The 141699-nt window shown below is 52.4% G+C and overlaps 4 long non-coding RNA genes across 25 annotated transcripts; 2 read left to right on the top strand and 2 right to left on the bottom strand.

Annotated features, from left to right (window-relative positions):
- Positions 1-24346: 24346 nt before the first annotated feature.
- Positions 24347-66166, top strand: LOC122442256. Its single transcript, XR_006269615.1, has 3 exons — positions 24347-24413; positions 39390-39592; positions 66039-66166. It is a non-coding gene; the product is annotated as an uncharacterized LOC122442256 (long non-coding RNA).
- Positions 66167-66310: 144 nt separating this feature from the next.
- LOC122442255 lies at positions 66311-87034 on the bottom strand. 8 transcript variants are annotated; one of them, XR_006269612.1, is made up of 4 exons: positions 86896-87034; positions 76104-76167; positions 73179-73398; positions 66311-72951 (listed from the first exon to the last, which is right to left on the bottom strand). It is a non-coding gene; the product is annotated as an uncharacterized LOC122442255 (long non-coding RNA). The 8 variants fall into 8 exon arrangements; XR_006269614.1 differs by lacking the exon at positions 86896-87034 and adding an exon at positions 76579-76690; XR_006269613.1 differs by lacking the exon at positions 86896-87034 and adding an exon at positions 76291-76566.
- Positions 87035-101201: 14167 nt separating this feature from the next.
- LOC122442253 lies at positions 101202-114580 on the bottom strand. 2 transcript variants are annotated; one of them, XR_006269605.1, is made up of 3 exons: positions 113885-114580; positions 105006-105249; positions 101202-103469 (listed from the first exon to the last, which is right to left on the bottom strand). It is a non-coding gene; the product is annotated as an uncharacterized LOC122442253 (long non-coding RNA). The 2 variants fall into 2 exon arrangements; XR_006269606.1 differs by lacking the exon at positions 113885-114580 and adding an exon at positions 105900-106341.
- Positions 105675-123180, top strand: LOC122442252. 14 transcript variants are annotated; one of them, XR_006269591.1, is made up of 5 exons: positions 105675-105913; positions 108327-108443; positions 109034-109124; positions 116540-116600; positions 121361-123180. It is a non-coding gene; the product is annotated as an uncharacterized LOC122442252 (long non-coding RNA). The 14 variants fall into 14 exon arrangements; XR_006269596.1 differs by lacking the exon at positions 109034-109124; XR_006269592.1 differs by lacking the exon at positions 116540-116600 and having other exon boundaries at positions 109034-109115.
- The last annotated feature ends 18519 nt before the right edge of the window (positions 123181-141699 follow it).

The raw sequence follows: 141699 nt of genomic DNA, 5'->3' as shown, positions 1-141699 counted from the left end.
TCTTGGTCCAAGGTCTTGGAGTCCCCCTCCCTCTTCACCTCCCAGAGCCTGGTGAGGCCCAGCTAATTGGCTGCTGGCACTGTTCCCCAAAGCAGGAGATACCAGTCAGGCCCAGGGGAATTCGTACAGGACTTGTGGGTCCTCACCAACTCAAAGTGCAACTCCTACTTAGCCAGCTGTCTCTGGCAAGGGAGAGGTGGGGCTCCAGTTTGAAGCCAGAGAGCCTGAGTCCTCAGGAGCATCTTGACTCTTTCCCAGGAAGCCTGGATGGGGCTCCCTGTCTTATAGGCAGTGGTGAGAAGCCCCATGCCTATCCTGGGCCTTGTGTGGGGGTTGGGGGAGGAAGGATGTGGGAGAAGCCCTGCTGAGCCCCCCGGAGGTTTACAGTCAGGCTGGGAGAGGTGGGCCCTTCGTCATCACAAGCAAGGCGAGAAAGGCAGAATCAGGAAGATATTGGAAGGTGCTGTGCTGCTGGCTTTTTAAAAATTTATTTTATTTATTTGGCTGCACTGGGTCTTGGTTGCAGCACGTGGGATCTTCAGTCTTTATGCAGCATGTGAGGTGTTTAGTTGAGGCACTCAGGATCTAGCTCCCTGACCAGAGATCAAACCCAAGCCCCCTGCATTGGGAGCGTGGAGTCTTAGTCACTGGACCATCAAGGAGTCCCTGTGCTGCTGGCTTTGAAGGAGGATGAGGCCATAAGCCAACAAATGTGGGCTGTCTCTAGAAGCTGAAAAAAAGCAAGGAAACATTCCCCCTACACCCACAAAAGGAACACAGCACTCCTGACACCTGGACTTCAGGTTTCTGACCCCAGACTGAAAGAGATGAATTTGTGTTAAGCCACTTGCCCCTTCCCAGGTGGCGCTAGTATAAAAGAACCTGCCTGCCAATGCAGGAGATGTAAGAAACGCAGGTTCAATCCCTGGCTTGGGAAGATTCCCTGGAGGAGGGCGAGGCAACTCACTCCAATATTCTTGCCTGGGGAATCCCATGGACAGAAGAGCCTGGTGGGCTACAGTCCATGGGGGTCACAAAGAGTCGGACATGACTGAGGTGACTTAGCACACACACTAAATCTGTGGTTATTTGCAGTGGTAGCTACAGGAAGCCCATACTGTGGTGTTGCACCAGCTCTTCTCCCAAGTCTTAGCAAGCCCTGCTGTTCCAGAAAGACAAGAAGTAATACGCGTGACCCTGCTTTACAAAGAGGCAGGGTGGGAGCTTCATGAGGTCACGGGGTCATCTATAGTTTCTCCAGGAAAGGAAACCAGCCGCTTTGACTGGGGGTGGGGTGGGGCGGGGCCGGGCGGGGGTCTGCAAGGTGAGCAGGAGGAACAGGAGAGCGCCTTTTCAGAGCAGCAAGTGGGGCCCGATGGGCTGCTCCCTGCAGCTGCCCGTCTTCACCGAGAGTCCTCCAAGCCCATGAGTCACGAGCTGGAAAAGGGTGCCCAGGCGCTGCTTCTCCGTCTCTGGGCAGGTCTCCCCACTGCTCCGAGCCTCAGTTTCCTCTTCTGTAAAATGCAGAGAGTCAGTGGGACTTACCTGTAGTGTCCACCTGGATGTCGTGTGTGTGTGTGTGTGTGTGTGTGTGTGTGTGTGTGACGAGCTCCGCACAGGGCCAGGCACACAGGGGTAACCCTGCATGTCCCCAGGTGGGCAGGTGTGCGTGTCCAGGTGCCCATGATAGGTATGCCTGTGCTGGGACCCGTGTGCAGTTATCTATGCAACCTGGATGAGCATTCTGAAATTCAACTTGGACGTGTCTCTCCCCTGCTCGTAGCCCCCCTACTGCCCCAGGGAGAAGGTCACGTCTTCACCGTGGCCTCTGGGACCCAGCACTGTCTGGCACCTGCAGCCTCTCTGCCTCCCCAACTCCCCAGCTTGCACCCGGGGATCCAGCCCTGCCTGCCTCCTCTCTGTTCCTTAAGTGGGTCATGTTCCCGTGGGCGTCCAGGCCTTCACACATGCTGTTCTGTGCAAAGTATTCCTCCATCTGGAATACTTCTCTCTTTTTGCTCCTCGCTGACTAGCACCGAATCAGTCTGGGTTTTGAGAAGATGACCTCCTCCAGGTAGCCTTCCCTGACTGCTACCCTCACTGGGATGATTATCCCACCTTTGACCTCACGGGCACCTCCTTCCTATGTGCTCCCCTGGCCTCAGCACTAACCACCAGGTTGGATAATCGCTCGTGAGCATCCTTCCTCCTTCTGAGGGCCTATTCTGAGGGCAGACACCTAGAATGCCTTGCTCTCCCTGTCACCGGCGCTCAGCATGGAGTCTAGCCCAGAGCAGGTGCTCAGAACTTTGTTGAATGAATGAATGAGTGGGTGAACGCACAGGTCTGGGTGCATGAGCGAGGAGGCTGCTATCACTTACCCGTGCACATGCGTGCTTGCTCGCTGCTGGAGGGGTGTGCAGCATGTGTGTTCCTGCCGGGAGTGATGGTGGTGGGACCACGACCGTGCCCTGGAGGGGGCTGGAGCAGGGGAAGGCCAGAGCGTGCTCCGCTTCCCTCGTGGTCCCCTCTCCCCTGCGCAGACCTGGACTCAGGGAGGTGACTTAGCTGCGGGAGTGGGAGGAGAGAGCGGAGAGGTAAAAGGAAGGCAGACCCCTGCAGCCTTCAGCACGGAACGCATTCTGCTCCTTCCTTCCTCCCTGACCTCCCCGTGACCTCCATCCGCCAGCCTAGGCCCTCCACTGAATGGGGGGAAGGGCAGAGACCTCCCAGTGTCCCCAGGGGACACCAAGCCAGGCAGTACTTCTCCAGGCGGGCCCCCACCCCACCCCCACACCATCCCCCTAGCTCTGGTCCGAGTGCTGGGGAGGACTTGGTCAAGCCAGGAGAAGGGCAACCTGGGGTGGGGCCGGGGGGCGAGGGCTGGCCGGGCCTCTTAGCCTAGACCACTGCCTGCCTGCCGAGTCCCTCCCTCATGCCTGGGTGAGGCAGATCATGCCACCTCTTTGACCCTTGACCCTGTCATCTGCACAATGGCACCGCAGCCCTCCCTTACAGCGTTGTAGCAATTAATGAGATCTTGTTTATAGAAGGCTTGACACAGTGTCTGGTGCTGGAGGATGCTGAGTGCCTTTAATTTTGTCATCATTGACATCACCCCCTTACCCCCCATTCCTCGCCCCCGGCCGTGGCCATCCTGCGCTGAGGACCATGCAGGTCTGGCCCCAGCACACCCCTGGCACAGTGGGACAGGTCTGTCTGGCTCATATTTATGTCCCCTCCCTCTGGCACCAAGTAGGTGCTCCAAAAATATGTTAAAAGAATAAACCCCACCAGACTCAGGTGGGGTAAAGCACTTACTGTCTCCGGGTCTCAGTTTCCTTATGTGTCAAACTGCAAGTCCACAAACTAAGACTTTCCAAGGTTCCTCCTGGAACGTTGTCGCTGCTGTGCTGAGTTTTGGGTCTTTTTTTTTTTAAATATTCATGCTAGCTCACACATTCCCAGGTCCTCTCCTCTGGACACACTGCTGGCCTCTCGCTTTTCTGCCTGTTTCTGTGCCTTGACCCCATTCTCCATCCCGTGCAGCTGGTGCAGGGGTCTCGAAACACAAGCGTCTGCCTGTGATAGACTGGAATGTGACATGGCTCACAGGGGCCCACACGGCCAGCCCCTGGGAACCCTTCCAGCCTCGTCGAAAGCCTCCACCAGCTCCGCTATACAGGCCTTCTCTCTGCCCCTCCTCTCCTGGCCCTCACTGTACAGGCCCTCTGAACACAACATGCTGTTCCCTCCCTCTTTAACTGGTGACTGGCACTCAGTCTTCAGGTCTCCTTTCTAGGGCCCCACCCTCTGGGAAGCCCTCCTTAACCTCTCCTGAGACTGGGTCAAATTACCCCATTATTTCTTTAAAAATATTTATTTATTGACCAACCTAGACAGCATATTAAAAAGCAGAGACATTACTTTGCCAGCAAAGATCCATCCAGTCAAAGCTATGGTTTTTCCAATTGTCATGTATGGATATGAGAGTTGGACTATAAAGAAAGCTGAACATTGAAGAATTGGTGCTTTTGAACTATGGTGTTGGAGAAGACTCTTGAGAGTCCCTTGGACTGCAAGGAGATCAAACCAGTCCACCCTAAAGGAAATCAGTCCTGAATATTCATTGGAAGGACTGATGCTGAAGCTGAAGCTCCAATACTTTGGCCACCTGATGGGAAGAACTGACTCATTGGAAAAGACCCTGATGCTGGGAGGGATTGGGGGCAGGAGGAGAAGGGGACGACAGAGGATGAGATGGCTGGATGGCATCACCGACTTGATGGACATGAGTTTGAGTAAACTCCAGGAGTTGGTGATGGACAGGGAAGCCTGATATGCTGCAGTCCATGGGGTAGCAAAGAGTCGGACACGACTGAGCGACTGAACTGAACTGATTCATTTCATTTTTGGCTTTGCTGGGTCTTCTGTAGTTGCGATGAGCAGGGGCTACTCTGTGGCAGTGCACGGCCCTCTTATTGCAGTGGTTTCTCCTGCTGTGGAGCACGGGCTAGTTGCAGCTCGTGGCTCTAGAGCTCGGGCTTGGTAGTTGTGCACGGGCTTCGTTGCTCTGAGGCATGTGGGATCTTCCCAGACCAGGGATCGAACCTATGTCCCCTGCATCGGCAGGCAGATTCTTTACCACTGAGCCCCCACTCCATTATTGACTGTGTCTCTCTCCCAGCGTCTGTTGTGATCCGAAAGTTCCCCCTACTTGCGGGATCACTGTGTGTGTGTCCCCCACTGGGACCATGTGTTCCTGGAGGTCAGGTCTGGCCTGGCTCCTTCTTACGTTGCTACAAAACAGTGAAGAGCCTGGCACATAGGAATTGCCTCATAAAGGGTGGCCACTGCTGGCATCCTCCCTTCTACAGCGGGACTCTTTGAGGGGCGCTGCAGAGTGCCCATACCCAAAGATCAGGCGGCCATGTGGGCATAGTGTGGGCTGGGTGGAGGTTCATGCGTGACCTTGGGGGAGGGGTGCACCCTTGGGGGGGGATCAGGACAGTGGCAGGGAGGGGGATGGCCTCTGGGTGCCCACACCCAGTCCCTGCCTTCTGCCTGGCATCATAGCCTGCTTTCAGGGAAGGGCCTGTGCTTGCCACATTTTGGACTTCATCCTACCCTCTGAGTTTGGCCTCGGCTGGAGAGACCGGGTCCCGAGGCTCGGGCTGAATCCTGGCAGCACTCAGTGCTGTGCATCCTTAGGCAGCGCCCGCCCCCTCTCTGGGCCCCAGGTCCTCATACGGGAGGTGGAGGCAACGCTGTTCCCTGCTGCAGAGGGTAGGAGGTAGCGAGGCGCTCTGTGCCCAGCGCCCCTGCTGGGACAGGAGGGCGCTCCCTGGGGAACTGGGACACAGGGAGCAACAGGGGCGTGGTCTTCAGGGGGTGCCCCCGAAACTGCTGTGTGGCTGGTCTGCAGCGGGCATTGGGGAGGGTGGTAGAAAGAGCCTCAGAGTGGCTGCCGAAAGAGGGTGAGCGCTGAGTGCACATGTGTGTGTGTGTGTGTGTGTGTGTGTGTGTGTGTACAGCTGCTGGAGGAGAGACTTCAGAGGAGAGGAGGGAGGGAGTGAGCTGGCAGAGCTGAGCGCTGCAGCAGCAGTGGAAACAGAGGCCCAGAGGCGGGAGCTGAAAGAAGCCTCCCAAGGCCACTGCAGTCAAAGCTGGAGAAGGAGGGGTGGGCCTGGCTGGAAGGAGGGGCTTCCCAGACCTGGGAGGGGAGGCTGAGGACCCTGGGCTGGGGGTCTGAGGACTCACAGGCTTCCTAGCATCCCTGGTGTGCAGGGCTTGCACTCTGCTGCTCGGAGGCCCCTGTCTGATTCAGGCTCTGCTTCTCAATAGCTGTGTGACTCTGGGCAAGCCCTTTGCCTCTCGAAGCCTCCTTTACTTTGGGTGTAAAATGAGAATGATGATAGAACATCCCTATGTATTTCCTGGGGCTACCATAACAAAAGTGCCACAGGCCGGGTGGCTTAAACCACAGAAATTAGTTTTCTCCTATTTCTGGAGACGGGGAACCAAGAGCAAGTTATCAACAGGGCTGGTTTCCTCTGAGGCCTCGCTCCTCGGCTTGTAGACGGCCGCCTTCTCGCTGTGTCTTCATGTGGTCCTTGCTCAGTGCATGCCTGTGTCTTTATCTCCTCTTCTTAGAAGGACACCAGACATTGCATCAGGGCCCACCCCGATGACCTCATTTTAACTTAATTACCTCTTTAAAGACCCCGTGTTCAAACACAGTCACATCTAAGGTGCTGGGGCTTAGGACTTCAACCTACAAATTTGGGGGGACTCTTTGGGACCCCACAGACAATACAATCCATGGAATTCCTCAGGCCAGAATACTGGAGTGGGTACCCTTTCCCTTCTCCAGGGGATCTTCCCAACCCAGGGATCGAACCCAGGTCTCCCGCACTGCAAGGGGATTCTTTACCAGCTGAGCCACAAAGGAAACCCAAGAATACTGGAGTGGGTAGCCTATGCCTTCTCCAGGGGATCTTCCCAATCCAGGAATCAAACTATAGTCTCCTGCATTGCAGGAGGATTCTTCACCAACTGAGCTATCAGGGAAGCCCTGCGAGAGGGGAAGGGACTTAATTCAGCCCATAATACCAGTTTGGTCTGGGCTCCCTGTACACAGGCTAAAATAAAGGCTGAGGTATGAGTAGCTTGTCAGGGGCAAGAGTGAGGGTGGGAGAGGGAAGGGTGAAATAAAAGAGAAAAGAGAACTAACACAAACCCGCATTCTCGAGTTCCCCGAGTTCCCCATTTAGGCTGCCTGGGTGCCCAGGCCCCGGGGTTGTCTGAAATTCCTTATGAGATGTACCTCGGAGGAGGCATCCCAGAGCTCCTGCTCCCTGGGATCAAGGGTTGCCCTGAAGGTGTTACAGCTGATCTCCTACAACTGCTGGGGGGTTCGGGTGGGCGGAGGGACATCCCAGACAGGCAGTCCTATTTCCACAGCTTGTCTCTGGCCCAGGTGTCCTAGTCCTTGGGAACACAGCACCACCGACTGGCTGTGGGCTCTGGGCTCGGGTCTGCTTGCCCCCGCGTTCCATCAGGCCCTTGCTCCAGGGTCAGATGATGGCTTCTGTGTTCCCGCTCTTCTCTTGCCATAAAGTCAGGCCCTTGGTCCAAGGCCCAGGGAGGATGGGGTCCCATGTCTCCAGATGAAGAGCTGTGTAAGGCCTAGGATGTGACCGGCTGTGGTGTTCTGAGAGGTGTGACAGATGACGGAGCACACATCTCCTTAAAAAGGGAGGCTTGGTCTCGGCCTGGGCCGGCTCAGGGAATAGTGTGGAGGCCGAAGTGACCCTGCATGGCCTCCCAGGGCAACAGCCACCAGTGGGTGTGGGCAAACAGGCAGCTGCTAGGCTGACCCACAGAGACCTTTCTGGAAAAACTGGCAGCCAGAGTCACCCACTGAAGGGCAGGACAAGGTGACTGTGAACTCCCAAAGCCTGATTTCTGCCCAGGATCCCTAAATCCTTCTTGATAGACCATCATTCCTCCCGGGCTCAGCTTCCCAGGTGGTTCAGTGGTAAAGAACATGTCTCTAAATGCAGGAGACGGGGGTTCAATCCCTGGTCAGGAAGATCCCCTGGAGAAGGAAATGAATGGCAACCCACTCCAGTATTCTGGCTCGGGAAATCCCCTGGACAGAGGAGCTTGGTGGGCCACAGTCCATGGGGTCGTAAAAGAATCGGACACGACTGAGCGACTAAACAACAACGACAACCTCCCAGGTTCAGGACAGGTGGACTGGGCTCTGGGTCAGACACAGCCTTCTGGATGCATAACCCTGGGTGAGTCCTGTCTTCGTCCTCTCATCGGGCCTCAGGAGGACTGTGGGGCTGAACGAGATGCTGGGGGCCTGGCCCTCAATGGGGTTGTTAGTCCAGCCAGGCCACAGAGCGGCCACCAGTGGGCCTGAGCCCTACCTTGATTGCCAATCCAGTGTTCCTTCCACCACTCCTCAAAAGAAAGCATGGGGGTCGTGGGAAGAGCGAGAGGATGGGAAAGGCAGGGACCCTATGCCCACTCCCCTCCATGATGCCCCGCACATAGTAGGAGCTTACTAAGTACGTGCTGAATGACTGAATGACTTGAGTGCAAGGATGGATGGACAAACGGACAGACAGGTAGGTAGCTGCGGCCTAGCTCCGTTTTTTTCCAAATCCCAACCACCCAGTCCAGCCCTTCCCTCCCCTTGCTAACCTCATTTGGTTGCTAGCTGTCTCCCGCTTTCATTTCTGCCGAGTCATTGCTCTCCAACCCCGTGATGGGGCTGGGCGTGCCAGGAATCCAGAGAGGAGGAAACAGAACCTCAGAACTTCACCACTAGCTCCATTTTCGAGAAGAGGAAACCGAGGCAGGGGGAGGGTCCTGAGGTTTGTTCAGCCCTGGAACGGCCCACCTCCCCAGCAGCCAAAGGGCCCCACGCTTGCCTGGCTCACCCACCACCATGGGAAGGCTTTAGGCCTCCTCTGGCAGATTTGGTAGCTGGTTGGAAGGGGGAGTAGGGGAGTGGGGGGCTTTTGGCCAGCAGATTGGGTTCCCTGAGTCATTTCCAGTCCTCCCAAAAGTGTCCTAACTCAACCCACGTTGCTCCAAAGATGCGCCCAGGACCCCCTGGCTGGGCCTATGGGCTGCCCCCAGCCTCCTCCCCTGGGTGAGTCTCTCCTCTCTTCCTCTCGGGCCCTTCTCACCCTCCTGCAGGGTCTGGAGCCAAGACCCAGGAACTCTCCTCCGACTCGGCACAAGTACTGTGGCCTTGAGCAGGCCTCTGGCCCTCTCTAAGCCTCCGTGGCCCCCAGCTGAGGTGGCTGGCTCTCTCAATTCCTTCTGACCTTGATCCTCCAGGCCTCCTGGCCACTGGAGCTCTATTCTCCCTTCTCCCTCCGTCTGCACACCCCCTTTCTCTCTGGACGCCACCCCCCCCCCATCTCGCCTTCTCCCCACTCTGCTCCCCGTCTCCTGCCCACCCTCCTCAGAATGCCAGGTCTGCAGCTTTCCCTGACCTTGAGCAGATAGCAGGCTGGGAGCCTGCAGCTCAGAGCTTTGCAAAAGGGCCTGCGGTGACTGTAGCGGGAAGCCTTCCTGTTCTCTTGGTCCTGGGAGGCTGCACTGTCCTTGCTGGCCCCCTCCCCACACCCTACGCCAAGCCCCGAGTTTCCTTTACTCCCTGGCTTTTCTCATCTTCTCACCAGTTACTTCACTTGCGTGTGTGTGCTAGTCGTGTCCAACTGTGCGACCCTATGGACTGTAACCCCCCAGCCGCCTCTGTCCACGGGATGCTCCAGGCAAGGAGACAGGTGTTGTTGGTTGTTCATCCCCTCGTTAGAACGTCAGCTCCCCCATCCCCTCGTTAGAACGTTAGAACGCTCCCCGAGGGCAGCGATTTTTGCCTCTTGTCACTGCTGGGTCCCCCAGCCCAGAACTGGCGCCCGGCACGCAATGGGTGCTCAGTAGATACCTGATGAATGAAGATTCTGCTCTCTAATGACAGCGGCTATTTATGGAGGGTGTAATACTTGCACACGGCCTCTGATTAGCACGCCCTGCATGCCCAGGACTGTGCCAGCCCCTTTAGGAAGATGGGGAAACTGAGGCTCAGAGAGGAAAAGCCCAGAGGGAAGAGTTAAGGTCACACAGCGGTAACCGGTGGAGGCTGGATTCGAACCCACAGGTCCAGCCCAGGGACCTGCGCTCTTGGTCCGCCCTCCCAGCAGGGATGGGGGTGGCGGGAGCAGTTGCCAAAGGGGACCAAAGGGGAAGGCCGAGGGTCAGTCCAGAGGGGCGGGGGTCAGTCCGGCCCCCAGGCCTCCGGCCACGCCCCTTACTTGTGGACCGGGAAGACCCAGGTACTCTCCCTGCCTCGGGTTCCCTGGAAGCCTCCCTCCCAAACCCGAGTCAGTCCGGGAACCGGCCCGCGCCGCCCCCGAGCCCCGGCCCGAGGCGGAGCCTCGCCCGCGCCCACCGGGAGCCGGGGAGGGAGAAAGAAATGAGTTTTCCTGCCGCCCGGTGGCGGTGTCAATTGATCGGGCGCGGGCGGGGGCCGCGCGCCGTGCTGGGGGCCTCGCTCGCAGCTGCCGGCGCACAATTATCGGGAAAAAACTGGGGCGGCCGCTGCGGTGAAATTAGTTATCGATCCCTCGGCGGGGCCGCGGGGCCGCGCTCGGCGCTGACTGCTGCAGACCTGGGCCCGGCCCGCCGGGCGGGTGCGGCGAGGAGGGGGCAGGGATGGGGGAAGGGGGGACCTCCCCCGCCCTCTCCCCTCCCTCTCCGTCTCCCCGCGGCGCTCCTCCACCTCCTCCGCCTCCTCCCCGCACCCTCCTCCCGGCCTCTCTGCCTCTCTCCTCTCCCATTCATCCCGCCGCCGTGGTATCGACCCAAAGCCGACCCCGAGCTGACGGGCGTCCCCCGCCCCCAGCACCGGCCGCCCCGCCTCGTGGGCTTGGCGCCCGGCGCCCGGTCTGAGTGCTGAGAGCACCCCCAGGGTGGGCCCTGCCCCCCGCCCCTGAGAGCCCCAGCGAGCTGGCGTGGAGGAAAGCCTGTTCCCGGTAAGCCAGGGTTTGGAGCCCTGTTGCCTGGGAAAGTGTTTGATCCAAGCCTCAGTTTCCTCCCCTATAAACTGGGCAGTTCTAAATCTTGCTTGTTGAGGGGGTAAAATCAGAGGCTTCAAGAAGGAGTACCTGGGCTGGTCGCCTGGAAGGAAGCATTTTGGAGGGTTGCTTTCACGTTTATACCGCCAGTTCTTCCCAGCGACTCTAGGAGATGTGTCCTGTTCTCGTGTCCCCATTTTATAGATGAGTAAACTGAACTCTGAGGGGGGAAGTGCCTTGTCCACCCCATACAGCCAATGGGGCGGCCCCATGACACTAGAGCCCAGCTAACAGAGGGGAAATTGGGGGGGGGGGTCTTCTCAGTGGGTGCTGACATACAAAAGGCGGAGGGGGGTGGTAAGAGAGGAAGCGGGGCTCAGGGAAGCTGGGGCTCTGCAGCCTCCGGGGAGCGGGGAGGGCCTCTCTCTTTCCCAGGACTAGGCTGAGGGGTGGGGATAAGGAGACTCCAGGCTGGGAAGCAGGGTATCTGAGCCCTAACCCTGTCCCTCCACTCACCTGAATGTGACTTTGGGGATGCCCTTGACTCTGTCCCAGGCCTTCCACAAAAAGGGGTTTGGACCTTATGTCCCTCCAGGGAGAGGTTGGCAGAGTCTGATCATGGAGAACTTGGCAGTGTCCCAGCGAAGGGCATTGAGGAGGAGGATGACAGGGTCAAGTTCACCCCCATGGCTGGAAGCCTGATGTGCAGAAATCCTGCATTGGAGTCCTGACTCTGTTCTTGGTCTCTCTGCGCCTCAGTTTTCTCCCCTGTAAAATGGAAATAATGATCTCCACCAAGGTAAGGGCAGTGGCTTTGGATTGGTTTAGCCCTGGGTTCAAGTCTTCCTTTAAAGCTACAGTACCTTAGGTGCTGGGACTTTTCAGGTGGCATTAGTGGTAAAGAACCTGCCTGCCAGTGCAGGAGATGTAAGAGACGTGGGTTCAATTCCTGGGTTGGGTAGATCCCCTGGAGGGGGGCATGGCAACCCACTCCAGTATTCTTGCCTGGAGAACCCCGTGGACAGAGGAGCCGTGTGGGTCACAATCCGTGGGGTCACAAAGAGTTAGACACGGCTGAAGTGACTTAGCACACGTGCATCCATGCCTGTTGGGTACTATCAACACGTGGTTCAATCAAAGGGGCAGAACGGCCTAGCATCTTGTCCTTCCTCTCCCAAGATTTCCTGGCTTGCCAAACGGGGCTCCAGAGATGGTGCTTGTTTTCTTTTTTGTTTGTTTTGGCCCTGCCACAGGGCATATGGGATCTTTTTAATAGTTCCCTGACCAAGGACTGAACCCGTGTGCCCTGCAGTGAAAGTGAGGAGTCTTAACCACTGGACCATTGGGAGGTCCCCAGAGGTGGTGCTGTGAAGGGGATGTGGCCCCTCCGCAGGCCACAGTAGCCCTGGCCTGATGCTGGAGGAGAGGCAAGGCCAGACCACTGGAGGCTAACAGGCTGATTCTGCCTCTTCTGCCTGTGGGTTGCAGGGACCTTGGCAAAGGGGTCCTGAGATGAGGAGACCAGTGCCCCCTTGCTGTCTTTGAGGGCAAATAGAAACTTATGGGGAACAGGGACTGCAGGCTGGCCTATGGGGCCTGGGGCTGCCTTATGTTCTGTAAAAACTGACCCTCATTTACAAAAAGGGTCGGGGGGCTTCCCAGCTACCTCAGCTGGTAAAGAAGTTGCCTGCAGTGCAGGAGACCTTGGTTCAATCCCTGGGTGGGGAAGATCCCCTGGAGAAGGAAATGGCAACCCACTCCAGTATTCTTGCCTGGAGAATCCCATGGACAGAGGAACCTGGTAGGCTATAGTCTATGCGGTTGCAGAGAAACAACAACAATGAAAACTGACCCTCATCCACTCGGGAGCAGGATATATTCTATTTCTTGGTTTGCATGATGGTTAGTTATACAGGTGGGTTTACTTAGTGAAAATTCGTACAGCTGAATACCTAGCATGTGACTGTTCAGTTCAGTCGGACCCAGTGTCCGACTCTTTGCCACCCCATGGACTGCAGCACACCAGGCTTCCCCGTTCATCACCAACTCCCAGAGTTTACTCAAACTCATGTCTACCAAGTCAGTGATGCCATCCAACTACCTCATCCTCTGTCATCCCCTTCTCCTCCTGCCTTAAATCTTTCCCAGCATCAGGGTCTTTTCCAATGAGTCAGTTCTTCACATCAGGTGGCCCAAGTATTGGAGTTTCAGCTTCACCATCAGTCCTTCCAATGAATATTCAGGACTGATTTCCTTTAGGATGGACTGGTTAGATCTCCTTGCAGAGGGGAGACTCTCAAGAGTCTCCTCCAACACCACAGTTCAAAAGCATCAATTCTTCAGCGCTAAGCTTTCATGTACATCTGTACATGACTACTGGAGAAACCATAGCTTTGACTAGATGAACCTTTGTCAGCAAAGTAATGTCTCTGCTTTTTAATATGCTGTCTAGGTTGGTCATAGCTTTTCTTCCAAGGAGCAAGCGTCTTTTAATTTCATGGCTACAGTCACCATCTGTGGTGATTTTGGAGCCCAAGAAAAGAAAATCTCTCACTGTTTCCATTGTTTCTCCATCTATTTGCTAGGAAGTGATGGGATCGGATGTCATGAATTTGGTTTTTTGAGCGCTGAGGTTTAAGGCAGCTTTTTCACTCTCCCATTTCACTTTCATCAAGAAGCTCTTCAGTTCCTCTTCGCTTTCTGCCATAAGGGTGGTGTCATCTGTGTATCTGAGGTTATTGATATTTCTCCCGGCAATCTTGACTCCAGTTTGTGCTTCATCCAGCCCGGCGTTTCCCATGATATACTCTGTGTGTGTGCATGTTTTGTCCCTCGGTCGTGTCCGACTCTTTGCGACCCCGTGGACTGTGACCCGCCAGGATCCTCTGTCCACGGGATTCTCCAGGCAAGGATACTGGAGTGGGTTGCCATTTCCTTCTCCAGGGGATCTTCCCCAGCCAGAGATCGAACCCAGGTCTCCTGCGTTGCAGGCAGATGCTTTGCCATCCGAGCTGCTAGGGAAGACCCTAGTATATACTCTGCCTATAAGTTAAACACAGTGACGATATACAACTCCTTTCCCAATTTGGAACCAATCCATTGTTCCATGTCCGGTTCTAACTGTTGCTTCTTGACCTGCATACAGGTTTCTTTTTTTTTGCATACAGGTTTCTTAGGAGGCAGGTAAGGTGGTTTGGTATTCCCATCTCTTGAAGAATTTTCCGCAGTTTCTTGTGATCCACACAGTCAAAAGCTTTAGGGTAGTCAACAAAGTAGAAGTAGATGTTTTTCTGGAATTCTCGTGCTTTTTTTTTATGATCCAGTGGTGTTGGCAATTTGATTTCTGGTTCCTCTGCCTTTTCCAAATCTAGCCTGAACATCTGGAAGTTCTTGGTTCACGTACTGTTGAAGCCTAGCTTGGAGAAATCTGAGCACTAGCATGTTATTAGTGAGTGAAGTTGCTCAGTCGTGTCCGACTCTTTGCGACCCCATGGGCTGTAGCCTACCAGGCTCTTCCCTCCCTGGGATTCTCCACACAAGAATACTGGAGTGGGTTGCCATTTCCTTCTCCAGGGGATCTTCCCAACTCAGGAATCAAACCCCGAGTCTCCTGCATTGCAGGCAGACGCTTTAACCTCTGAGCCACCAGGGATGAGTGCAATTGTAGTTTGAACGTCCTTGGGCTTCCCTGGTGGCTCAGCTGGTGAAGAATCCGCCTGCAATGTAGGAGACCTGGGTTCGATCCCTGGGTCGGGAAGATCCCCTGGAGAAGGGAATGGCTACCCACTCCAGTATTCTGGCCTGGAGAATTCCACAGACTGTGCAGTCCATGGGGTCACAAAGAGTCAGACACAACTGATTGACTTTCAAATAAATAAAATATATTGAACATTCTTTTTTTTTTTTTTGCATTGCCCTTCTTTGAGACTTGATTCCAGTCCTGTGGCCACTGCTGAGTTTTCCAAATTTGCTGGCATATTGAGTGCAGCAATTTAACAGCATCATCTTTTAGGATTTGAAACAGCTTGACTGGAATTCCATCACCTCCACTAGCTTTGTTCATAGTGATGCTTCCTAAGGCCCACTTGACTTCCCACTCCAGGATGTCTGGCTCTAGGTGAGTGATCACACCATCGTGATTATCTGGGTCGTTAAGGTCTTTTTTCTACAGTTCTTCTGTGTATTCTGACCACCTCGTCTTAATCTCTTTTGCTTCTGTTAGGTCCATACTGTTTCTGTCCTTTATTGTGCCCATTTTGCATGAAATGTTCCCTTGGTATCTCCAATTTTCTTGAAGAGATCTCTAGTCATTCCCATTCTATCGTTTTCCTCTATTTCTTTGCATTGATCACTTGGGAAGGCCTTCTTACCTCTCCTAGCTATCTTTGGATCTCTGCATTCAGATGGGCATATCTTTCCTTTTCTCCTTTGTCTTTTGCTTCTCTTCTTTTCACAGCTACTTGTAAGGCCTCCTCAGACAACCATTTTGCCTTTTTGCATTTCTTCTTCTTGGGGATTTTTTTTTTTAAAGTCTTTATTGAATCTGTTACAATGTTGCTCCTGTTTTATATTTTTGTTTTTTGGCCTGGAGGCCTGTGGGATCTGAGCTAACATTCCAGGTTCCTATGCAGTATTCTTCTTTACAGCATTGGACTTTACTTCCCTCACCAGTCACACCCACAACTGGGCTTTGTTTTCGCTTTGGCTCGGCCTCTTCTTTCCATCCTGAGCTATTTCTCCACTCTTCTCCAGTAGCATATCGGACACCTACTGACCTGGGGGGTTCATCTTTCAGTGTCATATCTTTTTGCCTTTTCATCCTGTTCTGAACACCTAGAGTGTAACTGAGGCCCAGAGAAAGTCAGTGCCCTGGCTAGGTCCCCCAGCACTAAGACGGAACCAGATTTGAAACAAGACCTGCCTCCCTGGCTGCAAGGCCCTATGTTTTCTCTGACACTCCTCTCCCTCCTACCCCATCTGACATTCCACCTGCCATCAGTAAGCAGGAGGGTGAACAGAGGAGTGCGAATGGGGAAGGAGGGGAGGAAGAAGTCAAGGAGTGACTGTCCTGAACACCCCCCTCCCCAGCCACCAGGCCCATCCCAGCCTCATTCACTCACAGTGGACCCCTGGCCACTCCCCAGACTGTCGCCCTCCTGCCTCTGAGCTTTTCCCGATGTTGCAGGCCTGCAAACCCTCTGGGCACCAAGCCCTGAGCTGGGCTTCAGGGATGCAACTGTGAACCAGGGCCCACAGACCCTCCCCGTGGGGCGCTTTCAGTGTAGCCTGAATGTGTGGAGCACCTTTACTTAGGCTTTTATAAACATGCAGGTACAGATGAGGACAAGCTTCCCTGGTCGCTTAGTGGTAAAGAATCTGCCTGCCAATGCAGGAAAACGTGGGTTCAATCCCTGGGTTGGGAAGAAGCCTTGGAGAAGGAAATGGCAACCCACTCTGGTATTCTTGCCGGGAGAATCCCATGGACAGAGGAGCCTGGTGGGCTACAGTCCATGGGGTCTCAAAGAGTTGGACACAACTTAGCGACTAAACAACAACAACGACATACAAGGACATGTGTTCATCTTTGTATTGGATTTCTCCATAAGATGGCACAGAAAGACCTGTCCGAACGCTTTGGCCAACCCACCATGTGTGTATTTGTGCATTGTTTATGTGCGCGTGGCTGTACACGTGTACACGTACTGCTCAGTCTGCGTGTACACATATGTATAAGCGTGGGTAGCACCGTACAGGCATGAATAACTGTATGTGTGTGCATGTGTTCAGTTATGTAAATGTGCATCTTTGTGTGTGTTGCACGTGCCTGTGTACATCTGTTTATACTTGGTTTTCAGCACACATTTGTGTGGGGTTTGAACATCTCTGTGAATGCTTAGAAGCACATAGGATGGGCATCTCTGTGGATGGACGGAGGTGCAGAGATGTGCAGGAAGGGGCTGTGTGTCGGGACACTGGCTATGTACTTGCATTCTGAGTGTATGATGTGTGCATGCTGGCACTCATGGGTATGCAGGTGTATGCAGGGCAGGTACACATCTTTGTGGTTTCAGGCCTTCCTTGTGTTTGCGTGTGCCCGTGCGAGTCCTCTATGTGTGTGCACGTCGGTGTAGGGAGCGCCTCCCGAGTGCATGTGCATTTCTGAGGTTGTGTATGTTCGTGCCTGTGTCTGTGTTTGCCTCCCTGCCCATTCTGAGCATGCACACAGCGCCCTGGGTGTGTGTCACCCCACATCCATTAGGGAGCACAGCACACTCCTGTGGGGAGGAGGGTGCTTCCCCATCTTTCAGCAAAAGACAGAGAGACCCAGGCAGGGCTTGGCTGCCGCTTACCTGGTACAAGATGCTGAAGAGGGAGGTAGAAGCTGGCCAGGACTGCCAGCTGCCTGCTGCACCCAGCCGGGGTCCAGGGAAACAGCCTCCTCCCTGCACCTCCTCCGGGCCTCTAGGGATGGCAGGGGCAGGAGGCAGCAGGTGGCCTTGCCAAGCAGGCTGAGGCCTCCCCGGAGCCCCTTGCCAAGGGAGGCTTTCCTGAGCCTTTGAGTTTAGAGAGGTCGGCCGCCGCCTGCCACCTCCCTGCTCGGGCCTCTCACACATGTGCCCCGGCCTGTCTGCTGCGAGCATCATAGGCTCCAGTGGCAGGCGGTGGAGTCTGGCTCCTCTCGACTTTTTCTCCATCCCATCTCCCTGGCTTCAAGGCTCAGGTTGGGACTGCGTCAAGGCTCTCCTCTCAAGGAGCTGGAGCCTCTGGTGAAGGCAAGATGCACAAGAACATCCTTCCTTTTTTTTTTTTAAGTAAAAAAATTTTTTTTAATTTGAAGGACAATTGCTTTACAGAATTTGCTGTTTTCTGTCAAACCTCAACATGAATCAGCCATAGGTATACATATATCCCCTCCCTTCTGAACCTCCCTCCCACCTCCCTCCCCATCCCACCCTTCTAGGTTGATACAGAGCCCCTGTTTGAGTTTCCTGAGCCAGACAGCAAATTCCTGTTGGCTATCTATTTTACATACGGTAATGTAAGTTTCCATGTTACTCTTTCTATACATCTCACCCTCTCCTCCCCTCTCCCCATGTCCATAAGTCTATTCTCTATGTCTGTTTCTCCATTGCTGCCTCTGTAAATAAATTTCTCAGTACCATTTTTCTAGATTCCATATATATGCGTTAGAGTATGATATTTGTCTTTCTCTTTCTGACTTACTTCACTCTGTATAATAGGTTCTAGGTTCATTCACCTCATTAGAACTGAATCAAAGGCGTTCCTTTTTATGGCTGAGTAATATTAAAAAGTATTTATTTATTTGACTGTGCCGGGTCTTAGTTGTAGCACACAGGATCTTCCGTCTTCACTGAGGCACGTGGGATCTTTAGTTGTGGCATGTGGGATCTAGTTCCCTGACCAGGGATCGAACATGGACCTCCTGCATCAGGAGTGTGGAGTCTGCCACTGGACCACCAGGGAAGTCCCAGCGCATCCTTCCTTAAGCTGCCAGCCTGGGTGGTAGTGATGAAGCCCGGTGTGCAGAAAACAAGCTTGTTCACGCTTTTTCTGTCCATGGGAACCTCTGTGGTTCCTAACGTAGGTCTGAGATGGTCTTCCGCCCACCACAGCTTGCTTCTCCCCCATCCCCATCTGACTCCCTCATCCCTTTGGGGTTTCTGTACCCTGGTCCCTGGGGCCCCTCCTCACCCCGCACAGTGCTTCATTCTCAGAAGACGTTGGGGCCTCCCACAACCCTCCTTTCCTCGTTCAGTCCCCCTCCAGCACCACCAGGAACCCCTGGCCAATACGCTGGGCTCCCTCTTTCTCCATCCTGTTGCTTCTGGGGCACTTGGCTTGGCTCCTGCACCGTGGTCCACCCTGACCCGGTCATCACTCGCTCGCCTGTACTTCTGAGGTCTGAAATTCAGACATCCCTGCCTCCATCCCACCTCCCGCCTATCTAGCCCTCACCCTTTTGTGAGTCTTTCATGCTTGCCACCTTCTTCCAGACCCCTGTGGTCCCAACCATCCTCAGGACAGCTACCTTTTTCTGTGCAGTGTCCTGAGATGTTCCCACTGTAGGACCAAGCCAGCCTCACCAGACTTCACCTCTAAGTGACCACATTGCCACTTTAGATCTCCAAGACCACGGCCTTCTGGACGTCTATCTCCAGTCCAGATCCATTGTCTTCTGAACACTAGACCCACCGTGTTTGCTGCCCTTGACATCTCCTCTGTGTCCTTAAAGCCCACACAGGCCCTTCCCACCTCAATCCCGCCCTCCTGTCCTCCAGGCCTCCCCCTCAGAGAATGGTACCCCAGCCATGTATGTCTTCTGGGCCAGAAGTCAGGACATTGCCCTTGTCTGCTTCTCCTCCTCCACCTTCCCCCTTTCCTCTGGGACTCCAATTATCCATGTATTAGGCTGTTTGGAATTATTCTACAGCTGACTGGTGTTCTTCCCATTTTTAAAAACATTTTTTCTCCATGTTTCATTTTGGATAGTTTTTATCGCTATGCCTTCATGTTCACGAACATTTCTTCTGCCTTATCTAATCTGCCACAAATCCCACTCAGTGTATTTTTTACCTCAGACATTGCAATTTTCAACTCTTAAAAGTTAATTTGGGTCTTTTGTCTATCTTCATGTCTCTAGCATTTTGAAAATATGGAATAGAGTTATAAAAGCTGTTTTAGAATCCTTCTCTGCTAATTCTAACATCTGTGTCAGTTCTGGGTCAGTTGCCATTGATTGATTATTCTTTTCTTTATGGCTTATGTTTTCCGGCTTCCTTGTATGCCTGATAATTTTTAGTGGATGCCAGACATTGTGATTTTGGGATATTTTTGTATTCTTATAAATCTTCTTGAGCTTTCTTCTGGGAAGCAGTTAAATTACTTGGGATTCAATTGATGTTTTGGGGTCTTGCTTGAAGATTTATTAGGTGGGTTTTTAGCAATACTGTCTAGGACTAACTCTTCCCCACCTCTGAGACAAGACCTTCCTAAGTGCTCTCTCCACTTCCCTGTGAATTATGACTTTTCCAGTCTGGCTGGTGGGAACAGGCAGTATTCCCAGCCCTGTGTGAGCATCAGACACAGTTCCCTGTAATCCTTTCATATGGTTCTTTCTTGAAAACCACTGTGTTTTTTTTTTTTCTTCTGTCTGAATTTTTTGGTTGTTTCAGGTGGGATAGGAAATCTGGCCTCCAATATTTCATCTTGGCCAGAAGCAAAAGTCCTTGTTTTTCAGCTGCTCATGTCGTGTCCGACTCTTTGTGACCCCATGGACTGCAGCACGCCAGGCTTCCTGGTCCTTCACCATCTCCCAGAGTTTGCTCTGACTCTTTGAGACCCCATGGACTGCAGCATGCTAGGCTTCCCTGTCCTTCACTATCTCCCAGAGTTTGGTCAAACTCATGTCCATTGAGTCAGTGAAGCCATCCAACCTTCTCATCAGAAGTCAGTTACCAAATCTTAATGATTCTACTTCCTAGTAACTCTTGAATCTCCTTCCTTCTCTCCCAACCCCTGCCATGGATCCAGACCCCAGTGGCTCTTGCCTGGCATAACACCCACAGCCTCCTGGGCTTTTTCTTTTCTGTCTTATCATTTCATGTGGCAGCAGCCAGAGCCATCTTTCCAGACCGCACTCTGACCATCCCGCTCCCTAGTTCAAATCCTTTGACTCCTCATCATCTTGGAGTTAATTTCAAACTCCTGCTTGTGGCTCCCTGGGTCTTGATACAGCCAAACTGAACTGCATGCAACTCTCCCAAGGGATCACTCGTGCTCTGTGGAGCCTTTGTTGTTACTCCTGTCTCCCCTCTTCCCTTCTTCTCCTCCACCTTCTCTGGGAGGCCCTCTCACCCCTCCCTTTTGCAAACCTTCACAAATAGCTCTGGATCTTAAGTGCCTGGGATGACTGTGTCCCCAGGGTTGGGCCTCCCTGAGGGCAAGACCTTGGCCCCTCATGCTGAGCCCTTCCTAACTTATCCATTGAATGAATGCATAACAAGAAGGGAAGAGTATAATGGACCATAGGGAGGGCTGCCACGAAGGGGAGGGAGACCAGGGCTGTGGCTGAGAGTCTGTGTCCTCGTCCTGGCCCTCCCCCACTGGCCCACTTGCTGTGTGACTGCAGGCCCTCACTACGCGTGATGACGTGGTCTCTGGGCTCCTCTGGCTCAGTTGCAACACCTGCCTGTTTCCATAGCATCACAGCATGATTTGCTGTCCTTCTGAACCCATCCCCCTTGTTTGACTGATGGGGAAACCGAGGCCCAGTGGTGGGGGAGAGCTGGACCCTCAGGTCACTGAAAAGTTGTTGCTGAGCCATGAAAGACACCGGGATTCTTGGCCTCCAGAGGCGAGAAATTCAATCCGGGGCCAGTGACAAGGCTTGGTCGCTCAGAGCTTTTGTGTAATAAAGTTTCATTAAAGTATAAAAGTAATAGACAGACCTCCTGACCTAGACATCAGAAGCAAGCAGAAAGAGTGCCCCCTTGCTAGCTTTTAGCAAGCTGTTTTATCTCTGTTAGAAAGCTGTTAATCAGATAAGAGGGACACCTCCAGGCTGAGGGGGTTTCACCAGGCCCCTCACCCACAATATTTATTTTTGAAATAGGATGGAATGAGGCGTGTCATTCCCCAGCCATAAAACAGTTGATATGAATACTGGTTTGCTGAGCTATTACCAGTCCAAGGTTTGAGAACCTAGTCTTAGGTGGAGCCATTTGGAAGAAAGGCAAATTCCAAAGCAAATACATAGTTTCATTAACATAGCTTAAGAAAAACATTTCCATAAGAAAAATACATCGGTTAGCTCAAGGTTTGAGAAAAGTTAAGTTCAGGTGGAACCAGGTGTCGTCATGGCAACATGGAATTTTAAGGGAAACCTCCTTTTAATTTTGTATAGAGAAGGAAAAAAAAAATCTGACACTTGTAGTTTGTTTCCACCTGCCACTTAAGGAAGAAAGAAAACATGTCTGACCCTTGCAGCTTATTTCCTCCGTTTGGAGACCCCTGGCCTTCCTGCCTGTCACCCTCTCATCACTGGCGCATCAGTGGCAGTGTCCAGCTTGAGGCCCACATGCCAACTCAGTTCTGTGATTCTGGGCTTTGGTAAGGAGTGTGGAGAAAAAGGAGTCCCCACTCCCCATGTCCTGACCGGCAGCCTCGTGGGCAGGCTGGGGCACTCCGGGACCGGAACCAGGGCTTGCTTCTCTGTGCCTGGTGTTTCCCCAGGATTCAGAACCCACCAGTAGAGCACCGGAGGAAGAGGGTCACTCTGAAGCGGTCACACATCTGACTGCGGTGGGAACTTAGTGGGAGGAGGCTCAAGGTCAGCCTGAGGTCAGCCCTTGTCCACTTTAATTATTCATTAACCAGGCAGTCTAGGCACTGAGTTAATGACCAACATTAACTGGGGAGGGGGTAAATTCTTCCCCTGAGTGTGGGCATGACCTGCAAGGGCAGGGAAGACTGTAAATGAACAATTGGTGGAAAAGCTCTTCCCTTTTCATTCATTTTCACCCCTTCATTGATTCAGTCACTCACTCACTCACGAATCCTCTTCTCTCTCTGTGCCTGACAGTGAGCAGAATCTTGGAAACCCAGCCGGTGCGGGAGAGGCAGAGCTGCCGAGACAAGGGCAGTCCAGAGTGGTCGGTGCTGCGGCAGGGGAGTGCAGAGGAGACCCCCACCCCCAGGCCAGCTTGGTGGAGTTGGTGAGGCTGCCTGGAGAGGGTCAGGCCCCAGAGGAGATGGGCAGGTCCCATGCGGCCAGACCACATCTGCTGGTTTGTGGGATGTGGGGGTCCTGTAGGGTTCTCAGCCCCACCCCACCCGGCTCAGCTTTTGGAACATCTCTGAGGACAGGGATGAAGCCATCAAGCCCACTTCTGTCTTGGCTTTCCCTTCACCAAGAGATACAACAGGGGACTTCCTCCGGTGGTCTGGCCAGCTCCTGCCCCATCTCTGGTGCCTGGCCCCCAGGCAATGCCCCCGGACAAGATGAATCAGGAAGGGGTCCAGGGAGGCCAAGGTGCAGGCTGAGGAGGGGGCAGGGTGTCCTCCCTTGGGGTTCCATGGGTGCCCAGCTGAGGTGAAGATCCTGTCCGAGGGGAGGTTCCAAGGATGGAGAAGCTCCAGAGACCATCTGCGCCCGGGCTTGGAGGAGCCTTGTGTGACCAGTGCAGATGGAAACTGGACTTGGAGGTGAAGCTGGGGCTCAGCAGTGGGAGGGCAGAGAGAAGGGGAGCAGGGAAGACCGCAGTGGGGGCAGCTGGTGGGGCGGGGGTCTTCTGGGAGAGTGGTGGGAGCCATGGGGGCTTTTCGGAGGACCCTGTGGGGGATTGAGTTGCTGGGACTGGCCTGAGAGCCAGGGACCGGGGGCCTAGGTGTGTCCTCGTGCGTGTGTCATTGCACGTGTATGCCGGTGGTTCCCCCTGCTCGTGCCTGCTGGGTAAATGGCTCCCTTCTGAAGGCCCCATCCTTTCCCAGTAAGGTCTCCTTACTAGGGCCCTGCCTAGCCGTTCCCCATCACCTCTGGAGAAGTTGGCAGGACGAGAGGGGCTGGAGCCTCACTGTTGCCCCTTCCCCTCCCTATTCATTTGGTGAGATTGAGAACTGGGCCCCAGTGGGCTGTGTTCCCATCCCATCCTCACTTGATTCAGGGAAGTGCCCAGATGAGGATGGCTCCAGATAAAGGTGTGATGCTCTTTGCAACCACATGGACTGTAGCCCGCCAGGCCCCTCTGTCCATGGAGTTCTCCAGGCAAGAACACTGGAGTGGGTTGCCATTCCCTTCTCCAAAGGATCTTCCCAACCCAGGGATCAAACCCAGGTCTCCTGCATTGCAGGCAGAGTCTTTACTGTCTGAGTCACCAGAGAAGCCCCTTCAAATAAAGGTGTCTCCCCTTAAATTGGTTTTTTAAATTTTTTGATGGGATCCTAGTTCCCTGACCAGGGATCAAACCTGCACCCCCCTGCAGTGGAAGCACCGAGTCCTCACCCCTGGATCTCCAGGGGAGTCCTAAGGTGGCTCCTCTTATTGAAACTAAACAAAACCATTCTGAGGACACTTCACAGCCCCTGTCTCAGCCTGTCCGGGTTTGAGACCCAGAATCCTGGAGCGGAACCCAGGCATGGAGGCCTCATGAGGCGGACAAGGGGTGAAGCCCACACTGGTGGGGGGTTGGGGGGTGGTTTTGCTCCCCCCAGGCTGGCCTTTAACCCCACGACCTCAGTCTGGGCCTCACCGCGAAGCCTCAACCACTGCGGGAGGCCCTGAGGCCTCCCTCCACCGGACTCCAAGCGGTGGGGCTGAATCTCATCTCAACGGGTGGGCCCAACGCTGGAGGCCAACGAGTCGGTGAGGAAGCGCTGGATCTGTGCTCTGGCCCCCGGGGAACCAGAGGGCGCGGGCTCCAGGCAGCCAGCGGGGGCAGCTGGGCCTGGAGGGTGGGGGTGGGGGTGGAACTGCAATTCCAGCCCGGGGAGGGGCGGGCACCAGACGGACCCCCGCCCTCCCTCCCAACAAAGGCCTAGCCGGGAGGAGAGGGCCTGTTTGTTCAGCTCTGCCACTGGTCGAGGTGGGGGCAGGAAGCAGAGTTTCAAAGCAGTTTCACCCTTTGTTATCCCAGCTCGGTCCCACCCTCCACACCCCAGGCTGCATTCCAGAACCTGGGGAGGGGGTTCCTGCCCTGGGAGAAATCCGCTTAAGCGAGGAGGCTCGGGTTACAGTCGAGGTGCCGGGGAGGAGTCGTGCCCTTCCCAGCCTGACACCGAACATTCCGGAAGGTTGGTCTCTGGGTCCACCTGGTCCCTACCCTGGGATCCCCTGGGGCCCTCGGGCCTCGAGAGGAAGGAGCGGGGAAGAGGATGGAAAATCTGGGAGTGGCGGGGTCCAGGTCCTCGTGTACGCATGGGACAAGACGCGGTTCGGGTGGTGTTTTTTTTTTTTTTTTTTTCCTGGGAGGGGACCCAGGATTTTTCTGCCCCGGGGTGTGATCTCAGACAGAATCTGCAGGATGACTCCTGATTTGCACGAGGTGGGCTGGGGTGAGGCGGGAGGCTTTCTTTCCAAACAAGGCAAACTGGGTGTCTCTGCCTTTCGGTACTTCCCGGGCGTGTACGTCACAGAAGCTAGAACGCTCTCGGGTTCCACACACAGCTCGGCGGTTTCATACATGTCTGTTCCTGTGTGATCACTACCCTGGGCAAGAAGCCAGGCTCCATCACCTGGGGATGTTCCCGTCATGCTCCACCCCACAGGGATCTGCTAATCTCTCCGTCTTCACCACAGACAACTTTCCATTTACACACAAGTATAATCAGAGGACGGAGAAGGCAATGGCACCCCACTCCAGTACTCTTGCCTGGAAAATCCCATGGATGGAGGAGCCTGGTAGGCTGCAGTCTATGGGGTCACTCAGAGTCGGACACGACTGAGCGACTTCACTTTCATGCACTGGAGAAGGAAATGGCAGCCCACTCCAGTATTCTTGCCTGGAGAATCCCAGGGACGGGGGAGCCTGGTGGGCTGCCGTCTATGGGGTCGCACAGAGTCGGACACAAATGAAGTGACTTAGCAGCAGCAGCAGCATAAGAGGAGGGTCTCTTTTATGCCTGGCTTTAAAAAACGGTATTCATTTCTTTGGTTGCGGTGGGTCTTAGTTGCTGCACACAGGATCTTGGATTAATTGAGGCTGGTGGGACTTGGTTCCCTGACCAGGAATCAAACCGGGGCTCCCTGCATTGGGAGCCTGGAGTCTCCGCCGCTGGACCACCAGGGAAGTCCCTATGCCTGGCTTTTTCGCTCCACATATTTTGGGCATTCATCTATGTCACTGAGCACATGAGTACTGTCTTTTCTCATTGTTCAGTTGAATTTCACCATTTATTTATCCCATCTCCTGTCAATGCCTATTCCAATTTCTGGTCTCTGACTGATGAGTGAGGTTACTGTGTTACCTGTTCTTTGTGGAGTGGGAGAGACTTGATATGACGCTTTTATTCATCCCCTGATTCCTGACTAGAAGCACATCCAGAGCCTCGGGGCCTTTGCATAGGCTGTTATGTCTGTCTGGGTGCTCTGTTCCTGTACCTCTCAGAGATCTCGGCCTTCCCTGATCCCCTGGTCTGACGATGTCCCCCAGCCCTCATGCCAGATTCCTCTTCTTGCCTCTGTTGTCTTTATGGCACTTGTTGCCATTTGCATCCATCTGTCCCTGGACTTGTCTCTTGGATGCCAGGCCTTTACCCAAAGGTTCCTGCTGTCTGAAGGCAATCACTTCTGCCTCGTGTACCCTAGCGCTTAGCACAGGGCCTGGTGTGGGGTGGTGGTCCCTCAGATATTTGTGGGTGCTTCTGTAGGCACTGCTTCCCCGGTGGCTCAGTGGTAAAGAATCCGCCTGCCAATGCAGGAGACGCAGGTTCGATCCCTGGATGGGGACGATCCCTTGGAGAAGGAAATGGCAACCCACTCCAGTATTCTTGCCATGGAAATCCCATGGACAGAGGAGCCTGGCGGGCCACAGTCCCTGGGGTTGCAAAGAGTGGGACACAACTTAGCGACTAAAGAACAACAACAACTGTAGGCATCGGGAGGTGGGGACTCTGCTGGCCTCAGAAGTGTAGCCTCTTCTGGGGAGGCTTCCAGCAACCATGACCCCTGTCCCAAGAGGCCAGCTAAGGAGGGGTGGGGGATCTGTGGGCTACAGTCGTATCTGCCTTATCTCTTGGCTAATGGTTTGCCAACATAAGCAAACCATTCCAGGAGACAGGAGGGTGGGGGCAGAGTTCAGCCTTGTCTCCACTCCTGCCTCAACCTGAGCAGCTGTCTTCGTCTGTTTTATAAACACAGGTGTAGAAAAGGGAGGTTTGGAAATGACTGCTGTAAGCAATAGGGAGCTACGGAGGATTTAAGAGAGTGATACAGAGGAAGTCAGCAGTGACCGTCTATCCCGGGCTGGTAGAAAGAAGGGCTAGACTTGATTATTTTGCTATCAGCCCTCCATGGGCTGGGAAATAGCCCCATTTATTTGCAAGGTTGCTTTAGGCCCGAGTATAGAGTGAGGGAAGACCCACGAGTCTTCAGAACTGGGTGAGTTCAGCAAGTGAAAGCCGCAGGTTGAGAGAACACGGCCGGGGAGCAGCAGACCTGCTTTGAACTGGGGAGTAGTCGTGTCCCCACACAAGACATTTGGGGAATTCCCTGATGGTACAGTGGTTAGGACTCTCTATTTCCACTGAAGGGGGCACGGGTTTGATCCCTGGTTGGGGAACTTACATGCTGCATGGCACGGCCAAAAAAATGAAACAAAACACTTTGGACATCACGCCTTCTGATAGAATGCAGGAATCCTGCTTCTGAACTCTGGGGGACCCTGGTGTTGAGACCCACTGGCTGAAGGATGGAGGACCTGGGATGGAAGGGGGTAGGCTCACGGCCAGTCCCCCAGCTACTTAGAGGCGGGCACGGGTGAGAAACAGTGTCCCAAAGGAAAGGCAATGCTGGGTCCCCTCCACTCTCTTCCCTTCCAGCCCTGAAGAGCCAGGCTGCTGTGGGTTCTTCCTTCCCAGACTCCTCTTCTGTTTACCTGCTGGCAGGCCACACAGGGTCGTGCAGGTGGTGGGGCAGGGTACAGGCAGGGAGGGGATGGAGGACCTCTGCCTGCATTCCTTTGTAGCATCTGGGGGTCTGGCCTGCTTCTACAGGAGGGGCTGGGACCAGGGAATCAGCGCCCCAGCTCTTGCCCAGCTTCTGTCTCACTAACTACCAGAAGGTCTGGGGGGTACAGAAGGGCCAGTGACATCATGGGCACAGTCAAGTGTTTGCTGAGCCCTCCGTGTGTGCCAGGAATAACTTGGGGACCCCTGATGGTTAGGATAGGACCAATCCTGCCTTGGTTGTGGGGTCCTTGCAGCCCTTAGTGGGGAACCACAATCTGGTGCTATGATCTGTGATGAGGGATGCTGAAGACTGGTAGATGAGGGGAACAATAAATGAGAGGAGAAGAGGGGGCCCAGGTAGGCCCAGGTCAGGACCAGCATATCTGTGGCCTTGGGGCAGGGCTCCTGGGAGAGCTGGTGAGTTTCACAGGACTGGGTTCTCTGGACCCCAAAGGAGACCGTGTTCTGTGTGAATCAAGTCCCAGTCACATTCCTCTTCTGAGGCAGAGCTTTCTCATGCTTCAGTGTGCAGGGCAGGGGAGGAGGAGGAAGAACTTGCTTAAAATGTAGAGTCTCTGGCCCAGCACCCCATGTTTTTAGTTTGGAACCCAGTAATGTGGATTTTTGGTGTTAGTTCTAGAAGGTCTTGTAAGTCTTCATAGAACCATTCAACTTCAGCTTCTTCAGCATTACTGATTGGGGCATAGACTTGGATTACTGTGATAATGAATGCTTTGCCTTGGAAACGAACAGAAATCATTCTGTTGTTTTTTGAGGTTGCATCCAAGTACTGCATTTTGGAGTCTTTTGTTGACCGTAAGGGCTACTCCATTTCTTCTAAGGGATTCCTGCCCACAGTAGTAGATATAATGATCATCTGAGTTAAATTCACCCATTCCAGTCCATTTTAGTTCTCTGATTCCTAAAATGTCGATGTTTACTCTTGCCATCTCCTGTTTGACCATGTCCAGTTTACCTTGATTCATGGTCCTAACATTCCAGGTTCCTAAGCAATATTGTTCTTTACAGCATCGGACTTTACTTCCATCACCAGTCACATCCATAACTCGGCATTGTTTTTGCTTTGGCTCCGTCCCTTCATTCTTTCTGGAGTTATTTCTCCACTGATCTCCAGTAGCATATTGGGCACCTACCGACTGGGGGATTCATCTTTCAGTGTCCTATCTTTTTGCCTTTTCCTACTGTTCATGGGGTTCTCAAGGCAAGAATACTGAAGTGTTTGCCATTGCCTTCTCCAGTGGACCACGTTTTGTTAGAACTCTCCATGACCCGTCCATCTTGGGTGGCCCTCCACGGCATGGCTCACAGTTTCATTGAGTTAGACAAGGCTGTGATCCAAGTGATCAGTTTGGTTAGTTTTATGTACTTGTGATTTCCATTCTCCTTGCTCCTTGGAAGAAAAGCTATGACAAACCTAGATGTATATTAAAAAGCAGAGACAATACTTTACTGACAAAGTTCTGTATAGTCAAAGCTGTGGTTTTTCCAGTAGTTATGTATAGATGTGAGAGTTGGATCATAAAGAAAACTGAGTGCCAAAGAATTGATGCTTTTAAACTGTGGTGTTGGAGAAGACTCTTGAGAGTCCTTTGGACTGCAAGGAGATCCAATCAGTCAGTCCCAAAGGAAATCAGTCCTGAATACTCATTGGAAGCACTGATGCTAAAGCTAAAGCTCCAATACTTTGGCCACCTGATGTGAAGAACTGACTCATTGGAAAAGACCCTGATGATGGGAAAGATTGAAGGCAGGAGGAGAAGGGGACGACAGAGGATGAGATGGTTGGATGGCATCACCGACTCGATGGACATGAGTTTGAGCAAGCTCTGGGAGTTGGTGATGGACAGGGAAGCCTGGCGTGCTGCAGTCCATGGGGTCACAAAGAGTCTGACATGACTGAGCAACTGGACTGAACTTAACATGGATTGTAGGGTTTCCCTCGTGGCTCAGTGGTAAAGAATCCACCTGCCAGTGGAGGACACTTGGGTTCCATCCCTGGCTCGAGTCCCCTGGAGAAGAAAATGGCAACCCATTCCAGTATTCTTTGCCTGGAGAATCCTATGGACAGAGGAACCTGGCAGGCAACAGTCCATGGGGGTTGCAAAGAGTCTGATGCAACTTATCGACTAAACAACAACAATCTGCATTTTAATAGCCGTCCCATCTTTGTTTCCCAGGGCTGCAGTAATATCTGACCTCAGATTGGGTGGCTTAATATTAATACAACAGAAATTTATCCTCTCGTGGTTCTGGAAGCCAAAGTCCAAACTGAGTCTTACTGGGCTCAGACACATGTCAGCAGGGATAGTTCCTTCTGGAGGCCCCAGAGGAGAATCTGTTCCTTGCCTCTTCCAGCTTTGGGAGGCTGCTGGCATTCCTTGGCTTGTGGCCCCATCACTCCAGTCTCTGCTTCTGTCTTCAGATCACCTTTCCTCCCATCAAATCTCCTGTGTCTTCCTCTTATAAGGACAATTGTGATTCCATTTAGGGCCTGTCCAGACACTCTGGGATAACTTCCCCCATCTCAGGATCCTTCATTTAATCACACCTGCAGCACCCCCTTTGCTTTATCAGGAAGCATTCACAGGTTTCAGGGACTATGACCTGGTGTCTTTAGGAGTTATTCAGCCTATCACTCATCCTCCTAGTGATTCCAGACACTGTCCTGAGAAATCCTGGTCTGAAGGCTTGTTTATTTAACTGATGCCTGCTCTCTCCTGATTCTCTGAACTTATAGAAATACGGCACCATTCAACATTCATTTAACAAGTCCTCATGGAGCACTCACTCCATGCCAGGCCCTGGGCTGGACATTGTGGACATCGAGGTGAGGTGGACCCAGCCCATCATGCTACGAGCCCGGGAAGGGGTAGAGATCAGGCTCCCAGCCCTTGACCCCAAGGTTAATGGTCTTCGTAAAACAAAAGACCCTTCTTCCTGCTGTGTGTGGTGCCCCCAACCCTCCCCAGTGTGTAGCAGCATTGGTTTGGGTCTACCCCAGCTCCAGGCCATCTCCTGGAGACCTAGGCTGTGTTGTTCAGTCGCTCAGTCGTGTCTGACTCTTGGTGACCCCATGGGCTGCAGCATGCAGACGCCAGGCATCCCTTCCTTCACTGTCTCCTGGAGTTTGTTCAAACCCATTTCCATTGAGTCGATGATGCCGTCCAACCATCTCATCCTCTGTCACCCCCTTTTCCTGCCCTCAGTCTTTCCCAGCATCAGGGTCTTTTCCAATGAGTCAGCTCTTCACATCAGGTGGCCAAAGTATTGGAGCTTCAGCTTTAGCATCAGTCCTTCCAAAGAATATTCAGGACTGATTTCCTTTAGGATTGACTGGTTTGATCTCCTTGTTTCCAAGGGAGTCTCAGCAGCCTTCTCCAGCACCACAGTTCAAAAGCATCAATTCTTCAGCGTCAGCCTTCTTTATGGTCCAACTCTCACATCTATACATGACTACTGGAAAAACCATAGCTTTGACTAGATGAACCTTTGTCGGCAAAGTGATGTCTCTGCTTTTTAATGTGCTGTCTAGGTTTGTCATAGCTTTCCTTCCAAAGAGAAAGTGTCTTTTAATTTCATGGGTGCAGTCACCATCCACAGTGATTTTGGAGCCCAGGAAATAAGGTCTGTCACTGTTTCCATTTTTTTCCCCATCTCTTTGCCACGAAGTGATGGGACCGAATGCCACGATCTTCGTTTTTTGTACATTGAGTTTTAAGCCAGCATTTTCACTCTCCTCTGGCTGTGGGAGGCCCTCTTTCCCTCCTGCTGGACTCCAGGAAGAAACCAGGTGGCCTCCACTGTTCCCTGAGGATTCAGCTCTGGGTGAAGAAGGGAGAGCCCGGACCCGGCAGCTGGCCCCGCGCTGGGCTGCATGTTTTGTCCAGGTGTCGCAAAGAGTTGGACGCGACTGAAGCGACTTAGCAAACTAGCTTATACTTATGCCAGCCTGAGTCAGGATGCCTGTTACCTGCAGCCAGAAGCATCCTCACTGAAGCAGCGTGTGGAAGAGACAGCCAGTTGTCCAGGGGGCTTGCCCAGTGTGCCCTGAGACTGCTCAGATCCAGGCCCACCCCTCTCCCCCCTCCTCAGCTCCCCCTTGCCTGTCTGCCATTCCCGAGGGGCTTCTCTGCTGCCAATCCCTTTCTTCTTCTTTTTAAAAAATTATTTATTATTTATTTATTTTTGGCTATGCTGGGTCTTCATTGCTAGGCAGGCTCTCTAGTTGCAGCAAGACGGGGCTTCTCTTTGTTGGGGTACACGGGCTTCTCATTGCAGTGGCTTCTCTTGTTGCAGAGCATGGGCTTTAGAGTGTGGACTCAGTCATTGCAGCTCATGGGCTTAATTGCTCCTCGGCATGTGGGGGTCTTCCCAGATCAGGGGTCAAACCTATGTCCCCTGCACTGACAGGTAGATTCTTAACCATTGGACCACCAGGGAAGTCCCTCTTTTTTTGTTGTTGCTTTAAAATATTTTAATTTTATTGGAGTTGATTTACAAATTGTGTTCTTTTCAGATGTACAGCAAAGTGGTGCAGTTATACATACATTCTTATTTTTTTTAAGTTTTTAAAAAATTTTTATTAATTTATTATTCTTAACCACTGGACCAGCAGAGAAGTCCCCTATATTTGTTTTTGTTTCTTTTTTAAGAGTCTTTTCTCATATAGGTTATCACACAGTCTTGGGTAGAGTTCCCTGGGCTATACAGTGGGTTTCGTTGGTTATCTTATATACAGTAGTGTACATGTCTTCATCCCAAGCTCCTGAGGTCATTCCCTTCCTTTGAGCCCTCCAGTTCTTTGTCCTACAGTGTTGAGCTCACATGGTCCTCCTCCATCCTGTCTTCCCAACCTCCCAGGGCAGAAACACCACCATAAAAAAGGTTTACTGACAAGAGCAGAGCCTTCTCTGGGGCCAGGAACTCACTAAGGCCTTTCCAACATGATCAGCTACAAAGGAAGTGCTCTTCTCATCACCCTCATTTTATAGACAAGAGGGTGGAGGTCATTCACAGACCTGAGGTCTGCCTGGCTCCAAGTGCACACTGGAAATTAACCACCAGCTGTGATTCCTCTTTCTGCAGCCTCAGAATTTAGTTCCCCATCCTCCTCAGGGATTCCTTGCCCTTCATCTCTCCTGTATCCAGCCCAGGAGCACAGGAGTGGGAGGGGGATTGTAAAAAATAAATTCTTTTTTTAAAAAAAAAAGAGGCCAGGGGTGCCGTGAGCAAAATCTCCCTGCCACCTCTGATGGGCAAACCTGCAAACAGCATCACTGGGGCAGCTTGTGGACAGTTAGACAAAGGCTGGGTGCTTGGGAAGGTGAGTGAGGAGGGGGCATCGGGCAGCTTCACCATGGGCCCTTTAGCATTGGCGTTCACAGCAACAAAAAATCCTGTCTAATTTTCACCAGGTTTTTTTTTTCTTTTTAGTATTTATTTATTTTGCTGAGCCAGATCTTAATTGCGGCTCGTGGGATCTTTAGTTGCAGGTGGGATCTAGTTGCCTGACCAGGGATCGAACCTGGGCCCCCTGCTTTGGGAGCACAGAATCTTAGCCACCTGGCCACTAGGGAAGTCCCTGAAACCGCTTACTTCAGTATGACCCTTCATTTAACCTGGCATCATCTAGGATCACACTGGTCACTTACTGGGTGCAGGTGGTGGTGGTTTAGTCACTAAGTCATATCCAACTCTTGCGATCCCATGGACTGTAGCCTGCCAGGCTCCTCGGTCCATGGGATTTCCCAGGCAAGAATACTGGAGTGGGTTGCCATTTTCTTCTCCATTCTGGGTGCAGTGTTTCTGCTAAACACTCCATGCCCTTGACCTCACTGGACTACAACTTTGTGACAGGCGTGCCTTTATTATCCTTGTACACAGAGGGGGAACCGAACTCCAGAGAGAGTAGGTGAACTGCCCAAGGTCACCCTGCTGGGAGAGGCAGAGAAGGGACTAGAACTCCGGTCTCCTGGTCCCGACTAGAGCACTTTGCACTGAACACTGCTACCCACTGCTCCCTCCACAGAGGGCCTGCTGATCAGGAAGGAGGTGGGGAGTGGGGGAGCAGGAGGGGAAAGTGGAGAGTGTTGGGGGAAGGCCTGGATGCCAGGACCTGCTTTGCTTCTTCCTAGCGGGATAACCCCAGGCCAGAAGGAACTTTATTTTTTGAGCCTCAGTTTCCTCATCTGTAAAATGGGTGCAGTAGTGGCATCCCTCTCCCAAGGTAGTTGTAAGAATGGTAGAACATTTTGTGGACTGGTCCTTCTGCTTGGAAAATTTCTCTCTGGCTCTTCAGGGAACCAGCCCTTCAGGGGACTAGCTTCTGCTCGCCCCCTTATCTCTGTTTGAATGCGCCTTCCTCAGGGATGGCCTCCTTGACTATCCCTAGACAGCGTAGCTACCACCTGCCTCCTGTCATACACACTGGTTGCTGTCTCTCTCATTACCTTGCGTATTTCATTCCCAGCCCTTGTCACTGGCTGTGACATTTATTAATTGTCTACTGTCTCTGCTCTAGCAGACTGTGAGCTCCATGAGGGCAAGGAGTGCCCCCTGCCAACGTCTGGCAGGGTGCCTGGCAAGCAAAGGAATAATCGAATGAAAGATGATACAGGCAGAATACTTAGCATGGTGCCTGTTGCAGAGCAATCGTTCCATGGATGCTAGCAAGTGTTCTTACTACTAAACAAACCCAAGGACTTCCCTGGTGGTCCAGGGGCTAAGACTCCACGTTCCCAATGCAGGGGGCCTGAGTTCCGATCCCTGGTCTGGGAACTAGGGCCCACATGCTGCAACTAAGAGTTTGCATGTAGCAACAAAGACCTAGTGCAGCCAAATAAATACTAAAAACAAAACAAACCCACACTCACATTTTGAGACTGTCCACATAGAACATGGTGACCTTTGGGTCAGTCACTCTGCCAGCTCTACTGCCTTGAAGAGAGCACAGGGTGGGGGTCCTAGGGTCCCCACCCCTCACCCCAGCCACTCCCACCCCCGCCCCCCCCCCCATGCATGCTTTGAATACTTTTTATGGTGGCTGTGGGAACAGAGGTGGAGAGGGACTGCCTTGGCCTGGCCCCTGCCCTGCGAGTGGGGAGGCTGGGGTGCAGGCTGAGTAGGACCTAGGGGACCTGTGAAGTCCTCAGACACCACCCCTGCCCCAGCCCAGGTTGGACTCACCTGTCACTGCGCTCAGCCTCTCCCCAGTGACTGCGTAGCTCCAGGGCACCTGTAATGTCATTTACTTGTAGTATATCTAATATGAGAGTCCTCCTCTGGAGTTCACGGCTGTAGCTGCAGGACTTAGCACCACCTGGCCTGTAGCAGGTCTCCATAAATATGTGCTGAATAATGAAGATGCACGGGAAGCATCTCTAGGGCTGTGATTTCTAACTTTTCTGAGTCACTGACTACTTTGAAAAACCCAGGAAACCTTTGGACATCCCACCCCCTACCCACCACCTCGCCAAGCACCCAGAGTGGGACATACAATTTCAAGGGTTTCATGCATTCCTCTACCTTCAGGTCATTCATAAAGCTCTGGCGAAGATCTTTCTATCTGGGGCAGGGGCCAGCTCTGAGATCCTGGGGGAGATGGTGGGGAAGATGTTATCAAGAGGCGCACTCTGGGGAGCCCAACCTCCCCCCAAGAGGCTGGCGAAGAACGGGGTGAGTGAGCGCCTTTTCTTTGACGTGCTGCTGTCCAGGAGAAGGAAAGGAAGCAAGGACGAGGCAATCTGGCAGGATGGGGAGAGAGCGGGAAGCAAGGGAGGAGAGGACGGAGCATCGGGGAGAAAAGGGGGGCGTGATGGAGAGACGCAGCCCTTCGCCGGGAAGAGCAGGGCGAGCCGGGGGAACAAAGAGCCGGCGCGCAGCGAGCGAGGCGCGGAGGCGCCGGGAGGGAGAGGCCCGAGGCCGGCCGGCCGCCCGGGCTGTCTGATTTTCTGTCAGCCGCCGCTGATTAACGGGCCGCCTTCCAGCTCCGAGAGCGCGAGCCGCGTTCCTGGCAACCCGGCGCGCAGCTTCCTGGCGGAGGCGGGGCCTGCGGAAAGGTTACATTTGCACAAAGTGCCTCGGCTCCGCGGCCCGGAGGGGCTGCGCGGGGTGGGGGATGGCGGGGGGCGGCGGGCAAGCCAGGCGGGCCGAGAGGAAAGGCTGCGGCGTGCGGCGCTGCCTGGGTAATGGAAAAATTCCTCTGGGGGGCCGTGCTGAAAAATATCAGGTTACACACCCGCGGCGCGAGCTGTACCTCCTGCAGCAGCCCGCCGCTCGGCGTCCCGGCCGCGAGGGCGCGGGGATCGGCGCCCCGGTGCGCCCTGGGTGCTACGCCCCAGCGGGTGCCCAGGCCCTTGAACTCCAGCCCGAGCGCCCCAGTCTAGTTCTCCCCAGCCTGTGCGCCCGGGTCCCTGCACCCCAGCCCCGTGCATCCCGACTGGAGCCCCCTAGCCTGTGCGCCTGAGCTTGCGCCCTACCTACCGGTGCGCCGAGCCCGAGCATGTGTGTTCCGCATGCTCAGCCCCTGCGCTCTGGGGCGTCAACTCGCCTTCACAGCCTCCATCACAGCCTTAGAAGGCAGATGAAAGAACCCCACTCTCCCAAATCTTAATCTCCAGGCCTCCCCGCTGACCGTCCCCGTCTCCCTAAGAAGGCCAGTGGATGGCTGGGGCCAGGCCCTGCGGAGAGGGCTGACCGGATGGATCCAGCGTGTTCACAGTGACGCGAAGTGGGGTAGCCTCTTGAGTTCTGTCCTCGTCTTCCCTCGTGGCTTGCCGAGTCTGCCCAGTTCTCTAAGAACTGGGCTGTTGCCTCCGGTACCCACTTGGATAAGCAGTGTCGGTCTGCGCTATGTGCGCCACTCCCCTGCTCCCACACCATCTGTGGCTCCCTATTACCACCTCTACGTTTTAGTTTACACCCCTGGGTCCTATCCAGCCTCGCAGGTAGGGAGTGATGTCAAAACTCCCCAGCACCTGGGGTCCCACCGGTCTGGGGGTTGAAGGGCTTCTGACCAGACACCCATCTATCCTGTGAGATATGCTCTTTCTTTCATTGAACTGTTTCTCTCAGTAGACACTGTATTAATTCGATGCCAACTAGATGTCAGCCAGTTTCTGGGCCTTGCCCTGGGCCCTGGAGGCAGCACCAGAAGCAGCCTCAGCCCTCAGGGAACTCGGGCCCCAGCAGGCAGGGTGGAGGCTGCCCAGTAAGGACGTCAAAACCTGGAGTCCCGTGGATTAGGGTTTAAATTCTGCTTTCCCACTTCCTGGCCGTCTGTGTCCTTGGGCAAGCTACTCTCACAACCTCGGTCTGCCCAGCTGTCAAACGGGGATAGAGTAGCAGTAAGAGCCACTTTCCCAGGCTTTCCTGGGTGGATTGAAGCAGAGGCACCAGTAGCTCTTGGCACCGTCCACAGTGGCACTCACTCAGTGGGACATTTCATTACTGTTAGGGCTCTGGAGGAGGCCACCAATAATAACTCAAGTGCATGGCAAGATTCTCCACTGCAGCTTAAGCAAGGTTTCAGAAGGCAGGGTGATATGGGGTGGGGCTGGCTCGTATGTCATGGTGTACACACATCTACAGCTCATAGCGTGACTTCTCCAAGGTGCACACGCAACAGGGACCAGCCAAGTTCAAGGCTGCAGTTCTCCTTTAACCAGGGGATCTGGGGAAGCTGGGCCACTTAACTCAGGAAGCTGTTACCCTGGAGGGTCTCTCCTGCCACCGAGCTGGAATGGGGTTTTCTCTGAAGCAGCAAAGTAGTGGGCAGGATCTGCTGCTGCCTCCCAGGGCGCGGAGGCCGACCTCTGTGAACCCAGCAGCACAGACCAGGGAGGGAAGACAGATCAGGTGGGATGGAGGCTTGTCAGGCTGGTTCCCTCCAGAGATCAATCAGACCCTTGCAGAAGCTTGGGGCCCGTGGGGTCCTGGACTTCTCAGAAAATGGTCCAAGGGCAAGTGGGGGCAGGGACAGGGTGGGGGTCAAGAACATCCTGGGCTCGCTGTTGCCTTGGTGGCCCTCCCCAGGGCCTCACGAATTGGCCTGGGAACCATATTCAATATCTTGTAATAAGCCATAATGGAAAAGAATAGGAAAAAGAATAAATATATGCATGCTAAGTCACTTCAGTGGTGTCCGACTCTGCGACCCTATGAACTGTAGCCCACCAAGCTCCTCTGCCCATGGGATTCTCCAGGCAAGAATGTTGGAGTGAGTTGCTATGCCCACCTCCAGGAGATCTTCCTGATCCAGGGATCAAACCCATGTCTCTTTTCCTGCATTGGCAGGTGGGTTCTTTACATTAGTGCTACCTGGGAAGTTATGTATATATATAAAACTGAAACAGAAACTAACCCGACATGGTAAATTAACTAGTTGTTGTTCAGTCACTAAGTTGTGACCTACTTTTTTTGACACCATGGACTGCAGCACTCCAGGCTCCTCTGTCCTACACTATGTCCCAGAATTTGCTCAAATTCATGTCCATTGAGTCAGTGATGCTATCTAACCATTCTCTGCCACCTCCTTCTTCTTTTGCCTTCAATCTTTCCCAGCATCAGGGTCTTTTCCAGTGATTCGGCTCTTAGCATCAGGTGGCCAAAGTATTGGATTCCGTTCCAGCAAGTCCTTCTAATGAATATTCAGGGTTGATTTCCTTTAGAACTGATTGGTTTGATTAACTATACTTCACTTTATAAAAAGAAAAGAAGAAAGAATGATCCAAAAGGGTAGTTTGGGGTCAAAAATTCCAAAAAAAAGAAAAGGAAGAACTGGTCTGCAATCAAAGGGAATCCCAGCTCTGTCTGTGAGCTGGTGACTTGCTCCAGGCTAGTGTGGTTGCCTTGACCCCTGCAGCTCTCAGCCACCAGCAAAGTGACAGTTAGCGTTGACTAGACACTTAGCGTGTGCTATAAGCTTGTGGATCTGGTGTCCTAACAGGGCTAGGAAGTAAGGATCCGCTAAGGTTGTTTTTTCACAGGTGAGGAGACTAAGAGTCAGAGAGTTTAAGTTGTCGTACAGTCAGTCCTTGGTGAGGCTGGAACCCAAAGCCAGCCTTGCCAGACACCAAGGTCTGAGCTCATAACTAAGTGCCAGGGGCCACCTCCCAGGTGGACCCAGTGAACCCCCAGCAAGGGGTGAGAATCCACTCTAGCTGACAGGCTGCCTCCGGTAAGGTACCCATTTTATAGATGAACTAGCAGGGGCTTTGGCGACTTGCTCAAAACCCTGTTGCTAAGGAGTGGGTGCCTAATAAAAGGCAATCCTAGCATACCGGAACCGGAACTGGAAGGCATCTCAGATTTTTCCAATCCACAGCTCATATTCCTGACAGGGAAACAGTGGTCCAAAGAGGGCTGGGGCCCAGCCACCTGCTGAAGCTCTTTCTCAATCATCATGGGCTGCATACCCGCCCCAGTGAAATGATGACCCCCACAACACATGAGTTCCGTGGAACTTTTGAGAGGGAATGGCAGGTGACTTGGAGAACAGCAATTACATAAAGTGTTAGTCGCTCAGTCGTGCCCGACTCTGCGACCCCATGGACTGTAGCCTCTGTCAAAACTTCCAGCTGGCATTTCCCAAGGTGGGGGTGGGGCAGAATGAAGCCTAAGTCAGCCCAGGCCACAGTCTTCTGGGTCCTCACAGGATGAGCCCCGGAAGCCCCAGCATCTCAGTTTTGCACCTGAACGATGTGGCTGCCACTCCCCTCTCCAGGTCTCCCAGTCCAAGAAGCTGGGAGACTAATCGGCTGTGACCCTGACGTTGAAGTGAGTCTAACGTTCTGCGCTCACGCATTAGACCAGACTTATTAGGCTTCTAGTTGCAGGCAGCCCTGCGCCAGGGAGTGGGGTACAGCCTCGAGTAAGAGAGAAACGTCCCTCATGGCTCTCCCAGTCCCAAGGCCTAGTTTTCAGTCTGAGTCAAGTGTGAGGAGTCCATGAGAGCCGTATTCACACAAGAGCGGTTCTCTCAGACCCTTGATGTTCCTGGAAGAAGGGAGGAAGAAAGAGGGGTGTGCAGAGAGGTGGGGGGGTCACACAAGATCACACACTAATTTTCATGTACACTTTCAGCAAATTTAACCTCCTGGGATCTATCACACGGGTCAATCACTGAAGAACTATGACCATCACACTGAAGAACTATGGATGGAGGTTCGTGGCATTGTACAGGAGGCGGTGACCAAGACCATCCCAAAGAAAAAGAAATGCAAGAAGGCATTTGTGGTTGTCTGAAAAGGCCTTACAAACAGCTGAGGAAAGAAGAGAAGTGAAAGGTAAGGGAGAAAGGGAAAGATATACCCAGCTGAATGCAGAGTTTCAGAGAATAGCAAGGAGCTATAAGAAAGCCTTTTTAAGTGAACAATGCAAAGAAATAGAGGAAAACAATAGAATGGGAAACGTTAGACATCTCTTCAAGAAAATTGGAGATACCAAGGGAACACTTCATGTAAAGATGGGCACAATAAAGGACAGAAATAGCAAGGACCTAACAGAAGTGGAAGAAATTAAAAAGAGGTAGAAAGAATACACAGAAGAACCATACACTGATCAATATGAATGCCTTAAAATATCAGTGCTAACAGGGAAGAAACACGAGTCTCTTTGAGTGGGCCATTCACCCAAGGATCCCGAATGCCCTGTGAGCATTCATTCCCTAAGTGAAAGTCGCTCAGCCGTGTCCGCTCTTTGCCACTCCATGGACTGTAGTCCATGGAATTCTCCAGGCCCAGGCCAAAATACTGGAGTGGGTAGCCTTTCCCTTCTCCAGGAGATCTTCCCAGCCCAGGGATTGAACCCAGGTCTCCCGCATTGCAGGTGGATTCTATGCCAGCTGAGCCACCAGGGAACCCCAAGAATACTGGAGTGGTAGCCTATCCCTTCTCCAGCAGATCTGCCAGACCCAGGAATTGAACTGGGGTCTCCTGCATTGCAGGCGGATTCTTTATCAACTATCAGGCAGGCCCATCTTGACCTTTATACTTCTCATCTGAGAAGTGAGTGGATCCCTGAGTGGGTCCCTTCAAACTCCGAGTTCAGTAATCCTCTAAAGGATGAGTCTGACATTTAGAGCTTCTCCACTTCCTTCTGCCTTCTAATAGGGGAAATTTCCTCCTGGAGGAGGCACTGCTGGGCTAAGTGCTGTGTTGGCATGGGGGTGGGGGGAAGGTGATCTACCATATATTGAGCAAGGGCCAATTATGGGTCAGGCAGAGACTGGACCATTGGTCAGCATTTCCCAGGACATGGTGGGGGGTTGGGGCAATGGGACTGGGTGGTTGGCATGGAGACCTAAGATCCTTTGCACATCTTAGAACCACAGGCAGGAGCAGTGATAAAGGATTAGTCTGAAGGTTAGAGCTTCACTTCATTCATTAAGCCCAATTATATCGTTATTGACTGAAAATATACTTATTGCACACATTCAACTGGTTACTGGTTTCCTGATTGTGACTTAACCCCTGCTATCATCATGGTCAAACTACATGACAGGAGGGCGTTAGAAAATTGGGTTCATCCAGGGACGGAACTGCTGGGACCACAGTCTGACCTTCAGTTCAGGATTGGGATGGTGTGGCAACAAAAAAGAAAGAACAGGACCAGCTCGTAGTGAGGGACCCTATGGAGCTGTTTGAAAAGCAGAGAAAGAGAGAGAGGGCTTCCCTGGTGGTACAGTGGTTGAGACCCCACCTGCCAGTGCAGGGGACCCGGGCTCCATCCCTGGTCTGGGAGGATTCCACGTGCCTTGGGGCAGCTGAGCCCGTGGGCCGCAACTACTGAAGCCCCTGTGCCTAGAGTCTGTGCTCTGCCACAAGAGGAGCCTCTGAAATGAGAAGTCCTAACACGGCAGCCGCAACTAGAGAAAGCCCTGGCACAGCCAAAACTAAATAGATAAATCAGTTCCTTAAAAAGAAAAACAGAGAAGGAGAGTCAGGCCACACATGTGGGATTTTGAAGAGCATGTATATACTGGGGAGTCCTAAGACTGGGTAAGACATCACACCACTTCTTTCTTTTTTTTGACCATGCCACGTGGCTTGCAGGATCTCAGTTCCCTGACCAGGCACTGAAGCCAGGCCACAGCAGTGAAAGCACCAAATCCTAACCACTAGACCACCAGGGAACTCCCCACTCCTATGGTATTTCTTGCATCTTTTATTTCTCAAAATATAATGGGACATGTGGTATCTCTGCTTGTATTCAGGCTACACCTATGACAGAAATCCAGCTGAATTTGCTCGGGAAAAATGGGAAACTTATGAACTCAGTGCATGCATGCATGCTAAGTCACTTCAGTAGTCCAACTCTTTGCAACCCCATGGACTATAGCCTGCCAGGCTCCTCTGTCCATGGGATTCTTCAGGCAAGAATACTGTAGGAGTGGGTAGCCATGCCCTCCTCCAGGGGATCTTCCCCGCCGGGGGATGGAACCCTCGTCTCTTACATCGCCTGTGTTGGCAGGCGGGTTCTTTACTGCTAGAGCCACCTGGGAAGCCCTGTGGGCTCAAGTGTGAAACCAGATCGTGACAAGGGCAGGGACGGAGCACACCTCAGTGAGGTCGTCCAGGTCTCGCGCTGTTCCTGCCTGCTGCTTTCTGCTTCTAAAGAAGAGCCCTGTCTCCTTCCTCTACACCGTCTATGTGGTTTCCTCGGGGAGGTGGGAAGGGGTGACTTTGTAAAATATTTTTATCGGTGTGTAGTTCATTTAAAATGTTATCTTAGTTTCAGGACAACAGCAACATGAATCAGTTATACACACACATATATCCACTCGTTTTTAGATTCTTTTTCCACATAGGCCATTTCAGAGTACTGAGTACAGTTCCTATGTCAACTGCAGCCCCCAATTTATAGGGGTGATTTTTAAAATACTAATTTTTTTTCCTTTAATGGTCACTAATGTATTTATTTTTTCATCTTCTTGAGTAAACTTTAATCATCTCTATTTTTCTATAAATTCTCTATTTCATGTTTTCATAAATAGTGGCATAAAGTTGCTCATAGTATGATTCTTAAATCTTCTATATATGTAGTTTCATCCTCCTTTCATTCTTGGTATTAGATATTTGTGCCTTTTTTCTTCTTTCCTTGATTAATTTTGCTTGATGTTTGTATTATTGCCTTTTCAAAGAAACAACTTTTAGCTTTGTTGATCATTTTTGTGATTGCTTCCTTTTCACTTGTGCTCTTTACTGTTTACTGCCTTCAACTGTTTTTTTTTTTTTCTAAGCTTCTTTAGTTGAAAGCTTTACTCCTTTATGTTTAAATCATTCTTGTTTTAGAGTAAATGTACTTAAGAGTATATATTTCTCTACAAGTGTCATTGTGGCTCCATTCTACACGTCTTGTTTTGTATTTTTTTCTTTATCCTCAGTACCAAATATTTCATAATTCCCATTGCAATTTCTGTTGATGTTTTTGGGCAGGGGTACTCAGTAAACAACTTCCCTTTCCTCTCTCAAATGCCTAGATACTGAACTCAGAGCCAAGGTGAAGAGTGAGGGGAGGGTTTTGTGTTTGTTTTTTAACTGATTAATAGAAGGTTGGAAGTTGAGGAGGAGGGTAGATGTGACAGTCAAATGGGTTTCCTAATACCGGTGATGCGGCCATGAAATTAGAAGATGCTTGCTCTTTGGAAGGAAGGCTATGACAAACTTCAACACCATATTAAAAGCAGAGACATTACTTTGCTGACAAAGGTCCATGCAGTCAAAGCCATGATTTTTCCAGTAGTCATGTATGGATGTGAGTTTGGACCATAAAGAAGTCTGAGCACCGAAGAATTGACACTTTCAAACTGTGGTGCTGGAGAAGACTCCTGAGAGTCCCTTGAACAGGAAGTAGATCAAACCAGTCAATCCTAAAGGAAATCAGTCCTGAATGTTCATTGGAAGGACTGATGCTGCAGCTGAAGCTCCAACACTTTGGCCACCTGATTCGAAAAGCCAACTCGTTGGAAAAGACCCTGATGCTGGGAAAGATTGAAGGCAAAAGGAGAAGAGGGCGGCAGAGGATGAGATGGTTACACAGCATCACTAACTCAATGAACGAGTTTGAGAAAACTCCAGGAGACAGTGAAGGACAGGGAAGCCCGGTATGCTGCAGTCCATGGGGTTGCAAACAGTCAGACATAACTTAGTGACTGTACAACAACAAATACTAAAAATGGGGGGTTGGCAACCTAAACCCCTAGGCTCTGTGATGCTGCGGGTGGTGGATGGGGGACAGAGAATGAACACTGCCTATAAGCAGCTCACTCCCGAGAAGAGAAAGGCAGTTGGTAAATCAAGAAAGTTCATTTTATTTTCTCCACATTGACCAGCTGAGTTACTCTTCCTCCATGGGGCAGAGAGAGACTGGGAGTGCTACACTAATTTGGCACCCTCCACAAGAAGGAAACATAAGGCTTGGAGAGAAATGTTCCTACAAGTGTGCTATTTAGTTTTCAAAGTTACAGCTATAGTTGGTCTGCCTTTGCTATTGTTGCTGACTTCTAATTTTGCTGCACTGTGGGTAGCAGTGTGGGTACCTGCATTGTGGTCTGCTTTACATCCACTTCAAAATTCGCTCAGGCTTTCATTTATGATCCAACGCAAGGACAATTTTTTAAAATAAATGTTCGTGTATTCATGACAACTATGAACCTAATCCTTTTGCGATTCCTTAAATCAAACGAAGTCTTCCAGTCTTTGCTTTACTTATTTCAAGGTTAGTAGTTACATATAAAAAGCTATTACTGGCGAGTCTTTTTGGTGATTTGTGACTTTAATCATCCTCTAGTCTAGTTCTAGTTAAGTCACTCAGTCATGTCTGACTCTGCGACCCCATGGACTGCAGCACGCCAGGCTTCCCTGTCCATCACCAGCTCCTGGAACTTGCTCAAACTCAAGTCCATCGAGTCAGCGATGCCATCCAACAATCTCATCCTCTGTCGCCCACTACTCCTGCCTTCAGTCTCTCCCAACATCAGGGTCTTTTCCAAAAAGTCAGTTCTTGGCCCCAGGTGGCCAAAGTATTGGAGTTTCAGCTTCAGCATCAGTCCTTCCAATGAATATTCAGGACTGATTTCCTTTAGGATTGACTGGTTTGACCTCCTTGCTGTCCAAGGGACTCTCAAGAGTCTTCTCCAACACCACAGCTCAAAACCATAAATTCTTCAGTGCTCAGATTTCTTTTTAGTCCAACTCTCACATCTATACCTGACTACTGGAAAAACTGTAGCTTTGACTAGACAGGCTTTTGTGGGCAAAGTAATGTCTCTGCTTTTTAATATGCTGCCTAGGTTGGTTATAGCTTTTCTTCCACGGAGCAAGCACCTTTTGACTTCATGACTGCAGTCAATATCTGCAGCAATTTTGGAGCCCAAGAAAAGAAAGTCTCTCACTGTTTTCACTGTTTCCCCATCTATTTGCCATGAAGTGATGGGACCAGATGCCACGATCTCAGTTTTTTGAATGTTGAGTTTTAAGCCAGCTTTTCCACTCTCTTCTTTCACTTTCATCAAGAGGCTCTTTAGTTCCTCGTCACTTTCTGCCATAAGGGTGGTGTCATCTACGTATCTGAGATTATTGGTATTTCTCCTGGCAATCTTGATTCCAGCTTGTGCTTCATCCAGCCCTGCATTTTGCATGATGTACTCTGCATAGAAGTTAAATAAGCAGAGTGACATTATACAGCCTTGTCATACTCCTTTCCCAATTTGGAAATAGTCTGTTGTTCTATGTCTGATTCTAACTGTTACTTCTTGACCTGCATACAGATTTCTCAGGAGGCAGGTAAGGTGGTCTGGTATTCCCATCTCTTGAAGAATTTTCCACAGTTTGTTGCTATCCACATAGTCAAAGGCTTTGGCATAGTCAACAAAGCAGAAGTAGATGTTTTTCTGGAATTCTCTTGCTTTTTCTATGATCCAAGGGATGTTTGTAATTTGATCTCTGGTTCCTCTGCCTTTTCTAAATCCAGCTTGAACATCTGGAACTTCACAGTTAGTGTACTGTTGAAGCCTGGCTTGGAGAATTTTGAGCATTACTTTGCTAGCATGTGAAATGAGTGCAATTGTGTGGTAATTTGAGCATTCTTTGGCTTTGCCTTTCTTTGGGATTGGACTGAAAACTGACATTTTCCAGTCCTATGGCCACTGTTGAGTTTTCCAAATTTGTTGACATATTGAGTGCAGCACTTTAACAGCATCATCTTTTAGGATCTGAAATAGCTTGACTGATTTCCCAACCTGGGAATCTGGCAAAGGGACTGAGAACCCCCAGGGAATTTGACTTCAGAGGCCAATGGGATTTGATTACAGAATTTAGATAGGATTGGGCAAACAGACTCTTGGAGGCACAAACAGAACCTTGTGTGCACCAGGACCCAGGAGAAAGGAGTAGTGACCCCACAAGAGACTGACCCAGACTTGCCTGTGAGTGTCCAGGAGTCTCTGGCAGAGGTGTGGGTCAGCGGTGGCCTGCTGCAGGGTCAGGAGGACTGACTGTGGCAGTGCATGCACGGGGCTTTTTGAAGGAGGTCACCATTATCTTCATTACCTCTACCATAGTTTGGTCTCAGGTCAAACAACAGGGAGGGAACACAGCCTTGCCCATCAACAGAAAATTGGATTAAAGATTTACTGAGCATGGCCCCGCCCATCAGAACAAGACCCAGTTTCCCCCACAGTCAGTCTCTCCCATCAGGAAACTTCCATAAGCCTCTCATCCTTATCCCTCAGAGGGCAGACAGAATGAAAATCACAATCATAGAAAGCTAATCAAACTGATCACATGGACCACAGCCTTGTCTAACTCAATGAAACTATAAGCCATGCTGTGTAGGACCACCCAAGACAGATAGGTCATGGTGGAGAGTTCTGACAAAATGTGATCCACTCAAGAAGGGAATGGCAAACCACTTCAGTATTCTTGCCTTGACAACCCCATGAACAGTATGAAAAGGCAAAAAGATAGGACACTGAAAGATAAACTCCCTAGGTCGGTAGGTGCCCAATATGCTACTGGAGATCAGTGGAGAAATAACTCCAGAAAGAATGAAGAGATGGAGCCAAAGCGAAAACAACTCCCAGTTGTAGGTGTGACTGGGGATGGAATTAAAGTCTGATGCTGTAAAGAACAATATTACATAGGGACCTTGAATGTTAGGACCATGAATTGAGGTAAATTAGAAGTGGTCAAACAAGAGATGGTAAGAGTGAACATCGACATTCTAGGAATCAGTGAACTAAAATGGACAGGAATGGGTGAATTTAATTCAGATGACCATTATATCTATTACTGTGGGCAAGAATCCCTTAGAAGAAATGGACTAGCCCTCATAGTCAACAAAAGAGTCCAAAATGCAGTATTGGATGTAATCTCAAAAATGACAGAATGATCTCTCTTCATTTCCGAGGCAAACCATTCATTATCACAGTAATCCAAGTCTATGCCCCAACCACTAATGCTGAAGAAGCTGAAATTGAACCATTCCATGAAGACCTACAAGACCTTCTAGAACTAACACCCAAAAAAGATGTCCTTTTCATCATAGGGGACTGGAATACAAAAGTAGGAAGTCAAGAGATACCTGGAGCAATAGGCAAATTTGGCCTTGGAGTACAAAATGAAGTAGGGCAACGGCTAACAGAGTTTTGCCAAGAGAACGCACCGGTAAAGCAAGTCAGGCCGTTCTATTTTCTCCACATTGACCAGCTCTGTTACTCTTCCTCCATGGGGCAGAGAGAGAATGGGAGTGCTACACTAATTTAGCTCCCTCCACAAAGAAGGAAATATAAGGACTGGGAAAGAAATGTTCCTACAACAAGTGTGCTTTTTAGCTTTCAAAGTTACAGCTGTAGTTAGTCTGCCTTTGCTATTTTTGTTGACTTCTAATTTTGCTGCATTGTGGGTAGAGAATGTGGTATGCTTTACATCCATTTCAAAATTTGCTCAGGCTTTCATTTATGACCCAACACAGGGACAACTTTTTAAATAAATGTTCATATATTCATGACAACTATGAAGCCATTCCTTTTGTGATTCCTCAATTCAAACTAATTCTTTCAGTTTTTGCTTTACTTATTTCAAGGTTAGTAGTTACATATGAAAAACTTATTACTGGCGAGTCTTTTTGGTGATTTGTGACTTTAATCATCTTCTCATGTCCCTCTTTATCTCTTTTTAGTATTTCTTGGCCTTAGGTGTATTTTGCCTGATATTAGCATTCTACGTCAGCTTTCTTTTGGTTATTATTTGCCTGGTATATCTTTTCCCATTATTTTATTTTCAGTCTTTCCTTTTTCTTTTGCTTTAGAGTGTTCCTTCTAACCAACAGGCTATTGTATTTTGTTTTGATCCAATATGACATTCTCTGTTTTTAAGGAGGCAAATGAAATCAATTTACATTCATAATGACTGTTGATATGTTTAGACTTACTTCTACCATTTTATTTTGTGTTCTCATTACACTACCTCTTTAAATGCTCATGTGTAAGCATCCGTGGACAGAAGAAGAGCCCGACAGGCTGCAGTCCATGGGGCTGCAAAGAGTCAGATGTGACTGCAGGACTAAGCCAGCACACGGCATCTATTAAAGTTACAGTTCTCTTTATTATCCTTTTTTTCTTTGATAGTTTTGAAATTATACATGCATTTCTGTTGTTTAACTGGTTTCCCTTAAACTTTTGACATTGATACTCAGGTATATGTTTTCCCAACAATGTCCAAAACTGTGCTGTCTAATAGAATATAATGAGTCCTATTATTATTTAAAATTTTCTAGTAGCCATGTTAAAAAGAAACAGGTGAAACTAATTTTAATAGCATGCTTTATTTAACATAATATATCAAAAGGAGTATTTCAGAGTATAATCAATGTAAGATTATTAATAAAATAGTTTATATTTTCTGGCTAAATCTTGAAATCTGTGTAGTTTATACTTACCAGCACATCTCATTTTAGTTTTTTGTTTTGTTTGTTTTTAACTCTGTCTGTTCTATTTTATTCTGTTATTTTAATTTTTTTAACTTTTTTTTTGGCTGCATCAGATCTTAGTTGCAGCACACGGGATCCTTTGTCATGGTGCACAGATTCTCTAGTTGTGGCCTGTGGGCTTCTTTTGTTGTGGGATGCAGGCTTAGTTGCTCTGTAACATGTGGGATCTTAGTTCCTGACAAGGGAGCAAACCTAAGTCCTTTGCATTGCAAGGGGGATTCTTAACCACTGGACCACCAGGGAAGTTCCTAAATTTTTTATTTTATCTTGGAGTATAGCCAGTTCATTGTTGTGATAGTTTCAGGTGGACAGCAAAGGGACTGAGCCAAACATATACATGTATCTCCGTTCAGTTCAGTCGCTCAGTCGTGCCCGACTTTGTGACCCCATGGACGGCAGCATGCCAGACTTCCCTGTCCATCACCAACTCCCAGAGCCTGCTCAAACTCATGTCCATCGAGTTGGTGATGCCATCCAGCCATCTCATCCTCTGTCTTCTCCTTCTCCTCCTGCCCTCAGTCTTCCCCAGCATCAGGGTCTTTTCCAGTGAGTCAGTTCTTCCCTGTCACATGTATCATTGAGCAGAGTTCCCTGTGATGTACAATGTGTCATTGGTTGTTATCCATTTAAAATATAGCAGTGTGTACATGTTGATCCAGAATTCCCTAACTGTCCCTTCGCCCCACACTTCCTCCCCTGGTAACCATAAGCTTATTGTCTAAGTCTGTGAGTCTGTTTCTGTTTTGTAAATAAGTTCATGTGAATAATTTCTTGTTAGAATGTGCATATAAGGGATGTCATACAATGTTTCTCTTTCTCTGTCTGACTTACTTCACTCAGTATGACAGTCTCTAGGTCCATTGATGTTGCTGCAAATGTCGGTATTTCATTCCTTTTAATGGCCGAGTAATATTCCATTATATGTGTACTACATCTTCTTTATCCATTCCTCTGGATATGTGATTTGCAAATACTTTCTCTCAGCCTGTAGTTTATCTTTTCTCCTAACAGTGTCTTTTAAAAGCTTCATTTATTTGCTGCATCAGCTCTTAATTGCAGCATGTGGGATCTTCACTGTGTCATGTGTCATCCTTCGCTGTGGAGCATGGACTATCTAGTTTTGGTGCATAGACCCAGTAGTTGTGGCCCACAGGCTTAGTTGCTCAGCAACATGTGTGATCTTAGCTCCCTGACTAAGGATCAAATCCATGTCCCCTGGATTGCAAGATGAATTCTTAACCACTAGACCACCAGGGAAGTTCCCAACAGTGTCTTTTACAGAAGCGAAGTTTAACATTTTTGATATAACATAATTTATCTTTTTTTTCTTTTCTTTGTTGTTGTTCAGTGGCTAAGTTGTGTCTGCCTCTTTGCAACCCCACGGATGGCAGTATGCCAGGCTTCCCTGTCCCTCACTATCTCCCAGAGTCTGCCCAAATTCACATCCTTTGAGTCAGTGATGCCATCTAACCATCTCACCCTCTGATGCCTGCTTCTCCTTTAGCTTTCAATCTTTTCCAGTATCAGGGTCTTTTCCAATCATCGGGTGGCCAAAGTATTGAAGCTTTCAGCTTCAGCGTCAGTTCTTCCAACGAATATTCAGGATTGATTTCCTTTAGTACTGACTGGTTTGATCTACTTGCAGTCCAAGAGACTCTCAAGAGTCTTCTCCAGCACCACAGCTCAAGAGCATCAATTCTTTGACACTCAGCCTTCTTTATGGTCCAACTCTCACACCCATACATGACTACTGGAAAAACCATAGCTTTGACTACATGGACCACTGTTGGCAAAGTAATGTCTCTGCTTTTTAATATGCTGTCTAGGTTTGTCATAGTTTTCCTTCCAAAGAGCAAGCATCTTTTAATTTCATGGCTGTGGTCACTCTCCGGAGTGATTTTGGAGCCCAAGAAAATAAAATCTGTCACTGCTTCCACTTTTTCCAGTCATGATCTTAGTTTGTTCAATGTTTAGTTTCAAGCCAGCTTTTTCACTCTCTTCTTTCACCCTCAACAGGAGGCTTTATAGTTCCTTTTCACTTTCTGCCATTAGAGTGGTATCATCTGTGTGTCTGAGGTTGTTGATATTTTTCCCAGCAGTCTGGAGTCCAGCTTGTGATTCATCTAACCTGGCATTTTGCATGATGTACTCTGCATAGAAATTAAATAAACAGGGTGACAATATATACCCTTGTCATACTCCTTTCCCAATTTTGAACCAGTCCGTTATTCCATGTCCAGTTCTAACTATTGCTTCTTGACCCACATACAGGATTCTCAGGAGACAGGTAAGGTGATCTGGTATTCCCATCTCTTTAAGAATTTTCCATAGTGATCCACACAGTCAAAGGCTTTAGTGTAGTCAATGAAGCAGAAGTAGATGTTTTTCTGGAATTCCCTTCCTTTATCTATGATCCAATGGATGTTGGCAATTTGATCTCTGGTTCCTCTGCTTTTTCTATACCCAGCTTGTACATCTGAAAGTTCTCGATTCACATACTGCTGAAACCTAGCTTGAAGGATTTTGAGTATGACCTTGCTAGCATGTGAAGTGAGCTCAACTGTCCAGTAGTTTGAACATTATTTGGCATTGCCCTTCTTTGTGATTGGAATGAAAACTGACTTTTTCAGCCTGGTGGCCACTGCTGAATTTTCCAAATTTGCTGACATAATGAGTGCAGCACTTTAACAGCATCATCTTTTAGGATTTGAAATAGCTCAGCTGGAATTCCATCACATCCACTAGCTTTGTTCATAGTAATGCTTCCTAAGGTCCACTTGACTTCACACTTTTCTATACCGTATCTAAGAATGCTTTGTTTATTCCAAGCCAAAAAGATTTTTCCCCTGTATTTTCTTCTAAAAGTTTTATTATTTTACTTTTATCATTTAGGTCTATGATCAATTTTGACTTAATTTTTGTATTACATATGACATAAAGATTGATAATCTTTTTTTTTTCAATATGGTGGTGATTTAGTCACTAAGTCGTGTCTAACTTTTGAGACCCCATGGACTGTAGCCCGCCAGGCTCCTCTGTCCACGGGATTCTCCAGGCAAGAATACTGGCGTGGGTTGCCATTTCCTTCTCCAGGGGATCTTCCCAACCCAGGAATAGAACCCAGGTCTCCTGCACTGCAGGCAGATTCTTTACCAACTGAGCTATGAGGGAAGCCCTTTTTTTTCAATGTAGCTATCCAAATTATTCTATTTGTTGGAAAAAGCAACAACACAAGAACCTGTTATCCTTTCTCAATAAAATTGCCTTTGCATCTTTGTAAAAAATAAACTGGCCAAACTTGTGTGATTCTATTTTTGGATTATATACCTTACTCCATTGATCTATGTATCTATCCCATGACCAGTTCCACACTAATAACTGTAGCTTTATAGAAAGTCTTAAAATAGGTAGTGTGAATCCTGAAACTTTGTTCTTAATTTTCAAAAGCATTTCAGTTATTTTGGTTTCTTTGCCTTCCCATGTAAATCACAGAATCAGCTTGTTGATTTTTACAGAAAAGCCTGCTAGGATTTTGCCTGGGATTGGACTGAATCTAGTTGGATCATAGAAAAATCAAGAAAATTTCAGAAAAGCATCTAGTTCTGCTGTGTTGACTACGCCAAAGTTGTTGATTGTGTGGATCACCACAAACTGTGGAAAATTCTTCAAGAGATGGGAATACCAGACCACCTTACCTGCCTCCTGGGAAATCTGTATGCAGGTCAAGAAGCAACAGTTAGAACCGGATGTGGAACAACAGACTGGTTCCAAATTGGGAAAGGAGTAGGTCAAAGCTGTATATTGTCATGCTGCTTATTTAACTTATATGCAGAGTACATCATGTGAAATTCTGGGCTGGAGGAAGCACAAGCTGGAATCAAGATTTCTGGGAGAAATATCAATAATCTCAGATATGCAGATGACACCACCCTTATGGCAGAAAGCAAAGAGGAACTAAAGAGCCTCTTGATGAAAGTGAAAGAAGAGAGTGAAAAAGCTGGCTTAAAACTCAACATTCAAAAAACTGAGATCGTGGCATCCGGTCCCATCACTTCATGGCAAATAGATGGGAAAACAATGGAAACAGTGGCAGACTTTCTTTTCTTGGGCTCCAAAAATCACTGCAGATGGTGACTATAGCCATGAAATCAAAAGGCACTTGCTCCTTGGAAGAAAAGCTATGACCAACCTAGACAGCATATTAAAAAGCAGAGACATTACTTTGCCAACAAAGGTCCGTCTAGTCAAAGCTATGATTTTTCCAGTAGTCATGTATGTATGTGAGAGTTGGACCATAAAGAAAGCTTAGCGCTGAAGAATTGATCCCTTTCAACTGTGGTGTTGGAGAAGACTCTTGAGAGTCCCTTGGACAGCAAGGAGATCAAACCAGTCAGTCCTAAAGGAAATCAGTCCTGAATATTCATTGGAAGGACTGATGGTGAAGCTGAAACTCCAATACTTTGGTCACCTGATGCAAAGAACTGACTGACTGGAGAAGACCCTCATGCTGGGAAAGATTGAAGGCAGGAGGAGAAGGGGACAACAGAGGATGAGATAGTTGGATGGCATCACCGACTCGATGGACATGAATTTGAGCAAGCTCCAGGAGTTGGTGATGAACAGGGAAGCCTGGCGTGCTGCAGTCCATGGGGACGCAAAGAATCGTACACTACTAAGCAACTGAACTGAACTGAGCTGAAGTGCCACTAATGTTTCAGGGAGTTCAGTCTCAAAAAAGCAAAGGAGTGAGAACCAATGTGAAGGTACATTATTGAGCTGGCCACTGCTTGATGTTAAGCACAACTGATTGCTTGATCTTCTGGAATTATCTTGCGCTTGTCTGGGCACTGAGTGAATCCATAGCATTTCAAGCACCAGCAGCCATAGAGAAGCCCATGGGGGCAGGAAGCAGAAATGCTATCAGGTTGTGTCCATGTAGAGTTGATCAGAATCCTTGCAGAGTTGGCTGGGACAAAACAACTGGCAAAGACTCTTGTAGACTGGTGGAGCTAAGAGGATTCAAGCTGGCACATAAGAGGATATGAGAAGTGTATTGTCCACCTGTCTCATCTGTTTCTTAAGTTTTCATCTGTATATAGGCATATAGTTTAAAGCATCAAGTAGGTCCACAGACTTATCATGAAAACTTCAGCCTCCTGTCCCCCATCCTCAAATTCGTCCATCTTTCTGCTCCCCAGGGGCAGGCAACTTCTGCTGTTTTATTATTGCTTTTGGAATTTACCTCTGTATCACTAAATAACATGCTTTATTATTCCCCACCCCTAGTTTTCAGGCATTATCTGTCAACTTTTCACACCAGAGAGTGAGGAACTACCTGGATTTTACCAGCAACACCCCTCCCTCTACCTTGCACACACATACTTCCTGTCCCACTGTTCTTCCAGTTTTGTTTAAATCATAAAGTTAACATTATTATGATTACATAAATTCTATTCACCTTTGTCCCACATAGAACACATTAGCAATTTTTCTTTTCTTTCACAATCTTTTGTTTTACTTGTCGCTGATACTGTCTAATTTTTATTTGTTTGCTTCGTTTTCTGTCTAATTATCATGAAACCATCTCAAATCATTCCTCAGCAGCACCAACCACCTCTTGATACATCCAAACACATTTCCCATTGCATCATCTTGGAGACTTCTTTCACAGACCTTTCTGATCTGTTCCAATTCCCTCCAGGCTGTTGTGTTCTCCCTTCATCAACAGCTTGAGGACTCACAATATTTCTCTTAGGCATGGGTTTCCCATCTTAACTTCTTTCTTGATTTATTCCCTGTTTTAGAGGTGCACTGCTGCTGCTGCTGCTGCTAAGTCACTTCAGTCATTTCCAACTCTTTGCGACCCCACAGAGACAGCCCACCAGGCTCCCCTGTCCCTGGGATTCTCCAGGCAAGAAAACTGGAGTGGGTTGCCATTCTCTAGTAAATTCCCAAGAAAGGATATTTCCAAACCAAACTTGGGTTCACTTGCCTATGTGCAGTGAAGCCAATCTATTGACAGTAGGATGTGGGGAAGCAAAGTGCAGGGCACCAACAAAGGAGTCCAGGTAACTAGTGCTTAAAAGTCCTAAACTTTCCAAGGACATTCTGGTAAAGAGCTTTAAAGATAGGGTGAGGTGGTGTGTGTGGGGCGGGGGGGGAGCGGTATGTGATCATCTCCTAGACATTCATCTGGTTGGTTGGTGGTGAGGTAATCAAGAGTCAACATCATCAACCTTCTGGTTCCAACCGAGCTGGGGTCTAAGTGCTTGTGGATAGCATACAGTTAACTCCTTGCACCTGGAAGTTTCTGCAGAACAGCTCAAAGGATATATAGCTCAGAGTATTATCTATAGCCCTTGAGGAGGAACTAAAGGTCATTGACTTTGTTTCATGGCTAAACTATTATTATTTTGTCTTGCTTGACTTTCCCCTTCTTTCTGCCTTTCCTCACTTCTCTGATTAAATTTGTTCTTTTTTATTCTTCTATTTTAATTAATTTTTATTGGAGTATAGCTGCTTTGCAATGTTGTATAAGTTTATTCTTTGACTAAAGTTTTTCTATAGACAAAAGGGAGGAGGAGGACGCAGCAGGGGAGAGTGGGAACTCTGTTCTAGGAAGGCCCCATAGGGTCCTGCTCTGTTACAGGACCTCTATTGTTGCTGTGTTAGTTATTCAGTCATGTCCAACTCTTTGCAACCCCACTGACTTTAGTCATCCAGGCTCCTCTGTCTATGGAATTCTCTAGGCAAGAATACTGGAGAGGGTTGCCATTTCTGTTTCCAGTGGATCTTCCTGACCCAGGGATTGAAGCTGGGTCTCCTGCATTGCAGGCAGATTCTTTATTGTCTGAACTAGGGAAGCCCTTCTGTTACAGATGCATGGGAGTTACGCTTTTTGAGACTGTTTATTTCTGAAAATCTTTATTCAACACTCACAACTGATAGTTTGGTTGGGTATAGAATTCTAACTTTTATGCATACTTTTCTCTGGATTTTGAAGGCATTGTGGTCTAAATTGGTGTTGTTGTTAACAAATCTGATGCCCTTCTGACTTCTGATGCTTTGTGCAAAACCTAGTTTTTCTCTCTGGGAGTTTGTATGATTTTTCTTTTGTTCTCAGTGATCTAAAATTTCACAATAATGTGTCTTCGTGTTCAAATAGCATCCATTTTGTTCAGTACTTAGTGGGCGTCTTCAAACTGGAAACTCATGTAATTTAATTCAGAGACATTTACTTGAATAACTTATTGAATGAGTACCCCCTCCTCTTTTATTTTCTCTGTTCTTAATGGGAGTTCTTTTATTTGGATGTGAGATCTCCCAGGTTGGTTCTCTAATTTTCACATCTTTACTCTCTTGTATTTTGTTTTTTTGCTCTACTTGCTGGGAAATTGCCTAATCTGCAACTTTATCTTCTAAATTTTCCATTAAACTTTTAGTTTGTGCTATGCAAGAGAGATTTTTTTTTTGTTCTCAGAACATTCCTTTTTAATAACATCCTGTACTTGTTTAATGTGTGCTCTTATGTCTTTGACGATACCAATGATGATTTTGATGACTTTTTGGCATTTTCTTTTTGTCATCATCTGCATTCCCTCCACGTTGCTTTTCATCTGTCTGTTACCGTTTGACTATGAGTTAGGAGCTTCTCTTGTGCGCTTGGTCACCCTTGGCTTCTGCACACATAGTCTGCTCAGAAGCTCAGAGCTCAGAGTTGGCTGCCCACCAGAGACTCCACTGAAGGGTGATCTGGCTAGGCTCTTTCATTGAGCAACTTCTAATGTCACCGCCTTTAGGTGTTTCCTCCTAGGTTTCTTAGGTCTGCAAGAGTTATCTTTCAGTCTCCTGCCTGGAGGTTCATACTAAACCTGATTGCCCTCTGGGAGTATTAATATTCACTGTGAGGACCTTCACTTAATCTCCCCACTTTCAGTGCAATGCCCCTGCCCCTAGCTGGGTCTGCTCTTCCCCAGGACAGAGTCCCATGGTTTTACCCACTCCAGGGAATAATATTCTGTTGGGATATAGTAGAGGCAGTCATCTTGGGGAATGGAATCTTGGTTACTAGCTGCTCTTTAAAGCTCTCTTTCAAGTCTGCTGTGGTTCCCTCTGCTTTCTTACCTGTGCTGCCGGAAGTACCTGGTACTCAGTTCCTGAACCTTTGGGGGTTTAGTGTGTTCTAGACTTTCCTCACTGCCAGTTTAGGACTCAGTTTTTCTGCATCCATGAAGTCCATTCTCACTCATCAGTCTGCTTTCCAATTTCAAGATTATCCTTTTTTTTTTTTTTTTATCATTGCGATACTTTAAAAATTCCTTTTCTTCTCCTTTTTGAAAAATTTCAGGAGGGATCAGGGATAAATTGCCTGTGTTTAATCTGCTGTCTATAGTGCTTGCTTTGGTAGCACTTATATTAATCTGCTGTCTATAGCAGGAACCCTGGCTATTCTTTTTCATATTTCCCAAAACATTTTAGTCATTGCAGTCACAGCTATTCTCTGGTCTCTATCACCTGGATCTATCATCTGAGGTTCAGTGAGATGGGTGGGGGTCGGTGAGGGGAGTGGGGCAAGCATATCATTGGTTTTCCCACTGACTCTGTCTCAGGACTGCTTTTGTTTTGTAATTTTGTCCTTGTGAGCTCATCTGTAGGAACCTTTGTCTGTGGGAACCCTGAGCAGCCTGAGTTGAGGTCATGGCCCTCTAGGGAGTGTTTGCATTTGTTTCTGCCCAGTGCCCACAGGCATCTCTAGCCAGGGACCCCTTTTTGTATTAGCCTCTTGCTTTCAGAGTCTCCTGAAGACAAGGGAAGCAGGGTAGTGTAAATTTAAATCCCAACCCCCTTTGGGCTCCGTCTATGATTACAAATTCCCAGAGCCCTGGCTGTAGCAGATGAGCTGGCTGACTGGTGATCTGTTTGAGCAGAGAGTGGACTTTTTTTTTTTTTTTAAATCCTTGCCCACCTTTTCACCAAGAATGTAACTCTGAAGAGTCTGGCTTGGAGGTAGGTCTCACAACTCCTGGCTTTGTGGAGCCCAAAGCCTTATTTCTTGTCCCCATAGGGGCTGTAAAACCCAATCCCAGGTTGCCGAGTCCCACAGCCCCTCCCTGCCTGTGCCTGCCCAACGCAGCACCAACACTAGCCCTCATGATTCCTGCTCTGGTTTTCAGCTCTGTCTTTGTTTTTATCCCTGGGGAGTTCCCTTCCTTTCTTGCAAGCTCAGCCATGCATTTAAAAGGATGTTTGTTATATTTTAGCCACCACCGTTTCAGAGTCCTGCTTAGTAGCAGGGTGGTTTTCTGCTGTGTAACTCACAATTCTGCTTGGAAATAAAAGTCCTGTGTTTTTGGTGTCCCCCCCACCCCCCCACTGGTTTCTACTGTCTTTTGCATCTCTGTATTCCCCACAGCAGAGCATCAATAGAGCCTCAGTGAACAGTGAATAAAGGGAGCTGAATTGCCACGATTGGTGTCCTAGTCACCTAATTGGCGATTTTGCAAAAGGCACAGCAGAGCCGAGTCAGTTTCTCTGGCAGTCCTGCTGTTTGGAGCAGGAGTCTCAGAGAACATTCAAGACCTATCCTGGGCTGGACTCAACCTACCCGTGGGTACCGTCTGATGTCCAGACAGCCCTCCTAGACATCCTGACTGCCAGCCGCACACCTGATCACAAGCTGGGTCTCATCCTTCTTTGAACTTTGTGCTCCCAGCCCCTTGCCCAGGCCGGGTGCCCACAAGGAGCCTCTGCAGCACTGCCCCCAGAGCTTCATAGGGGCTGTTTGCTCGCTTGACCGGCCTCATCCACCAGGCTCGCACTCCCTGGAGGAGGCCGGCTGCTTTCCTCTCTGTGTCTTCAGCATCTTCACGGTTAACAGCGTAAACAACCGAAGCCGCTCCATAAATGTGTGTCTAATGCGTGAAGCAGCGAGCCGGCATTCCCAGAGAACCAGAGTTTGTATTTTACAAAATTAAAGCAGCTGTTACAGCCTGGTGGCTGTAACATCCTGGGGGAAGGGGGAAGAGGGACTCCTCCCCCACCACCCCCTCCCCTTCTCGTGGGTGGGTGGGGCTCCAAGTTTGGGAAGACAAGGGGAACTGGGAGCCTGTCTCCCCAGATTTGTGGCCCCCCAGCAGCTTTGTCTCTGGGGTTGCCTTTGCTGCCGAGATATATGGACAAAAGGAAGGTCGCGGTGACCACCCCCTCACAATTAGTTTACAAAGCACTTTCTCTCCGATGAAGACACACTGGGAAGGGATTCTGCAAGTGTGTGTGTGGAGTGGGGGTGGGCGGAGGCGGGGGGAGACTTGGAATCGGAGTCGGGATGGGGGTATCAGGGCCGCACTATCCAGTGGCCACCACCGAGTGAGCACTTGAGGTGTGGCTGTTCTGAACCTAGAGGTGCCTAAAGTGTAAGATACACACCAGGGTTCACAGACTTTGTATGAAAAAAATAAAAGTAAACATCTCATTAAGAATTTAAAATATTCATGACATGTCAAAATGATAATATTTTGGATGTATTAGGTTAAACACAAATATTATTAGAATGAATTCCACTAGCTTCTTTTGACTTTGTTTTAATGAAGCTATCAGAACAGTTCAAATTACCTACATGAGTTGTGTTTGTGGCTGGCATCTCATTTCTGTTGGAGGCACTGGTCTAGAGCCTGGGCCACGTGATTCCCAAGCAGACCTTCCTCCTCTCAAAGCCCTGGGCACCAAACATGGGCTCCAGGACAGACAGGTGTATCTGCAGGCTCCTGCTTTGGTCTTGGCTGCAACATCTATGAGTGGTCTGACCTTCCCTGGGACAGGTCCTCATTTCCTCATCTGAAAATGGCACAGTTTTGCCCACAGGGGAACAAAATCGTTTTGAGGATTTAGGAATCAGACACAGCCCTTCCCAGTGGCGCATTCATGCCCTCATCACAATGGCCACTGGGCTATAGCAGCATCAGGGCGGGGCCTTGCCTGCTGTAGGCCGAATGAATGAATGAGTGCCTGTTCAACCCCACTGAACCTTTGGCTTATCCATGAAATAGTTTCCTGTGGCTGTGAAGACCTTCTCGATCCGGCTTCCACCTTCACGTGTATATCATATTCATGAGATGCCCAGTTGTGGGTGCAACCGGATTTTGAGAACTGCTGCTGCCTTGTTTTGGGATCCTTTGAGAGCAGAGCCTGAGTTAAGTCTTGGGGGTGACCCGAGGAGGCAGGAGAGCAAAGGAGTGGAAGGAGGAGGAGCGATGCGGGGAGGGGGGGGGGGTCCTTCTCTGCTTTGGGTGAGAGAAGGCTGGTTTCCACGAGGAACTCTAGAAGCGTACAGATTGCCTCCCAGAATTGTTTTCTGGAAGATGGGAGAAGGGGGGCATTCATCCGCTGGCTTCTGTTTTCCATTGCAGAAAATTGCTCAGGGGATCTTTACCTCCCACTCCTGAGCTGTCTAGTGGCTTTGGGAGGCCTTGGGAGAAGCCTGGAGGCAGAAAATCTCCTGCTTAAGGTGGCACAAGTTACGCTGAGTCAGAACGGTCCACCTCATTGCAGCTGAAATCAGACGGGAGACCATGGGGTGTAAGGTGGCAGAGAAGTGTCTGCTATAGTCCCTGAAGTCTAGAAAGGCACCAAAAAGAATCCGTATTTGTAGAAACAAATAGACAAAGTCAGTAGCTCAACTTAAGGTCTGTGTTTTCACAGAATGGGCTATGGCTTATGGGTGATTTTTGGAAAGTGAACTGAAACCTCATTCTTTTGTTCATGCATGCATGCATTCATTCAAACATCAGTCAATATTTATTGGACACTGATTCTGGGTCAGGCCCTTGCCCACCCCAGAAAGGACAGCAGAATGAAAGAGAGGGGTAAGGAGGTCATTGTACCAACAAAGGGGAATCTTTCTTAATTTATAAATTGTTATTTGCAAACTTCAGTTTTTTAGTCTTTACTGGTAACAGGGGATTAATGCTGAAGGTCACCTATTGTTGGGTGACAGATCAACCCAAAGCCCCTGAAGTGGATGTGGCCTCTTCCCTGGGCCAAGGAGGACTTATAAATGAATTTACCCACCCATGCTGCCTTCCTGGGATCACTCAGCCTGCAGCCCCTGAGCACCCGCTTGCTGCCAGGTTCTCTGCAGTTTCCAGGAGTGCAGTGGTGAATGAAACAAAGCCCTGCCCTTAGGAGCTCGCAGTCTGGAGGGGGAGATGGTAGCACCCTGGCAGAGTCTGGAGGCAGGCACCAAGCCCTGGGAAGGGAGGGAGAGGGCCGTGTCCTGCTGGGTCTTGGAAAGCTTTCTGGAGGAGGTGCAATCTGATATTCACCCCAAGGCCTCTGGGCCCCAGATGTGAGCTTCTGGCACATACCAGACCTGGCTGAACCCCATAACTGGCTGCTTGGCAGAGGACATTGGCAAACCCAGGCTTACTCTAGGCCATTTGCATATCATTTGCATCGATCTGCATATGCGGTGGCACAGCCTGGTCTCTTATGCATTTAAATTGCAAGTTATTTGTCTCTCTTTGAAAGCTCTCGTTTTTTTTTTTTTTTCCCCCCCAAGGGTGGGCTGGCTCCATTTCCCCTCCTTGCCCTTATAATGCAAGACTCTGTTGAGTTTGCCAAGCTCAGTGCGAGGCTGTAGATCTTGGGTTTCCATATATGTTATTCTGGCTTTCAGATTACTTTGTTATTTTCAAGGGATCCATGACAGCTTGGTGCAAAAGAGAGTGTTGAGCATGTGTACCCCACGTCCAGATGGGGAAGCTGAAGCAGAGAGTGATTAAAGTGAGATGCCCAGCCTCGTCGCTTCTTATGTTGGAGGCAAGACCATGGGTAGGGGTCAAGTCACTTGATTTCTGATTCCCCATTGAGAGGGCTTTTAGAGGTTAATTTTTTGTACAGATGGTGGAAGGAGATCCAGAGAGGGGTGGGGACTTGCTGAAGGCCATTGGTTGGTCCAGGATGCAGCCTTGGCTTCCACAGCTCTGCCTGAAGACAATGAGTCCCTCTGTCGAGGTGACTGTTTTGGCTGCGGTGTCAGTGACATTTGCCCCTTTAGAGGGGGACCTGCCCCATAAATACCAAGTGTACTGGTATCTCCTTATCTGAGTTGCTGTTTAAGCCTAGTGAGTATCACCCAACCCAGCCCTTCTCATTTGACCAGGACTTGACTTAGCCCAGATATGAATTAACAGGAGTCTCTGCTGGTCTTCTAACTGGGGATTTTCTGCCACCGAGGAGGCACAGTTAGGGCTATCTCAGAGGGTGAAGATCTCTCCCTGCACTTAGAAGATGCGCCTCTGACATTACTATGAAATCAAACTTGAAGACATCAGCTTGTATCTTAAAGTATGTTGACAGAGTAGGGACTTACTCAAGGTCAACACTGGATCTGACTAATTATCATATCATTGAGGATATTTATTTGTAAGAATAGAACTATGTAATTCGCTGCTAATAACAGTGCTAATAACAGCACTTCGCCATGTATAGATATGGGGCTGGGTTTTTAGCTCAGGTTACTCCATTGCTCATCCTGAAGACAGGGATTGTTTTTCCTGTTATCCAAGTGAGGCCACTGAGGCTCACTGAGGTGAAGAACTTTGTTCAAGGTCACACAGCAAAGTATCAGGATCAAGACTCAGCTATAGAGATGGCTGGCTCCAGACCTCAACACAATGACTTACATTTTCCACTAAACCATATTGCTTCCAGTGTCAAGTCTAAAATTAGACCTAAAATGAGCACTAAATTAAGGCTTAGGCAACATGACATAGTGTTTGTAAAGCATAGACTCCTGGTAGTGGAGGAATAGTTTATATCAGATTAACTTTCTGCTGGCAACAATTATAAAATCTGTACAGAAATATATAGAACAGATTTGTTTGGAACTACTGGAGAGTGACCAAAACCAGACAAACTAGAGGAGATATGACCCTTGAAACTATGAAACTCTACTGGTGAGAAACGCATTCATCTGGATTTTCTCCTGAGAGTGTTTCCTAGTTTATGTAGTACATGAGGGGATAGGACTCAAAGAGAAAGTAGAGAAGCCTTATTGATTGAGAAGTAAGAAGTTGGGAGTTCAGGGCCTGCCGAGCAGCTGGAAATTGAGAGAGAAAAAAAAAAATCCCAGAAAACAGAGTTACAGAGGGAGAAAACTCCCCTCAGATTCTTGGCTGGCTCTGTTGTGGGGCATGACTCCAAGGAGTCCAGGGGAAAACACAGCTGGAGGGCTGAAAAAGCTGAGCAGCGATATTTGCAGCTGCTTGGCATTAGGGATACAGATTTTCTAGTTCAAATCTCGCCAAGTTAGAGTGGCTTGGTAAATACACCAGGCTTTTCACTGAGATCCTAGGGGACCATTATTAGGAGTAAGGCAGAATAAACCTGCTCTAACAAAGTCTAAAACCAGGACTTCACAAGACCAAGGTGAATGGCCAACAATTAAACAGAAACAGTATACAAAATTCTTCAGAGGAAGATAACACAATCCAGAAGCTCTATAGTATATCATCACAATGTCCAGAATAAAATAAAAAATTACCAGATATGGAAATAAACAGGAACATGTGACACATAGACAAGATCAATAAGAAAAGAATCAGTGAGTTTAAAAACAGATCAATAGAAATTATCCCCACTGAATCACAGATAAAAAATGATGGAAAAAGTGAACAGAGCCTCAATAATCTATAGGACAACGTCAAGCAGTCTTAACATATACATGTAACTGGAGTCCAAGAGGTGGAAAGAGATAATGGAGCAAAAAAAAAAAATTTTTTTTTTAATGAAATATTGGCTGAGAATGTTCAATGGGTTTGGAAAAGCAATCAACCTGCAGATCCAAGAAGTTCAGTGAACCCTAACCAGGATAAATACAAGGAAAATCATATTCAGGCACATCATGGACAGACTGCCAAAAACTAAAGATCAAGAAAAAATCTGGAATACAGCCATAAAAATGCATACAATAATTATGTATAGGAAAACAATAATGCAGACGACAACAGACTTCTTATTAAAATAATGCAAGTCAGAAGACAATAGAACAATTGACAACAAGTAAGATTAAAATCTGTCAACTTAGAAAGCTATCAGTGAAAATATATTTCAAAATGGAAAAATAAAAACATTCCTGAATATATAAAACAAAGAATTTATTTCTAGTAGATCTGCATTATAAGAGATGCTAAACAAAAGTATTTAAGCTTAAGGAAAATGATACCAGAGCTGCAGAAAATGTACAAGGAAATTTTTACAGGAAAAAATAGCACCAGGAATGGTGAATATGTGAGTAGATACAAAAGACTATTTTCCTTTTCTTAACATCTTTAAAAATTAATTGAGTCCTTAAAGCAAAAATGACCATGTGTTCTGGAATTTTTATCACCTATAAAAGTAAAATATATGGGGACTTCCCTGCAGTGCAGTGGGTAAGAATCCGCTTGCCAATTCAGGGGGTATAGGTTTAATCCCTGGTCCAGGAAGATTCCACATGCTGTGGAGCAACTAAGCCCATGTACCATAACTACTGAACCCACACTCTACAGCCCATGAGGCACAACTACCAAGTCCAAGTGCTGCAACTACTGAAGCCTGAACACCTAGGGCCCATGCTCTGCAAGAGAAACCACCTCGATGAGAAACATATGCACCAATGGGCTTCCCTGGTGGCTCAGACAGTGAAGAATCCGCCTGCAATGCAGGAGACCTGGGTTTGGTCAATGCAGGAGATCCTGGGTTAGGAAGATCCCCTGGAGAAGGGAATGGCAACCCACATCAGAATTCTTGCCAGGAGAATTCCATGGACAGAGAAGCCTGGCAGGCTATATAGTCCATGGGATCAGAAAGAGTCAGACACGACTGAGTGACTAACAATTTCATTCACTGCAACCAAGAGTAATCACCCCTCACATTGACTAGAGAAACCCTGCATGCAGCAACAAAGACCCAGTGCAACCAAAAATAAAAATTTTTTTAAAAAGTAAAATAACCATAATAGCGCAAAGGACAGGAGAATATCAAGTAGAATTCTATTTCTATAAAGTTCTTACAGAATACATGAAGAAATGCATTACTATGGGCAGGTAGACTGTGATAACTTAAGAATGCACATTGTAATCCCTGTTAGAGCAGCCCAAACTATAAACAGGTAGAACTAAAAAAGCAAAAGACAAAATGGAATGTTTATAAATACTTGATTAACCCAACAGAAGGCAGTCAAAGAAGAACAAAGGAAAAAAGAAGAAAGAGGACAGGTAGATATCAAATAGCAGGATGACAAACATAAAGCCACCTGCAATTATAAGTACATTAAATGTAAAAGGACTAGACTCTCCAGCTGAAAGGCAGATACTGTCAGACTTGATTTTTAAAATGGTCATGTCTGAATTATTGGTGTATACGTAAAATTAAATGAGGTTGTGCACCAAAGCTCTGAGCAGAGGGCCTGGCCCATGGTGGGTGCTTTTTAAGTGAAAACTAACTTATTTTACAGTCCCTTTGCTGGAAGCCTGTCAATGAACTTCCCATGGGGAGGCGCCAGTCAGCCATTCACATAGCATCATGCCCAGCTGAGCATTCATCCAGCCAGTCTTCGCTGACAGGTGTATACCAAACAGTCAGGACCCTTCTCATTGGCATGTAGGTTACTTGTCTGCTTTTCAGGAGCAAGGAATAACCCTCCTTCTTTACCTGCTTCAAAGGAGGGAGGTAGGGAGGGGTTAAGGTACAAACAAATGGATTCCTCAACCCAGGACTGGAGCTTAGCTTTCCCAAGGCTGCCTGGGGTCAATAGCCCATGGTCTGTGTGGCTGCCTCACACTGCCCAGCACCCTCCCCTTTCCTGGAAGCCTGTGCCAAGGTCTCCACCAATCTCCAGTGCCCCAGGGCTGCAGATAAGACCTCTTTCCCCAAAGGAGCTCTTGTTCTCTGGCTTGGAAAGCCAGCCCCTTTCTTGTTCCTGGTGTCAAGTTCCCACCAGTCAAGCCCAAGCACCTGGGTTACCACTTGCAAGTTGACTCAGGATCAAACCAGCATCTCCTGCAGCTCCTGTATTGCAAGTGGATTCTTTACCATTGAGTCACTGGGGAAGCCCTTATCCATCCTTAAAGCTGACCAATTATGCACTAGATTGTCTGTTCTACAATTGTAGGATATTTGAATTCATTCTATGAAGGGCTATTATGCAAATATTGCCGCTATGAACATTTCCCATCACATCTTTTGGAGAACACACAGACACACGCCTTGGAGAGGAAGTGTGGGTCAGAGAGGAGGATGTACCCAGGTGGAGCAGACCTGACAGGCTTCCCACAGCAGTTGCAGCGATTCACATTCCCGCCAGCGGGGTGTGAGTTCCAGTTGCTCCTCGCGCTTACCAACACTTGTCATTGTCAGTCTTCTTCACTTTCAGTTTTCTTGTGTCTGACGTGGTAAATCACTGTCATCTTAATTTGTGTTTCCTCTTAATGAGTCATGAAGCTGGGCACTTTATCATGCGTTCGCCAGTTATCTGGCTATTTACTTTGAAGTACTTTAATCCATTGCCTCCATTTTTTTCTTGAGTTGTCTGCCCCTTTCTTCTTGGATTATAAAGCCAATCTGCTCTGCCCCACAGACTCAGAGCCATAGTTGCACTGTAGGTGGTGACAGAGTTTCAAAAAAAGATATGTCCCGTGAAATGAATCCGATTTGATTTTGTATTTGCTTGACCAATTTGTCTTGGTTTTATGACTCTAACAGCCGTAAGGAAGACTTTCCTGGCAATCTAGTGGTGAAGAATCTGCCTGCCAGTGCAGGTTCAATCTCTGGTCCAGGAAGCCTAAGCAACACAACTACTGAAGCCCACACACCTAGAGCCTGTGCTCTGCAACAAGAGAAGCCACCACAATGGGAAGCCTGTGCATCACAGCCAGAGAGTAGCCCCCACTCGCCGCAACTAGAGAAAGCCTGCACGCAGCAACAAAGACCCAGCACAGAAAGAAGTAAATAATAAAACAATTTTCAAAAAGAGCTATAAGGATCTTATGCTTCATTTAATGCTTGGACATGCCTCAATAACACCATGGTAAAAATATAAGGCAACAAGGAGGACCCATGAGGTCTCCTCGCCTCTTGGTAACCAGGAGGAGATTTTCAAAATCCAAATCCAACACAAAATCCAAATCCAAAACGCAAATCCCTTGCTTAACGCAGCTCACGGGATCCCTTCTGTCTGGGATGGAGACGAGGCTCCTCAGCCTGGCTCTCCTCATCCTGACTCTCCTTTGTAACCCACTGAAGCTGTTGCTCTTTCCTGGATCATGATCTGTTACTCCAGACCTTCTCTCTGCACAGGCCCCCAGCTCTTGCTGCTCCTGTCATGGAGGAGCCTCTACCCTTGGCCACCTCCCCGCTTCTTTGCTTAGAGTTGATTCCTTGCTCAGACCTCAGTTCAGTGGCTCAATGGTCACTTCCCAGGGAAGCCCTCACCGTGGCCTTGAAACATACCAACCCAGCTGCTGTTTTGCTTCTTTGCATGATCTCAGCTGCTATTTTGTCTTTCTTTGTGGCTTTCTTCCCTCCTAGACTGCAGGTTCTGCAAAGGCAGGGACAGCATTGCCCTCCCACCCCCTACCTTTTATTCCCCAGTGCTTGGCAGTTGGTGAGTGCTCAATGCACGTTTGTTGAGTGACTTAATGACCTCTCACCACACTGATGCTGAAAGGAAGGGAGGGCCTGAGGCAGCCCTGGGGCCCTGCTCTTCTCAACCAATCACACAAAAGTCAAGGAGAGTCCCCTGGGCAGCAGCACAGGGGCCAGGCTCGCCTCTTCACGGGCCTGGAAGACCCCTAAGGATAATCCAGTCCAGTTTGTTTGTGCTTCAAATGAGGAAACTAGGAAATGAAAAGAGGACAGAGATTGTCTAAAGTCACATGGTGCGGCAGAAGATTGGCTGGGTCTGGGAGCCGTAGGGCTGGACACTCAGCATTCTCTCCACTGGCCCACACTCTCTTGGAGTGGGAGACCAAGGCCAGTGGGTTCATGGTTTTCGTAATCCTGACTGGGAGCCTCAGCGTGGCTGTGATTCCCAGCTGGATGCAGATAGGAGACAGATGACAAAGGCCTTCCTTGTCGTCCTCTAGGGTCTGTCTAGATTCCCACGGGGTGGTATTGAATTCCGGTCTAGGCAAAAGTGAGAGACAACAGGAACATTCTGGAACAAAGACTGGGGACCCTCAGAGTGAGGCAGGAAGGACAATTCAGAGCCGAGGAAAGAACGGATTGAGATGGTTCATGTAATCCTTTCTGGGGCAGAGGTAGATGACATTTTTTTGTTTTTTGGGGGGCTGTGCCACACGAGGGATCCTAAGTTCCCTGACCAGGGACCACACCGGGCCCTCAGCAGTAAAGGTACAGAGTCCTAACCGCTGGACTCCCAGGGAATTCCCCAGATGACATTTTAAAAAATTGACGTCTCCATTGAGATGGTTGTAGATGGACGTGAAGCTGTAGGAAGTAGTACAGAGATACTCCCTGCACCCTTCACCCAGTTTCCCCCAGTGGAAGCATCGAGCAGAATAGGACAGGGTCACGGCTGGGATATAGACACTGACACAGCCCCCCAGTCTTACTCCCATTCCCCAGTTTCCCTTACAGGCTTTTGTGTGTGTGTCTAGTTCTACACAATTTCATCACAGATTTGTGGATCCTCCGTCACAGGCAGGATGCAGGACGTTTCCATCGGCACAAGGATCCCTCCCGGGGCTCTTTCATAACCACGCCCCTCCATCCAGCATGTCCCTAATCTGTCTTCCATCGCACTATCATTGTGTGACTTTGAATATGCTATCTGAAGGGAATTGTAGAGGATGTAACCTTTTTGGGGACTGGCTTTCCTCCTGGGCAGATGCCATTTTCTGAGCCAGCATCCTGTCTGCAGGACCTCGGAGCCCCAGGGGATGGGTTCTGTTCCTCCCACTTTCCAGCTGAGCAAACTGAGCCCTTCAAACTCCAGAGCCAGCACTCTCGGCGGCCACAGCAGGGAGCTTGTCCTCCAGGAGAGGAGGAGGCGTGGGCTGTGGGTTCCCCGCCCCTTCCTTTTGCCCTGCTGTGACCCGACCCTTCCTCCGCTGCCCCGTCTGGAGTAGGTCTCTGTCCCACTCGGTCTCTTTCCTCCACAGAGAGGCAGGGACCATGGATCCCGCTTGGCCACTGAGAAGCTGTGTGTCTTGCACGGTGGCCCCATTCTCTAAACCTCAGGCCCCCCCGCCCCGGGGAAAAGGGAGAGGCGGGGGGAAGGTTCGCACCCTGCAAATCCAAGAAGATGCAATGAGGCAACGTGTGAGGAGCAGTCAGCAAAGTGCCAGGCGCGGAGTGAGCCCCCAGCGCACAGCCGCCCGCCGCCCCATTTGGCAATGAATTATGTATGGCCTTCTGGCAGCCCTGTTCAATGGGGCTGTGTGCCTTCTCCAAGCTTCTCCCAGGCCTCTCTCTCCAGTGAGGGGCGCAGGCTCCCCCAGGGGGGCGGGCAGCCTTCTTTGTCTCTCCAGCAAGGACCTGTTTCTGCTTCTGGCGGCTGATGCCTCAGTCCCCAGGATGCTCATTTCAGAGGCTGGAGAACCAAGGACTGGGATCAGCTCAGGAACATAGTAATGATGCTAATAATAATATTCATAATAGTGGGACTTCCCTGGTGGTGGAGTGGTTAAGAATCCACCGCCAATGCAGGGGATGTGGGTTCAATCCCCAGTCCAGGAAGATCCCACATGCCATAGGGCAACTAAAAAAATAAATAATAACAGCAGCATCAATAATAACAAGGGTGATGACACAGGGCTGGGCCTCATTGAGCCTTTTCGATGCGCAAGGCACATTTAACAGACTGCCACTCATTCAACAGAAATCAGAGTGCCCATCTGTGCCAGCTCTTTCCTAAGTGCTGGGGCAAAGTGGGTGACAGCAGAGTCCTGACTACACGGAGCTTGGAATCTACTGCAGGAGGGCAGGCAGTTAACAAGGGAGTAATCGATTAAGTGATATGTCCAATGATAGAGGTTGGGAAGGGAGAGAAAGGAGAACAGAGGGGCGGGAGGAGACGGGGATAGACAGGGCAAGTCTTGCTGGGGCGAGTCCTGAAGGAAGTGAGAGAGGGATCTCCTGAGATGTCTAGGGATGGATGTTCCAGGAAGGAGCAGCATGTGCCCCAAAGGGCTCGGGGCAGGCCAAGAACCTGTGTCTCCTGCAGGCTGGCCGGTATCATGGGAATCATCAAAGTTTCAGGGCAACCCTGGGAGCCTACTACAGCAATTGCTCCATGTTAGAGATGAGAAAAGTGAGCTTCAGAGGGGGTTTATATCTTTGTTCATAGGCTTTGCTGCAAACCTGTTAATGCGTCTGATTACAGGGGCTGCCCCACACTTCACTGGGGGTATTAGGAGATACGTGGTCTACGTGTAATCCTTTCCTCCTACAACTGGGAAAATTCTGAGTTCTGAACCTATGTACCCAGGGATTTGGAGTCCAGGATGGGGGGCCTCTGTGGTCTTCGCCGTTAGTGCTCCCAGACTATCCCCGCTGGCCTTATATCACCTGCTGATTCCTGTTTTTCTCCTTTTCCAGTCTGAACTCCCAGCATCAGATCCACAGTCCAGTGTTTCAGGATAGAAGCCAGAGGTGCGTGCTCTGCACCCACGGCTCCTGACGAGGTCCAGGCTACGCCTCCCAAGTCAAGTCCAGAGAAGCCACCACTCAGCTACATCGGTCAGAGGCAGGCCCAGAGGTGGCAGACCGGGAGCTAGACGCGCTGTCTGACATTTCTGTTGATGGCCTGGGTGAGGACTGAATGGTGAGTGTCCTCCTTCCATCTCCAGCTGGGGGTGGAAGGTGTGAACAGCCCGCGGGGAGGGAGTCAGTGCAGAATCAAAATGACTCCGCAGAAGGGAAGAGCAGTTGAAGAAGAGGACCGATCTGCCAGGGAAGGAAAATCCACTCAGCAGCGGCCTCCTCTTGGCCTCTTCCCCAGCCTCCCTGCCTCCAGGGTTGCCCCTTTAATCCATCCTACCAAGGTTCTAGATGAATCTTCCTAGTTAATCCTCCAAACTTTGATTATGAAGGCTGCTCAGTACCTGGCCCCACTGTCTCCCTCCCAGACATACACCTGGCTCCCCCTACCTCCACGCCTTCATCTTTGCTGTGTCCTTGTCTGGAATGGCATTGAAGGCGAACTCACAGGCCAGTCCCCTATATCACAGGAGGCCATCTTTCTAAAACTCCTTAGGCCTCTGTCTCCTTCACTCAGCCTGCCCCATTCCACATCTTCCTGGTTATCCCAGCGCTGCTTGCCCAGATTCCTGACATCTCCTAACTGGCCTCCCAGCCTTGGGTTCTGTCCCAGTGCCCAGCGGCCTGGCTGTTGAGGCCCTTCCTAATCGCAGCTGCGGCCTCATGGCTCACTTGGCTCCGTCCTTGGCTCCTGCATCTGTTCAGCCCAACAAAGCTGCTTAGAGATCTCGGCTTCTCTGGGGTAACCCTGGACTTCAAGACCTTCTTACGTGTGGGTCCCTCTGCTAGGAGCACCTTTCCCTCTCCCTTAACCTGACCAACTATTTATTTATTTATTTGGCTTCTCTGGATCTTGGTTGCAGCATGTGGGGTCTAGTTCCCTGACCAAGGACCGAACCTGGGCCCCCTGCACTGGGAGCATGGAGTCTTAGCCACTGGACCACCAGGGAAGTCACTTAACCTGCCCAACTCTTACTCATTCTCTTAGACAGTGTTGATTTAACCTCCTCCAGGAAGCCTTCTTGGATTCAGGGTCCCTCCTCTTGTCTCCCAGAGGTCCTGCATCACTCACATCATCATAATTTCCCCTCCACACTGAAAGTGACTGGTTTGCCAGGTCCCTCTTCTAGGCCATGGTCTCATGAGGACAGAGTCCCACACTGTCTTCTCCAGCCTGGCTGGGGCTCATGAAAGCCCAGAAGGAAGAAGTGGGAAATGAAATAGCAACACTTACTGAGCTCCTACTTCAGGCCAAGCTTTTCACATGCAACTCAGGGATTACTGGGCCTTTCTAACAGAGTTAGGTCACCATCTGGCCACACCCAGCAGCCCTGGGCTATTCTCCTTTAATGCGTATAATGGGCATAACCCTGGATCCTATCTAACACTGTTGTGAGGATAAAGGAAACAGCACATGTAAAATGTTAATCTCAGCCTCAAGTATTCAGTAAGCATTTAATACTCCTCTTGCTATTCTTTGTTGGGGCTCTGGAGCCATCCTCCGAGGCTTCAAATCCAGGCTCCTCCACTTCCTTGGCTTTGTTACTTTGGGCAAATTATTTAACCTCTCTGGACCTCAGTTTCCTCATCTGTAAAATGGGACAAAGTACAGGCTTGTTTTCACTCTTTCTCATAGGGCTGTTGAGAAAATTAAATAAATGAATATGCATACAGACTCTGTATGATGCTTGTCTCAGGGAGGGTAAGCTCAGTTCCCCAGTCATGTCCAATTCTTTGTGACCCCATGGACTGTAGCCTGAGAGGCTCCTCTGTCCATGCAAATCCACTTTTGTTCCCTGGATTTCAGGCCTGGGGACCCAGTGGGGTGAGTGTGTCTGAAGACCGAAGGAGGAGAAGGAGAGAGAGGTGTAGGGTCTGAGCAGGAGGGAGGCAGGACAGGGACCCTGGGCAGCCAGAAAGAAGGGAAGGGGTGTGGGAACCACAGGGCATGGGGCAGGGCCGGCAGCGCTGGGAAAGCGAGCCTTGGGGAGGCGCGGGAGAGGGAGGCCTCATACCAGACACTGTCTAGACGCAGCAATTATTGTCAGCTTGGAACACCCAGGCTCTGCCGGCTCAGCTGAAAGGGAGCTTAACAAAGAGCCGGGAGAGGAAGAAAGCGGGGAGAAAAGCGCCTGCGGAGCCGGCTCCTGGCCTGTCGGGCTCTTTCTCTGCCCGGCTACCCCCCTTTGTGCTCCATCGATGTGAAAACCAGCTCCGAGATGCGTGATAGGGACCCTGCTCCTCCTGGGCGCAGAAGGCCAGGCCAGGGTCACTGTGTGGGTTTTGGGGAGAGGGAGGAGGATGTCCTGCAGGGGAAATGCATTTTGCACTTGAGTTTTTCTATCTGGAGGAGGGCGGTGGGAATGGAATCCCAAATCCCAGGGAGACAGCAGGCTTGAGAATTTGTACCCTTCCTGTCCTGCAGGGCCAGTTACCAACTTCTCTGAGCCTTTCCCTTCTCACATGCAGATAGGAGCAATACCGCCACCCAACCCCATAGTGGGACATAGTGGTAAGCCCAATCCTTCTCCACCTTGAAGACTTATGGCCCATACTGATGGGGAAGCTTCAGGGCCACAGGTGACCTGGGACAAGCCCCTTTCTCTAAGGGCCTTACCTCCATCATTTCTCTGCCTCTGCCATTATTATGCCCATTTTTCAGATGAAGAAACTGAGGCGCAAGAGGCCAGTGCTCACAGCCAGGCAGGCAACGAGTTTGGATTCAAGTTTGTTCGTTCAGCTTCACCATGACTTTATGATGTGCACCCACCCTGGAGGGTTGTGTGCTAATGGTAGTAGCAGGACTGATGGGAAAGCCACAGAGCCACGTGGTCCAAGACTCTCAAGGTGAGGTCAGAGCTGCAGTTGGTCAGGCCACGGCCCCAGCCACTATCTGGAATCAGGCCTCAGCTGAGCCACTGGACCCTTGTATTAAGGGCAGCCCCAGGCTAAGCAGACCTGCCCTCCCACCCTGGGAGAGGACCAACTGGGACCCAAGGTGGGAAGTGGGCGTGGGTGACCCTGGGTTGCTGCAGCAAAGCTTCCTCGGCCCCCTGAAGTAGTTGAAAACATACAGACATTGCCCCTGCCCCAGTCAATAACCCAATAACCCAGCACTACCTGCCCCAGCTCCTTTGGGGAGGGGGTCAGATGCTGCTTCCGGGTTCCACAGTGGTTTTTTGTGTGTGTGTGTGTATCCGTCCAAGAGCTGTGACTGGTGGCTGAGGGCCTCCTCCATCCATCATCTCCCTTGAGCTTGTCTGGCCTGGAGGCCACTCTCTGGTCCTGGAGGATTCCGAGGTGTGGCCCAGGGCCTGCCTCAAGTGAAGGTTAGGACACTCTGTGCAAGGGACAGACGCACAGTTACTCTTGCTCACCCACCCTACAGGCTGTCCCAGAGGTGTGCTTGTGACACACCCCAGTCATTCACATCCCCACCTCCAGCCTTGGGGTGTAGGCACCAGCTGTCATAGGCTCAGTCCCTGCCCCTGCTGGTCACTGCTGGGTGCCCTCCCCATGTCCATCGTTGGAACATGCCTTCTTATGCTCCCCACTGACTATAACTTGGTTTCAGACCTCTCTGCCTGCAGTCAAGGTCGCCAAGACCAGCCACAGTCCCACTTTCTGGAAGATTCCAGCATATTCCACGGGTCCTGGTGTGGTTTCCTTTGCCCTTCTCCTCTCTGTGCCTTTGCTCAGGCTGTTGTCCCTGCAGTCTGTCCCCATCCTGGCCCAACACAAACACCTGACCTCTTGTGAACCTGCTTCCTTGGCTGCCCTGTCTTAGGGGACAGCCCCAGCCGCCCTCCTTGCAGAAGCTAGAGCCTGGAACTTTTCTGGCCCTTCCCTCCTTGGCCTCCTTTACCCCCACACCATGACCACCCGCTCCTGTCCTCTGGACCTCCCCAGTCGTGTCCAGGGCCAGCCTCCCCTCCGTCTCAGAGGTCACTGCCCCGGGCCAGGCTGCCATCACTCTGCTGGGAACTTGGGACCTCTCCGGTATTTTTTGTTCCCTAGAGCCCAGAGGAATTTTGTGGATCTGGTCTCCTCTCAGTATGTGTGTACATGCTCAATCCTCAGTCGTGACTGACTCTTTGGGACCCCAAGGACTGTAGCCCGCCAGGCTTCTCTGTCCATGGGATTTTCCAGGCAAGAATACTGGAGCGCGTTGCCATTTCTTACTCCAGGGGATCTTCCCATCCCAGGAATAGAACCTACGTCTTTTATGTCCACTGCATGGGCAAGCAGATTCTTTATACTGTACCACCGGGAAAGCCCTGCTGTCCCCTCTCTGCTCTGTAAAACTTCTGAAGCTTCGGGCTGCCTCTAGGACAAGGGCTATGGTCGGCCACCCTAATGCTCTCTTGAGCCCTTGTGCCCTTGGGACCCATAAGCACGCCATTCCTGCTCCCTCCACCAGTCACTCTGCCCTTAGTTAAGCCCCTCCAGTCCTCAGGCACCCCTCCTTCCTCCTTGGGGATCCCTCCTGTGACCCCTGCAGAGATCAGCCTCTTGGGACCAGCCCTTCCAGTGCCCCTCACAGTCCCCTGCCAGCCTGCCACCCCCTGGTCATTATTTAATGCATTATTCATAATGGTTTGTGCAGCCTCCGCCTCCCCTGCAGGACCGTGAGCCCCATGTGGGCCGGCTGTGTCTGTCTTGTTTGTCACCGTGTCCCCAGCACCCTCCTCGAGGCCCCCTCTGGGTTTGGTTTTCAGCTTGGCTCCAACGTAAGCTGAACCCCTCCCTTGCAGAGCCATATGGGGTTTTTAGGGTAGTCTTCCTTGTCCCCTCCCCAGTGATCACCACCCAAACAAGGGCAAGTCACGGGGCTGCTGTGGGCTGGAGACCACCCTAGGGCAGGGCTGTGGCTGCCTGCTGCCCCCCACTCTCCAAGCCTCAGTGCCCCGCACAGCCCTGGGTTGGGGATACCCAAGAGGGTGCTGCTTTCTGCTCAGGCTTGCGAAGGCCAGGCTGGGTGGCCTGGGGTGGGTCCCACAGAAGCACCCCTGCCCCCAGCCTGAGGCCTGGGAGAGGAACCAGAGGGGTTCAAGAGGGGGGTGACATGCCCTCTCCACATCCAATCCCCTCCCAGAGAACCCTCCACTCCCGGCTGGCTTCCCCCACTCCCACTGGCCCTGCCTCTGGCTGCAGTCCCTCTCTGACCCCCCCTGCCCGTCCCCTCCCCGCTCTGCCTTCCCTGGCCCCTCTCTCCTGCTCACCTTCCCTTTCCCTCGCCCTCCCCGCTTCCCCATCCTCTCCTCTCCTCTGCCATCCTCTCCTCTTTTCTCTGAGTCCTTCTCCCTCGCCTCTTTCCTTTCTTCTTCCTGGGTTAAAAATAATCAACTTTCTGGGAAGCAGCAGCTCCTGCTGTGCCGCCCTCCCCACACTTGGGAGCCCCTGAGAATAGCTTTCTGCGGTTCTCAACTCGAGCCCCTCCTCTCTCCCACCGCCCCCCCACCTCTCCCCGCGAGCTGACTAATAAGCCTGGGCCTCAGCAGCAGAGCCAGCTTCTCGGCTAGAAAGGCCTTAACTGCTTCGTGCCCAGAACCAGCGCGCGGGCCCAGCGGGGAAGGGGTGCCCGGGTCGCGGACAGCACCCAAAGCCCGCTGAGCTCTGAGTGGCACGTAGTAGACGCTCAATTAATTTTGGTGGTTCAGTGAACTTTGACCTGTGACCACCAGACTGGCCCGTCCAGCTGCTTTTGCAGCTAACTTGGGGCTTGCGGGCAGCGAAGAGACGTCGCAGACACCCCAGGGATAGGGAGGGGCTGATGCTCTGGGGCCCGCATAGACGGGGTGACGGGCTGGCCAGGCTCCTTCCGTTGGGCCGGGTGAACTCCTTGCCCCACTGCGGCGGACACTGCCTACGCAGGGCCAGGGTCGTGGCAGCTACACGGTGGGCCCAGGGCGGGGAGGGGCTGAAAACCGTTCTGGGATCCAAGAACGTCCACCGGCTAGTCGGGTCTTCAGCGATCTTCTTGCAAAAGGGGAAACTGAGTCTCAAAGGAGGCAGGACCTCTCTCCAGGTTCATATGCCGCAGACCTTAAGGGTTGCAGGGCCGCCTGAGACTCTCAGTTCCAGCACAGAGGTTTCCGAGGCTGTAAGGCTGCGGGGTGGGGAGTGGGGAACATCAAGGTCAAAGGTGAGGAGTAGGTGGGGAGGGATGGAACTCGAGCCCAGGAGAGAACCCCCACGGGCTCCGCCCACTCGCGCGGGTCCCGGGCATTACCTCATCGCGGCGAGTGCCCATTGGCTGGTTCCCCCGGAGGCCGGCCCATTGCGGAGGAGCGCGTTAACCCTTCCGGCCCCGTGGGCTCAGCCTTGGCCTTGCCACTTGTCCCCGCGGCCCCACGCAGCCTCGGAGGTTCACGGGCCACGGAGAGGGGAAAGGTACTTTGAGGGGGGGGGTGAGGGCCTGCGGCCAGAGGGCTCAGTGGTTAGAGCACAAGTCAGCTAGCCTCGCTGGGGCCCCATCCTCCTCCTACTGGGCTGTGTGACCTTGGGCAACCGGCCTTACCTCCCCGAGCCTCCGCCGCTTGTTTTCTCAGCTGTAAAAAGAAATGAGTGATGTAACTCCTGCCCTTCCTAATCCCTTCCCCAGTACTTGCCAAGTGCCGGGCACACGTGGGCTCCGCGTTCCACATTGCCTCCTCACTGCAAGAGGTGCAGTTATGATTATGGGTTTTCAGAAGAGGAAACCGGCTCAGAGCCGCGAAGCGCCTCCCAAGGTCACACAGCAGGAAAGTCACAGAGCTGGGATTTGACCCTAAGCCTGTGTGCATCCTGAGTCTGCGTTCCCACCCAACTGGCAGAACCCTGCTTCTTCTGGGAAGTGCTGCTTCTAGGAGCTCCTGGTCCCAAAGGAGTCACATCCCCAGCTAGTCAGACCACCAGCAGCCACTGTGACCAGATAATACCAGTGACAAGCTGGAGAGCCAGGGCCTCAGGGAGGGAAGGCTTCCTGGAGCAGGAGGGGCTGGAGGTGAACATTCAAAGAGGGAGGCAGGAGGACCTTGGACTAAAGGCAGAGGATGGATGGATGGATGCAGAGAGTGGGTGTGCAGGAAGTGGGGTCAGGAAGCTCTGAAGCCTGGAGGGTCTCCTGGGGTCAACCTCCTGGTCCAGGGTCGGCCACCCGATGCTGATGTGGAACCTGGGAGGCAGTTCCCCTCTGGGCAGCACTGGAAGCAGATACCCACATACCTGGTGTCTAAGTATTTACAAGTTATAAATCAAGTTAACGAACTGCTAAATAAAATATGTTCTGTCCTTCTTCCTTGACAAATACACCTTCCTAAGGACAAACACACCTGGAAGGCTGCGTTTTTATTTAGAAATCACAGGCTCCTGGGGTCCACACTGGAAGTGGCAGCGTGGGGAGGGGCGGCCCTGGCCTCCAGTTTCCACTCAACCCACTCTTTTCTTTCTGCCTCAGGTTTTGTTCTTTTCTGGGGGTGGAGGGAGGGTGTGCTTGGGTGCTGATGCTCCAGCCTGCATGAGTGAACCCTGCTGACACTCCCTGCAAACAGCCACCCCTTGGTCACCCCTCGGGATTAGAGGTGCCCAAACCGGCAGCTCAGACCACCCCCAGGAGGATGGACCCAGGACATGAGTTGGGGACCACTGAACAGGGAATTTCGTGGTCCCAGGTGCCCAGATCACAAATTCCTTGCCCTGTGAGAAAAGGCACAATCAGAAAAGGGCCAGAGTGCCACTCTCTAAACTGGGATTCGGGTCTGAGAACACTGCTGTGGTTCCTGGGTGCTGCTACAGCTGGGGTGGCCCAAACTGGATGCAACCCATCCCCTCTTTTTGGAATTCACTTCTGACCATCACTTCCCTTCATGCACCCTGACCCTGTTCGGTTCCAAGGTGCCATCCCCGACTCCTCCTCCTCTACCTCCACAACCCCCAGCCCAAGACCTAAGGAGCTTCCCACTTAAAGAAGTCAGCTCTCTTCACCCTGGACCCACTGCCCCTGCCCCAATCCAGGCTTGGCCCCCAGCTCCCACTCTCTGCCAGCCTCCCCATCAATCTGCCCTCTATGTCCCCCGGGAGTTGGCAATGGATAGGGAGGCCTGGCGTGCTGCAGTCCATGGGGTTGCAAAGAGTCAGACACGACTGAGCGACTGAACTGAACTGAACTGAACTGATGTCCCCCAAATAGATCCTTCTAATATGCTGGCCTGAGAGACCACTTCTTTCCCTCTCTACCCATCCCTGGCTTTCTGGTTTCATGACGCAGTGTTTCCAGGCTCTGGATGTCTGCCTCCCCTCAGCTTCCCTCCTTCTCTCATCACCTTTGGTTCTAAGCACCAGTCCTTCGGACCTTCCCTTCAATCAGGACAGTTTTATGTCCTTTCTGCCCCCCAGGTCTTCACGCATGTAGTTCCCTCTGCCTGGAACCATGCTCTCTGCTCTTCATCTTGCCAGTCTCAGCTTAAGTGGCCCCCCTCCAGGGGACCCTCCCTGAATCCCTGGACCAGAGAGATGACAATGTAATGGACTGATTTGCTCTGGAGTTACCTGTTTCAGGTGTTTCCCATCTGGACTGTAGGCACCAGGAAGGCAGACTTGGTCTGTCTTGCTCACTTCTCCATCTGAATGTTGGCAGAGCAGTTGGCCCAGATGAGCCTGCCCTGAACTAGAAATCAGGAGACTGGAAATGGTATCACTGCATTCCATGTACCAGGTCTTGTACACCTGCATCAGTTCAGTCACTCAGTTGTGTCTGATTCCGTGACCCCACAGACTGCATGCAGCATGCCAGGCTTCCCTGTCCATTACCAATTCCCAGAGATTGCTCAAACTCATGTCCATCGACTCGGTAATGCCATCCAACCATTTCATCCTCTGTGGTCCCCTTCTCCTCCTGCCTTCACCTCACAGTATATGCTTATTTCTCAAAACGATTTTTGCTTTTGTTTTGTTTGTTTTGGGGGGGGGGGGTTGGCCACACGGTGTGGCATGTGAGATCTTAGTTCCTTGATCAGGGATTGAACTGGTGCCCCCTGCATTGGGAACACGGAGTCCCAACCACTTGGACCACCAGGGAAGTCCTCACTTTTGAAATAGGAACTATTATTCTTCCCATTCTATAGAATGAGTAGACTGGAGCACAGAGGGTTCAGAGACTTAGGCTCACAACAGACCGAGCAAGCAACAGACCCAGACTGAACGCGGGCAGTTGAGTTCCAAAGCTCAACCCCCTCCCTCCTTCCACCTAGTCCCAGCTGGGCCAGTACCTGGCTGTGTGTCCCTGGACCAGTGTCTCCACTTCTTTGAGCTGAAGCTTTCCTGTGTAGGCAACGTAGGGTCGCTGAAGTGGTGATTCCTGAGATCTCTTCCAGCCTGACATCCTAGGGTCTCATGATACTTCCTGGGATGTTCCCCTGGTGCACCTGCTCTCAGCCCCTCCTCCTCAGGTCTCAGCCCCGCCTACTCAAGACTCTCTGTGGAGGTCCTGTGGTTGGTGCCCAAGGACTTAAATGGATGGAGAACAGTTGGGTGTGAGTTAGGCAAGGTGGATGGGGGTGGTCAGTACTTAGAAGCTGTGGCTGATCTTTTTTAAATCAGTAAGTCTCGGAAAGCAGGGCCCACGGCTCACCTAACCCACTTGACCCCGTGGTCCTACAACTCATCTAAATTTGAAACATTCCACCTCAGACAGGCAGGAGCCCAGAGTGCCCAGATGGATACCAATCATCTTGTTACCACAGCCAGCTGGTGCTGGGCCTCCTCTCACAGGGACCGCTCATACCCTCCCAAAGCTGAGCTGCTAGGGACTGAGGTTCAGGCAGAAACAGGAGGCTAGTGGTCCAGGGGGTCTGAGCAGTCATGTCCAGGTGCCACTTGGAACAGAGTCCAGCTCAAGTCCCCATGCCAGAGAGGACACTTCACCACATCTCAGGGTTTTGTCACAAGAGTCCTGAGGGATATGCACCCATTTCTCCAGAGGAGGACATGACATGAAGACTCAGAGAGGGACAGGGACTTGCCCCAAATCACACAGACAGGAGGAGTAGTCTGGATTTTGCTCTTAATCACTCTGCCTCAGGCGAAGGTGTTCAAAACATGTTCCTAGACAGAATGAAAGTAGGTCTAGTCAAAGCTATGGTTTTTCCAGTAGTCACGTATGAATGTGAGAGTTGGACTATAAAGAAAGCTGAGCACCAAGGAACTGATGCATTTGAACTGTGGTGTTGGAGAAGACTCTTGAGAGTCCTTTGGACTGCAAGGAAATCCAACCAGTCCATCCTAAAGGAAATTAGTCCTGAATATTCATTGGAAGGACTGATGTTGAAGCTGAAACTCCAATACTTTGGCCACCTGATGCAAAGAACTGACTCATTGGCAAAGACCCTGATACTGGGAAAGACTGAAGGCAGGAGGAGAAGGGGATGACAGAGGATGAGATGGTTGAATGGCATCACCGACTCAATGGACATGAGTTTGAGTAAGCTCCAGGAGTTGGTGATAGACAGGGAGGCCTGTCGAGCTGCAGTCCATGGGGTCGCAAAGAGTCGGACATGACTGAGCGACTGAGCTAACTAGACAGAATGAGTGAAGGGGTAAGAAAGGTTCTGGAAGAAACTCTGGGGCACAACATAGGTCCACATAAGGGAGTGTTCATAAAAGAGTATGAGTGCCCTGTCTTCACCAGGGCACCATCCTTCACCAGCCTCCATCCTTTCCTGCTTTTCGTGTGCTGCCTCATTTATTCACTCCTTAGACTCTAAGCTCCACCAGGGCAGCAGTGGATTCTTTCTTCACCATGTGCCCAGCGTGTAATTCCATGCCCGGCACACAGAGGTGTCAGCAACTCCCCCGTGAAGGAAATCTCCGAGAGCAGCAGGCGGCCATTCACGCCCCCTTCCCTGTGCCCTGGCCAGTCCCCTCCTGGCCCTGGCCTCTGTTTCCCCCTCTCTGAATAAGGGGTGTTGTGTGCCACCCCGAGTCTGAGCTCAGGTGAGCTGCCGGGCTCCTGGTGGCCCCTGCTGGGCCGGGGAAGGGACCCTAACACCCAAGGGGCAGTGACGGGGAGGGTGGACATTGTGAGGTTCCTCTTTCCCATCTCCCATAAATGCATCTACCTTGATGAAAGCAGGTCCCTCAGGTCCTTCTCCACACCTGCCTGTCTCCCCTCATTCTCCTGATTCTGGTCACTCGCCAAAATCACTCCTTCTCTAGAAGTTTCTCTCATCAGGGCCAGGCAACCAGGGTGGCACTCTGCTGGATAGCAGGAGGGGATCTGAGGCTCCAGCCCAGTTTCCCTGTCCCCCCTTCCTTTTCCCTCTCCCCCTCCGTGGAGGCCACGAGTCCTCCTTGCAAGGCAGCTCCCCCCGCCCCCGCCCAGACAGACAATGCCTGCTACTTGTCAAGAACCCCAAGCCAACCCCACTCCAGGGCTTAGCGCAAAGTGCCCCAGGGTCTCAGTTCGCAGGAAGGGCATGACTGAGACACTCAGTTGGGGACTGGACTCACCTCAAGGATGAGTTGCACCAACCAAAGCTCAATTCATTCACAAACTTGGCCCAGCAAGAATCTGGCAGCCACGGGGACACATCTGAGTCTGACCCCATTTTACAGATGAGAAAGTTGAGACTCCCGAAAGAAGTGACCTCAAGGCTCTGGTGCTGTTCAAGCCACCAAATACTCCTGAGGCTCTGGAGGGTTGATGGACATGGGAGGGGTTGGGACAGCCGCACCTGGGAGTGTGACTGTTCAAAGCCCAGGTGCCTGTGACCTGTGGGTGAGAGGACGGGGCCAAGAGCGGCTCTACTGGGAGAGTGGACAGCTCCTGGCACAGATAGGGGCGGGTATTCGTTTGAGAGGACCTTGATGGAGTGGGACTGGGACAATGTTGGCCATGGGGGGACTTCCCTGGTGGTCCAGCGCTCAAGACTCCACACTTCCAATGCAGAGGCGCAAGTTTGATCCCTGGTTAGAGAACTGAGATGCCACATGCCACGTGGCTTGGCCAAAAAACAAATGCTGCCCATGGGAGGGGGTCAAGGGTTGAGTAAGAATTGGTGCAAGGCCTGGATTATGCTGGAATGGAGAAGAAGTGAGTCCCTGCCCTCCCTGGAGGTGGGGAGGGTAAGTACTGTGGCCAGGAGGCAAGATTAGAGGCTGCAGGAGCCCACGGGAGGGGCGCCACTGTGTAAGGTGTGTGTGTGAATGTGTGTGCGTTTGTTGTGTGGTCAGGGCATGTAAGGTGTGCACACCGAATGGTCCGTGTGATGTGTGCGGGTGTGTGTCTGTGGTCTATGACATGTAGAGCGTGTAAATGTGCAAGTGTGTGTGTGTGTGTGTGTGTGTGTGTGTGTGTGTGTGAGCCTTTCTGTCTGTGATCCGTGTAATGGAGTGTGCCTGCGCCTGTGTGCGGTGTGGTCTGTGTAATGTGTGTGTGTGTGTGTGTGTGTGTGTGTTATGGGGCAGTGGTAACTAGGACACTCCCCAGGGGAAGAGCTAAGGAGAGATGGCGGAGAAGATGTTAACCAGAAACAGGGAAGAGGAGAGAGGGGGTGTTCCTGGCAGAGGGGGGGAAGAGCACATACAAAGGCCTCTAGGCAAGAAGAGGCGCCCCTAGCTCTGGAGCACTTGAAAGAGTCTTAGTGAAGCTGGGCGGGGGGTGGGGGGGGAACGAGTAGGGAGAGGCAAGGATGCGGGGTGAACCTTTCTCTGATGCTTGAGGGGGTGTGTGTGGGCAAGAGTGGGGGGTGTGGGCAGGAGTGGGGTGTGGGTCAAGAGGGCTCAGCCACACTAACACACACAGGCCCATGGAAGGGGCAGGCCTGGACCCAGGAGAGATGCTGAGTGGCATTGGGGGTGCGTGGGGGGAACAGCCTGAGCCACAACCACCCATCTGAGAAGCTGTATGGTCTGGGATCCCAGACCTAATCCCTGCTCAGCCCCAGAGAGCAGCAGCCAGAAGGGTCTTCATTTCCATCTATCCACTGGGCCCTGAGGTTATAGGCCAAAGACCCAAGAAAGAGCCTAAGAATGGCCATGTTTTTGGTGCAGTCCCCGAACATCTCTGATGGGGTAGGCATTTGCTAACAAGCATTCCCAGCACTCAGGAGGCTGAGGAGGCAGAAGGTGGCAGCTGTGGCCCAGGGCTCAACTGTCAGTACCTGACTTGAGGGCACAGAGGAAGGCATGGGGGACAGGGGGCCAAGAGCCAGGGATCCGAACCTAGGTCATCAGGCTCCAAAACAGCCCCACTCACCGGGTTCGGTTCATAGTCTTAATCATGTGCTAACAGCTGCCCCCTTGCCTTCACACTGCATGGTCTTTTCTCATTGGAGCCTTTTCTTATCTCTGACTTGATTTTCAGCTCTGCTTTTAGAGATGAGAAAACTGGCCTGGACTCACCCCCCCACCCCACAGTGGGCCTACTCCAGAACCGCCCCCCCCACCTTGTTAGGTCTGCTGCTCAGCAGATGTCCCAATGGGTCCTCAACCCTAGGTCCTTAAGAGCGAGTGGCAAGGCAGAAAGGACTTGGGCCCAGAAACCCAGCTCTGCTGCCCACGTGCTGTGTGACTTTGGACAAGTCCCTTCCCATCTCTGGGCCTGGGGGCCCCCAGCAGTACAACTCATTTACTGAGTCTGGGAAGATTCATGGAGCACCTGCTAAGTGGCAGATGACATTCAGGCATGGGACATTCAGAAAGCCTAAAGGACTTGCTCAAGGTCAAGCAATCGGCAGGAAGCAATTTGAACCTGGAACCTCAGAGTGTGCCCCAGCCGACTCCACAGCCCCCAGGAGTGCCGTCCCCACCCCTGCGGCCCGCAGCGTGGGGTTCAGGGGCCCCACGCGGTTCCGGACCGTGTCAGCCTTAAGTCAGCCCGGGGCCCCGCGGGGCTCAGCTCTGCACAAACAGACGGCGCGGGCCGGGCCGGGGGCGGCGATGACTCAGGGCCCCGAGACGGCCGGGAAGCGGAAAGTTTTGTGCCGATGACATCACCGGGCCGCGAGGGCGGGAGGGGGCCGGCTCCGGGAAACGGCAGCCTGGCGGGCGGCCCGGCCTGGGGCAGGGCGCGGGTGGGAATGCGGGGCCGCCACGCTCGGCCGCGCCGAAAATGATCCCAAACCCCGGCCCCGGCCCCCAACTCCCCCCCACCCTCCCGGCCCCGGAGCCTGATCGCCCGCGAGGAGCGGGTTCCACCCCGCCTGCGAAGACGCCGCGCTCCCCAGCGCTCCGGAGGCACCGCATCCATCCTGCCGCGTCCCTGCATTTTAATTACCGCCACATTAATATTCATGAGCCGGGACTCGAGGGGGACCGCGGGCTGTCATTTCCCTCGCCCGCGCACCCCCCGCACCCCTCTTCCCCGGCGGAGTCGCGGGTTTTCTCCCTCCCGCTCCCAGCCCCGCCCTCCCCAACTGTCAGTGCCCAGCCGATATAGGGTGTGTGTGAGGGAGCGTGAGTGTGAGCGGGTGTGAGAGCCCTGGGCAAGGGTGAGTGTCCGGAGGGAAGGACCGGGACACACGGTGAGGGGCTGAGTGTGAGGGTGGGCGTGCTTGCAGGGTGTGAGTGTGTGTCTGCTTGTGTGAACGTGCATGCCTATGGGAGCATGGGCCTGCGTGCGCATGCCTAAGCCTGTGTGCGTGCCTCTGCGTGTGCACGTGTGTGTTCATGCACGTCCGTGCATCCCCGGGGCAGTCCCAGGAGCTGTTTGCCCGTCATGGGGGGAGGCAGCTGTGTGCAAGGTCTGGCCTGGGGCAGGGAGAGGGCATCACAGGATCTGACTGTACAAGTGGGGAAACTGAGGCCTGGGGAGAGGCTGGGGCTGGTGCAAAGTCACCCCTGGAAGTGGGTGGGCCAGCAAACCAGTGCCTCGGGGGTTCCATCAGGCCCCTTAGCAGGCCAAACCACAGACACTGGTCTAGCTAGTGAGATGTTGGAGTCCACAGACCCGGCTTTAACGACCACTGTGGAACTGTGTGTGTGAGTCCCCCAGGGGATCCCGGGGTACCTGAGAGTTCCTCGGTGCTGAGAATACCCAGGGGTCAGAGGGTGGTTCACCATGGTGCTCCCAGTCCCCGTCCCTTGCCTCCTGGTCCCTTGAAGCCTGCCTGCACACCCCCCTCTCCCAGGCTCACAGAACCCAAGCAGTCTTTCCTCACAGTGGAGCAGGCAGAGAGACTTCAAGGCTCCTGGGCCTGGGATCAGGCAGTCACTCATTCATTCATTCATTTGTTCATCCAACCAGTGTTCAAGCGCCCACTGTGTGCCAGTTACTGTTCTCGGCACTGGGGATTCTCTTGAGTTTAGGAAGAACCCACACCACTCTGTTCCCAATGCTGGTTGTCTCCACCCTGGGGTGGGGGTCTCTGGGCTCTCAGGGAGGCTTTTGTCTCTCTGTGCACATGCTCACTGGGCATAGGGGTCTAGGGCCCCTGTGCACAAAACATAACCCCCACCCCCAGCCTTACCACAGAAGCCCAGTTGCACACACACCGGGAGGGCCTGGCTATCGTCTTGGGCTAGGGGAGAGCCAGCCAGACAATGCTAGGCAGTCTGGATCTTTGCTTCCTTCTCTTTCTGGAACTTGTCCTCCTCCTGGCCTCTAAGCCAACTAGTCACAGGGGTGGCCCATCCATCTTTTCCTGGGTGAGCCAAGGACTGCCTCCTTCTCACGTCCACCCTGCCCCAGTCCTGTCCTTCTGAGCACCCAGAACAAGCTGACTGTCCCCTCCCCTCCGCCCACGCGGGGCTGGGCTGGAACTCACGTCCCAGCCATGTCCCCTGAGTTTTTTCCCCCCTTCTTGGGGAGCTCTGTGGGAACACAGATAAGGGGACAGGAGGTACAGTTTGGGACTCTCTGGGAAGGAAGTCAGGGTATTGCTGGGCTCCACCGGTCAAGTAGGAATTCGCCCAGTAAATGGTCGGGGGCGGGGGGGAGGAGGAGGAAAGGCATCCCAGGCAGAGAATGGCTCAGGGGGGTGACTGCAGCCCCTCTGCTAGAAACCAGAGCAGGCCAAAGGCAAGAGATCTGGGGAGACAGGAGGGATGGACTTTCTCCTGATGAGCCCAAGGCAGGACAGCCTAGTGGTCAGGACTCTCGGATGAGCCCACCCTGGGTAAGAATCCCACTCCCCCTGCACTGTGAAGCTTGGGCAAGACACCGAGCCCCTTTTCTGCATCTGTCCATTGGGAAGAGCAGCACTTTTTTCTCCTTTCTCTGCTGGGTTCTATTCAGATTAAGAGACACTTGTCCCTAAAGCACCTAGCACAGTGCCCGCTGCTCCTACAGGGGACAGGCTGTCCTCAAGGACAGAGGGAGGCCCCTGGGATAACTGTCCCCATTTAGCCCAGAAGGGGATTTAAGGCTCAGCCTGTGTCCCACAAGGGGGAGGAGTTTGGTAAGGACAGTCTTCTGGGGTGAGCAGGGACAGGCTGAAGTTGTCAGTCAGGGGAGACTCAGGCTCCAGGTGAGAGGAGGGTCTCCAGGTCCCACAGACCCAGCCCCACCTGTCTCTGAGAAGATGCTGCCAGATCGCCCATCACTCAAACTGCCGGAAAGCCGGGAGTCAAGAGAGGCGGCCTGGGCCTGGCTCAGTCCTGCCTGCTCCTGCTGCAACCTCCCACGTCTCTGCCTCCCAGCTCTCCTCTTTCCTTTGAAAATTTCCTTTCTCTTTTATTTTTTGGAGTAGTTATACCTGTACAAGGCAAAAAAAAAAAAAAAAAAAAAATTGAAGGAAACGCTATAAAAGTTCGCATAGTGCATCCTGAGCCACCCTTCCGGTCTTCTGGGTGTAGGTTTCCAGGACATTTCCCCACCTATAGAACTGCCTTTTTTCAACTCCTATGGGATGGTACCCACCTCCACTCAAAGACCTGCAGAGGCTCCCACGTTTGTACAGCAAAGGTAGCTCTTCCAAGGTTTTCAGCAACACTTCCTCCTCTCAAGCTGCCGTGCCTTTGCCCTTGCTATGCCAGCCTCTAGGGGCCTCTGCCAAAACTCTACATTGCTCCAGACCAGGCTTCCTCATTGTCAGGCCTCCGCCCCCTTTCTCAGCTCCCACCCTCCTTGCCCCTCACCTCTCTCCTGGTGCCCCACAGCCCCGGTGGTCCTTTCATGGTGGTGCTTTTCAAATCTAACTTTCACAAGGGTGTCATCGAGTCATGTGTTCTAACTCGACTATGAGCTTCTCTGCACATTCTTTTGTTGCCACCTACTTCGATGTCTTACACAGAGTAGGTGCTTGAAAAAAGATTTTTTTTAAGTGTTCAATTTGCTTTTTCTTTAGGGATTCAGTCTCTAAGACAGCAGATCAGGGTTTGAATCCTGATTCTCTCATTTCCTAGCTGTGTGTCCTTGAGAAATTCAATCAACCTCTCTGAGCCTCTGTTACTTCATCTGGAAAATAATGTCAATACTAACACCTCCCTCCAAGAGTAACAGTGAGATGACAGTGTGTGTAAAACACCCAGCACTGGGCTGAAGCAGAGAGCTGCTGACATGTTCTACTCATGGGAGTTATTCAGTCCTATTCAGTCTCATTCAGACTTGCCCAAGGTCGACGGTCAGGTCGAGGGCAGTGCTGGGACTCGACCCCTGTCGCCTCCCACTCCAGGGCACCTGACTGCCTTCTGATGAGTGAGGCTCACAGATCGCTGTCTGTTTGGCAGATAAGGAGAACAGGGTCAAGAGAGGCCAAGTTGTGACCCCAGGTCACACAGCCCTGTGAGCAAAGTAAGGTTCAGCCTGTCCACCAGGTCCCTGGTAGATTCTCTGGGCCCCTTCCCCACAGCTTCAGTGAGACCCACACCCTGATCGGGGGCCTCTGGTCCTCCTGTGGGGCCAAGGAATCAGCAAAGAGGGCCTCTTGGTGGCCCGATGGCCCCCACAATAGGGAAGTCACTAAAGCAAAGAGTCCCCACTTATGGGATGCTCACAGGGCCCCTGTTATGCTGTCTTCCAGGGGCTCACTCACACGCCTGGGGCACAGGGGCCTGCCTAAGGAGTGGCAGGACCAGCACCCTTCCGGCCCAGCCCGCACTGACCAGCGCAGGGCAGTGAGCTCTTGCCCGGCTTCGGCAGCCCTGGGGCTGGAGCTGGAAGCTGGGTACGGCCCAGGATCAGGGTGCTGCCCTTCGCAGAAGATCTGGGGGCTCTTCCCCAGCCCTGGCCCCCGCAGAGCCTGCCCAACTGCGTCTCTGAGCCGCACCCAAACTCTTCCAGGCTTTGCCAGGGAGACTGGAAATTTCTGCCCAGCAGCTTCTCTGGGAGGATTTCGACACTCGGCTCAGCGGGGGACGGGGAGGAGCCAGGCTGCTCCCGGCTCAGCGTTCTCACGGCTCTGCTTGGGGGGAATGGGAGGGGGGCTTCGCTAGGCCTTGGTGAGTCCTTCAGAAATAACTGTGATAACAGTCAACCGGTTCCAACAACAGTGACCCTGTACTGAGCGCTTACTGAGTGCCAGACTCTGTGCTAAGTCAAGACTGGCACAGCATCAGTGCCATAGCCCAGGCAAGGCTGGCAGTTACTAACCCATCTCACAGATGAGCAGGAGAAGCAGAGTGGTGAAGGCGGCCATCGAGGCTACAGAGGCAGAAGCCAAGTCGGGGCCCGTGACATTCCGGAGCCCACGAGGTGCAGGTCACTAGCTGGCTGGGAGCTGGCAGGGCTGGAAGGCACCCAGGGGTGCCTGGGGTGGGGGAAACACTGGGAGCCACTAAAGGCAACTCTGATACACAAACATCAACTATGGCTCGACCAGAAACTGCAGCTCAGGTGAAGGCATGCTTGGCCCCTGGGTCTCTGTTAGCAGCCTCCTGGAGGGTACACTGGGACCCCTGGAGACCTCATGGAGTCTGGAAACCTCTCCCCAACCAGTCCTGGTAAACCAGTAATTCCAGACCCCTCCCACCCCTGCCTGGCTCTGGGGCTGGGGGCGTCTGACCCTGTGAGGTCAGATGCTTCAGGCTTGTTCACTGCTTTCTAGGTCCCTGGAAAAGTGCGCGGTCAAATTCACTCAGAGGCTGAGGTGCCCGTACAGAGTGCCTCGCCCTCGGCTCCCAGGGCTGTTACCAGATTCCAAGTCACAACCAGGGGAGAGGGGCGAAGGGAGAATCCCAGGATTCGGGCAAAGGAATGGGGTGGCCAAGGGGGGTGCGGGGGTTTCGGACATCCCGGCCAGGCAGCAGAACGACCCGCCGCCGCAGTGATGACCCTTCCTGGACTCAGGTCCCCCACCCATTAAACGGGCAGATCGATCCCTTCTCTCCCCGGCAGCTGGGGATTCAGTGAGCTCCAGGGGAACAGTGTAGGGGGTAATAACGGGGCCACCCCAGGCCCAGCTCCCCGCTCCCTCCTTGTCCCGCCGGGCGCCGCTCCCCGCTCCCGGGGCCGGGCCGTTGAGGGCGCTGCGTGCAGGGCGCGGCGGCGGCGCGGGCCCAGGCGCCCAGTTCAGCGGAAAGGAATGTCTTGCTCGGCGGGGGAGGCCGCGGGCCCCCGAGGCCGTGTAAACCCGGCCGCCCTCCCCGGGCCTCATTTATTGCGGCTCTAAAGCCGGGCTCGTTCCGCCAGCCCGGCTGCTCGCCGGGTCGGCAGCATGACTCACCCCCGCGCCCCGCCGCCCGCTCCCGCCCCCCCCCCCAACCCCCGGCCCCTCCCGGCCGCCGCCGGCAGACCCTCTGACAACGTGGGCCCAAAGTCGGGGAGGGTCTCCCCGTGGGGGTGCGCGCGCCCCTGCCGCCGGAGCCCGCCGCACCGCTCCCACCCGTTGCGGCGCCCCTCCCCTCCCTCTTTCCCTCCCCCCTTTCCTTCCCCCTCCCCTCCCCTCCCCTTTCCCTCCCCCTCCTCCCTCCCCTCCCCTCCCCTCCCCTCCCCGGGCCGCCCGCCCGCTCCCTCCCCTCCCCCGCTCCATAACTCAAAAGCTTGTCAAGCTGGTTCCAGACTCCTGGCGCCGGGCTCCGCTCCAGGAAAGAAAAAAAGGAAAAAGAAAAAGGGAAAAAGCCGGCGCGAGGGAGCGAGAGGGAGAGAGAGGGAGAGAAAAAGGCCCGTAGAGCCACACTGCGCCCCCAGACCCCGTCCCCCCGCCCCCCCAACCCTGCTGGGGAACCCCCGCACCCTGGGGGGCAGAGGGCGCGCGCGCAACACTGATCAATTATTTATGGGCGAATCAATTATTCAGCTGCCCCGGGAAGGGGAGGGGCGGGGTAAGGCCGAGGAGCTGGAGGGCGGCTGCGGAGACCACCCCGCCTGACTGAGGTCGCGGCTCTCCCGCTGGGCCTCGGGGGTTCGGGAGGCGTCCCCACGCCGGGGGTCCTGTTGTGAGAAAACTGCCTCGGGGTGGGCTCCAGGAGGAGCGCGGGGGAATCCGCGGAAACAACAGAGACAACTCAGAAACATCCCAATTAGACCGGGAGGCCTGGGGTTGGAAAAAGCTGACTGGGGGTGAGGGGTGGGAGGTGGGGGGTGGCGTGGGAAGAGCCTGGCTGCGAATTCTTTCCTTTCTGACTTCATTCGTTCCCTTCTTTTTTGCGAGCCCACTGGGGTCCACTGTGCCCAGAGCCGAGGATGGCCGGTGGCAGAAGAGGGTTAAGAGCAGGAATTTTGGAGTTAGTTCCGTTCAGTCTCTCAGTCGTGTCTTTTTCGTGACTCTGCGACCCCATGGACTGCAGCATAGCCAAGTTTCCCTGGAGTTAGAGCTGGGTCCATTTCTTCGTTTGTAGCGTGTTACCCCTGCGCTGTGCCCTTAGGCGAGGAACTTGCCCTCTCTGAGCCTCCATCATCTGCTGGATGGAGAAGAGGAGAAAGAGAACTTGAAAGACGTGGGGTGTGGGAGGAGAGATTCTCTCTTCACTTTGAGGGGAACATGCCAAGGCCCCCAATGTCCTCCCCTCCCCCCTGCCCCCCAACTCTGTGCTGTGTGTTAATTGATCAGTGTCCAACTTTTTGCGACCCCATGAACTGCAGTCCTCTAGGCTCCTCTGTCCATGGGATTTTCCAGGCAAGAATACTGGAGTGGGTTGCCATGCCCTCCTCCAGGGGATCTTTCCAATCCAGGGGTTGAACCCAGGTCTCCCGTATCACAGGCAGATTCTTTACAGACTGAGCCCCTGCCCCACCCCCCACCCCCAACTGTGGGTGCTGGATAACCTGCATCTTCCCTTGGCTTCAGACATTTGAAGGTCATTATCAAAACCAAGTCAACCCCAAGGCCTCTGTCCGGGGCTCTCACCTCTGGCAGGCTTCTCACTGCCTAGCCCTTCAAAGGCAAGTGCCTAAGGCAGCCAGAGGGGTCTCCGTGAGCCTCAGCTGGATCTTCTTGCACCCCACATCCCTGCCTCCTCCGCAGCCTCCTCCTCTCCCCACGTCCTTCGTCCTCCTTCCAGCCGTCTCTTCCCTGCCTCCCATCCGCTGAAGAGGTTTGGAGCTCTGAGGCCCTGGGGGCCCGGGCTTGTCAGAATAGAAGTGGGTTCAGCTCTCGAGAAGGTCCTGGCGTCTCTGGACACACTGTTCAGGGCGCCAGTATATCCTCCCAGAGCTCAGGAACTAAGCAGGCTTCTGTTTCCAGACTCAGGCTTGCCAAGGGGTTTACTGTCTTCTCACCAAATCTTGCTTTTCAGTCGCTCAGTCCTGTCCGACTCTTTGCGACCCCATGGATTGCAGCACACCAGGCTTCCCTGTCCTTCAGTATCTCCCGGAGTTTGCTCACATTCATGTCCGTTGAGTCGGTGATGCTATCTAACCATCTCATCCTCTCCCACCCTCTCCTCCAAATCTTAAAACAGCTGTGTGAGGTGAACCTGGGCAGATCCAGGTTTCCTGGGGCCTGAAGCTTTTACCGTCTTGGTGACCCTCTTTAAGAAAAATAATGCAAAGTTATGAATACACTGTTAAGCCCAAAGCCTTGACAGGAGTCCCTGAACCTGAAGCTTCATTATCTTCTTGGTAAATGGCCACTGGAGGTGGGGGACATAATTATTCCTTTGCAGAGGTGGAAAGAAAGCTTTAGAGAGGGAAGTCGCTGGCCCAAGGTCACAGAGCTGGAAAGAATGCAGCTGGGGTACCAGCCCAGGTCTTACTCTATGGGCAACACCCTGAACTGCCTCAGTGCACATACCACCCACCACCTCACCTACACCATGCCATATCTCACCTGTGCCCACCATGGCTCCAGCCCAGGTAAGGTCAGGGAGAGCAGCCCTTTCCTCCAAGCCAGCCTGTGCCCTCCTTCCCAAGGCCTTCATGCCCCAGCGCTCCAGCCTAGGAGACTGTCTGTCTTGTGACAACAGCCACACAGTACCAGGAGGTAGATCTCTTCTGACCTTTCAGTTCCCACAGCTGTTCCTGCTCCTTCCAGAACCCAGGCTCCTCAAATGACCCCAAGGGAATGCCCCCTGTTAGGTGGTGAGCTCCCAGGGGCAGGGGCTGCTTCCATCTTGTTTGGCAAAGCATTTTCAGCTCTCAGCACAGGGTAGGTATGGAGCAGACCATTAAAATACATTTAGAAGTAACACCTATTCCCAGTTTTAGGAGGGGATGGGATGTTAGGGGCAGAGGAGACATTGTTAAACTGCAGATACCAGGGTCCCTCCAGACCTATTGAATCAGGCTCTCTGAACTTAGGGCCTGGGACTCTGCATTTTAGAACTCCCTCAGGTACATCCCAAGCTCAGCAAAGTTTGAGACACGCAAAACATTATGTGTCGACCAATTCCCTCTCACAAAGGGGACTCATCACACCTGGTGGTGGGTTAGTCACCAAGTCGTGCCTTACTCTTGCTACCCTATGGACTGTAACCTGCCAGGCTCCTCTGTCCATGCGATCTTCCAGGCAAGAATACTTGAGTGGATCACCATTTCCTCCTCCAGGGAATCTTCCTGACCCTGGGATCGAACCCAGGTCTCCTGCATTGCAGGCAGATTATTTACCCACTGAGCTACCAGAGAAGCCCCTCATCACACCTCATTCTGGCCAATTTTACCAGTGTACCAAGCTCACCTTCAAGCTGAAAGCTAATTGTTTCTAATACTTATTAAAGATCAATGGTGTCCCTGGGACTGGATCTGAGGTTTCAGATAGCTGACCTGACTAGACACTCACAAAAACGCTTTAAGAAGTAGAGACAATTATTGTCCCCATTTTACAGATGGAGAAATTGAGGCCAGGTGAGGCAAAGTGACTTGTAGACAGACAAAGAAAGAAAGAAAGTGAAGTTGCTCAGGCCTGTCCGACTCTTTGCGACCCCATCGATGGTCGCAAAGCCTGCCAGGCTTCTCCATCCATGGGATTTTCCAGGCAAAAATACTGGAGTAGGTTGCCATTTCTAGGTACTGGGGAACAAGGAGGTTGAAACAGGAGAGCTGTCTGCAGGACCACTGGCCTCAGCAGTGTAACTTACAAGGGTCTCCAAAGATGAGAGTATATATTCACCGCCTGTGAACGGCTTGGAAAAATGTACAATCACTACAGGGACCTCGGGCTAAGATGTGCAAAAAATTAGGTGACAGACCCCAAAGAAATCTAATCAAGTAAGCCTCTTCTTCCTGGTTATCTTTGGAGTCAGTGTTCTGGGGAATGCATGTTTGCGGAAGGATTTGATGTGTTTGCTTCAGGCAAATCTTTGCCTTTTCTCTGCCTGCTGTTCTGGTACAAAGGGAAATGGCCAGGCCAGCAAGAGGAGAGAACCTGGGCTGGTGGTGAGCAGGCAGGCTGACACGGCGGGCCAGCGTGGCTCTCTTGGCCATCTGCGGGGCTCCATCATCTGATCCCCTGAGCCAGTGCTCTGTGCAAACACAGCCTCTTTTCTGCTCCACTAGGGTAATCAAGGCACTGGGGAGGCGTCCGCTGGGGAGGAGATGATTTAGTGGCCTCTGTTCCTGGTGCCTGAGGGACTAGCTGGGGCAGAGGGTGTGGACTTACTTTGAGAAGACCCAGAAGGCAGAACTAGGGGAGGTCACCCAGAGAGGTGTTTAGCCTCACACGGTAAACTGTCTTAATTGTCAGGGTAGCCTTGTAGGTAGTGAGTACCCTGCCTGGGGAGGTATTCAAGGACGGATAGGGTGTGTCTGTGTGTGTACAGAGCCATGACTCGGGAAAAGGATCGGCTGAGGCAACTTTGAGAGCTTTTTCCACACTGAGACTGGGAATTTCCGTTCTTAATGTAGCTGACCAGCCCAAGTGAAGCTGATGGGAAAAATTAACACAGAGAGAAGGTGACCACAGGTTACAGTGCCCAGACTGGGAACCCACAGACCCTGAAGAGGCACCCAAGGGACATGGAACCCAGCCCACAGCCCTTGGCCTTCCAACAAAACTGCCATTGCTTAACATTTGGACGTGCTGCTTTCTCTTGCAGTCATCTGTAAATGCTCACTAGCCCTTCATGATAATGATTAATAATACTATTAGTGATAATCGACAATCAATAATCCTAATATCCATAGCATGAACTCTGAGTTCTTACTGAGGCAGGTGCTGTATGTTTAAACCCATGTTACTGACATGACAATCCTGTGAACAATGTCCTTACTTTTACTATCATTCCTATTTAACAGATGAGAACACTGAGTCTCAGAGAACTGACATGTGACTAAGACGCAGAGCCATGCTGCCATCCATCTGTGGGGCTACTTCTACCCTCAGTGGCAGGGACCCTGGCCATTTCCCACCCCAGGGGTACAGAGTAGCAGAAACTGGCATGGGAATAGGGAGAGGGGAACCCTCTTCTCCAACTCCCTCATTTTACACCAAGGGAAACAGGTACCAGAGAGGGGAGGAGATGTCTCAGTGTCATCAGCAAGTCCAGTGGCTGCTAGTCTCCTGGGTCCCCCACGTGGGCTTCTCTTGTGCACTCCCACATCTTACTCCTCTTTCACAGTGATATTTTAAAAGTTGTTAATGGTCACATATGTGTAAGAAAACATTGTTAAAGAAATGAGAAGACCTGCCACGTGTGAAGCAGTTAAACTGCGTGCAGAGATTGTTTGCTCATCTATAATGGGGATGATAACAATGCTTCCCCGCTGACCTCGCAGGAGGGGGTCAGGAGGACACCGCCACGGTGATCATCTTTGGATGCTGGGCATAGAGCTTGGAAGTAAGGGCTGCAGCCCCTCTCAGGGAAACTGACCAGCATTTAGGGCCGAGAGCCATCAGGTCTCCTAGTGTTAGATCCTCCCTGGAAAGCATCCCATTCATTTATTCATCCATCTGCCTGGAAATCATGTATTGAGCACCTGCTGTGTGCAACAGTATGTCCAGCCCAGCAGCTTTGAGCCCAGGCTCCACGTCAACTCCTCCCTGTCCTCGGTTCAGATCTCGGCTTCATCACTCTCCAGCAGTCATGAACCTCCCTCTGGGAGCCTCCATGTCTCCTGGTAGGATGCCGTCCGGCTGCTCTAGCAGAACCCGGGGGACAGCAGCTCAAGGAGAGAAGGACTGACTCCCTTCTCGGGTCAGTCTAGGGGGCTCTGTGCTGGGAGTTGTCCAGGCCCTAGGCACTTTTTGTCTCTCTCATTCCATAGGGAATTGCCTCCATCCAAAAGGTGGAAGATGGCCACCACCTTCCCCTCCTGATTCTTTCCTGTGTGTTGGGAGGACCCAGGGGGTGGAGACTGTTCCTCATTTTTAAGGGAGAGCTGGACAACTCTTGGATCATCTCTCTCACATCCCATTGGCCAGAACTGACCACATGACCGTGCCTTAGTTGCAAGGGATACTGGGAAATGTAGTATTTAGCCTGGCAGCCATGTGCCTTATTAAAACCCTGGAGAGGGGGTTTCTATTACTAAAAGCAAGATGGCAGAATGGGTACTGGGCAGCAGCCAGCAGCCTCTGCCATGTAGGATTCAGGGGGTACTTTGGGGAAACACTCAACACAGGGCCAGGTATGTGGCTGGTGCTCAGGAAATGTGCACTCTGGAATACAGGGACCTACTTAGACCCAAGCCCTGGGAACTGCTCTGGCTGTTAAGTGGGGGCCTCCACCCCATGCCCTGCATCCTCTAGATGACGGGGAGGAGCCCTAAGAGACAGCAGTCCTCTACCCAACCCCTCAGGACTCCCAGCCCAGCCTGGGGAAGTTCTCAGGTCTCCTTCAAAGGAAAAACAGGAAAGCAGCTTTGTCTTCAGGGCTTGGGGACATGGAGAGATGGGAGACATTGGGGCCCTTGCAGCTCTGCCTCCACGGAGCATGGCAGCCTCTGTCAACCCAGGGCTTGAGGCTGGGGTCCATATTTGCCGCTCTCAGGCTCTCAAAACCTGGGCAGAAGCCCTGGCAGGCATCTTTGTTCCACACCCTCTGAATGCAGCACCAGCTGGTTTGAGCTCAGAGAGACGTTCAGTCCCTGAATATTCCCCTCCGGACACGAAGCCCTTCTCAGCCTAAGGAAGACTGGTGTGTGACCCAGGAAGGAGGAACACCACCTCCCACGGCAGTGTGTCCCTGTGGGTCCAGTGCACCCCTAGTCACGTTGCAGGAGGTTCTCTTCTTCAGAGGCTGGGTTTAGGCTCAGGAGCTGAGGCACCCCCCAAACCACCCCCCATCAGACAGACCCTGGTTCTGCCTCTTAGCAGCTGCATGAGCTGATCTTTCCAATTACAATGATGATGATAAAGGCACCGGTCGCTCCATCTTATTGTAAAGATTTGTAAAATAGTTCATGCAAGGTGCTTGTGGAGAGGAAGAGCTCAGTGAAGAGAGTCTGTTCAGACCAGGGTGATGACTGTTATTTTCTTCCATCCATTCCATCCCCTTTGCCTACCTGCCACCTGTCCATACCTCCCTGCCATCGATGCCCTCCTATCCCACCGTCTGCACGCTAAGCCTTCTCTGAGGCCCCCAGCTTGGGCAGGTCCCCTGCATCCGCTAGCTTTGCATTGCAGCTTTCTCCTTCCCAGTACTTTCCAGAACATGATGAATTCATTCTGGGTGGAGCACTGCCCTCCTGACCCAGAGTCCTGAGCCAGCAGAGACTGTGCCTATTTCATTCATTGGCATAGCCCTGGTGCCCAACACAGGGTGTGGTGGCATGGTGAGGAGCCCAGTGAATGCTCTCCGAATGAATGAATGAGGAAATGAATCAATGGCTGCATGAGTGATGAGGGCATTTTGCCATCTGCCTGAGAATGTGTATTTAAGAGCAGAGTTCAGAGACTCAGAAAGACTAATTTTAATGTCACCTCAGTCATTGACTTGCTGGTGACTTGGAACAGGATCCTGCTTATTTTTTATTTTTTCCATGCCCACCTCCTCCCTGCTTTTTCTTTTAAAAATATATATATATATATATGTTTTTTGGCTGCACTGGTTCTTTGTTGCTTTGCGTGGGCTTTCTCTAGCTGCAGCAAGCTACTCATCTTTGCGGTGTGCGGGCTTCTCATTGCTTTGGCTTCCCTCATTGTGGAGCGTGGGCCCTAGAGCATGGGCTCAGTAATTGTGGCTCAAGGGGCTTAGTTGCTCTGCGGCATGCGGAATCTTCCTGGACCGGGGATCGAACTCATGTGCCCTGCATTGGCAGGCAGATTCTTAACCACTTGCCCCTAATTCTTGAGTTTTAGTTTCCTCCTCTAGAAACTAACAACGCATTGTAGAGTTGGCGAGGAGTCACTGAGATCATGGGGAAATACTGAAGAGATATTGAGCTCCCAGTGCGTAGTAACTGCTTAGTAAGCACTGGCTGTAATAATTATTCTTTTTTTCTTTGTTTTTTTTTTTTATCAAAGTATGAAAGTGAAAGTCGTTCAGTTGTGTCCAGCTCTTTGCAACCCCATGGACTATACAGTCCATGGAATTCTCTAGGCCAGAATACTGGAGTGGGTAGCCTATCCCTTCTCCAGTGGATCTTCCGGACCAAGGAATCGAACCAGGGCCTCCTGCATTGCAGGCGGATTCTTTACCAACTGAGCTGTAGATGATGTACAATGTTATAGAAGTTAGAGGTGTCCAACATAGTGATTCACAATTTTTAAAGGGTATGCTCCATTTATAGTTATAAAATATCAGCTAGTCATAATTATTAATATTCTCTTTGAAACAACCAGTGGAGTTTGCTCTGCATTTTTATGTCCACATTCCCTGGACTGACCCACTCCCCTTCACTACTGCAAAGCTCAGGAGTAGCTGACAAAAGCTTTCATTCATTCATTCATTCATTCATGCACACAGTGATTTGGCAAACACTTTCTGGGTGTTCTCCAAGTACTGGGTTCAGAGCTGGTTGCTGGTCTGGGGAGTAGGAAGGAGGGTAGTGCAGGAGAAGGAAACCATCAAGTTCATCCTCTGGGCAAAGGGAAGTGGCTGAGACCTTCTGTCCACATCCTGTCCCCCCCCCCCCCCACCCCCCGCCCCTCGACCATGGCCGATCCATCTGTGTCCTTTTCCTGTGCTTCTTTCATCCCGGCCTGGGGAGGGGGCTCTGCAACCCCACCCACCAGCAGCCATTTCCTGCCCTTCTGTCATCTGCTTCCTTTGATCCTTTTGTCAAGAGACTCTTAGAAGCCTCTGAGCCGTTGGCAACCCTGGCAACCTCCTCTCCTGGGCTGGTGATCCCCGCAGAGGTTGGAGCCAACGTGGGCTTCTCTTGGGATGCTGCCTTGGGAGGCAGATGATTTCTGGCCTCATTCATTCATTCATTCACTCGCTCAGCATTCATCACTCATTCACAGGCTCCAACCTGTGAGGAGCCCACACAGTGTAAAAGACAGCCCCGGTCCCTGCCCTCATGGAGCTCCCAGCCCAAGGGATGACCACCTATCCCACACAGAGGGATTCTGAAGGGCGATGGATGTGCATTGTTGATAAGAAAACAGGCCTCCAAACACGGGCCTGGGGTCTTCACCTGGCATGAGCCCCTGTGCCCAACTCAGAAGCTCAGCTGATGCTCTTTTCTTTTGACTGTGCTGGCTCTTGGTTGCAGAGCCCAAGCTCTGGAGCATGGGCTCAGTAGTTGCCACGTGAGGACTTAGTTGCTCCTAGGCCTGTGTGATTGCAGTTCCCTGACCAGGGATCAAACCTGTGTTCCCTGCACTGGAAAGCAGATTCTTAACCACTGGACCCCGGAGACAGGGCTTCCCTGGTGGCTCAGACGGTAAAGAATCTGCATGCCAATGCAGGAGACCCAGGTTCAATCCCTGGGTTGGAAAGGTCCCTTGGAGAAGGAAATGGCAACCGACTCCAGTATTCTTGCCTGGAGAATCCCATGGACAGAGAAGCCTGGTGGGCTACAGTCCATGGGGTCACAAAGAGTTGGCCACGACCGAGTGGCTAACACTTTCCACCAGGGGAGTCCCTCCACTGATGCTTTTGAGGGGCTGCCATTTATTGAGGATTTACCATGTGCTAGATGCAGTGGCTCAGCTGTCTGTGCCCCACAGGAGCCTGCTGACTCCTCCCTCTGGCGCTGTGAGGGAGGGACGGTTATTCTCCCCATTTTATAGATGAGAAGATAGAGGCACAGAGAGATGAAGAAGTCTACCCGGGGCCCTGCAGCTTGCAGATGGCAGAGCTGGGTTTTGAACCTTGTTTGACGGAGTTCAGCACCCATGCTGTTCTGTCCCTTGGTGAAGGAAGGGGGGCGGGGTGCTCCAGGCATGAGGACCCTGGACTCACCTCTGCTACACAAGCTGGGGCACCCGCCCTTTCCATGTTCTGGCCTCAGTAGTTCCAGCGGGTGGTTGGGTGGGTGGGAGGGTGGGAGAGAGTCACTCATTCACTCACTCAGACACTGTGTGGGCAACAGGACACACAGGTAGCCCAGGGTCTGTCCACAGTGAGCTTCCCGCAGGGCAGCTGGCGACGCGTGGAGGGCACGGCACAAGGACGTTCAGGTGTGTTCAGAGCTGTGAAGCTGTGGAGTGGATGCAGTTGGGCTGGGGCCTCCTTCAGGAGCTGACATCTGGCTAAGATTGGAAGGATCAGTAAAAAAAGCCCAGCAACACCATTTACAACAGCCAAGACACGGAGGCCACCTAAATGTCCATCGACAGAGGGATGGATAAAGATGATGTGGGACATATATACAACGGGATATTACTCAGCCCCTAAAAAGAATGAGATAATGCCATTTATAGCCACGTGGATGGGCCTAGAGAGTGTCATACTGAGTGAAGTAAGTCAGACAGAGAAGGAGAAGTATTGTATGACCTCTCTTATACATGGAATCTAAAAATAAATGATGTAAATGAACACACTTACAAAACAGAAACATACAGACTTCCAGAATGGACTTACGGTTGTCAGGGGGAAGGATTCGGAGAAGGGATAGTTAGGGAGTCTGGGATGGACATGTACACGTGGATAACCGACAAGGACCTACTGTGTAGCTCAGGGGACCCTGCTCAATGTCATGTGGCAGCCTGGATGGGAGGGGAGTTTGGGGGAGAATGGATACATGTTATATGTATGGCTGAGCCCCTTTGCTGTTTACTTGAAACTATCACAACATTGTTTGTTAACCAACTACACCCCAATACAAAATCTAAAGTCTTTAAAAAACAAAAAGTGGAGCCTCAGCAGCCCTAGGGAGAGGGTCTCCAAGTGTCAGGAATGGCAGGTGCAAAGGCCTGGAGGGAAGGGTAGAGGGGAGCCCGTGTGAGAGATGGAGGGAGGATGGAAGATGGGGACCAAGGCAGAGTCCCGCGTGGGCTGGTACTGTGGGCACAGAGTCCTCTGTCCTTCTGGGTACAATGCGAAGCCACCGGGCATTGGACATGAACCCAGTCTTGTCTTCAAGTGCACCCTGGGTCTCCCTGGGCTGCAGTGAGCAGGAGGCCGGGTCAGAGTGTGGTGGAGGCAGGGAGGCCCTGAGGAGGCTGCTGTGCAGGGAGAGATGGGGAGGCTGGACCCAGGGTGGCCGTGGGGAGGGGCAGGGCACAGGTCTGGCAGCAGAGCCAACAGGACTTGCTTATGACTGGGTATGGGGTCGGGGGGCACCCTGAGTTTGGGGACATTCACTGTTCACCCCTCAGACAGAGCGGAGCTTGAGGTTGGGGTCAGAACTGACCCCTCTATGAGTGGTTGTTCAGTTGCTCACTTGTGTCCGACTCTTTGCAACCCCATGGACTGCAGCACGCCAGGCCTCCCTGTCCTTCCCAATCTCCCGGAGCTTGCTCAAACTCATGTCCCTTGAGTCGGTGATGCCATCCAACCATCTCACCCTCTGTCGCCCCCTTCTCCTCCTGCCCTCAATCTTTCCCGGCATCAGGGCCCTTCCCAGTGAGCGGGGCAACCCCCAGGTTACAGACCCCCTGGAGCCACAGCCCCACCCCACGTCCTGGCTCTCCGTAGTCCATGGGGCCCCGTGCCCTGGTCAGCTCTCTGGGCCCCTCAGGGGCTGGCCGTCAGTCTGTCCCTCCGCATCGGTCCGTCTCAGAGAAGAGGGACCCCGAGGCAGAGGGAGTATCCACCAGGGTTGGAGCCAGACCCTCCTGGCTCTGCTTTGCTCGACGCCTCTTCCCAGGAAGCTGCCCCTCCAGGCCGGGGTTTGGATGCTCTGCCAGCTGCAGGTGGCACTCCCTGGATCCCAGGACCCGGCCCCCATGACTGCCGGCTGTTTACCCACAAGGGCTTCTACCTGCCAGAGATCCCAGCTTTCCACAAGGACAGCTCCAGCTCCCCGCTGGCTGAGGAGGGCTGTTTCAGGGTCAGGGCTATCCCATGAGGCCCCCAGAAAACTATGGCCTGGAAAATCCCATGGACAGAGGAGCCTGGTAGGCACAGTCCATGGGGTCGCAAAGAGTAGGACACGACTGAGCGACTTCACTTTCTTTCTTTCAGGCTTGTGAAGACACTGCCCCGCTCCCTCCTCCCTCGTGGCCTGACTCAGAGACGCCCCAGTACCCACCCTGCAGTCCAGCCTCTTCCTCCCTCCTTCCTCATCCCCTTGTCCAGCAAAGCTACCTTTTTTTTTTTTTTTCATTAATTTATTTGAATGCACTTGGTCTTTGGGCATATGGGATCTAGTTCCCTGACCAGGGATCGAACCCAGGTCCCCTGCATTGAGAGCTGAGTCTTAGCCACTGAACCACCCAGGAAGTCCCAGCAAAATTACCCTTCCCGGCAGTCCCCTCTGCCCGCCCTCTGCCGCCCCAGTCCAGGCCCCCATTATTTCTAGCCTGACATCTGCAGCAGCCACCCCGCTGGGCCCCCCTCCCCTGCTTCTCCTTTTGTCCCTGCAGTCCCTTCTGCTCGGAGCAGCCAGAGCAATCTTTCTGGAAGGTCCCTGAATGCATCGCTCCTCTGCTAAACCCTTCCATGGCTCCCCATGACCCTCAGCATAACACGGAAACTAACACAAGCCCCAGGAATGGCCTGACCCAAACTGACTTCTCCACCTCCCCCCTTAGTGGTCCTTTCCGCAGCTTGTAGCTCTCTGCTTCTGAAACGGAACATATCTCAATTGTTTGAATTAGCCCTGTTTTTTTTCCTCACCCCTGGGCCTTTGCATATGCTCTGTGTCCTTTGCCAGGAGCACCCCCACAGCCTCTGCCTGGCCTGGCTTACTCTGACTCAAGATTTGGGTTTCAGATTAGACCCTGTTTTGCTGCCCTCTCTCCAGACCCTGCCCCACCCATCACACCCCTGACCACGCTGGACAGCTCCTCCTCTTCAGGGTCTCACCATGCCCACACACTGGAGGTGTCTGGAAGACAGTTCAAGGGCAAGCGGGAGGGTCAGGCTCAGGCCTCTGGGGTTTGTGAGCAGGGGAGAGAAGGAGGCAGCCCCGGCCACTGTTGTAGCAAATGTAACCCCCTGTCTCTTGGACACCAATAGAGTCCCATGGGAGGCCTTGGGCTACAGCCACAAATGCAGGCGCAGCTGGAGGGCACCGCCGAGGACAACATACCGGTGACTGCCTCCTGCTCCGTGAAAAGAGCCAGTCTTGCTGGAGGTCACTCTGTCCCTTTCTCATCCCCAGGTCACAGAGGAGGAAACTGAGGCTCCGAGGGGTGCGGGGACTTGCTCAAGGTCATGCAGTCCTGCCAGTGCTGGGGTGGGAACCCCGGATTCTGGCTGCATGTGTCATCAGCCACCACCTGGCTGGTTTGGGGCACTTCACCTAGACTCTGCAGGCCTCCAGAAAAGTGGATTTCCTAACTGCAATGACCGCTTCTCAGGGGGCTTGTGCAGTCAGCGCCTTGAAGGTGAGTGTGATGCAGACACAGCTTTCAGAAGAGGTGGGTCAGAGAGGGGCGGTGACGTGGTTGAGGTCACAGAGCATGGAGGAGTGGTGGGGGTCAGCTTCAGAGGCTGTGGTATCTTGTGAGATATTTTCCATTAAGCTTCTCTCTGAAACGGCAGTGATCAGGGTTGGCGGGTGGGTGCACTGCTCGGCCGGGTCAAGGAGAGCCCGGGAGGCTCCAAGGTGTCGGGGCTGTGGCTTCAGGCCGGCTCTGGCCCTGGTTCTCCCTCTGCTCTGAGGGCAGGAGTGAGGACGGGGAGCTGTGAAAGGAGTGGTGGACACGTGAGCCACTCAGAGGCTGGAGCCCACCTTCCCGGCCAGCTCTGTGGGGGGTGTCAACATAACGTTTTACTCCCCTGTCCCTGGCACGATTTGGAAACTCTGGGGTGAGCCTCAGTGGCAAAAAAAAAAAAAGAAAGGAATCAGCCAGCTCGTCTGCAGCCTGGCCCAGCCCCGTGGGAAGAGCACTGGACGGTGAGCCCGAGGCAGCTCTGGCGTGGTCTCCCTGTGCAGCTGGCCCAGGCCTGCCCCCTCTCTGGGCATGAGATTCCTGGTGGAAATCTCTCACATCAGCCTGATTCCCCGTGATGCTCTGGACACCTCGTCCAGGGTGGGGATGGGAGTTCAGAACCTCGCCCTCTCCAGGGCCTCCTCGTGAGTAAAGGTGACAACCTGGCCGGTCAAAGTCACTGACAAAGGGCCAAAACCAACTGCGGCTCAGAACATCAAGAAAATTCTCCCCATGCTTGCTCTCAGGAGACATAAGACGTGTGGGTTTGATCCCTGAGTCAGGAAGATCCCCGGGAGGAGGGCATGGCAATCTACTCCAGTATTCTTGCCTGGAGAATCCCATGGACAGAGGAGCCTGGCGGGCTACAGTCCATGAGGTCACAGAGTCAGACACGACTGAAATGACTTAGCACACACTCACACTTGCTCTCAGTGCAAGAGAAGGCTTCAGACTGAGGCTGAGGGTGGCAGGTAAGACAGTGTCCAGCTAATACCTTATGAGAATTTTCGGGGGGTGGGGGCCATACTTGCCCACCCACAGAAGTAGTCTGTCTTTCAGCCTGAGTGTGGACTCCCTATCCTTCCTGCCTCAGTGCCCTGATTATTCACATCCTGAGATATTGTTGGGTGTCTGCTCTGTGCCAGGCACAGAGGCTCAGAGGGGAGCCCACAGAGCCTGAGAATTAGAACACAGTGTGGCATGAGGGATCACCATCCCCATTTGCCAGATGGAAAATCTGAGGCTTAGAGAAAGGGACGCTGAGCTGGGAGCTGGAATTCAACGCCTCTACAGTCTCCTACAAACCACACACAGGAGCTTGGCAACCCTCAGGAGGCTTGTGGACCCCTCAGCAGGGCCCGCAGGAGGTTACACAGTGGCGGCTGTCTGTGTGCCTCTTGCTGTTTCCATTTCAGCTTCTGGGAGGTACAGGGCTGCCATCAGCCACAGGGCCTTTGCACATGCCTGGACTTCTGTCCCTCGTGCTCTAACTGCCCCAGACCATGTACCCACGAGGATGGGGTTAGGGCCAGTTTCTCCCATGTTTAATGGAAATCCACTCCAGTATTCTTGCCTGGAAAATTCCACAGACAGAGGAGCCTGGCAGGCTACAGTCCATGGGGTCGCAAAGAGTTGGACATGACTGAAGCGACTGAGCATACATATGCATGCACCCAAAAAACCATCACTACTGTCAAGACAGCGAACACATCCACCACCCTCCAAAACTTTTCCCGTGACCCTTGTGTGACCTCCCAGCACCCAGAGGCCCCAGGCAAACACAGACCTGCTTTGTTACTATAGGTCAGTTGGCACTTTCTAGAATGTTCTAGAAATGGAGACACAGAGTGCATCCTCTGTGTCTCCTGGCTCCTTTCATTCAGCATCACAACCTTGAGATTCCTGCGTTGCTGCAGTATCGGCAGTGCATTTCTTCTTACTGTTACCGAGTCCTGTTCCGTGGTAGGGATGCCCAGGACCTGTGGAGCCACTCTCTAACCAATGCATATTTGGGTTGGTTCCAGTTTTGCCTGTTACAAATGCAGCTGCGGTGAACATTTGTGTCCAAGTCCGCCTGGACCTAAGTTTTCCTTTCTCTGGGATAAATGCCTAGGAGGGGAATGGCCTGACCATATGGAAGGTGTATGCTCCACTTTTGAAAAAGCTACCAAATGTTTTCCAGAGTGTTTGAACCATTTTACACTCCCATCAGCAGAGGAGGAGGGTCCCAGAGGAGGGTGGGGACTGGAACCCAGGCTCAGCCCACTACAGAGCTTGTGTCCCTCACTGCCAGGCCCCAGACCTCCGGGACCCTCTGTCACAGCTGACCCTGCACCGCCCCCCCCCCCCCAACCCGGGGGCTTCTGGGCTGCAGGAGAGGGACCAACCCACAGCAGGGGGCTGGGCTGCCATCTCACCCTCCCCTCCAGGGGTCTGGCTTCCCTTTCCAGCAGAGAGCTGCCTTCCCCAGCCCCCCACACTCTGCCTTCCCCAGCCCCCCTGGACGGGGAGCTGGGCACACAGCGGGTGCCAGGCAGATGTGGCTGGGCCCAGGAGGCAGTGGGCTGGACCTCCCTGGGTTCTTATCTCTGGCTGTGTGAGGGAGCCTGGGGCCTCCCAGGCCCCGGACAAAGGCTCCTGGGTGGGGTGGGAACGCTGAGGGTTTCACTGGGCTCCTTACCAAGCTGGTGAGAGGTGAGTGTGTGCGCGCGTGTGCGCGGGGAAGGGGCCTTGTGCCTTTGAGCGCTGGGACAGGAGAAAGAAAGAAGCCATCAGAACCCAACAGAGGTGGGGGTCGGGGGGGGGGGGAAGAGACAGACGAGGACCAGAAAGAAGCCGCCGAACCGAGGAGGGGCAAACCTCCCCTGCCAGACCCCAGGGAGGTGCGAAGGAGGCGGGGTGGGGTGCGAGAGGGGAGCAGGAATTCTTCATTAAAAATGAAAGCCCGCAGCCGGGCCCGCGGCGGCCGAGGAGCCCGGCTGCCGGCAGCTTCCAGCTCGCGGGAGCACCGAGGCCCGCGCCGGCTCCAGCCGCCCGCGGCCGACCTCACGCGTCCTCAAAGCCAGCCTGTCCCACTTCCCCCGCCGGTTGCTACAGCAACTGAGCTCTGAGTAATCAGCTGCACGGTGACCTTTCTTCCCCCGGAGAGAGGGAGGGAAGGAGGGAGGGAGGGGGGCGGTGGGGGAGAGAGGGAGGTGGGAGAGGGAGGGGGAGGAGGCTTAGAGGAAGGGGGGAGGCGGAAGGGAGGAGGGGGAGAGGATGGAGAGGGGAGAACCGAGGGAGAAAGATGAAGAGGAGGAGGGAGGGGGAGGATGGAGGAGGGGGGGAAAGACGGAGGCGGAGGGGGGGGAGGAGCAGGGGGAGAGAGAGGAGGGAGGCTGAGCGGCCGGTCAGAGCTGTAAAAACACTGCAGCTGGGGTCTGGGGCTTTGCGGGGAGGAGCTGGCAGTCAGAAGGCAGGGAGGGGAGGGGGCAGCTGGCGGCCCTGCGGTGGGGGCAGGGAGCCGCTGCAGAGCGGGGGTGGGGGAGGCCCGTGGAGGGGGCTGACACCTACTGATTCCTACCCGACCCCCATCTCGCGCCCCGCTTTACCCCCAGGCTAACCCTTTCCAGTCGCGGGGCATTAGGAGAGAAGGACAAGTCCCTGTGTGCCTCTGGCTCCAAAGATACACTTTCGGAGCGGCCTCGACTCCCCCATTCCCCCGGTGGGAAAAGTGAGGCTCCGAGGCTTGCTGACCTTCAGAGCCTTTCACCCCCTGTGACACCCCTCCCTGCCTCCTCTCATCTGCCTCGGACTGTGAGGCAAAGCCAAGCCAGGGCCAGGGCCGGGGTGAGTCTGGGTCCACCCCCGGGCTCCCCCACTGCCTTGCTCTCTGGCCTCGGTCTTCCTGGTTGTAAAGCAGAGATGCCCGAGGCAGGGTGCATGCTGCCCAGGGAGGCAGCCCTTGTTAGGGAGGGTCCATCGACCCTCTCAGACCCAGGTATTGATCTGAAATTCTCTAAACACAGCAGAAGCAAGGCGGGGAGGATGTGAGAGATCCACGGAGCTGGAGGCGCTCAGGGAAGGGCATGGTGCAGACGGGGTGATGGCCACCCAGGGACCCCTGGGGAGTTGGCCCCCCCCCACCTGGGAAGGGCTTGGGGACCTCTTAGTACCAGGTATCCTGCCCGCCAACCAGGGGCTCCTCCCCAGCTCAGCAGCCCTGGGCCAGCATCAGGCCCATCACTGGCCTGCTCGCCTGGCCCTGGGGACCCGCCTGCCTCCTGTTTACAGGCAACCCCCCCCCCCCCCCCCAGTCAGAGTCACAGCCGCCCGTGGAGTGGGGGAGGGATGACAGATGGCGGAGGTGCCATTTTAACCAGAGTCTGCAGCAGTGGGGGAAGGGGAGGAGGGACCCTCGGGCTGGTGGGGGCTGGGACCTTGCATTGCTGCCACCTCCAGGGGCCCTGGGGCCCCATTCCTCTCCCCCAGCCCCTCTCGCAAGCCCGGGGCACCCAGGCCTGGGGGGCACTGACCCAACAACCATGTCACTTGGGCCACCCAGACTCCCATGGACTCGGTGGGTGCGCCTTGGGTCTGCAGGGTTGGGAGGGCCCCCCAGGGGGGCAGTCTCTCAAGGCTCCGTGGTAAGGAGTGTCCCACGAGCCCTCAGCTCACAGCAAGGACTCCACCACTGGCCAGGAAATGCCAGGCGTTGGCCCGAGTAGCAGTAGCAGGAGGAATCATGGCCCCAGAGCCCAACCTTTATTTAGCTCCAGGCTGCAGCTGAAATCCTTAAGGCGAAGATCTTGGAAGGGGGCTGCATTCTTATCTCAGCTCTTCACTGAGGCCTGTTCAGAACCTCTTTGGACCCCAGCATTTCATCTCTAGCATTGAAGGGCCCTGGTCCCACCCCACCACCCTTGCTGGAAGGCAAACCAGCCAGTGATGGGGAAGTGAAGTGAAGTTGCTCAGTCGCATCTGGCTCTTTGCGACCCCATGGACTGTAGCCCACCAGGCTCCTCTGTCCATGGGATTTTCCAGGCAAGGGTACTGGACTGGGTTGCCAGTCCCTTCTCCAGGGGATCTTCCCGACCCAGGGATCGAACCCAGGTCTCCTTCATTGCAGGCAGACACTTTACTGTCTGAGCCACGAGGGAAGCCCTGTGATGGGGAAGCAGATGGCAAACCACACTGGTAACTCTGAGGCCCACCTTTCCTAGTGAGGAAAGCAAGACTCAGAGAGGTGAGGTCACTTGCCCAGGGTCACCCAGTGGTAACGGGAAGTGCCAGACTCTGGGCTGTCCAGAAGGAGGTACGTGTGGAGCCACAACGTGACCGCACAGGGGTCATTCAGGCTAGGTGCTGTGGCTGCGAGCCTGCCGGTGCCTGGGGTTCTTGACTCCCTGGGACACCCGTGTGTGCAGCCAGACCTTCACACACGGGGTGCTCATTCTACAGCAAGCCTGTGGGCCATCATTTGGTTCCCGTGGAGGTAATAGCAAGGGCGGCTGTGCCTCTCTGAGCCCAGCCCCGGGCCCCACGCGGGCAGAACACCCACGTGTGTTTTGTCACGGGAAGCTCCGAGGCACCCTCCCTGGGTGGCTGCTGCTCTCCCTGTTTTCAGGTGATGAAAGTGAGGCTCAGAGAAGTGTGTTGACTTGCCTCAGGTCCCCACCGCACTGAGAGCCAGAGCTGAGATTGGAATCCACTTCTTGATCTCAGAGATGACCTCATAACCCCGGCCCGTATCAGCCAGGCACAACCAGACTCAGGGGTGTGGGTGTTGCCCACGCTGGACTTGGCTGTGAACCAGAATTCCCTTGACCTCATTAGGAAATGTTGATGGAAACTGCACAGAAGTTCCCCTGTGGGCACAGGAAAGAGGAAGCTCATCACGGGACAGACACATGACCGGGTGAGACTGGTCAGTAGGGTTGGAGAGGCCGTGGTGCCCTGGGGTACTCACAGCCCAGATCTTTTCTCATCCCTGGGTAGTGGTGGTGGGGCGGGGAGGGAGGAGCAGGGATCACTGCCCCTTTAGGCAGATAAGGAAGCTGAAGTCCAAAAAGATCAGATGATCACGACAAGCCCCAGTGATTCTCATGAGGGTGGGAATCAAGGTAAAGACAAGATTCCCCAACCCCCAACCAGTTACCCCAGTGCTACCTCTGTCCACCCACTCACCCATCCTCCTGTCGTCCTCTCTCCATCTTCCCATCCATGCACTCATCTGCTCATCTCTCCACCCAGCTACCATCTACCCATCCATCCACTCACCTACCTACCCACTCATTCATCCATCTTCCCATCCATCCATCTACCTTACCTACCCATCCATCCATGAACCCATTCACTTGTCCATCTTCCCGTCTACACCTCCATCCACCACTCATCCATCCACCCATCTTCCATCTATCCATCCTCTCCACTCACCTACCCACTCCTGCATAAACCCATTCACCCATCCATCGTCCCATCTATGCACCCATTGTGTTACCCATCCACCCACCCACTCATCTATCCATCATCCATCCATCCACCCACACATTCACCCATCCATCCACCCATTCATCTACCCATCTATTCATTTCTCAGCTCATCCGGTCACCTAGCTGTCACCTGTCCAGCCACCACCCTCCCATGTAGCCATCTGTCCGCCTACCACTCACTCCCCTTTTGTTCATCTATTCATTGTACTTTGTTGTTCGGTCGCTCAGTCATTTTTATTCCATAGCTATTCTGAGTCCAGTTCCTTCACCTTTCAGTTTTTAAACATATTCTTATGTGAGCTGGACAAGGAAATGGCAACCCACTCCAGGATTCTTGCCTGGAAGAATTCCATGGACAAGGAGCCTGGTGGGCTACAGTCCACGGGGTCACAAAGAATCAGACTCAACTGAGTGACTAACACTGTGTGAGCTGGGTGCGGATGCTATCCTCTCTGTGGAAGTGTACCAACTCCCCGTCTCCCAGTTTAGCATAGCAGTTCCAACTGGTCCCCATCAAGACTGCAGCTCCTGTGTACGAGGTTCACACTGCGCTCCTTCCCTCCTTGCCTCCACTTGGGTGGGATCTGGCCTGGAGGTACTTCTCCTTTTCTCTTCTGAGTCACTTTACCTACCCGTCTGGGTATTTCATTCCCAAGTGAGAGACCTCAAAAATGTGGAAGACGACCGAGCCACCACCATGGAGGTCACCTCCATAGCCTTTGTTGTTGTTGTTGTTGAGTCACTGAGTTGTGTCCGACTCTTTTGTGACCCCATGGACTGCAGCCCACCAGGCTCCTCTGTCCTTGGGATTTCCCAGGCAAGAATACTGGGGCAGGTTGCCATTTTCTTCTCCAGGGGATCTTCCTGACCCAGGGATCGAACTCGAGTTTCCTGCATTGCCAGGCAGATTCTTTACTGCTAAGCCTTGCCGCTCTGCAAAGCACATGGATCATCAGGGCACTGGGGACTCTGCCATGGGCACCAGTGGCGGCCAGGGGATGGGCCAAGACCTACTAGTCCAGGGACCAAGGATCAGAAGGATGATCTGGACCAGGCCACGGGCAACTTCTGCACCTGCCTCCAGCCTGCTGTGTGACAAATGGCAACTGAAAACACAATAGTCATCCCGGTTCTGAGGACCAGAGTGAGACATGGCCTTTCAGGAAAAGGCAACAGCCTTTCAGTAACGCATTGGGGCCGTTTTTGAAGGGTTAGCAGGGCTCAGCCTTTGAGGTGTACATTCTCTTATTACTAAAATCTTCCAGAAAGGTCCCTTGATTCTGCTCAGGCCAGCTAACTAGGTATGAGTGTAATTCATTCATTCATTCTGCAGTAGCTGTGTACTAGGACTGGTACTAGGGTGGGGGGCTTCCCTAGTAGCCCAGCTGATAAAGAATCCACCTGCAATGCAGGAGACCCTGGTTCGATCCCTGGGTTGGGAAGATCCCCTGGAGGAGGGCATGGCAACCCACTCCGGTATTCTTGCCTGGAGAATCCCCATGGACAGAGGAGCCTGGCAGGCTACAGTCCATGCGGTTGCAAAGAGTCAGACAGGACAGAGCGACTAAGCACAGCACAGGACCTGTTTAAGACTCTGGAAATCAATAACAAATATTTTCTGCCCCTCAGAAATTTGCTGACCCTCGTCTTGGGACAGAAAGCACAGTCATATTGCGTGGGTGGTGGTTCAGGAGCCAGCTCAGTCCTGGGGGCTCTGAGGAGGGGTGTCAACTGGGCCTGGACTGGGCTGGCGAGGAGGGGGTCCCAGAGCAGGGGCATATGCAGGATCTGGAAGGACAAGGATGATTGGAAAGGGGCCTTCGGGACAGAGGAATGGAAGTCTCGCCCCTGCAGAGCCTCAGGGGCAGGGAAGGGGCAGAAAGGGTGAAGAGAGGAAGCTGAGTGAGTGCCTACTGTGTGCAGTAGTGGGAGGGGGACACTGTACCCAGCGTTCCCCTCTCATTATCTCATGGATCCTCCCAACAGCTCTATGTGGACATCATTCCATCCTCTTGCACATTTCATCGATGATAAAGCCAGGCTCAGAGAGGGCCAGCAACCTTCCCAAAGTCACACAGCTTCCGCACACTGGATCTGTCAGTCTGACCCCAAAGTCTGGAGCCTCTGCCCATCGCCCCTCCCCTTGAACATCTCGCCCTCAAGGTGAAAGTGCGGGAGAAAGCGCCCCCGTCGGCACTCGCTCTCTGGGGCAACCTAGGATGCTCGCGCACTCATGCAGATTAGCAAATATTTAGATTAACAAATATTTTTCCCCTTCTCCTCGAGGTCAGGCCCCACACTGGCCTTGGGGGTAGGGCTGTGAGGACACTGTGGCCCCTCCCTGCCCTCCTGGGGCTCCCTGGTAGGGGGAGGCGATGGGGATACAGCTCAACTCCAGGCAAAGCCCTGCTTCATCCAGCCTTAAAAATAAACCCAGGTTCTGCCCAGGCCCAAAGAGTGGGGGGCCACAGGCCCCCAGAGCCACAGCTCTGGAAGGCGGCAGGCAAAGCTGTCAGTTCAGAGCAGGCTCCTCTCATCAGCATGGGGCCCCAGCCTCCCTGCTTAAAGATCGCCTCGGGCACTCTCTTAAAGATGCTAACGTCGCAGCTGACATTTGGGAGATCCTGGCAGGCGATCAAACCCAAGCTGAAAAATCGGAGCTGCTGGGTGGGGGCAGGCACCAGGCAGCGGGGACCGGGGCTGGTTGGGGCCGAGGGCAACGGGGCTCAGGCGGCCGCTGCTGGCCCAGCTCGGGTGGGGATTGGGCTATCTGCTGGAAAGACCCAGCAGAGGAGGAGGGGGAATGCAGAAGGCAGGGGAAGAAATGAGAGGAGAATGGCTATGAAGAGACTGAAATCTCTTAGTTCGTCCCCCAACTCAGGGCATCATCTGTCAATAATCAGACCAGCTGGGGGAAGAAAATCCACAGGATGAAGAGTTACATATATATATAAAAAAAAGACAGCGAGATAAAAGGGAGGGAGATTCCAGGTGCCAGTTACACCTCTGACTGTGCTGCTCAGAAATGGGTCCCTCCACTGTGGGGAGCAGAGCACTCTGGGGAGCTGAGAGGTCAGAGGGCGGAGGTCAGAGAGCAGAATTCCAACTCCACGGCTGCCTTGGACACGCTGCGCTTTCCAGAAACTTCCGGATGCCTGAGCCCGCCTTGTCTCCTTTCCCTTTCTTTGTATGCAGTCTCCTTTCCAGCCACCCACCACTGTCCATCCACCTCCACCCACTCACCCACCTACCTATTCCCCCATCCCACTTACTCTACCCCTGCCTCACCAGTTCAGTCTTTGCTCTTTGTCTACTCAACCATGCCTCTACCTAGTTCTCCAATCACCTCCTTCATTCATCCATCCGTTAGTTCATCTCCTCAGCCAGCCATCCCCCACGCGTTCACCCATCACCAGCCACTCATCCACCTTCACTCACTCATTCATCCGCTCCACCCAAATGTCCATTCATTCCCTATGCATCTACCCAGAGACCATTTCTTCAGCACAGGAGAGGCACAGCCAGCCCAGCCTTAGGGGGTTCGGGAAAGGCTTCCTAAGCTGAGGCATAAAGAAGGGTAAACGCGATCCAGGTGAAATGGAGGAGGGGCCGTGTTTCCCAGCGAGAGACAGGGGTCTCTTAGGGGAACATCAAGTTGTGTTCTGGCCTCAGCTTAAGAGAGAGTAGTTTACCAGAGAGCCCGGGAGAGGTGAGCTCTGAGGCTGGAGTGGGCAGGGAAGCTAGGCACACCGGCTCTTGGGAAGGGATGTGAAAGCTCTGGAAGGTAAGGTTGTGATCCTGCAGCTGTTTACCACCGACCCCTCCAAATAGGCCCATCAATTCCTATAGCCCTTACCCCACCTCTCCATCCTCCCAGGTCCCAACATCTCATGGTTAGATCGCGACAGCCCCACCCTTACAGGCTTTTTTTTTTTTTAATATCCGTGAATTCTGGCTTCTCAGGGTCAGAGCCATGCCTTACCCATCTTGGTGTCCTGTCCCACTGTACTTGGCCAAAGCTCAAACAATATATATCCTGCCCCCCAACCCTCCCCTTCTTCCTTGAGGGCACCCCTTCCATACACCCAGTCACTCTGCCCTAAAACCTGGGCTCCACCCTCATTCCCTTCCTTCTCCCCAGTGCCACCCCCTTGTGAGTTGACCCCCCAGACCTGTCATTTCACCTCTGACATACCTTGAATCATCTCTCCACCTGCTCAGCCTCCAACCTGGATCAGAGCAGCAGTCTCCTCACTGCTCTCCTTACCTTCAGGTTTGCTGTCCATCAGGCCACCTGCCGGGTGCCATGAGAGAGCTCTTTCTACATTAGAAACGTGATTGTTGATTCTCCCACTTAAACCTTTCATGGATATCCTTGTCCTCTGGATAGTCTTAAATCGCTGTCGCTGCCAAGAAGACCCTTCTCTAGTTGGCCAGAGCTGCCTTCTCTGGGCTCCAGGTTCATCCCTCTAAGACATGAAATCCGTCAAGTTCATTGCTATTCATCTTGGGTCTCCATAACTATGATCCTGGCTCCAGCCCCTGGACGTCTTGGCCCAAAGCCTAGAAACATCCTGAGTCGTCAGTTCCCTGCTCATCCCCACACTTGTCTCTACTTAGATCCCCTATTCTGTCCCATAGAGCCAGGGAGCCATCCCATGTTCTCCATCCCACCACCAACACCTGGTTGGCCTTCAGGTAAGAGAAAATATTGCTAAAAGCTGCAAGAATATTCACGTTTATTCCCAGACCCTCCTTCCCCACGTCTGACCATTTCCATTTGTTATTTGTGCCTTAAACCAAAGCCAACTGCTTGGCCTCTTCTGTGCCTACAAAACACTTTTTTTTTAAACTGATTTTATGGCTACAGAAAATTTCCTTCCTGTCTTCGCATTCGCAGGAAAGAGAAAGCCCTGGCCCTGACTCAGAATTGGATTCTAGCTGGAGGCGTCCTTTCCGCGGCTGGCTCCAGGGAAAGGGTTTATCTGTTTGTTCCTTGACCTTGAGCAGGAGCTGAGGCAGCCAGAAAGAGGAGAGACGGGAGCTGGGAGGGGAAGGAGGAGAAAAGCTGCAACTGTGGCCCCAGGACCCTGCGCTCTGCCCCGAGGGACCAGCCAGGTGAAATTAGAAGAAAGGAAGGAGACAGGCCATGCTGCAGGCACCGCCGACCACAGAGGTCCTGAGGAATGGGAAACAGGCTGCCTCTTCGGTTCCTGGTCCTCTGAGGTTCCCAGGGTGTCCCCATCCCTCATCCCCTTGGAAACGAAACAAGCTAGAGAGCTGGAAGGAGAAGTAAACTACCCAAACAGATCAACTTTGCCATCCACATGGGGGCCAACTGTGGCTGCTACAGATCCAGCGCTAAGTGGTGGCCACCAGTCTAGGCAACCATGCTGTGCCCTCTGTGAGCCTGCGGGCTGAGGACAGTGGCGCCTACGGGGGGCAAGAGGTGATGAAATAAAGCAAAGCTCCCTTCTCAGAAAGGATCTCCTTCCTGACGCATGACTGAAATTTAACTCAAACATGTATTGAGCATCTCCTATTTGCCTGGATCCTTGCTCTCAATGATCTGACCATCTTTTCTCCAATTAAACTGGGGGCACATTTCAAGCAGAGGCTGTTTGTGTTCTCCCAAATAACTTCATTCTTACTACAAAAGTAAGACAGGCTTGTTATAGATATTATATAGAATACAGATAAGCTCAGTGAAGATATTAATAAAAAAGACCACTTTTAATCCTGTAACTTAATGATGGCCACTTTTGAGATTTGGAGGGCTCACTTCCCCTCCTGGTCCTCCACACCCAGCATTCTCTCTTGGAATCTTGCACACCGTAGACATGTGAGAATGACCTTTTGTCTGACCCTTTACCTGTTGTTCATTACTCATTAATTCCAAAAGTGATCACTGAGACCTCAGTAGGTCACAGTCTGGTGGTGGTTTAAATTCTGTGGGGTGGAAAGAGATGTATAGAAACTGAAGCTCATGTGTGTGATGCTGGCAAGTCGCTTCAGTCGTGTCTGACTCTTTGCAACCTCATGGACTGTAGCCTGCCAGGCGCCTCTGTCTGTGGGATTCTCCAGGCTAGAGTCAGTATAACCTAAATAAAAGCTGAGGTTCCACGTAGCTCAGTCTTGGCACCGAGTGACTTCATAGTCCAGCAAGTCAACAGTATTTAAATGAGTTTTTGAATTCGCTTTTCCCACAAAGAACTTCAAAGGGATCAAATTCACAACCCTCAGCAGAGCAGCCTTTTTCTTTTAAATTTATTTCTAATTGGAGATGATTGCTATACAATATTGTGTTGGTTTCTGCCATATATCAACATGAATCAGCCATAGGTATGCGTATATCCTTTTCTTTTTTTAAAAAAATATTTTTGGCTGTACCACACAGCATATGGGATTTTAGTTCCCCAACCAGGGATCAAACCCGCACCCCCAGCCTTGGAAGTGCAGAGTCTTAACCGAACTGGACCACGGGGGGAGTCCCTTAGCAGCCAATTTGTTCTCACCCTAGTTTTCTTCCTTGGTGGCTCAGAGGGTAAAGAGTCTGCCTGCAAGGCAGGAGACCTGGGTTCAATCCCTGGGTCAGAAAGAGCACCTGGAGAAGGAAATGGCAACCCACTCCAGTACTCTTGCCTGGAAAATCCTATGGACAGAGAAGCCTGGTGCAGGCTACAGTCCAGGGGGTCGCAAAGAGTCAGACACGCCTGAGTGACTTCACTTTCTTTTCTTTCTTTCTAGTTTTCTTGATAGAACCCCTAGAATGTTGCACAAACTCCTGACCAGTTCTGACACCAAGCTACGGGCCTTTCAGTCACTCTGTGTTCTTTTCCTTCTTTCTCAGACTCTTATTATGATCAGAATAATCAAATGGCCAAACCCTTCGCCATCTTCCTGCAGACAGAGTAAGTGGTCAAGAGCCCAAATTCCTATCCTGATCCTGGACCCTGTGACTCATCAGCTGTCTGGTCTTTGGCAAGTCACTTGATCCTGTGTAAAGTGTGGTCCACAGGCTGGTGCTGGGACACACGTTATTTGTTGACACGATAGGGGAAACTAGAGGCTGATAATAATTTAGAAATGTTCAGAGCAGTTTGGCACTACCTGCATCCATTGTGACGGTGTAGGTTACAAAAGCTTCATTCCCCAGAGCTTGGAAATTTTTTTACCCTAAGTTCCTTCACCGCGGATAGTTTGAGAAGCACAGACTTGACCTATTATGTGCCTCAGTTTCCTCATCAGTAAAATGGGAATAAGGATGACCAATAACCTCATCAGGTCCCTGGGAGGAGTAAATAAAGTTAATTCATGGAAGGCACTGAAAGCTGTCTTGATTTTTTTTTTTTTAAATTTAAGAAAAATTTTGAATTACAATTTATTTATTTATTTATTTCATTTCTGGCTGTGCTGGGTCTTTGTTGCTGTGCACAGACTTTCTCTTGTCGCAGCAAGCCAGGGCTGCGTTTCATTGCCGTGCTCGGGTTTCTCACTGTGGGGGCTTCTCCTGTCGCGGAGCGCAGGCTCTAAGTATGCAGGCTCCAGGAGCTGCCGCACTTGGGCTCAGTAGTTGCATCTCAGCCCATAGAGCACGCAGGCTTCAGTAATTGTGGCGCATGGGCTTGGTTGACTGCAGCATGTGGAATCTTCCCGACCCAGGGACCAAACCCACATCTCCTGCGTTGGCAGGCAGATTCTTTGCCACTGAGCCACCTGGGGAAGCCCTGTCAAGACCTAGGTGCTTTTTCTCCCCCTCTGTCCCTGAATCTTGATGGCCCCAGGACTGGCCTTGTAAAGCAGAATGCTGTCAACCTGATGCTGTGGGACGTCTGAGATCTGAGGCCTCTACATTCACCCTTCCTGGAGAGCTCCTTCTTGGAAGGCAGCTGCCAGGTAAAAAGCCGCCATAGTGTGAGGAAGCCCAAGAGACGGGGAGGACGAGAAAGAGAGGCCAGGGGAGGAGCACTGAGGTGCCCGACCTACAAAGTAAGACTTCTCCGACCTTCCAGCCCAGCTGCCAGCTAAATGCAACTGAATCAACACCCCCACCCACACCCTCATGCTTCTCTTGATACAGAACTCTGTATACAGGGTAATGTTTTCTGGTTTCACACAGAGTTGTCAACTGAATTGTGTCTCCCCAAAATTTGTATGTTGAAATCCCACTGTTGTTGTTGTTGTTGTTCAGTTGCCAAGTCTTGTCCGACTCTTTGTGACCCCATGGACTGCAGCACGCCAGGCCTCTCTGCCCTTCACCATCTCCCGGAATTTGCCTGAGTTCATGTCCACGGAATCGGTGATGCCATCCAACCATCTCATCTTCTGTCTCCCTCCTCTCCTCTGCCTTCAGTCTTTCCCAGCATCAGGGTCTTTTCCAAGTCCTACCTATCAGTCTCTCAGAATGTGACTGTGTTTAGAGATGGCTTATAAGAGGCAATTAACTTTTTGTTGATCTGTTTACTTGTTCGTTTGTTTATTTTTGGCCAAGTCCCACAACTTGCCGCATCTTCTTGACCAGGGATTGAACCTGGGGCCTGGGCAGTGAAAGCACAGAGCCTTAACCACTGGACTGCCAGGGACATCTTAAGAGGTAACTAAGTTACAAGGTGGTCATTGAGGTGTGTCCTAACCCACTGGTGTCCTTATAAGAAGAGGGACGCACACAAAGACACCAGACTCGTGTGCGTGCACACAGAGACGAGACCACGTGAGGACACAATGAGAAGACGGGCCGTCCACTAGCCAAGGAGAGAGGCCTCAGAAGAAACCAAGCCTGCTGACAGCTTGATCTTGGATTTCCAGCCTCCAGGCCTGGGAGAAAGTAAATTTCTGCTGTTTGCGGAGTTGGGGATGTGCCTTTTTCCACTGGGGAGGAGGTGTTTATGCCCAAGCTCAGCATCCCATGGGGACCCCCTTCTCCTGATGGCATCTCTGCGTGCTCCCACGGGCTCCAGGCCTCTGAGCACTTGCTTCCTTTCTCGTTCATTCAATAGAGATGAGAAATAGTTGCATTTTTTCAACCCTGCGCACCCACAATTTCTGGATTTTCCTTCTTTCCTTTTCCTTTCTTTCCGGCTTGCAAGCAGACTAATTCCTTTTGGAGGGCGTCTGTTTTCTACAGTGTGTGTGCAAGGCAGTGTCTGAGTTTGCTTTCTCTCAATTCTGGAGGCTGGCTCTCACAGTCAAAGTGTCAGCGGGCCGTTCCTTCTGAAGGCCGGAAAGGAAGGGTCTGTTCCAGGCCTCTCTCCTTGGTGTGTAGAGGGCCATATTCTCCCTGTCGTCACGTCGTCTTCCTTCTGTATGTGTTTTTGTGCACGTTTCTTCTTTTTAGAAGGACACCAGTCATGTTAGATTGGGACCCACTCTGATGACTTCACTGTCTCTTAATCACCTCTTTAAGGACCCTGTATGGGTCGGGAAGATCTCCTGGAGAAGGGAATGGCTACCCACTCCAGTTCTCTTGCTTGGAGAATCCCATGGACAGAGGAGCCTGGTGGGTACAGTCCGTGGGGTCTCAAGAGTGACTAACACACTCATATTTTGAGGTCCTGGGCATTAGGGCTTCAACATGTGAGCCGGGGGTCTTGATTCAACCCATGACAGGTAGTGAAAAGCAACCAGGATATTCCAGACATTTCTGTTTCCCAGGGTCTTCAACTAAAACCACAAGTGCTGTATAGTATCAGCTTTGTGAAGCTATTATAGGCAAGAAGCCTCCCAAATGTTTCCTACTGAACAGCACGTGCTAAGTCAGTTCAGGGGTGTCCGACTCTTTGTGACCCTTTGGACCATAGCCGCCAGGCTCCTCTGTCCATGGGATTCTTCAGGCAAGGATACTGGAGTGGGTTGTCGTGCTCTCCTCCAGGGGATTTTCCCAACACAAGGGTCAAATCCATGTCTCTTAGGTCTCCTGCGTTGGCAGGTGAGTTCCTCACCACTAGCACCCCGTGGGAAGTCCCCCTGCATAACACGGGTAGTCTTGTTTCTTACCTCCAATAACTGACTCCTTGTCACCTGTTACCTACTCCCAGGGAGGGGCTACAACTCTTGGTTGTCGCCAGTACTTCTAGGGACCAATTTCTGTATTTGTCAGATTTTGCTAGGTTATGCTATATAGCAAATATCCCTTAAATATCAGTAGATTACCATGGGAAAGGTTTATTTTCATTTAGGTTTAATGTTGGCCACAGTTTGCTTGCCCTTCTGCCTCACATGCCATCTTTTAAAAAGATATTTACTTATTTATCTTATTTGGCTGCCCTGGAGCCATTAATTTAGTTGTGGCATGGAGGAGCTTTAGTTGCGGCATGTGAGATCTAGTTCCCTGACCAGGGATCAAACCCGGGCCCCCTGCATTGGGACTGCAGAATCTTAGCCACTGGGCCACCAGGGCAGTCCCACACATGCCTGGTGTGGGTGGTGTGTTATATGTTATATGTGTGGGGTGTGCTGCATGTATGCATATGGGGCATGCTGTATGTGGCTTCAGAGCAATTCACATGACCAAGTCTGCTGTCTGTGAGTGTGCCAGTGTGTGAAAGTTGCCCTGCCCGTAGGGAGGCACTGAGGGTCACTGACCGGGGTGGGGAGGCGTCACCTTTTCAGGGCCCAGGATCACTGGGAACAATGGCACCACCTGCCACAAGACTTCCCCTGGTTAAGATTTACCAAACGTGGGGCTCTGTGCCAGCAACCTCACATCCTTAGCTCACTGATTCATCATCATTTGTTGTTATGCAGTCACTGAGTTGTGTCTGACTCTTTGTGACCCCATGGACTGCAGCACACCAGGCTTCCCTGTCCTTCACCATCTCTCTAAGCTTGCTGTAACTCAGTCCATTGAGTTGGTGATGCCATCTAACCATCTCCACCCCCTTCTCCTCCTGCCCTCAATCTTTCCCAACATCAGGGTCTTTTCCAACGAATCAGCTCTTCACATCAGGTGGCCAAATAGAGCTTCAGTTTCAGCATCACAGCCCTGTTTTATAGATAAGAAAACTGAGGACTTGAGAGGGGAAGAGACCCGATCACTATCTAGTATGATAAACGATCTGTGAACATACCTTGAAGAACCCACAAGGGTCTACACACATATGGGGTCTTATTCCCATCACATCTCTTCTTGGCAGCCACGGTGAGAAATTGCCTGGTGAGAGGGGGCTGGTTCAGGATGAGGCATGAACATGAGTGTTAGCCGTGACAGTGTTCTGTTGGCGTGGGGTGCTGTGAGCCAGCTGTGCCCCCTGCCAGGGTGTCTGAAGAGCCCTTTCCTTGGGGAACCTACACCTCACCTTTCAGCTCCTCTCCACCTGGCTCAACCTGCCCTGCAAATCTTGGAATTCCACCAGAGCCATGCAGGGTTGGGGGGATAGGGGCAAACGGTTTATGTCAATAAACACAATGGGGGAGAGTGGGGGCCCCCACTTGTGAAGAGTGACGTGGAGAATCTCACTTCATGCCAGGAGCCCGTGTGGTCTGTGGATCTGTGTTGATGGCCCGCTTGGGCACAAGCTCCTTTCGCTCTCAGTGCCTCTGGGGGGGTTGAGCTTTTTCTGGTCCATCCGCTTTTTTTTTTTTTCGCTTGTTTGTTTGCTTGCTTATTTGGCGGGAGCAAAGGAGAGGCTTAAACGATCTTAGGACTTCATTGTTATCATCCTTTTTTTTCCAGATGGGGAAACTCACCCAGAGAGGTGAAAGCAACTTCCCACGGCCTTGTTGACCCGAACCCCACTGAACATGAGGCTCATGCAGATCTGCATTCCAGGAGGTTGTTTGGGGAGGGGCGCCGGGAAGGGAAGTGGTTAGAGAATGGGGTGTCTTCTGCTTCCCAGGGTTGTCCTCGGGCCCTCCCAGGCCCCCGGTCAAAAAAGTTTGTCCATCAGTCACAAGGAAGATGTAGGTGTAGCAGTGATTCCGGGGGAGAGGGATAGAGTCCAGGCTCCTGCGATAATGGAGAGAGTGCCTGGTGAGGGCAGAGGGCACAGAAGATGCTGAGAACCTGACATACGTGAGACACACATGTACACACACCACACATGCCGCATCCACATCCCTTCACATGCACACTGTGTATAACACACAACCCACACACTCCATACTGAACACACATACCACAAGCACCACACCATACCTAACACACACGTACCAGAAACAACACACCATACCCAACACACACACACCAGAAACAACACACCATACCCAACACACATGTACCACAAGCAACACACCATAACCAACACACACGTACCAGAAACAACACACCATACCCAACACACACATACCACAAGCAACACACCATACCCAACACACACGTACCCCCCGACACACAAACAGCCCATACGTAATACCTAACACTCGTTGCGTGGACCCCCTCACCCAGTCCCCACAATCACCCTATGAAGTAGGTGCTGTCAATGCCTCCATTTTAATGATTGGGAAACTGAGGCTCAAGGATTTGGAGCTTGGAACAGATGGAAGTGTCATGGAACACAGGTCAGCCTGTCTCCAGAAGCCACACTGAATGTTCCCACCGATGCACAAACAACAAAATCAAGAACCAAGACACCACCTTCCTGCAGACAGAGCCCCTCCCGGCTGACTTAGGTGCCATCTGGGGCCACGAGGTCCCCCTCTGGGACATGGAGGCATTTTGGAGGGGAGGGTGAGGCCAGGACTGGAGCCCAGCAGGAGGAGGAGAGAGAGCTGGCCCCCTCCACCTGAGGGACACGGACCACTCCACCTCCTCATGGGAGGACGGGAGGACGCAGGGAGGAACCTGACCCAGACCACCCAGGCTGCGTCCTGTCACCGCGGCTTCCACATCTCAGAGCCCCCAGGCAGCGGGGTAAGGGGCTTCCTTCCCCTGCCTCCATGAGGACTGGGGCCCTGGACCCTGTTTTCCCCGAGGCCACTTTCCCCACCCAGCCCTGGTCCTGGCACGGCCCCCCAGCCAGTCCCCGTGGAAGGGGAGGGGGATCCTGCCTCCCCCAGGCTCCCTGGTCCGCCCCGTGCACCCTCAGGACAGCACCCCTCCGATGCCAGCAATGCTGCCTGCTGGGGAAGGCCAGCCTGTCCTCTGCAGCCCTGAGAGGGCAAGACGGGACACAGCCTCTGTGCCCATCCCTCGGGGAGTGGACCTCCGCCTGCAGGAGCATGCGCACAAGAGAACACGCTGCAGCCACGAGACAGAGCCGGGCCGCCCCTCATAGAAACCTGGAAGTGACGTGACCTGGACACGCTCAGGCCTGTCCAACCATTTGCGACCCCAGGGACTGTTGCCCGCCAGGCTCCTCTGTCCATGGGATTCTCCAGGCAAGAATACCAGAGTGAGTTGCCATTTCCCTTCGCCAGGGGATCTTCCCAACCCAGGGATCGAACTTGAGTCTCCTGCTTGGCAGGCGGATTCTTTACCATCTGAGCCACCAAGGAAGCCCATAGACCTGGAAAGGAGATAGTCATGTGTAAAGGAAAATAAAGCGATAAAAAGGATATATAGCGCTGCTTGGCTTTTATCAAAAGTATTGATATGTGCTTCCATTGACAGAAAAACGTGGGAAGTCTTCGTGGTCAACTCTGGACGCTGGGTATCTGGGGAGCTGAACTGTGAGGGGGAGGGAGGGAGACGACTTTACTATTTTCTTTACACCTTCTGCACTGTGACAATGAAGATGGCTCATTTTGCTAATTAAAAAAATAAGCAAATGGTGGTAGGCGTGGAGTGGGGCATCCTGAGTATCTTCCACAGATACAAGAACTTCCTTCCCAGGCTCGGTTCAGACAAAAGTGGGGGCTCCATCCACAGGGCTGGGGTTCTTTTCTCCTTTCTGGATGCCTCAGTGGTGGTGGTGGGGGGGACTACTGGGCGGTTTTCAGCATCACTCTGCTAAGTTGGGACCAAGAGGCATTCTGAGGAAAAATAGCAGAGTCTTGGCCTGGAGAAGCCTGAGGTCTTTGGAGTGAGACAGGTGGGTACATCCTCATAGAGATAAAAGCCATCATCCCTTGGGCGAGGGATGGCGGTGGGATGGGGTGGGGTGGGGGCACCTCCCCGTGCTCCGTGCTCCGCCCTGATCTTCACACACAGTGGCTCACTGACCACAGTGCTGTGGGTGTTCTCATTTTACTGATGAGGAAACTGTCTCAGAGAGGGGCCCCAGGGGAGGCAGACCTAGCGGGTCTGTGCTCCAGCCTCTTCAAGGACAGTCACCCCTCCATCAAGTCATCCCCGAGAGGCAATAGAGATACCGGGTAAGAAGAGTGGGTGCTGTGGGCACATGAGGGTCCTGCTGATACAGCCACCCCCGCAGTGCAGTGCAGGCATTTCTTTGGTCCTCTTGGGAGGTACCATGAGCTCCAGCTGAAGGTCAGAGAGAAGACCTTGGCTACGGTCACTGTACTGGGAAGCCGCACGGCCTGCATGGGCGCACTGGTCCTCCTGATGGCAAAGATCTCTTGCCTAGCCCCCCCTGCCCAGTGTCCAGCGCTGTGCCAGCATCCAGCGTCCAGCGTCCCCGTCTCTGGTGCTGCACGGCGCTTGGCACCCAGCATGCACTTGATACCCCATTAGCCTCCATCCTTCTCCTGGTCCTGCCAGGCCATTCTCGGTTTGCAGTCCTATGTTCTCTATCTGGGCAGGGAGGGTGTTCCCCCCGGGTGCCCTGGCTGCCCTTGCAGCCCCAACATTCTAGACTTCCCCTGCAGACACCAGGAGGAGCCGGTGGAGTTTGCGGGACTGGGGCAAATTTGGGGGCCCAGGCTCCTTTCTGGAGTGACCCAGGAGAGCCCCACAGACGGCAGCCAACACACCCCAAAACAGCAGCCCTGGCCGACCCTCGCTCCCCACCCACACCCCTTGCCCTACTGGTCCTCCGTGCCCCTCCGTCACACCCTTGCCTCTGACCGGGGCTGTCCCCCCACCCTAGAGGATGCCCGGAGTGCCCTGAAACATCTCTCTCTATGGCACCCCTTCCCCAACACGCATCCCTTCCGGCGGTGAGGTGAGCAGAGAGCGAGGGGGAGAGAAGGAGAGAGCAGAGTGAGCGGGTAGGCAGAGAGGGAGCGAAATGCAAATGTTTTTTATCCTCCTTTCTTTTAAATGCTGAAACCAGCCTTGACAGCCTCTGAAAATAAATGGCACGGACTCACTGGGATTTCAAACTCCGTGATTAAGGGCTGAAGCAAATACTTTTCCCTCCCTCCCTCCCGCCTCCCCCGCCCGCCTCCGTGGGCTGATAGAGCGGGCCGGGGACAGCTTTTTGCGAGCCTGCCAGGAGCTCTGATACGCAGCCTGCCAGCCGCCGGCAGCGCTCGGCTCCGGGCTGTTTATCAGGAGCGCTCACGCCGGCAGTCGGGAAAGCGGCTTTAAATCCCCTCCCGAGCCTGGCGGGCCCCCTCCTCGAGCCTGCAGGCCGCTCACACAGGCACACACACACACACACACACACACACACGTGCAAGTATGCACACATGCACGGTGTACACACATACGAGCACCCATGCACACACACATGCAGAAAGCACAATACACACCCGTGCACGTGTGCACACATGCACAGCACACACACACACACATGAGACCTGTGCACACACATACACAAAGGCACATACACATGTGTGTGTGCACACATACACAATCCATGCATACACATGCACCCATGCACACACACATGTACAAAGGCATCCACATGTGCACACAGCACAATAAATGCACGCACACAGCTAGCCTGGTGGGCCTCTACTTGTCCTCTAACCAAATCAGAGGAAACCTGCAAAGCTGGGGGGATGAGAGGAAGAGGGGAAGGAGGAGTCCAGTGTGTGGGGGGGGTGTTGGGGGCTAGGGGGTGGAGGGGGGTGGGGGGTGAGACAGGGGACCAGGAGGAGAGAGGTGTCCTCTGGGTTCACAGGTTGCAGTCGCTGCTTTCAGGTGGCTTCGTGGGGGGGGGCAGCTTTGACGCAGCAACAAGCCCAGTGTCCCCTCTCCCTAACTGCCTATCTACCCTGCCCCCCGCCCCGTGCCGTGACTCTCAGTGGCCTGTCTCCCTGCTTGCCGCTCAGGTTCCTCCACGCTGATGCCAGGCCCCCACGGTCCTGCTCCTGCCGGAGGTGTGGGAGGTGGTGGCCAGCTCTGAGCTGTACCATCTCAAGTCTGGATTCTAGAAAGGGGGGAGCTTGCACAAGACAGGCCTTGTGGAGCCGGGGGCAGAGCGGCCCCACCAACGCCTGGGACCTCAGCGGTGAGCAGGCTGCTAACCCCTCCCCTTCTGCGGGTCTGAAAACTGCGGCTCGGGCCAGGGAGTCACCCAGCTGGAAAGAGGAGAGGTCTGGGTGGACAATCTGGCCGGTCTGGGGAGGGGCAGGAAGTGGGATAAGATAGAAAAATAAGACAACCCTTCCCTGATTCTTCTCAGAGAGAGGGGGGAGGGCCTCTCCGGCCCGTGACTTCTGGGTTCACCCGGCGGTCAGGACACTGTGGATGGACCGGCGAAGGCAGGTGTCCTCAGGTGCCAGCAACATGGGGGGGGGTCTCCACTCCCCAGGGGGTCATTCATGGGGTCCTAACAGCTGGCTGGGAAGCACGATCTCCCAGAAAGCCCCCACACCCTCCGCCACCAGGCTACGCTTTGAGCTCCCAGCCAAGGGGAAGGTGGGCACAGCCCTGCAGGGGCACCAACAGACACCCCAGCACCACGATGCGGAGGTGGAGTACCCCTACCCCACGCCCCCCCCTCCACACACCCCGAAGCTGGTGTCTCCCAGGAGATGCTCCAACCAGGAGACGGAGGTGGGCATAGAGGGGTGGGGAAACACTGCTCCTGTACTTGGCACACACAACTCATGGAATCCTCACTGCACACATACCCATTTTACAGATGGACATGAGCTGAGGCTCCGGAAGGGGAAGTCTCCTCACTAGAAAGAGACGCACGTCAGGATTCAGGCAGAGATATCTCAGAATCCTTTTTTTTGGCAGGGGCGGGGGGCAGCAATGCACTGCACACGGGGATCCTGACCAGGGATTGAATCTGCGCCCCCAGGAGTGGGAGCACAGAGTCTTAACCACTGGACCACCAAGGAATTCCGCCCGTTTGTTCTCTATGCGCGAATTCTCAGGCTGAACAAACAGCCTAATCCTGCCTTCACCTCATTGGCCAGAACGGGTCTCATGCGCCAATAACCAATCCGTCTTATACAGCGGAACTCCAGAGCTACCCGTCAGTTTGGTGGTGGTAGTTTAGTCGCTGAGTCGTGTCTGACTCTCGCGACCCCATGGACCGTAGCCCGCCATGTTCTTCGTTCCTGGTCAATACAGCTGCAAAGCAAAGCAGTGCCAAGTGCGAATGGGACAGCGCTGTCCCTCCTTCGGCATTAGAGGCTGCACAGGCTTCTCCAGCCCTGGGGGGGACCTTCAGGTGAGCTCCCTCCAGAGACAGGGACTCCGGAACAGAGAGGGGAGGTGACATCCCCAGAATCACACAGCAGGGTGGTTTTAGAGCTGCCCTGGAGTTGCTCCCTCCTAGCTATAGAACCTGAGACTCTGGGTGCTGGGATGCCAGATTTCACAAATAAAATTGCAAGACACTCAGTTAAATCTGATTTTGAATAAACAATAAGGTTTTAAGTATGTCCCATGCAGATAGTTATAGTTAAAAGTTATTTACTGTTTATCCAAAATTCATACTTAACTATTTTATCTGGCAACTCTCTCTGAGGGCCTTCCTCTGAAAACAAGCTTTGAGTTTGGGTGCTCTTCAAGCCAGAAACTGCAAAACAGACAGAGGCAGCACTGGTGTCCCCGACACAGTCTGGATTGATGGTGTCTGGGGTTGCAGGCTGAACTGGGCTCTCCCGACCACCTTTGAGGAACGGGGTGCTGGTGACCAGTCAGTCATGGGAGCTGCGGTTCCACACAAAGACCTAGGGTGAGATGACATGAAATGAAAGCTGAGACTTTGCAGAAAACTATCTGTGCAGCCCTCTCAAACACCCATTCCAATCCCCTTCCTTCTGGCCTTCCTCTGTACAGAATCCAGAAAATGAAAACGCTCCATTTCTCAGCTTCCCTTGCAGCTAGGGGTGGATGTGTGACCCAGTTCTGGCCAATGAGGTGAAGGCAGAAGGTTCTGGGGAAGATTTCCTTTCCTGCGTTACATGGCAAAGATTTCAAGGAATTCACCCTGTCCCCTTCTTCCTGCTTGGAATGTGGATGTGATGACCGGAGGTGCAGCAGCCATCTTATGACCAAGAGGAGCTCCTGAGTACCCCGTTAGGGACCAGTGCCCAGTGCTCTGCTGTGTCCTCAGTGCTCCAGGTCTTGCTGTGTCATTGACAGTGTGAGGTTTCCAAATGTTCTTTTTGGGGAAAAGTGTCCCTTCATTTTAAGATTATGTCCCTCACACCTTTTGGGTTTTATTTTTTGGTTTTGTTTTTTTTTAATTTATTTAATTGAAGGATAATTACAATACTGTGTTGATTTCTGTCATACATCAACATGGATCAGCCATAGGTATACATGTCCCTTCCCTCTTGAGCCTTCCTCCCACCTCTCACCCCATCCCACCCCTCTAGTTGTCACAGGGACCTTTTGGGTTTTAAAATGTAATTTATTTCAAGAACTGAAGCGAGAGTTGATGATGCAATTTTTAATGCGTGTGCTTCTTTGTTGTTTGTTCCCATTAACACTCTTCCCTAGAAGAATTTAAAACTGTCATTACCCCATCAGTCCCTCAAGATTTCTTTGGAAATTGTATTGGTCTCTGAAACCCAAAGGCTTTGAGAATGTGCTCGAGCATCTCTCAGCTCACTCATACACCCAGGCCCAGCTGGGAGAGAGAATGCAGGAAGAGTGGGCGGCTTCCCTTGAGAGGGGCCAGCAGCACAGTGGGGGCGGGGGCAGACACCCAGGGGTCACTGTTCTAGATGCCTGCACTTTGGACCGCAAGGCCTGGCACTGGGAGAATGTTCCCTGCCTGCTCTGTGCCTCCCGCGGTCCTCTCACCAGCCCCCAACTCAGAGGCATCCCCTGAGGAGTGAGAACACCCTGTTACAGCTCCCCAGGAAGTGGGGCGCCCAGCACACCGTGTTCCAGAGGTCAGGGAGGGTGTGTTCCGGGCTCAGGGCAGTGGACCGTGTGTGCACACCTGCTCCAAGGCCCAGTGGCTTGGCAGGTCCCTGTCGGGGACAGCCACACTCAGCCGGACGTCCAGCTCAGCAAACCTTGAGATGGCCAAAGATAACAGGAACTCATGGGAGAGTCCAGCCTGCCCACCTCCCCAGAGGCCCTGCAAATGGTCCGGGAGACCCTGACAGCCCACCTTTCTCTCTCTCTCTCTCTCGAGAGGACTCGGGAAAGAGCAATGGCAGAAGCAGTGGGCCGAGAAACTGCTCAGCCGGGAGATAAAAGGCTGTGCTACCCTCGGAGCATTTGAACCCTCGCATCTCCCGCACCTTGGCCCTAATGAGAAGCAGGAAGAGCGGCAGCTGGCAGGGAAGGCAGATGCACCAAGAGAATGGCGGGGCAGAGCGTTTAGCCAGATAGATCTCCACGCCCTGCCACCCTGGGGACCATCCTGCCCCACAGAGGCCCCCCAAAGAGCGTTTCCAAGCAACAGAGAGCAAGCAGAAGTCCTGGGCTGCGTTTGGGGCTCACTCTTAATGGTGCAGACGGGAGGGCACGTGAGAATCAGACTATGCATGGTAAATGGCATAGGTGCAATGGTGCTTGTGCCCACAGTCCCAGGAGGTCTGGGCTGTGACAGCCACAAAGACCTGGCACACCCTACTCCAACCTCCAGATGTGAAAACACACAGCTGGGGGACAGCAGAGGGGCGCGTGGTCCTCTTCCTAGGGATGCGGCCAGCCTTCATCAACTACAAGGACATCCAGCCTCATGCTCCTCGCACCCCGAGCTCCAGGCCCAGCCTGTGTTTAACAAGGCAGTGAAGAATGTCCGATAAGCGTCTGGCTGGGCATAGGTGGCTCAGTGGTAAAGAATGCACCTGCCAATGCAGGAGACGTGGAGACGTGGGTTCGATTCCTAGGTCGGGAAGATCCTCTGGAGGAGGGCATGGCAACCCACTCCTGTATTCTTGCCTGGAGAATCCCATGGACAGAGGAGCCTGGTGGGTTACAGTCCATGGGGTCACAAAGAGTCAGACATGATGGACTGACAGAGCACGCATGCATGCACAGCATCAGACCTTGTTGAGTTCAAGTCCTGACTGAGCTGAAAACTGCCTGACTAGGTGACCTTGAGCACATAGCTTGCCCTCTCTGAGCCTCAGTTTCCTTTCTGTGAAGGGGAAGATGATGTCCACTTCCAGCAGCTACCGTGAGAGTTCATGTCTGTGTTGATAACAGGCTCTAGACCACCGGTTAGAAAAATGGCCTGATTCATTCCAGAAGTTTCCACCGTTGCTGTGCTCACAGGGCTCCTGGGAGACGCCTCCAGATCTCTTACCATTCAGAGAAGCATGGGCTCCACTTGCATGAAGGAGGATTTATCTTATTTTTAACAAAGTTGAGGCCACTTTGCAATCAGAGCCCTCGTGGTTGGAGCGCAGAAGATCCTAGGAAGGGGTATTAATCAAGGCGCCTTAAGGACATGCAAATCAGGAGAAAGCTCAAGTGATTAAGGGGGTGATGGGGCCTGGGGTCCAGCCTTTATCCCCATCTGAGATGAGAGAACCAGAGGCCCAGCTGGGGGCAGCGGCCAAGGGGCCTCAGGGGACCAGGGACAGAAGACTGTCAGCCAGTGGAGGCAGAGGGAGAGACAGCCACGCAGAGGCAGCTGAACAACCCTGATGGTGGAGCTGATATGGCATCCCTGCTGGCTACCCGCCTCCCCTGCAGCTACAGAGCAAGGGGCCGCCTGGCAGGGCCCTTTGCCCAGACTGGATGGGCTGCTCTTCAATGATCAGAGAACGGCCCTGTGGGAGTGATGGGCCCAGGGCAGGGCACGTGACTTTTGGGAATCCGGCAGCCTCTCCCATGTGATGGATGTTCCCACCCCGTGTAGACATGGGAGTTCCGCATCTCCATGAGATTCTCCAGGCAAGAATACTGAAGTGGGCTGCCATACCCTCCTCCAGGGGATTTTTTGACCTAGGGATCGAACCCGTGTCTCTTACGTCTCCTGCCCTGGCAGGCAGGTTCTTTACCACTAGCACCACCTAGGAAGCTGTCCGCATCTGTGAACGTGACCTAAGGTCATAGGTGGGTGTGTGCACAAGGAGGCCATCTTGGGGATGGACACATTCATGCAAAGCTGGAATCAAATAATGGCCAACAAGGGGGCGTTCTGAGCTGGTTACATGTTTTCAGACTTCCCCGTCTCCCTGTAAACAAGGACTGAGGGGTGGGAAGATGATACAACACTTTGTTCAGTGACGGGGAAAAATGTAGGTTGTAAAACACCGGGTGGTGAAGACCACCTTTGGAAAAAAACAAAGAGATATCTAGAATAATCTGGAAGGAAGGGTAGTCACAGAAACATTCACAGTAGTTACTGTGGAGAGGGTAGGTTTCAGATTATTGTTACTTTCTTCTGTTGTATTAATTTTTTTTATGGTGATGAGCATGTATTACATGCATAATGAATACAGCTATTTTCTCTTCTCTGTGTAAGAAAACTGCTCTGATGCTTGACTTCACCTCTTCTCCCCAATCCCTTTACAATGAAATAAAAGATTCAATTGGACCTTGAGAGTGATACCCACCCAGCCCCGTTGGGCATCAGATCAGTGAGCCCCCTTCCTAGCACAAAGAAGCTAACCACCAAGCAAGGCACAGGCAGGCCAGAACTGGAGTTACTGTCAGACCCTCATCTTCTTTGGATGATGCAGGGGAAAAAAGGAATATACAAATATCAAATCATTAGGTTGTATACCTGAAACGAACATGTCATGTGTCAATTATACTAAAAAAAAAAAAAGGAAGGCATGGCAATCATTCCATACAGCGCATAGATAACATCTTGTGTGATTCCAAATCCTTTCTCCTAAACTGCTGGACCAGAGGTATGCGGGGACTGAGCTGTCCCTTTAGAAGAGCAATACGGTGCATACAGTATACCTTAGCTGACACCCCAGCAGGGCCCGGGCAGCCCCCACAGTCAAGTACATGAATATCTCTGCAATGAAATGTATAAATGTTCACATCAAGGGGAATAAATAAAGCTATAAATAGTTTCCTGTTGGTTGAGGTCAGATTTTTGCCTCCAAATGAATTTGCCACCATCTTACAAAAGAACTTTGGGTTTTCAGATCTTTGGTTAATTTCAGAATTCCGGATAAGGGGTGGGGGCCAGGTCAGAATCGGCCTGGGGCGCTCTGGTTTGGCTATCTCCCTGCAGGGCCCCCTCCCCAGCAGCAGGGCCAGCTGCCTGCGTAGTCCCTCCGGACTCTCACTTGGTTTAATGCTCGGGGGTCGCCATCTCCCAACTCTCAGTATCTTTTGGACAAGGGTCCCCTATTCTCCTATTGCACAAAACCCCACAAATCACATGGCCAGCCCTTTCTGAGTCAAGGCAGTCACTCAGTAAGTACTAGCTGAATGAATGAATGAGATGCTGTCCCTGTCCTGCCCGCTTTGCTCCGCCCTGATTTTCCATCAGCGTGGAGAACAGAGAACTTAGGCTCATCAAGTCCCGAGTGGCCCCACCAGAGCCAGAGGGCGCCCAGACCCTCATTTAGACTCTCAGGGGGAGGCACTTGAGTTTCTAACTTGTGCCCTGAGCGGTTCAGACCCACATGACACTGCGAACCAACCGTGTGTGGTCTTCTGGAGGGCAACCTTGCTCTCTCCCTCCTTGGCTGGCTGTGTGATCTTGGGCAGGTTGCCAGACTTCTCTGAACTTCCTAAAATGGGCAAAGGGTTAACTCCTACCCTTGAGCCCTACCAGCCAACTGTCTGGGAACCAGCCCCTTCCTGCCAGTTATGGGGAGCTCCCGGGGAGGGGGCAGGAAGTCTAGTCTGCGAGTCTGCCCCGTTTGCCGTGGACCCCAGCACCCAGCCTGCTTGGGGGTGGGCAGGCGGAGGGCTCAGGAAACAAATCCTGTGTGTGTGCACGGGAAAGCAGGCTGGTCCCCCTCTTGCAGGGCTGCGTGAGGGTGGAGGAGGGTGTGCAGAAGGCATACAGAAGGTGCCGCATAAGTGGAGCTGTCTTTCTTGGTCTCACAGCCTCCTCCTGGGGCTGTGGCAGCAGGTGAGCCCTGCCAGGAGTGGCGGCCTGCAGGCTGGAGGAGAGGAAGGCAGGAGGCAAGGAAGGCAGGGGCCGGGAGGATGGAGTCCAGGCACGTCCTGATACCAATTAAGGCCGGCCTGGCGCAGGGGGGCCTCAGTCGGCATTTATCAGCCTGCCAGGGAGGGGCTGGCAAGCTGTCCTCCGGCTGACGGATTAGACAGCGGACAATTAGGTTTCAGGCAGGCTGTCTCTCTCTCTCTTTCTCTCTCTCACACACATACACACACACACATCCCTTCCTCCATCAGTCTGTAAGGCCCAGTGACAGAGCCCAGCTGGGTCCCAGCCCAGCCCCCAGTGGTAGGGACAAAACGGACACAGAGCACCCACCCCAAGGAGGTGAGGAACGCCCCCTTCAAAGAGAATACCCGGGGAGCCGGGGACCCAACCCGACGGCCACGAGGACCACAGGTCAAGACCCCACCGTCTCCAACCCCACCCCCAGCCATCCCTTCCCGCCAGATCAGAAGTGGGGTACCCTCCAGAGCTCGGCACACAGAATCCCACCGCTGTGATGGGTGTTTTTTAGAGTTGAGTGGGGAGGGGTGAGCCTGAGCCTCCCGGGGACCCCTTCCTTCCCCACTTCCTTCCCCGCTTCCCCACCTTTGATCACTGGGTCCCAGTGGAAGGAACGTGTGGGCCAGGAAGGGGACTTTGAAGGACTCTGGGAACCAGAAGGAAAGCCTTCAAGATTCTAGACCATGTCATACTGCAGACTCTTGGGATGAGTCAGGAATGCTAGAGGAGGAGGAGGATGGCCTGAATTTTCCTTTGGTCAAGGCAGGATCTGGTGGGACAGTTGGGCGGCTCTGACCCACTGCTGCAGGCCCTGACCTCTCCCCTGCGTCTTGGACACGGTGGCCGATCCCCGTCTCCACGCCCCCACACCAAGCCCTGCAGGACCTTCCCTGGACAAGCTCTAAGCTGAGCTCATCACCATGTCAGCAAACGGGCACGGTAGTCATGCCAAGGCCAGGTCCAGAAATCTGGGTTCAGCCTCATCTTCCCACACCCCTCCCCCTCCACAGCTGGAACATCAAGCCCCATTCCTTTACCTCCTGGAGAGCTTTCAAATCTGCCTTCCCCTCTCAGTCCCCAGGGCACCACCTTGCCTGGAGACTGCCCTGGTCTCTGGCTTCTGTTCTTTCCTCTTAACTCCATTCTGCCCCCAGCCGTCCAGGAGTCAGCTTGAATGCCCTCTTGAATGCCCTCTGACCCTGCCCCCCGCCCTCTGCTTCAGGCCTCCCAGGTCCCAGCACCTTCGGGAGAGAGGCCAGCTCCCGGCAGCAGCCTCTGGCCACATCTCCCACCTCCCTGCTCTGTTGGCTTCATTCACTCTTCACCCTCTGTCGTGATCTTATTTATTTAGTTAGTTACCTGGTTGATTTTTGCTCCCCTGCACCTCCCACTGGAATGTAATTCGTGGGGACAGAGACCAGCTCTCTCTTGCTCGCCTTGCTAAGCACCTGTTATCTGGCAGGGACGCTGGGTGGCTGTAGAGAAGTCTCCATGAGGCCCACCCAACGGGGCCACACCCAGTGACCGGCTGTTTCCCCAAGACCACACTTGCCTTAGCCTGTACCCTTCTGCCAGGAATGCCCCTGGCCTCCTGCACCTCCCTCGGCAGCCAGCTCCCACCCCCACCTCCCAAAGGCTCCTGGCTTACAGGCTGCATTCACTGGTCCCCTCCCCTGGGCTGATCTGAGCTTGGACCACCACCGAGGCAGGGTGGCCAGTTCACTGGCCTGCCTCTCCCACTCATGGTGGGCGTCCCGGAGGCTGTCTCATGCAAGGTGCCCAGCACACAGTAGGTGCTCGAGAAATGTTGGTGAATGAGGCCAGAATGCTGACTCCATCCCCAGCACAGCCCTGCCTTCCTCTGGCCTGATCTCCCCGCTGCCTGAGGTTCCGAGGGTCCCAGGGCAGGAGGGGACATGACCAGGCCAGGTGACACAGACAGGACATGCCCTGGGGACCCTGAACTAGGGATTCTACTCTGGAAAGAGGGGGCAAGGGCTTCCGGAATAACTGGGCTTTGAAGGACAGGAGGACAGGTTGGGGCAGAAAAAGAGAATAATTCATTTTTAGTAATGAAAACTTGCAAGCCAGACACCAGTTCCTTAGATGACTTCCCTTGCTGAGTCCTTGTAATGACCTTTTGGATAGATAGTTTTGCCCCAATCTTCAGATAACAGGTGGCCAAAGAGACCTGAAGCTGCTGGCCTAGGATCACACAGCTCCATGCGGCAGATTCAAATTTAAACCCGGGTGTGGCTGGTTCAGGCGTCATATCTTTGCTCCATGCATCATGCCAGGGTCTCAGCACAGGTAACCCAAGTGAACAAAGGCCTGGCGACTGGATGGAATCGTGGAGACAGAAATTACCTAAGAAGACTGTGAAGACTAACTCCCTACCCCAGAAGTCTGCAGTGAAAGCCAGGGAGGGGGAAGTGGGTCAGTCACTTGTCGTCTCTGTGCCTCAGTTTCTGGGTCTGCAAAATGGGAACATAACAGCACCTGCTTTATACTGAGGGATAAATATCTCTAAAGTCCCTGAACAATGCCTGGTGGAGAGAAAGCATAGCATAAATGGTTTCAAATAAATAAACAGGGGATGTGGTTGGTCTGAGTCCAGGCAGAGGCACAGCAGAGCCCCTGGGGCATCTCTGGATGGGAGGGTCCGAGGGCCCTGAGGCAGCAGAGGCAAGGTGATGGGCCAGGGGCTGACAGGAGAGGTCATGGCTTCACTTGTCACAGCCAGTGGTCGAGGCAGATCCTCGGAGACCCCTGGAAGGGCTCAGTGACCACGAGACCCGAGGGCAGCCCTCTCCACTGGTCCTTGGAAGCTGAGCCACAGGGAGAAAGAAGAAGCGTTCTTCTTTCACCCAAAGAGGCGCATGCGCACACAGGCTCCTGGATCACATCCCAAGGCAGTGAGAGGAGGTGAACCGTCCCCGGAGTTAGATGATCAGGGAGAGGGGCGTATTCCCCCTCAGCACCATCACAATTAAAATATAAAATCGCAAAGACACCCAAGGTTGGGGGGAGTGGGTGGCGACAGTCCTGGACCAGGGGGTCACGAGGCTGGTTGCTTTTCAGTTCTGCTCCATAATTCACTCACCCATTTACTCATTCAACAAACACACAATGCGCACCCCTACATGCCGGATGCTGGGGTATAAACTGAGCCCACAGACACAGTGCCTGCTCTCAGGGGACACACAGTCCCGGTGATACGCTGAATGGGCCCATTACCACTGTCACAGGACACTGAAGGAGAGTGGGGAGATGGACGGGACCCCCGAGGTCACCCGGATGTCAGGGCAGCCTTCCCTTGGGGGCGGCCATGGTTAAGCCAGTCCTGCAGGATATGGGTATATCCTGCAGATATAAAGCCATCTGTGAGACTTCGGAAAAATACCGCATTTCTCCAAACCTCCACGTTTTGAGAAGGGGATATCTCATCATAGCCAAGCATTATACACGCTGGGGGAACCTCAGTGATTCTATCAGATCAAAGAAAAAGAATTTAAGAAATCCCTGCTGATTTATGCAGGCTTTCCTGGTGGTTCAGTGGTAAAGGATCTGCCTGCCAGTGCCAGAGATGTGGGTTCTACCCCTGGGTTGGGAAGATCTCCGGGAGAAGGAAACAGCAACCCACTCCAGTATTTCTTGCCTGAAAAATCCCATAGACAGAGGAGCCTGGCAGGCTACAGTCCATGGGGTTGCAAAGAGACATGACTTAGCAACAGAACAACTGCTGATTTACTCTGTTAGTTCCTCAAATGGAGAGAGGGCGTTGCTAAGGCCAGGAGGACCGGTGACCTAGACCCGAGACCGCACCAGGCCCAGGTCAGAGGCAGATCTGAGGCTGTCAGATCCCCAGGAGGCCCGGGGCAACCCCCTGCCCCTTTGTGCGACCCCAGGCCCAGAGCCCTCCTCTCCCTCTGCCTCCAGAGTTTGCTCCCAAACGGGCAGGCCCATCCTCTCTGTCCTTGTCACCTCCCTGGCCCTCAAGACAGGCGATCTCACTCTATGAAGGGAGGAATCGCAGCCAGGAAGGCCAAGTTCCACGGTACCCAAGAGTCTCCTCTTGGACCGTGGGTGTCATTCTTGCTGGATCGCCAATTCCCCCCTCATTCACACACGTACCACCAAGCCCAGATATGGAGCCTCCACAAAGCCCCTTATTAAGAAATTGGTCAATTTCCTGCTAATTAAAATAAATACTATGCCACATTAAAGGCCAATTAGTTTGCAGAGCTGCCAGGGAAACGTCGCCTGGAAAATGTACACCCCATCCCCCACCTCCTCAGAAAAGGGCAGCCGCACGCACTGGCAGCGGTGGAGGGGGGGCCCTGGCAACACGGGCTTCCAGCGAGGGTGGGGAGGAAGGGACGGCCAGCTGGGGACCAGGCGGCAGCGGGGGCTGCCAGGTGTGGCTTCCCTTTCCTGCAGGGACCCTGCTCGCTCAGCCCAGCAGCTCCGGACCCCACCCCTCCCCAGGAAACGCAATCCCTGAGACCAGGTCTCCCTGGCCAAGTCCACACCCAAAGGCAAGCCCGTTCTCCATAAGGAGTATCTTTAATTTCTGAAAAAGATGGGATCTGGGGACTTCCTGGTGACCCAGTGGTTAAGGCTCCATGCTTCCAATGCAGGCAGTGCAACTTCGGTCCCTTGTCAGGGACCCAAGATTTCAAGTGACTCATGGCCAAAATAGAAAATAGTGGTCCATTCTTTTTTTCCATAACATAAAAAAGGGCAGGGGAATGGCCACATCTGCATAAAAACAAATTTCATTGGTTGCATTTGTTCACAGTGAGGCCTACCTGTTCTCTAATCATAAGAAAGCACCTGTTTGGTCCATGCTAGGCCCTGTGCAGTTGTCATCTCATGCATCCTCACTAGCACCTGAGGCTCAGAGAGGTTAGGTAACGTGCCCGAGGTCACACAGCCTGCCCTTGTCTTAGCCATGGAAATCTGCCTTTGAGGTCCAAGTTTCTCCATTTCCTCAAGGTCAAAGCTGAAGTCGATAGGTCGTCTGCTCTCCTGGCAAGGCAACGAGCTACAGAAAGCAACACGGGGTTCACTGTGTGACAGACACACCCCTTTCTCGCCCTGGGTCTCAGCTCTCTCATCTGCCAAATGGACTTCATTCAACTTGAGCCTCCTGCAGAGGCCCTCGGTCTGGGGCCAGTGGCTGGGTGCAGAGCATCCACCCAGACAGGAGAAACAGCATCCCTCTGCCAGGACAGGGAGGCCTGGCTGCCCTGCAGTGAGTGGCAGGAAGAAGCCCAGTGACCCGGGAGGGAGAGAGTGAAAAGGGTGGGGACAAGAGCTCCGACGGCGCTGGCCACAGAGCCACACCCCTGGCTGCTGCCACACCACAGACAGCTCACAGGGCAGGGAGGGGACGTCCCCTCTGCCTCCAGCAGCTCCCGTAAGACCTGGGTATCTGTCACCCATCTACCCCACGCACCCACCCCAAACTCCATTTCCCAATCGGTCCCGTAGATTAGTGGCTCTTCCCAGGCCAGGAGCAGAAAGAAGGCAGTGAAGGTAAGCAGCGGAGGGGCTAGGAAATGTGCAGGGGGTAGGGGGAGAGGGAGGGGACCTCTGAACCTCCCCTCGTGCTGAGCGCTAACTTGGAGGCCCCAGCATGTCACAGAAACTGCTCCCACGGGACTCATCACCGAGGCGCTCAGGCGTCCTGCTTCTGTCTGATAAGGAAGAAGCAGTGCAGGAGTGGGGAGTGGTCTGCATCCGTCTGCCGTGAGGGCTTACAGCTTGGGGATGGGCCGAAGCAGGAGAGTCAGAGGGGAGGTAAACACGGACACCACGTGGGCGATGGCCACGGGTCCACGTGTGCCCAGAACTCTGGATCAGAGAGGATGCCGAGCAACTCGCCAGGAGGGTGGTTCCAAGAGCAGCTGACGGCGGACCGGGGTCCAAAAGCAGCAGGGAGAAGAAAGGGCACTCCTGGCAGAGCGCACCATGCGAGCAAAGGCCCAGAGGCCTGACCCAAAAGAACACGGCATGCCGGGAGGACAGACCAGCTCCGTGGAGTTGAGTGGTTGGCGCTAACGAGATGGGCAAGGAAGACTGGGGTTCACGCGGTCAGGGCCTTCGGCGTCATCATCGAGCTCTGCCAAGTTTTAGACTCAATAATAATAACAGTGCTTCCCTAGGGGGGTCAAGAACCCACCTGCCAATGCTGGAGAGGCAGGCTCCATCCCTGGGTTGGGAAGGCAATGATATCCCACTCCCGGATTCTTGCCTGAGAAATCCCATGGAGCAGACTCTGCAAACTACAGTCCATGGGGTCGCAAAGGAGTCAGACATGACTTATCGACTAAACAACAACAGTGATAACAATGCCATCTGTTATTGAGCGGTTATGATGCATCCAGCACCATGCTAAGCCCAAGGCAAGCACTGAAGCTCACTGACTCCTCTTGTTGCTCTTCACTCAGTCCTGTCCGACGCTCTTCGACCCCATGGATTACAGCATGCCAGGTTTCTCTGTCCTCCACTATCTCCCAGAATGCCCAAACTCATATCCATTGAGTCAGTGATGTCATCCAATCATCTCATCCTCTGTTGCCCCCTTCTCCTCTTGCCCTCACTAATTCCCAGCATCAGGGTTTTTTCCAATGAGTCGGCTGTTTGCATCAGGTGGCCAAAATATTGGAGCTTCATTTTCAGCATCAGTCCTTCCAATGAATATTCAGTGTTGACTTTTTTTAGGATTGACTGGTTTGAACCCCTTGCTGTCCAAGGGCCTCTCAAGAGTCTTCTCTAGCACCACAGTTCGAAAGCATCAATTCTTCAATTGATGCTTCAATCCTCTTACATGAGTATTATTATCATCCTCATTGTCGGATGCGATAACCGAGATCCAGAGAGGTTATGTAAGTTGCTGGTTGTCACACAGTTGATAGTGGCTGGACTGAGATTTGGATCCAGGCCCCCAAATCTCACCCAGCAGCACATGCTATCTCTAAGGAGTTCAGACTTCACCTTAGGGCAACAAGGAACCACGAGGGATTTTAAAGGCAGATGGATCATACAGCCTCAATGCCCCAACCCCCAGAGTCAGGCTTGTGGAGACCTGGTGGAGCTGTTTTTGAGGACTACTGGTGGCTCCATGACTTCCAGGGATCTGCCCTTGTCTTCCTTCTGCTGTTTTCACTCTCCCTGGGGCCGGGCGCATCACTGCCTGGGACCCGGACTCCCACCAGTCAGGAGTCTCAGCTCCTCCAACCTTTCCCCACCTTGCCCACTCTCTTCCCTTTTCCCTTCCTTGCTCAGGGATGGCATCTATGGGGTGCATCTGGGAAAGAGACTCCCAGTGGAGCCGAACAACCCTCAGAACAAACCCACAAGATGTAGCCTCCCCTTGGGTGATGCAGCAGCCTCATTCCCCTTCCCCACGTCCTTTCCAGCCTCTTGCCACCCTGGGAGGGGGTGGGGTATTGCCAAGAGTACCGGAGAGCTCCCTCCCAACACCTCGTCTCCAGAGGCTCCTCTTTCATCCTGCCTTCCTTGTCCCCCAAGGGCCTCAGCATGACAGGCATCACACACAGCAGATTTGGGGAGCGCTTCAGCACTTCCCCTTCCCGTCCTCCTCATTGTGCACATAGAGAAGCTGAGGTCTGGACTAGGAGAGTCGGCAGAGCGGCTGGGGACCTGCTCTCCTGGGCTCCCACCCCGCCACGCATATACTGACAGCCCCGTGTTTTCACGTAGGGAGGGAGTCTCACATTTGATCTTCACATCCACCCAGAGCAAGATGAGTTCTAAGAAGAAGACTGGGCTGTCCTGCTCTAGTTCCTTCGATCGCTAAAAACGCAGACTCTCATGTCAGCACCTGTGCCTCCAAAGGAGTGCCCACGTCTTGCCTAAGGTCACATAGCGGAGCAGGCACAGTCAAAAGGGTCTCCTGTCTGAGGTTCCTCGTGTTCTTCAGCATTAAGGCCGGCAAAGGCATTGGCCTTGATTCCCTTTCTGTGCTCATGGCAGACATGGCTAATTGATCACAGCGCTCTTCTTCTCGAAGCCAGGATGCAGCTTCAGAATCCTCAATGCAGGCTTCTCAACATAGCCTTTACCAAGTATGGAGTTGGCAACCAAGGGTGACATCTGTCCACCACTCTTCCCCGATTGTAGGTCTTGTCTGACCTTTGTATCTGACCCAGCACCTGGGCTGGTGCCCAGCACACGGCACAGGTCACAGTGATAAACATTTGTTGAGTGAGTGAGTGAGTGAGTGAACAAATGATGACTGCTGAATGAACGTGTTGCTGTTGTTGCTCGGTTGCTAAGCCTTGTCTGACTCTGTGATCCCATGGACTGTAACATGCCAGGCTTCCCTGTCCTTCACTATCGCCCTGAGTTTGTTCAAATTCATGTCCATCGAGTTGGTGATGCCATGCAACCATCTCATCCTCTGTCACCCCTTTCTCCTCCTGCTTTCAATCTTTCCCAGCATCGGGATCTTTTCTAGTGAGTCTGCTATTCGAATCAGGTGGCCAAAGTATTGGAGCTTCAGCTTCAGCATCAGTCCTGCCAGTGAATATTCAGTGTTGACTTCTTTCAGGATTAACTGGTTTGATCTCCTTGCTGTCCCAGGGACCCTCAAGAGTCTTCTTCAGCACCACAGTTTGAAAGCATCAATTCTTCAGCACTCAGCCTTCTTTATGGTCCAGCTCTCACATCCGTACTTAACACCTCCCAAAGCCAGTCGCTCTAGAGCAGCTCCCTTCAC

This window comes from Cervus canadensis, chromosome 5, assembly GCF_019320065.1.
Source record: "Cervus canadensis isolate Bull #8, Minnesota chromosome 5, ASM1932006v1, whole genome shotgun sequence".
Lineage (NCBI taxonomy): Eukaryota > Metazoa > Chordata > Mammalia > Artiodactyla > Cervidae > Cervus > Cervus canadensis.
The sequence above is the reverse complement of the archived record's forward strand: the minus strand, read 5'-3'. Positions and strand labels throughout refer to the sequence as shown.